The sequence below is a fragment of the Xylocopa sonorina genome, chromosome 1 (genome assembly GCF_050948175.1).
Source record: "Xylocopa sonorina isolate GNS202 chromosome 1, iyXylSono1_principal, whole genome shotgun sequence".
In the NCBI taxonomy this organism is placed as follows: Eukaryota; Metazoa; Arthropoda; class Insecta; order Hymenoptera; family Apidae; genus Xylocopa; species Xylocopa sonorina.
The window spans coordinates 14,648,467-14,772,905 of NC_135193.1; the positions used below are offsets into that span (position 1 = coordinate 14,648,467).

At 43.6% G+C, this 124,439-nt stretch overlaps 5 protein-coding genes across 15 annotated transcripts; 3 read left to right on the forward strand and 2 right to left on the reverse strand.

Moving 5' to 3' along the window:
- The first annotated feature begins 5,297 nt into the window (after positions 1 to 5,297).
- On the forward strand, positions 5,298 to 9,460 carry LOC143423167 (uncharacterized). The gene is made up of 5 exons (XM_076894293.1): positions 5,298 to 5,652; positions 6,864 to 6,987; positions 7,068 to 7,218; positions 7,921 to 8,137; positions 9,170 to 9,460. Exons 1-5 carry the CDS (start codon positions 5,411 to 5,413, stop codon positions 9,294 to 9,296), a joined length of 861 nt encoding a protein of 286 aa, XP_076750408.1. The 5' UTR covers positions 5,298 to 5,410; the 3' UTR covers positions 9,297 to 9,460.
- A 51,172-nt stretch (positions 9,461 to 60,632) lies between these two features.
- LOC143432576 (putative transcriptional regulatory protein Aasi_0624) lies at positions 60,633 to 61,770 on the forward strand. Its single transcript, XM_076909283.1, has 4 exons — positions 60,633 to 60,923; positions 61,019 to 61,265; positions 61,334 to 61,493; positions 61,567 to 61,770. Exons 1-4 carry the CDS (start codon positions 60,743 to 60,745, stop codon positions 61,768 to 61,770), a joined length of 792 nt encoding a protein of 263 aa, XP_076765398.1. The 5' UTR covers positions 60,633 to 60,742.
- A 138-nt stretch (positions 61,771 to 61,908) lies between these two features.
- On the reverse strand, positions 61,909 to 64,536 carry LOC143426000 (uncharacterized). Its single transcript, XM_076899105.1, has 4 exons — positions 64,360 to 64,536; positions 64,144 to 64,266; positions 63,863 to 64,046; positions 61,909 to 63,769 (listed from the first exon to the last, which is right to left on the reverse strand). Exons 1-4 carry the CDS (start codon positions 64,430 to 64,432, stop codon positions 62,008 to 62,010), a joined length of 2,142 nt encoding a protein of 713 aa, XP_076755220.1. The 5' UTR covers positions 64,433 to 64,536; the 3' UTR covers positions 61,909 to 62,007.
- A 1,249-nt stretch (positions 64,537 to 65,785) lies between these two features.
- On the forward strand, positions 65,786 to 69,151 carry Spds (Spermidine Synthase). Of its 6 annotated transcripts, none has more exons than XM_076909277.1 (6): positions 65,786 to 65,937; positions 67,098 to 67,278; positions 67,798 to 67,918; positions 68,012 to 68,258; positions 68,564 to 68,793; positions 68,909 to 69,151. In XM_076909277.1, the coding sequence occupies exons 2-6, from the start codon at positions 67,148 to 67,150 to the stop codon at positions 69,059 to 69,061; spliced, it is 882 nt and encodes a 293-aa protein (XP_076765392.1). In that variant the 5' UTR covers positions 65,786 to 65,937; positions 67,098 to 67,147; the 3' UTR covers positions 69,062 to 69,151. The 6 variants fall into 6 exon arrangements, with proteins under 6 accessions (XP_076765392.1, XP_076765394.1, XP_076765391.1 ...); XM_076909279.1 differs by having other exon boundaries at positions 65,822 to 65,937; positions 67,085 to 67,278; XM_076909276.1 differs by having other exon boundaries at positions 65,891 to 66,030.
- Positions 69,152 to 73,617: 4,466 nt separating this feature from the next.
- On the reverse strand, positions 73,618 to 112,877 carry Rhea (Talin_middle and talin-RS domain-containing protein rhea). 6 transcript variants are annotated; one of them, XM_076909238.1, is made up of 13 exons: positions 112,694 to 112,876; positions 103,730 to 103,818; positions 88,086 to 88,278; positions 87,124 to 87,528; positions 86,536 to 86,806; positions 85,834 to 86,337; positions 85,166 to 85,263; positions 84,307 to 84,395; positions 82,889 to 83,347; positions 80,605 to 82,064; positions 79,287 to 80,223; positions 75,386 to 76,024; positions 73,618 to 75,051 (listed from the first exon to the last, which is right to left on the reverse strand). In XM_076909238.1, exons 3-13 carry the CDS (start codon positions 88,222 to 88,224, stop codon positions 73,741 to 73,743), a joined length of 6,312 nt encoding a protein of 2,103 aa, XP_076765353.1. In that variant the 5' UTR covers positions 88,225 to 88,278; positions 103,730 to 103,818; positions 112,694 to 112,876; the 3' UTR covers positions 73,618 to 73,740. The 6 variants fall into 6 exon arrangements, with proteins under 6 accessions (XP_076765353.1, XP_076765352.1, XP_076765354.1 ...); XM_076909237.1 differs by having other exon boundaries at positions 103,730 to 103,825; XM_076909239.1 differs by lacking the exon at positions 103,730 to 103,818.
- Between the last annotated feature and the right edge of the window lie 11,562 nt (positions 112,878 to 124,439).

Here is a 124,439-nt window from a genome sequence, read left to right on the forward strand (position 1 = left end):
AATGCCCACACCGCCCCCAACCCCTGCCGCGGACCATCGGAGGAACGTTTATCGGGGACGCTAATGGGAACGTATCGATTCGAGGAGAACGGCTAATCGAGGGACGCTCCTTCGACTATTCTTCCCGATTATTGTCGGCTTCTTTTTTTCGCCTGGCCACGAGGGTGGCCATGCGTTAATCTGTCTAGCAGGGACTGTCGGATGGAATTGTTAGGGGGTTGCGCGAAGGCTGTTGCGACCGCTACTTGCACGCGTTTGCACGGTAATATTTGTGTTAATGTTGAGGTGTCAATGCTTCGATTTGCTATGTAGAAATGGAAGAAGGAAGAAGGAAGGAAAAGAGAGGAAAAACGTTTCGTCCTGGGCCTGCTAGTGGACTCATCAGTGCATCCACTCCAATAGCAGGCCCTGCTTTAGACGCTGGGATATTAGGGACAGGTCAGAAATTCTATATATTGGAAAGGATAGGGCATCAAGTACTTTCAGGAAAGTGTAAACGGTGGTGTCTCTCTAGTGGCGAGAGTCGAAGGGCTGCCACAATGTATTAGTAGGAATGGAAGATGAGAAATGACGAGATACTTTTGTCTTCGATGAACCGAAATTGATCCGGATTCTGTGCGTTTGACAAGGTGACGGATGAATTTTTCATTGGATCGTCGGTCGGATTTCAATGACTCGGAAAGTGGATGTCCATCGATGTATTTCACACTTGGCCTGTTGAATTTCGGTCTTTCCGCGCGGTGATCATTTTTGGGAAACCGTCCGGCGAAATGTATGCGCATTCTGATGCTTTTCGAATCGAGTTTCGGGGCCCGTGAATACCGCGCATGCATAACGTACACAAACAAAATCAACAATGCGATGTAAACGAGTTTCCACGGCGAACGCCGCCTCCCGCCCTGAATGGACGTTACCGCGTGAAACGTTGAGTACAGTGATTTCGATTTAATATTCCGACTGTTACGCGCCAAGCGAATTCAATTGGAATTTTCCTAAATACAATTCTCCCGCGTACGATGAACTTGTAATTTGGTTTTTTTTTTATAAACGCATCACGTTTAAAGTTTCTCATTTTCGTAGGCAATGATTAATCAGAAAATTAAATCGATATAAAGAAGGAGATATACTTAACGTATTTTACGCATCATCGTTCGCTACTTTCGCGAGCCGAGCCATCCCTCCAGTAATTAAATTATTAATTTCTACAATCATATCTGGTGTCGAATATCAAAGTGAACACTTCTCATCTCACACTGCGTGGCATTTCAAAACCTCTTTTCTTCGTTCGAGCAATCAATACGCACGCAATGTTATTATAACTCACGGACCGTATATTACCCATCGAGAACCATCATCCGCGTTGCGCGATGAATTTCGAAACGGCGAAGAATCGAACGATCCCTGTTTTTTACTTTCATTCCGTTCACGCCAATTTATCGACGATGCATCGTCGGGCCCAATCATCCAATTAAGTGCCCACGCGTGTGCTCGCGTCTTTGCTCAAAAAAGTAAGTCGCTGATTGGCCTCCCACGTTTCCTGGCTGATCATAATCTCGCTGCATTATCACTGATGTAACACACATTGGCGGAGGAAAGAGAATTCGACATGCTATTTGTATACTGCATTCAATTGTTCAGCATTGTCAAATAAAAAATACCGTTTATCGACGCGTCAGGTCCATATCGTTCGTCGACAGCGTCAAAAGCTGTTTAAACGTATACGTGAGTATCCCTTCGCTTTCTAACTCCTTTACTAACTTAGTTTGCATCCATTAATTTTATAGACATTACTTAAAACAAATTCTTCTCGTTCTTCTTATGCAGACACTCAGGGAAACGATCACATTTAATTCTCGCGTGAGATAGAAACAAATGTTACAAATTTGCTGGTCGATTCAGAACAGAAAACATTGCTAACTCCGCGCGACAAAGCTGCACCTGTCCAACACTGTCCCAGCAAACGATCGCATTCCCATCTTGTTAGAAGCGAGCGTCGCTCAAGCGGTCGGCTTTGCGACAATTCCCACCTGATGCCGATACATATCCGTTTTTAGTTGGATTACGGTGACCGCGTTACGGCCGTTTGCCCTGGTAATCCGTGCGACCCTTTGCTGGCGTTGATTGGGAATCCGCTACCGGTCGAATCGATAATAATTGATTCGAGATTACCAAATAGGGCAACGCGGCCGCTTCAACCCCTCGACCGTGATTAGGGGACAGCATGCACGCGCCGCGTCCTCTCGCATCTGGGCGCAAAAAAAAACCGCGCCAAACGGTCGTCGCGAGGAAATTACGGACCGCTCGAACCCCATCTTTCCTCTCCTGTTTTGTCGACTGATTGGCTCGGTTGATTCGACCATTTCAAGCGTGTGTTCGATTCGTCAACACTTACTTAACGCCTTACAATTCTTCAACAACTACAATTTCTTCTATCAGAAGTGAAGAGAATTATTTTGTGAACGACAGGAAATTTCGTCGAAAAGCTGACAATCGACAGAGAGCGAGAAATTGGAAATATGTCCAGGATAATGTTGCCTTGGAAGCAACAATCGAAAGCTCGATCGGTATTGTTTCCAGCGGTGGAATAATTCAATGGGGAGGGGAGGGTTGCGCGCGTGCAAAGCCCGGCTTATGGATTCTAGGGAACGTTCCCTGGCAGTTTTCGTTGTTTCGAATCGCGGCAGACGTAGTCATTAAATCGGGACGCGGGAACGCGTAATGCGACCGAGCAATTTAGTCCCGCGGCAAAGTTTATTGCGCATCTTGGGTCGCGTACCGCGGAACGCGGTGGTAACAGATGGCCGTCGCGGGTACGGTTGCCGCGCTCCATAAATCATTATTAGCCTCGATGCAATAAGAATGCCTTGGCTCGCTTAATGAATTCCATTATCACCGGCTCTGACTCACCCGATTTCGTAAATCGGACGCGCGCGAATTAATAACCGCCCCGTTTCGTCCACTGATTTCCATTAATTGCGAACTGCGCGCGCGCGCGCGTGTCACGATAAATATTTCGATCTAATTGCAATTAGAACGAGAAACTGACGTGTGACGCGCGTGTCGCGACGCATCTGTCGCTACGTGAAATGCGGCTGAACGCTGATGGAAACTCTCGAGTGGAAATCGTCGACGAAAATTTCTTAAACCGTGCGATATCTTTTACGACACGTACTTGAAGAAGAGATGGAGAGACAAAGTGGAACGGATTCATTATCCGAAGAATCATTCGCGAGCTTCATGGAACCGACGAGAACCGCCAAGAACCCTATTCAGTTCTCACCCCAGGAGGAGGAAAGAGGAATACGGGGCGAGAGGCAGAACGACAGCATAATACAGTCGAGTGGCTCCATCCACGCACGTTTATTCCATTTCATTAACGCCCGATTAACGATTGATCGGCTCGATCTCCGGCAGCAATGGCCCCTCGATGACTCGCGATCTCCTTCAACGGCAATTACCGCGCCGATAATTAGTGCAAATCGATGCACCTCGACGCTTTGTCGCAGCCCATCGTCGGGTATATCCTGCGAGAAGCCGTGGCGTTCCCGATTTCGATTCAAACGATTCGAGCTCGCCTCTGATCGCGCGAAACGCGCGTTCCCACCCTCAGCTACGCGTAACGCACCCTCCCTCTGTTCCAGTCTTTGTGTACCAGAGCCTGTGACACCACAGTTGTCCCCAGTGTCCGATGCAGCCGCGTTAATTGCCACTCTGGCTCGCTACGTCTTATTGTCGACGTCTTGGGCACAGTAACGATCCGCCAATGGTCATCCCGGCGTGATTGGCGATGGCCATTTGTTTAAATTAGCCCATGCGACGCGACGAGAGGGTTGCGTCGTTGAATTAACTTCGAGGAACTGTGGAGAAACGTGATTGGACAAGAATCGAGGAATTTTGGTTCTGTGTAAACTACTTTTAAGGGTTATTTAACATTCTCTATTGGTTTTTTACAGTGTAAACTTTTCGAATAAAATACACGTGTTACGTATTTTAACCGAGGGACTTTCTGTTGTGGACTTCGCGCTCGCGATGCAAAATCGCGTCAAGACTGGAGTATTTAACGTGCAAAGCCAGTTAACTGTCAATTTCGTGGCGTCATATAAATGGAGCATTCCTGTTAATCCGCATTCAGGTGATCTTCGCGTCGGTTGCGAGCGCCGCAAGTTTTGCCAAAGCTCGTTATAAAGTTAGCCGCGTTCGGGAGTTTGATAAGTTCAGAATTCGGAAGCCCCAGAAAAGTTTGAGCACAGTTATAACGCGCGATATCGATAGTTCCGACGGTTCCATTACTGTGATTCAAAACATACCTGGCACCAAAAATCGGAGCTGCTTTAACTTCTTCGTCCCTTTCCGTTTGAAATATTGTCGGCTACGAGGAGATCGAAGGGAAGGAACGTTCTCCAAATTTATTCAGGACTCATAAAGCAATCGAAAGTCACGCTGCGCTTTTGTGAAATGTGCGTTTTGACGTGGAATGCGTGTCGCTCGATTCTCTAAAAGCGGGCCACGGGATAAAATTAATTAACGAATTTTTCATGCATTAGAAAATTGTGGAAAAAATTGCATACAGCACGCAGATGGAGGCAACGCATTACGATCGGGTTAACGATGCATGCAATAATTGATTAAAACGCTCGAGACGCGTACGTATATTCCATAACCGATGTTAAATGATCTGTCACGGGCGCCAGCGCGAACATGCAAAATATTTGGTCAATAGAACACCGTCTATATCGCGCACGTGAAATAATAAATATCGCATTTAATTTCAGCGGAATAATTTCATTCCCACCCCGCCCCCGGCGAGTGATCCACGAGTTTAAAGTGTCTCGAAGCCAATTAACCTTGATCCAAGTTAACATCTCCCTCCTCGTCTCTCTTTTCTTCCACTTAATTAACCACAACTTTTTATCGCATCAATTATCTTTAGCGATTTGATACAATATAAAGAAAGAAAGAGAGAGAGGGTCTTAAATTGAAAAATGGAGTTCGTGTAAAACGAATATCGCACGGTTCCATATAGAACTCTATCTCGAACAATTCTAATCTAATTCAGACTTCTACGTCCCTCGTCCATCTGTACCAATAGTTCTTCAATTCCAGCTCGAAAGAAAAACCCTTAAATTAATCATTCGACTCATATTCCGTCAAAGAAGCTCTCGAGATCCAATAAAATTCGTTCTCAGCCGATCCTAATCCTCGATCGTGGATCGAAACAAGATCGTGGGCAGAGCAGTCGCGATAAACGATCGCGTAGCTTCTGGTCCCGTATAAAAGGAGCGTATCGGTGCGTAACTGGTCGACAGTATATCGAGAGCGGGTGTCTAGCGAGGAGTCGATCTCGCGTAACGTGTTACGCGTACGTGTGTCGCGGGCCAGCCGATCCCACCTCTTCTATTCCCTATAAAAGATGTCCCAAAGGGGACTGGACAGCAGTGCCACGTGCGAGAACGAGATGTCCGCGTCGAAAAGCAGCTCCCTGCTGAGGCTGAACCAGGAGAGCAGGCCAGCATCCGGCGACTGGCAGGACCAGGACACCGACTCGGAGATCAGCGAGACCGACTTCCTCACCAAGGGTGCGTTCCTCCTGACGCCGAGCCACGAGCTCAGCATCGAGAAGGCCGCCACCATCTGCGAGAAGATGAACTTTCGGTGAGGCTCCTGCGTACCCTTCTTGAATCGACGCTCTCTTGTTTGGTCGAATCTTCTCGTCGTCGATTTGTATATTTGGTCGATCGAGGAATTTTTATTTCGAACTTTATGAAACAGGAAACGCTTGGATTCGACGTATTTGGATTCGTAGTATTAAGATGAACTCTCTTGTTTAGTCGAATCTTCTCGTCGTCGATTTGTATATTTAGTCGATCGAGGAAGTTTTATTTCAAATTTTATGAAGCAGAATTGGATTTGGAACACTCGGATTCGTGGTATTAAGACGGTTTTGCGAGAGTAACGATAGCTTTGATACTAATTTTGGAGACGTTGAGAACTCGACGACAGAGTTTATTAGAATTTTTAGTAAATCAGAGTTACTAGGCGACGTTAAAACTGCATCGCGTAGTCGTTTCTATTTAATGCACGCGCGTGAAATATGGCACGCCCTACGAAACGTCTCTAATGATTCAGCGAACATAAAGCATAACAGATAGAACGGCGAGAAGAGTGTCCCTCATTAATTCTAAACGGAGACAAGCCGGTATGACGGCGGTTTAATTGAAATTCTCGTTGCCTTCAACATTTCCATTTTAATGGACGGCGGACAAACTAATACGTTAAATTTAACAGAATCGTTAAACTGTCTCGAGACACAATCGCCGTTCGAGGATGAACGCGACAATTACGAGCGTGTCGCGGCGTGTGTAGCCAGCTCGAGGAAGAATCGAGGAACTCGCGGACGAAATGATTACGCGATCACGCGGAAGGGTGGGAATCGCAAACAGACCGAGTGCGCGGCGGAGATAGAGCATGCCAATTTTGGTTTGCCAAATTTTATGCGGCAAATTCTGCGGAAAGAAGTTTCAAGATCCCGGGATCCGTATAACTCAGCTGGAACGAGTTCTTCGTTGAAAAAAAATGAGAACTTCTGCGGGGAACGGTATAATGAAACTGCCTGTGGCGGACGAGAAGATATTGCCAACTAAATTCAAACGAAATTTGTCGAAAAATTCCGTCGAAATATACGAGGGAATTTTGAATAAAAACAGCCAGCCAGCCAGCTGAGAAAGAAATTCTCCGTTCGCGATGAAAGAGTTCGACGTGGAACAACGATACGTGGCTCGTACGAGAGGAAATTAAAGGGAATTAAAGGGGGGCGTGGGATATACGGGGGACGGAGTGAAACGATCGTCGATTTTGCATTACAGTGGCGCGTTCTCCCTGACGAAGACGGCTACCGGTATACTCTTCAAGTTCAGCAACATCGACGATTTTCAGGCGGTCTACAAAAAGGGCTTCCACAAAGTCACCGGGGCACGGTTCTACAAGAAGGTACTTATCTTTCGGTACACAAAGGACCCTCCGCTTGAGAACCGGCCTCTAAATACGACGTTTCGTATTCATGAACGCAGGTCGCCATACCCTGCAGACCGGCGAAGACATTCACCGTCTACGTTCTGGACGTACCTGAAGAATTACCAGAAGAGGATATTAGGCACGCTCTCTACAAGTACCGGTCCATAGTCGAAGTGACGCGGCTGCCTCTCAACACTGGCACTGTGCGTAAGTATTTCCCGCGACATCACCTCGGTTCAATCATAAAAACATACATTCTGGTCCAAAACTACCATGAAATGCTGGATCGATAGTCGAATTATAAATTTCATTCGTTTCTGCGAGCCCACACTGTATTCTACTTATCGAGAGATAAAGATTTGACGGTGCTTGTAAAGAAATTAGAGATTCGAATTCACCAAAAATATCCTGCAAGCGTTCAAATACTTTCAGACGAGATTGTACGCACAAAAGAATGTCACGTTTTGAGGTTTTTCTTGAGGGCGTGCTTCAACGAATATGAGAGATGCGTATCGTTTTATCAGATCGGTCCGCCAGCTCGTGAATACTCCTCAGGATGGTTCCTCGCGTCATGAACGTCCTTTAGTACTTCTGTTATATACGGTCAACGATTATCCGCCAACTATTATTCCAAATTTATCGCTATTGTTGCGTATGCAATGATAAAACCGTTGTCGTAAAAGTTTAACTGCAATTTCTATCTCTCGTTGCGCTCAACGTCGAAGGGTTAAATCGAAGAGCGACCAAACTGGTTATCCGTATAGAATATCATCACGCGAACGTTTAAAATCTGATTGCCATCCAATTAGAAAAAGAAACCGTTCGAATCGCAGAAATTACATCGATAGAATTAATTTCACCCCGTTCAGTACCGTTTCATCCCCCACGTTGCTCTGACTTGTGAATTAGTGAAGGCGATCAACGACAAGCTGAAAAGCGACGCTCACAACCAAAACGAACCGGCGACGATCTACACCGGGCCACCCGTTATAAGGGTGACCCTGGCCAGCGTGGAGGAGACCTCGACGCTGCTCAGCCGTGGTCTGGATTTTTATGGTGCCACATATTTCCCCACCGAAACGCCCCATCCGGCCGCTCAACCCCTGGCCAAATACAAAAACAACAGGTGGGTTACGAATGTGCGCTCGCTCGCGTATGCCCGCGATACCGCTCCTCCACCTCCTCCATCCTCCTCCTCTCTTCCGCACCCGCGCTCCTTTCGCCTTTTCTCCGCTTCGCTCCATCGAAATCAATTTCAATTTATCAACGCGCTCCCAGCATCCCGTCCTCCTCGTCGCCCGCGCCCATCGCCCTTTGCTTCAGCCCTCGCGCGATCAGCTTTCATTCTGCGTTATTGGCTTTAATTGGATGTTTCAACCCGTTCTGCGTTGCCAAACGGTCCAACGACAGTTGCTGTGTAATTTTCTTTTTGTCGAGCGTTTCATTCGTAACGGGAAACGCTCGAGTATTCTCCTCCTCGACGCGGTTCGGTTGTAAACGCGTGGTCGTTTTTTGGTTTTTCCTGGTACACGTTCGAGCGAGTTCGTATTAGCGGTTTGTCAGCCGCGACGAGTAAATGGAAAGAGCTGAAAAAGTCGCGGCAGACATCGAAGTTTGCGTTTGTCTCCGTTCGAGAAAACAACGGGCACGTATCGCGGATGAGAACTGCGACCAGTCTCCAGCTCTAAATAGTGTTAACGCAGACATTTTTTTATCTCATTCGGACGGGAATAATACCGACGGCGTTACGAGGGATATACGAATGGATAAGCGTGATTCCGTGTTTTCTCTTCGTCGTCACGTTCCGTAAATTAACGAACGCGCAATCGGATTTCTGCTAACTAGAAACGTTCCCGCACGCTGTACCAGAATGTTTTATAATTACTACCGAAACCGAGATAGAGTAACACAGCGATGCTACCAAAAAAAAAAGAAAGAAAAAAAGAGCTTAAAGAGTTGGACTAATTTCTTTCTTTTATTTGGCGATAATTTTTGAAGAATTCAACGATCGATGACGCGAACGAACCGAGTCGAGAAAGTGTGAGGTGTAAACGTAAAATATTCCAGACAGCAATCTACATTTATATTTGGACAGACGAATGATAAAAATCGACGGGGAAACGGTTCATTTTTCAACGCTTGTCCACCATCGTTTCAGATGGTTCGAGCTGGCAGCCATCGGCGCTGGACAAAGAGTTAGAGACCTCCTTCCGGTATTCGACAACGCTGGCTTCAACAAATTGCCACCTCCGGCCAGCAGGCTGATAAAGCCGCAGAAAAACTGACACGTTCATCGACTTCTTTTCAACCCTTCTACGAAATTCCACGCGCTAACGTGTTGGTCGACCTCCAGGCTGGGGATCCATCGATCTCGAGACTCGTGGGCGTCGAAGATCGATCGGAATGGATCGCGAATGGGTTAGCGTGAGCAAGGAATCCTGCGTTCTCAGCGACACATATTTGTTAATTTAACAATCTGCTTGTTGGGTCGTGTTCGTTACGCGCCAGGTAGAACGATCACCAATCGATACAATTCTTTCGAATTACGAATTTGACGTTTTCAGAGATCAATTTTAACTTCTTCGCATGAATTTTAGCTTGTAACTCGTATAATTAATAATGTGTGGAGATTAAGTTCAAAATTAAATGGTACTTACCCCTTTCGACAGTGATGCTTCAGGGAAACTTGACTGCGATCGTGGCTCGTGGATCTCGAAGAGCAGAAAGATCACTGAAATATTAAAAAAATAGGGATTGAAAGATTTGAGTTTATTTTAAAGTTTATGTTTGAAATACGATTCGACTCGTGGTTATTCAATGAAATCACTACCGTTCAAATAGTCAAAAATGGAATAAAAGTAAGCCGTAACAAAATATTACTTTATCAACGATTATAAAGTTCAAATATCGATGAAATTGATATCAAACATACAGTGTTTCAGTCCTGTCCGGTTTTGAAAAATAATAATTTTGTTTTTCTCCGTACATATTGACGTAACATTGGTAAAAATGTTCGCGTTGCAAAAACGATCGACGCGAGTGGCGATATTTCTACCTGGCTTTCGAACTTTGTACGATAAATGTTCCTATTTATTTATCCCGTGTATGTGCAAAAGTAATATTTAACCCTTTGCGCTCGACGACTTTTTCAGTCAGGCGGCGTTGCGATTCGAGACGATTTCGCGTGTAAACGAATTTACATACTAATAACATACCAAATATATACATAATAATAACATACCAAAGTGTTATTATTTTAGTATATTATTTGTGTTTACATTTTGAGTTGCATTACATTACAAAACACTTACCAAAGCACTCTGAATTTCCAGAATCTTGTGAGTCATCGTTGCTACCTCCGAATTTACTGCTGTTTATCACTCTAATTTTTCTATTTCTCATACTCGATACTACATCACACGAACATACATACAAAACTTAAAACTTTAAACTTTCAAACGAGTAATGGAAAATTTTGCGATACGTGTGCTCGCTACGATCGTCGAAACAGTACTAACGCTAGACGCATCGTATTCAGGACTACAGTCGTAGACGAGCTTTATCTTAATCCCCATTTTACGTCACAATGTCACTTTCGAGTCGAAGACATAAACAGCCTAAGGGAGCTATTCACGAACCAATACTTCGCTTCTATCAACCGGAGATAACGAAATTCAGTATAAATACAGCCGCTCGGGTTGTTACACGGAACATCGTGGCGAGTGAGAGTTGTCGTTCGAGCGCAAAAGGTTAATTGCAATAACGAATCGCTGTTCCTATTTAAACTGTTACTAACTTAGCGAGAAAGATTTCGTAAAACGATCGAGAAGTGGAGAAATCTCTGTGTGTGTGTACATTGAAAGAAATAATATTCAAAGGTGCTTCTATTTATATGACCATGCATTCGAATGTATTAATATTTTAACAATGAAATTTTATTTTTTAACGTTCTAATAACGAGAATAATTTTATGTGGTATAAAATGGGAAACAAATGTTCTTACACAGTAAATATAAAATTTTTCGATCTACAAAGTGCTACCATTTAATCGTACGAACCATGAATGAATTTATTTCCCTAAAACACTGCGGTATTTCAAATTTTCGCGTATTATTGTCCAAGAAGAAAATTACAGAAAAGTGGAACATGCAATCAGAGAGGAAGGCACAGTCGTGCAAGAAAAATGAAACAAAACGTAAGTGATTATTGGAGAAGAGAAACGAAAGACAGTCATTGTGTAGCAGAGGTGAAAAGATGAGAAAAAATCAGGCGAACGATCGAGGGAAAAAGAAGGAAATCGCTTACAAGCACTGCAAACGAACAAAAGAAGTATTCAGAAAACTGACGGAAGAATAAAAAAAAAAAAAAGGAGTTACAAAACGAAGAGAACCCTGAAGATCCATTAAACCGAAGGCCAAAGAACGAGCAACAAAAAGGAAAAACACTCGCGAACGCTAAGGACAAAAGGAATTATACGGTCGTCTTAGAAATGAAAAAAAAAGATGGAAAAAGGAAACGGAAGAATAACGATCGCAAAGAGCAGAGAAAGGGAGCGTAAAAAAGAAACGTGAAAAAATCCATTGAAACGAAGACGTAAAGATAATGCAAGAGTGAAATGGAAAGAAAGAAATAAGAAAAAAATGTCAAGGAAAGAAAAATCCGTGGGAAGAAGAGGAAGAAGAAGGCGGAGAGAGAGAAAAAAAAAAGAAGACAGCCACGAGCGTCGAGAACAAAAGAAAGGAGTGGCCGCGGAAGTGCAGAACAGCCGGCATGGCGGGTTGACGGCGAGCAATAACGATAAATGTAAAGTTTGCGTACGCATCGTTAGTACCATTGCCAGGGCCGCAATAATCGTTCCTGCCAGAGAGTACGACCTCGCTCGGGGCTCACTAACTACTAATTGTTACCAACTTAGCGAAACGAAGAATCCTCCGACTCTTCGCGCGTTACTCCTCCAGATTAAAGAAATTTTACGCGCAACGTTCCACCCTTGGGAAGACAGCCCCGCGTTTACCCTCCACGACGTAAGCGTATTGCCAGGTAAAATTCTCCCTCGATTTAAATCAAATTTTTATTCGCCAATTTTCAAATTTGAACCCGTGCAGCTCGTTTCTGTTCTCTTGTGAACAAACGAAAGAACATTCGAGCATTCGCGTGGAACAGTGGTTCACGAAAGTACAAGGGATAAGTGTTATTCAGAATTCGAAAGCATTAACCGTGTGGTTACTGCTGGAATGCCTTCCTAGCGTTTTGCGTAAGAGTCGTGTTAAATTAGTAAGTTTTAATAGGGTCGTATACTGACGATGTAATAATTACTTAACTAGTCGTTAAGTAACGAACTTCTTAAAGGGGTTAAGTTCGAACGAGAAAGTGGCCCGATTATATGCATTACGCAATTTCGCGTTAATCTTCTGTTTGCGGCGTTGCGCTAAACGATTCAAAGTATTAAAACTGGCTGCCTCCCTCGGGGGTTTTCCTTTATCTGCGTAATTCCCGGCCTGTTTCAGGTAGTTCCCCCAAAAGTTCCCCCACCGTGAGTTTACGCGCGGCGGATACGCACTATTTCAATCGGGTTTCACGGGTTTCGCGATCGAAAAACGCGATACACGAAACGTCCGAGAGCGTCCTCCCGTTCTCTCGCGGCTGTTTAACCGGGACTGGGATAAAAGTAAAGTTTCGTTTTATCGTAAATACAGCATCGTTTAATCTCCCGCGGCCGGGCTGCAATCCGAGCCGCAAGTGCCGCGCGGTATTGCAAAAAGTTCAACTTTAATTACACGTCGAATGCCGATTTTGGCAAGATAAAACCGGGCGGGAAGGGCGCGTTGCTGTGGGCGTAGCTGATAGGACAATTACACGCGAGGGTGCCCAAGGAAGTTCCAGTGACTCGAAAACTCGAGTTCGTTCAGCCTCGCGGAATTATAAGATACACTCGCCATTATCGTTTACCAGCCCCTTTCGCGCGTTTTTGCGACCTCTGGCCGTATCGTCGAGAGCTGAGAGGGCGGAAATTAAACGTGTACCGCGTCTACCTCCAGGCTCGGGGTTGAACGCCGGAGGGTGAGAGGGACCGAAGGAGGAACGAATTGGGGGAAGAGCGGAGAGACCGCAAAAGGGAAAAAGAAGGAAACTAGAAGGAGAGGACGCGCGGAAGGCGGCGAACGAGCGACAAAGAACGCGCCTCCGCGGAGGAAAAGGTTACAGGGGAAGTAATAAAGAAAGACATGAAGTTTGGGGAAGAGGAAGCGATAAGTGTGAAGAGGGTGAATGGAAGTGGAGGAGAAAAATGTGAAGGTACGCGATAAAGGGAAGATTGAAGGGAAAAAATGAGTGGTAGACGAGCTACGTGTGTAGAGAAAGGCATAAAAAATATTTCCCCAACCTCCGTTTAAACGATCACCTTAAATTCAATTATTTCAGTTTCCTCGACTAACCAATGATCTTCGTCACGATTGATCGCGATGATAAATACAAAATCACCGCGATAACATCGAGCAGTTACCAGCAGAGTCGCAAAACCAGCCCATATTACATTCCTTGATACAGCCCCTCGCTCCAGACACAAATCATTCTAACGAAAAACCTCGAGCGGCTCTGAAACGACGTCGAGAGGTCGAGGAGAAGAGCAATCCGCAAAGACGCCGGCAAACGGCAGTATAAGAAGTAGTATAAGACAACGAGACAGACAGCTCGAGCGACAGAAGACGGAGCGCCGCACCCTTCGTGGAAGAATCACGAAAAATGGAATCTTACCCGCGACGAGGCTCGCGGAGGGTTCGAGCAATAATCGAGGAACGTCATTATGGTCCGCTGCGTCTTCCTCGAGTCAGGTTGCGATATAATATCAGACCACTTCGCCTGGAATGGTGAATATCGGGCGTAGAAAAAAAAATGGAAGATCCAAACGCTTTCGTCTTTGGAACAACAATTTTTACCAATTTTCATTCTATACCTTGGTTTGTAGTTTGTCACTTGGAAATCAAGATAGCAAAATTCACGGGAATTTCAGTGAGTTCCTCCTCAACTTAATCATTATTTCAATATCGCTCGATGCCACGGAAAAATCTCCTTTACCTCGTCGCAACCGGTTACATGCACGAGCTCGTAATAATATAGATGACTTCGATGCGATTAGGAACGCAAGCTCGCCGAGGATGGCCCTTCAGAGGTGCTTACCAGGCGTTCACTCTCTCTCTCTCTCTCTCTCCCTCTGTTCCATCCTCACAAATTCGCTTGCAACGTTCGAAGGCTTGCCTACCGGTAAGCGTCCTTTCAGCCTGCCATCCCCTCGCGTCATCTGCCAGCCTAAAGGACTCCCAAGCTGAGAGTATCTGCTACTTAACACGGGCACCGTGCATACATTTTTAATCGGCTCGACGTGCTGCCCGACATCTTCGTATCCATCGATCCGTGCTGAGATTCACCGAGAACGCTCCTTCTCCTTTGTTTAGTCGTACCTACTTGTTCGTTTATTCGAACGATGGGGGGGGGGGGGGGGGGGTGGAGTCGTTTCGGTTGCGATGCAAGCGGTTCAGGTTCTTGGTTTTCTTTTTAAGAAATTTTTATGATTGTAAGTTTTAACGTAATGTCAAACGCGTAACAAGGATTCCGTGTCTTCGATGATTGTTTTACTTTAAATATGCAATTGGTTGTAGGATCCTAGACGCAAAAGAGTTAAAGCGTCGCATGTATGTATGCATGTTACACGTTTTATTCAATTTCGCAAATTTTTCCACTTTGCTCTTTGTTTCTTTGGCGTTCACGGGGGAAGACGTGCTTTCAAGGATGCACGAGAGAAGAGGTGCGAGCTGTAGGAATTCTTGAAGCGATGGAAAATAGAATTACCGAGAGAGGAGGCGCCAGGCGAGGGTAGGAATGCAGGATTAAAGGGGAAGTTCATTGTTTATCGAGTGCGTGCTCTCTTTTACGTCAGGTTCTAATTTTCAGTGGACGAGCGCGTGAGGGATCGTCCGAGGGAACGAAGGAGAAATGAATCGTTCTTCTTATTTTAAGAATTCAAATATACTCGTAGAGGAGGGAATCTAATTTGCTAAAAATCGTCGCTCGAGAGAGGGCGGAATACCTTGGCAACATTCGCGAACGCGCACCGTCTCAATTCCCACACTAATTACGCGAGGTCCCGCAAAAATCTGAGAGCTTCCCAGCTATTCGGGACCGGGGAACCGCTTTGGTGCATCGAGCGTAAGCCTGTTTATCATGAAATTTCCTAAATGCCTAAAATTCGCAACTATTCGAAACTAACACCCCGGCACCGAAATATTCCATACTATTCAGCGGAGCGTGCTGGCGTTCGCAGTCGTGTGCCATCTATTCTTCGAACGCGGCAATCTGCGAAACCCTTTCTCCGCGCCCTTATTAATCTTTCGTTACTTTCCGCGTCTACGTAATTACTGGCCAGGTTGAAATCGTGCTCGGATGGATATATATATACGAAGGAAGAAAGCTCGGATTGATATTGATGGCGGTCATGGTAAACGTAGCAGCGTCTACTGTACGATGTCTTTGAGGAAATTGAGGCGGCCAGCCGATTGCCGCGGCCACGACCGATCCATTTATTTTCGAATCGATTGATGAATTGCTCATAGAAACTGGCACGACAGAAAAGAGCTCGTAACTGGGAAACCAGGTCGTATCGGACATACACTCTCGCTCGCTGACGTGTCAAGCCAGTAGTCGGTACATTTTTAATGAATCTTTTATTGTATTCCCAGGACAATTGCATAGAAGTTCTGAAATAAATATATATTGATAATTGAGAGGTAAAGTCACGAAGATTCGTGCAAATTTCGAGGAGATGAGTCGAAAGAGTATCGTGCGTCGAGAGAAGAGTTTGATCTCCATCGATAGGCTTCGACGACGCGATCCGTTGATGAGTTCCTTTGCGAGTTAAGAGAGAACGCGAAATGAAAATCGAGGAAGCTGGAGGAACGAACAGGAGAGAGAGAGAGACACGAGGTAAGGCAAAACGGCAAATAGATTCTCCGCGAGAATTTCTACGGGACGAGAGGGTGGGGGCGAGGGTTGTCGCCATTAAAACCGGTACACACTCACGGAGGAGAGTCAAAGTTCAGATTCAGAGTTCGTACGGAGTTTAATTAGCAACTCCACACGGGGCTTCCACCGGCCAATCTATCTGCAATGTCCAATATCGTACTCCCAACGCCATCATTGCTCGACTAATTAAACAAATATGGGACACGAAGGGAACACGTGCTCTTTTGGAAACCGAACCACCAGTTCCGCCGCAGTAAAGTTTCGCGACGCTACTGGCAAATTCTGCTTCCTACACAGGCGGGAGGTTTCATTAATTTTCATTATTGTTCCGATTCGAAATCACTTTATCTATTCGCTTCCTCCAACATTACTTTAAAAACACACCGTCATTAAAATATTGCCCGATTCTATTCTCCATTTCCCCGCAACCTAAAAATTAATATCCTCGATCGTACTACCCTCAGAGCCGCAACAATCTCAACGAGTATTCGCTGACGAGAGTCGCTTTTGATCTCTGCCAGGGATCCCCTTTATTCCAATTTCGCTCCAACTTCCGCGTTCCCGCGAGGCACGGGCCAACGAAACGGAAAGAAGACCGAGGAACCTCCGCAGCGACCACTGGAACGAAGGAGACCCGCTCGCTGTAAAGGGGCGCGCAGTCCGCGGCTGCAAAGGAGCGGTCGGCTCCGCGTCGGGGGATGAATATTAAAATGTAAAGTTCCCGGTAAATTAATCGCGTTAACGTCAGAATATTTTCGCCAGCCGTGGTTCAGGACACGCATCCTTCTTCGTTGGTCGTTCGACTGTTCCGCGCTCGGTCTCAACACCGCCTCCCTCAGGTCTCTCTCTATTTTTCCGTCGAACCGGGCCTGCGGCAGGCTGACTCCACTCCTGAATATTCATTAATCTTGCTTTCCTCTCTCCGTTGGAAACGCGCGTCCTCGGGAAAAAAAGAAGGACGCGGAAATAAAACAGAAAATAAATCTACCCTATAGCGAGGCGGGGGTGGGGGCAGCTTGGTACCCCTGCCGCAACTATCGTCACCGTTTTCTTTTTCCTTCACGCGCTACCGTCCCGCTCCTCTACGAGGCTCCTTGGCTCTGGATCGCCCTAACGAAATTCTCCGCGCGTCCTCCTCGCTGATATCGCCGCGCGCGAGTATGAATGCTGGATTTATCCTGGATACGTGTTCCCCGGCGCCCCCGCCTATTTGCTCCTTTTTCAGTTTTTCTGCCGGCGGTCCTCGTCCTTTTTCCCCTCTTTCCTTTTTTTCGGGAGAGAAAGTGTCAGACCAGTTATGGGGATATTCACTCGAGGCCACGGCTACGGTCGTGCCTCGAATAGCGTTTGCATTTTCGTCACGGACCGCCGGACCTCCGATTTCGCCGGATAGTAATTGGTTATTAGCGCCGCGATTTTCTTCGTGCCACTTTTAAGAATGAATCCGTGGGATCTCTTGAAACGAGGCTCCTAGCTACACAATCCTATTTTATAGTATAATACCTGTAATATCCATTGCAGTGTCCAGTTGTACGATAACAATAACGTTCGTACGGAAAAATGTCACAAAATTTACCAGCCTGTCAAACTAAAAACCGCGCCGCGTTACCGCATCCGCGTAATTATTCAGCAGCGTGGTGCGGGCGTAGCGAAACGGTGCGCGGCAAATAAATCGCGAACGAAACTACATCGCTCAGCAGGCGCACTGCAAGCGGCAGCTTCAGCGGAAAATCGTTCAACGGCCCCTGCGGAACGACCACCACTCTGTCCCCCACAACCCCTAGCGACTACCGACGAGGTAAGAAAAAGACACTATTCAAAAACCATATGTTTTCGCCCCCAACCGATTTTGTTTAAGCTTTGCATATTTCCGAAAATCACCCAATACCCCCCCATTGGGGTGTTTTTGAAACTTCAAACTTAAAAAAAAGTAACTTCCCGTGCAGCTAGATCAAAAATTCCAACGGCATTTTAAAGAGCGTTCCAAGGCGCATCTTTTAGGATAGAAATTAGAGAAAAAAAAATTCCAAAATTTTTCCGAAAATCACCCAATACCCCCCCATTGGGGTGTTTTTGAAACTTCAAACTTAAAAAAAAGTAACTTCCCGTGCAGCTAGATCAAAAATTCCAACGGCATTTTAAAGAGCGTTCAAAGGCGCATCTTTTAGGATAGAAATTAGAGAAAAAAAAATTCCAAAATTTTTCCGAAAATCACCCAATACCCCCCCATTGGGGTGTTTTTGAAACTTCAAACTTAAAAAAAAGTAACTTCCCGTGCAGCTAGATCAAAAATTCCAACGGCATTTTAAAGAGCGTTCCAAGGCGCATCTTTTAGGATAGAAATTAGAGAAAAAAAAATTCCAAAATTTTTCCGAAAATCACCCAATACCCCCCCATTGGGGTGTTTTTGAAACTTCAAACTTAAAAAAAAGTAACTTCCCGTGCAGCTAGATCAAAAATTCCAACGGCATTTTAAAGAGCGTTCAAAGGCGCATCTTTTAGGATAGAAATTAGAGAAAAAAAAATTCCAAAATTTTTCCGAAAATCACCCAATACCCCCCCATTGGGGTGTTTTTGAAACTTCAAACTTAAAAAAAAGTAACTTCCCGTGCAGCTAGATCAAAAATTCCAACGGCATTTTAAAGAGCGTTCCAAGGCGCATCTTTTAGGATAGAAATTAGAGAAAAAAAAATTCCAAAATTTTTCCGAAAATCACCCAATACCCCCCCATTGGGGTGTTTTTGAAACTTCAAACTTAAAAAAAAGTAACTTCCCGTGCAGCTAGATCAAAAATTCCAACGGCATTTTAAAGAGCGTTCCAAGGCGCATCTTTTAGGATAGAAATTAGAGAAAAAAAAATTCCAAAATTTTTCCGAAAATCACCCAATACCCCCCCATTGGGGTGTTTTTGAAACTTCAAACTTAAAAAAAAGTAACTTCCCGTGCAGCTAGATCAAAAATTCCAACGGCATTTTAAAGAGCGTTCCAAGGCGCATCTTTTAGGATAGAAATTAGAGAAAAAAAAATTCCAAAATTTTTCCAAAATGCATCTTTTTGCATTCCCTACAGATAGAGACTCTGGCAATTGATGAGACACATATAGATCTACAAATATGCAAAGTTTAAACAAAATCGTTTGGGGGCGATAACATATGGGATTTTGAATAGTGTCCTTTTCACCGTCACGACCAAGTGCAAGCGCGAGGATTCACCCGGAGCGGCGAAGACGTTGGAATTTTTCACGGTACACCGACGCCGGACATCGTCGCGACGCTCCCCAAGGGGCTGAGAGACGGGGCGAGACCGAACGATAGGGGGTTGGAAACGGAATGTTTGCGGCTCGTCCGCCAGAACAATCGCTCGAATTTTTCAGCAAACTTCCTCGCGATCCCTGCCACCTTCCTTCTCCCTTTCCTTTCTTTCTTCCAGAAAGACGCGCCCCTACCCCTGCGCGACCATCCCCCTTAATTCCGCCTGTTGCAGCGCGCCCCAACTTTCCACCGTTCGAACAGAATTTCTTCTAGTCATATTTCTTCCTACCTCTCCTTTCATCGATCTATAGTTTATTTAAAAAAAAAAAGGGAAAAATGATGACTAATTTCCAGAGGATATTGGGCGAGAGATTCTCGGATATCTCGAACAACCGAGGAGCAAACTTTTCCTGGGAATAATTCAGCTAAACTATCGGTGAGCTGCATTCGTTGAAACGCACGGCAATGTCCCGTGTTATAAGGTTATAATGTAAAGTCGCGGAGAAAAGTATGTCTGGGAAAAAAGGGGGGATGGGAAACGGGAGAATTCGGCGGTATCTCGATAACGAGGCTCGTAATTCTCGGGACTGTCTGAACGGAACACTTAAAACACGCGGCCGGTACACGCCAGTTATTACATTTACGCGATAGATCATGTTAATTGCCCGGTAGAGCGGGGCACGTTCACCGTAACTTATACTGGCTACGAGTTTGCACCGGATACGCGGCACTAATCTGCGGAAATTACGCGGAATTTATATTTCCGCGCGAAAAGTAAAACAAAAACGGGGACGGAAAAAAAAATGGGGAAAAGTAAGGAGGCGGAGGGGGTTGCGGAGGGGGTGAAAAAATGAGACGAAACAGAGGCGTCTCCGCGTGTTTGTGCTTTATGAAAGCATCGCGACTTGCCTGCGCGGGAATTGCTACGAGAATTTTTCATTCGAAGATCCTACTTACGAACGAAGACCCAACTATTCGTTTTATACATCGCGGAATAAAATAAACTCGAACCTTTTAAACGGAACGTCGTGTATCGCGATTATTTAAAGGATCCTCCTTCGAAGCCGCGTTAAACTAGACTTGCTCGGGTACGACGCGCACGCCTATCAGAATTACTGGATTCAGATAAATCCATAAAAGCGTAACGAGCACGCGAGAGCATAAACCAGGAAAACACCGTGGAATTTATACTTTTTTGATGGAACGCACGCCCCCGAGAGAGCATAAAATGAAAATATCCAGCCTTTTTTTCCTTTTCTCGCGATATAACGAAGCGGACTTTATATCAGGACACCGCGAAGGATTTCATTACATTAGGCGAACAAAAACGCGGACTGCGCCTTTTCTCGTTTAAACAATTTACTTTAATTTTGAAGGAAATATTACGCCACGGAAAACAAGATAAACCAAGACCCATCGCAGTAGTAATTATTTCTTAGTTTTGCCAGTATTTAATTATTAGACCAATCGTTCCAAATTGATTTAAAAAAAAAATTTTGTTAAATACTTTAGGAACTATTTCGATGTTATATCCAAACAAAATTTTATTGTTTTCCACGTAGCAATAAGCACGCGTTTCGCAACAGCCTGGTCCCATTGGCGAGGGTAGAAGCCAGGCTTGGGATTACTATCGAACCAACGCAAGTCCATTGTTAATTATGAACGAGTCCACAGGAAAATAACGTGTCACGCGACGACATGAATGATAATGGTGATTCCCTGTCACGTGTAACACGCACGTGCGTGCCTTTACGTCGACGGACACGAACGATTAATAACATCGCGATTACCCTATATACCTTCAATCGATTCCACGTAACCCGACTAAACGCTACGAAATTGTTTCTCAATTTGTTCTTCGATTCGAAAGTCTAATACTCTCGAACTGAACTCCTTCGCGATTAGAACGCTGGCGTATAAAAATTGCATTAAAAGACGATAAAAGAGATCAAGGTCGATAGACGTTGGTAGAACGGTGGTATAAAAATAATCTAAAAGAGGGTAAACTCTATAAATAAAAAAGAGATCCATAAATACAGAGACGAACTTAAAGCTCCGTGAACCGAGGCAAACTTAGCAGCATCCTCCAGCCCTTTTATTGATAATAAAAATTCCAAGTTCCATCGTAATCCATCTTAATAAATATTTTACGCAAATTGTATCATCGCGCTCTAAACTACTCTTGCGACAGAGAAAAGTCTAAAATTGAACCGTTAAATTTAATCAGTCTCGCGATAGCAACGCGAAAAGCGAAGTTTCGGTTCGTACGTGAAACGAACGTATTTAGCAGAATCGAAACGGACCCCGAGAGCCTTCCAGTTTTCGTATCAATTCCCGTTAACGCGACGTAGAATAAGAACGTCACGAGCAGAACGAGCCGCGCGACGATTAATTAATTATTATCAAAATTTCGAACGGTATCGAGCGCCACGCAACGGCGATTAATTATGCCCGATCGCGTTACACTCCCGTGCACCTGTACCTACACTGTCCTTAGCGCGCGATGCGCCTACATGCATTATTCCACTTTGATGCATGCAAATACGCGCGCGAAATATCTATATCCGATGATGACCGCGTGAAATCACGCGTTAACTTTTCGTGAATCGAAAAATCTCCGCGCAAACGACCAATCGTTGGGTTGAAATCCTGTTGCAGCAGCGTTCGATCTCTTTATCGCTGCGTGCAGCGCGCAGGAGGGGTTGGAGGGTGTAAACAGCGCCAGAGACAGTGGGACAGGACGAGTGAAATTTAAGGGATGAGAAACGACGAGATAAGCAGATAACTGACACGCGTACGAAGAGTATCATCGACGCGAATCGGAAAGGCTGCAGCGAATTTACTGGGGGCTGGGGGTGGACAACAGATCGAGGCTGGCACATTTATTACGATCGTTAGCACGATTTCCAAAGTAAACGAAATCCCGTATCACGTGGCAGGCGCACGTGCACGCGCGCGCAAACACACACGAGGACCATTAATTATCTCCTGGCTATTATGCGACCGTAGGCAGCTGCGGATAGATTGATCAACCCTTAACTCGCGATATATCGATATGCATCATTGCCACGCGCATAAATACGCGCTCGCTGCTAAGTAAATTTGACAAATTGCTCGGGGCCAACCTCGAGCGTGCTATTGAATTATAGTTATTAATTTCGTAGGATGTTACGCGGTGTTCCAGGTATCGAGCGGGGAACCGGGTAGCGAGGCGTAAAGTTCGCTTGTCAAATTGGGAACCAGACTGAATAGAATAGTAATACGTACACTTTTCCATCTGGAAATGTTCACCTTCATTAAGTGCTACGTATAAAATACTATCTCTTTCTATAAATCGTCTTCTTTTCTTTTTCAAACAGAAATATAGACATTTTTCAACCGATCATGCATTAGATAACACAGAAACTGGGATTAACCGCGACTCGAGAGGACTAGCACGTGAAATTCGCGCATAATTAATTGCATAATCAAAGATAGGCTCGGTAATACGCGCTCAAGTGGCTCTCGACTGCGTTTCAACGTTCTCGTTCGCAATTATCGGCACGTTTCTGCCTTGTCCATGCTCCTGGTCACGTGTTACAACCGGCGGTCACGTTCGTGCCCATTCGAAACGATTAATTATCCCGATCGTCTTACGATCATGCGAATTTGCATGGGAGCCGATCAGTGACCGGTCTATTCTCGATTCACGGCAATGTACACACCGATCGACGCTGGGCGCCTGGCTGACGTGTGAATAGAGTTTGCACGCACACGGCGAGAGGAACGCGCGAGCGTACACGCGTCTGCATCCAGCGGAGGAACGCGTTTCGAGAAGTTTCGGAATTATTAATTGATCCGCGGCGGAGGGTTACTTGCAAACGTAAATTGACGAGCGAACGGACTCGAAGCGATCGCGAGACGATTTCACGGTGCACGCGCTTCCGCGAGCGATTAACACGCGGTTGAATTTGATTTTCCTTTAACGAAAATACACGTCGATCGCGTTTGTACGAGTGAAAAAAAAAAAGAAAAACCTCTCACCGTTAATTACGACCGATTACCCGATATTCCAATTATAATCGTTTAACCATTAATCGCGTTGAATTGCGAGCCCTGCCCAGCGATATCTGAATACAATACACGCGCGAGGAGCCAACCCCTTCTTCCTCCGTTTCTCTCTAACCGAGCATTGAAATTTATAAGTAACGCTTACCCATTAACATATCCTTAGCCGCGCACAGGGATTTACACATCACCGTATAAGCGCGCGTGTACGTGTCTCTGGCAGAGGATACACTTTGGGAAGTTTCAGAAATAATTATACCGCCTCGACAATGTCGGCGGGGAGGGTGGAAGAGGCTCGTGTACACGCGTGTAATTTATGATTGACGGCCGCGTTAAACAAAGACTGAGCCCCTTGTGTTTTAAGCGAACTGTTAATTAAGGGCCGCGACACGCGGATAAATAAGAAACGACGGCCCTCCAAAGAAAGTGGCCGCGACGCGGAGCTTCAACCCTGCGCGTAATCAATCGCGCAGCTATCGGACGCGGATTTTCCACCCTACGACTGGACGAGTGTTGCGCTACGGAGTACGTCAGTGATAAATGACGAGCGTGATATCGAGTACGTTATCGCGTTCGTATCTTCTTGGTTGGCTTTATAATAACAGGAAAATTCTATGGGCGATCCTGTCAATTTTGGAAACGGATTCAAAGTCGAGATGAAGAAAGAATGTTGTAAGGTGAGAGACTTCGAGGTGGATAATTATGGCGGGTACGACGCGTGAAAAAGAAAATAACCAGTCTTTGTGCGCTGTGTTTTAATAAAACGTACACGCAGTTCCTCGTTTAGTAATTAAGACGAATCTGATTACGGATCGCGGAATTCAGCATCCAGTGTAATCGTAACTCGGGACAAGAGAAATTGGAATCTCCTCCTCGGGTAATAACGTGGATAATGAAATAAGTGCGTAATGATCGTTATGGAAACGATACCTTCTTGTTACGGTTCGCTTTGCCCGGGTAAATAAATAATGCACGAGGCATTGTTGCCAGTAATACGGCGTTTCGATTGGGGTAGCGGCGGAGCGAGATCATTTCGATTTAATGAAACACCGCCGTTTCGAACTCACTTCAGATGTATCGTTTCGGAGGGAATCGATGATAAACGAGACGGGGAACGTTCATTTCGCCAAGGAGAAATAATATCGGTCTGTTCTTGTAAATCGAATTAATCGAACGGCCAATGAAAGCTGTATCGCGAAATTCAAGTAGAATTCAGAAAGTGGAGGGTACTTTATATTTCGAATTAACCCTTCGCGTATTACGCGCCATCGCGGTGATCGCGAAACGATATAATCATCGAAATTAAAAATTAATTTTATTTCTAATTGCTACGTCGTTGCAACCAGAGTTAAAGCGACAATTAAACCCGAGCTGGTGTAACGTAATTTCGTAAAACACTGAATTTAAATAAAATGAAGCTCGAGTGAGAGGGGGTGAATAAAGCGGGAATACGTTGGATATTTCGAACGACAAAGAATGAAATACAGCAACACGTAAAACAATTTGAACGCACTTTGTAAAGTACACTTCAATTTTATAATTCATATCAATTCGTTCGGCTACGTATTTCTTTTTCATCCCTTTATCCCTCTCCCCCGCGTTCAATTTATTTCAGTCGCGAATTAATCCATCTGTGGCGCGGAGATAAATTCGCCGCGTGTTTCTGAAGTTATTTTTTAATAAGCGACCCCTCTCTGATAACGCGGCGATTTCCAACGTACGAAACTGCAGCCGGGCGCGAGTGAATTAAAAGAGACCCGTTTCGAAACGGAATTATTTTGTCTCTCGTGTAATTTAAAAGTCAAGCTATTACACACGTTGTGTTATTAACGACGAAATAACCGGTTCCGCTCGGCTCACTCGTACACGGGACCCCGGACCAACTATGTAACAACCTCGGAGAGGTTTACGCACTGGTTTATGAATCTCTAGTGCGACTGTCGTACGGTCTATATGCACGTCAACTATAATACGTATATTAGGTACGATGGCTGAACGTTACACGTATTTCACCGTTGCATATTCATGCACCGAGGAACGTATACTTAGCTGGCCTACACGTACATTAACCACAAAGACTGACGAGCATTGTATCGGCTGCTCTCGTATAAGATGCAAGTTCTGCCGTACAACATAAATCACTGAACTCTATCGCAGTGCGAACTCGAGGTGAGTTAACATCTTGCCTTCATCCAGCTTCGTCGTTTTTAGATCAAAGATCGAGATCGAATGCTTGTACGAGAGAGAGAGAGAGAGCGAAGTGGGACCATTTTGATAATGGTAATACAACGACGTTCGATCGAGTTTGCAAGTTTTCAAATCGGTTATCAATTACTCCAGTCTCGATCTTGAAAAATTCCTAGTATCGCGCGAGTAATCTCTCGTATCGAGACGATAAATTAGAAATTTTTATCCAATCATTGTAATCCTCGCTTATGCCGGTCGAACAGCGGCGGCACTGTTCCGTTTAATTCCCCAAACGCGATTCGAAAATCGAACAGCAATGGAATTCGCTCGGAAACGGTAGAATATTTTCGAATGGATGCGTTAAATACGATCGCGGGCCGAGATAAAAATGATTAAAGTTGAACCGGGCCGTGATATTCGCGTATCACGATAGTATTTCACGGGCTAGACAAGCTACACGTGAACCCGTCCCCGACGCGATCGAACAGTTTCGATAAATATTCAGAATATCGCCGGCCGTCGGTAGAATTTATATAACGCGCAAACTACGTTCAATATTTGCCAGGAATTTTGCGTAAACACACAACAAATATTGTCCCAGCCTTTTCATACCTTCCGCGTTCGATTTTTCTGCAAATTCCCCAAGTTTATCCGCGCCCGTCAGACACGCGTATCCGAGAGCCGTTCCTATATCGTCAGACGGACGGAAATGTTTACGATATCGCGCGAGTTGCGCAACTATTCCATTCGAAAATTGCTCAGGCGGCGGCTGGTCGAGGCTCACCGCCCAACGAGAACCCCTTATCATTACAAACTTGCCACCGTAATAGAATTTCACTCTGGCGAGCATTTTCGAATCTCACTCGCGACGCTAATCGCCGATCGGCTGGGATAACGCGAGCCAAGAACAAATTTGAGGAAACGGAGAGAGAGAGAGGGTCAGGCGTCGTCCCAACGACGACGTCCAACGCGAATATTGAACGAGCGAATTAATTCGAATGCCCGACGTCCGTTTCGAGCGAGGGGCTCGCGTTTAATTAAGCTGATTCGACGCCCGCCCCGGTATCACCGCGAGATCCCAGAGATCTGATAAACGGTCGCGTAATGTTCTTTCCAAGATTACGTATACCGCGGTGATTGCCAGCGGAATACTGGCAATATCTTCGTAGAATTTATCGACCAGCCTGGGCGTTCCTTCGTGTCTGGGTTATCCCAGTAATTGCGACAGAATACTCGACGTCAAAATTCGACGCGAAGAGGAGAGAGCATGACGAACGACGGGGGCCATGATTTGTTACGGTGATGGTTGAACGGGTAACATTCCGTGGCGCAGGACGTCCGATTGCCACGCGAATAATACGTAGAAAATAACGTTGTTCGAAGTTAACCGCTGTACGATCCGGAGACGGTTGCGTCGAACAGTTCTTGCGTCAAGTTATTTGCGTCGACTCGTCGTTTAACCGTTTCCACGTAATAAACCGTTCGCGCGCTAATTGAACGCAGTTATACCGCGCAACAAACTTGGCCCGGTTTTTGCGGAGCCATAAGTTGGCATAACTGTTAGCGGGTGGAACATTTTAACCGGCGGAGAACGGGGTAAACTGAACGCGCGATCTCGAAATTCCTCGCTGATTATAACTCTTCCCTGTCGGCGCCTTGGTTTCCGGCTTCTCTCAATTTCCCCCGAATTGAACTACTTATCGACGCCAGGCTGTTGGCTATATCGCGGCAGAACCTCCGTACCCAACTTGTTCCGCGTGAAATTCAAATATCTCGCGCAATTAGCTGAGCTTTCGCGGGGCTCGCGCGGCGTCGAGGCTCGATCGTTTCAACCCTCTACGTGAATTTAGCGAAACAATTTTACTCCGCGCGTATTTCAGTGAAAAAAAAGAGTCTCGCTTAACCTGATCGCCGGACGATCGGAGCTGGGCCAAAATCCGAGGCAATTTCACCGATCGAAATGATCTTTGGGGAACGCGACGTTCAATTTCGCTTGGAATCGCCGATCCACTCGCGATATACATCGCGACGCTCTGTGTATACGCGAAATAAACGTCGCGATGATAAAACCGTAGGTGTTACCAAGGAAATAAACGGACGTAACGGGTGGAGAGAGAAGTCGAAGGGGCTGCTCGCGGCGGTGCAGAGGACGGCAGGCGAAAACATACATTAAGGGGCGGTTAAAGGTGATTTTCTGGCGTGCTCTCGAGACACGAGATGCCAGGGGGTGGGTCTGTCCCACGGTGGTCAAGGGGTCGTAAAACGAGCGAAACGAACCTCTATGATCTACGTATGAGACGCGGGCGTGGGTGGGCCCCGGTGTCGGTGGCTCAAGCCCAGGGATCCGGCTCGAGCTTTACGACTTTACCCACTTTACATTAAAAGCACTCTCGTGGTTAATGGACGACTTCTCGTAAACGAACTCCGGCCGTGAATTATCGACGCTCGAATTTCTCGATGAACACGCTCCCTTTCCCGATCTTCTTTCGGCCGGCAGGACCGCCTTCGACCGGCCCCATAAATTATCGTCGCCGATTAAAACTTTACCGCGGGCACAGTAAACGTCGCGCGCAGTTTTCGATTAGGAAATTTCGGCACCCCTGCTCGATGTCACCGAGGTGGGACCCTTTTCTCGACGCGAGAAGCTCTCGAACACCTATGAGCGGTGTAGCGAACGATCTATGGGATCTAACCGTCGAGTAGAACGATGGAACACAGATACGAGTAGAAATAAATATCGAATTTATATAGATCGCGCGAGGCTTCGAAATAGTTGCTTGCCCATCCGAGACGGTACAAATGGCCAATGTAAAATCACGTAACCGAATTCAGTGGATACAATACGGAGGACAATCATCGTGGAAGAGTGTTCGAACGGCGTGGGTCCGCATACAAGTCAAGACGGGCATTGTTCCCACGGGCGTAGGGAGGAGCGCGCATTTACCATTGTCCAAATAGACATCGATTCCTTCAACTTCATCGCTTGCCCCGATGGCTCTCGCTCGGTTGGTCACGGGCCATGCGCGGCGCGGAGCCTTGATATAAAAGAGCACGGAGTTATTGGGAGGATGAACACGGAAATCGTGACTTGTGTTTGGACGAAAAACAGCGAACGGCCCCGGTGTGTATCGGGATCACGTTCAATCAAACGTGCAAGCTCGAGCGCGCAGTAATTTAAAAGCGGCATCGGGACAAATATCGGATCGTCCCTCACGTGAATGCGACGAAACGGTTTGTAAAAATAATTTCCACCGATTATGTAGATTTATCTATTTGTATCGATTCAGCAACCTTTTAACTCGCTTTTGGAATATTTCATAGTAGCTTTAGAACGTTATGACATTGAAATTTGCTCGTAAACGTCCAAGGACCACGATTCGAGAACGGTAGCCACGCAAGCTCGGTGTCGCGGTTTCCGCCGCGTAAGCACATTCGTCGCGACGCATTCCGACGCGCGGTAGCGACGGAAGCGTCCGAGGAAGGGAAATAAAGGGCGCGCGTAAAGAAGAAGGGCGACTCGAAGGAGTCGAAGGAGGCGAAGGAACCCAGACTCCGCGACGGGGCACGCTGTAATTTGAATTCCGAGTGAATTGAGTTCGACGAGTCCCGTCTCCTGTTCAGCTTTAATGGAACACTCGAACCAACCCCCCAGCGCGACGCCAGCCGTATAAATAAATAATTAAGACGCAACCCGGCCAGGCGAGTGACATTTTTTCCTTCGAATCCCCATTTGCATTTCATCCGGCCCGCTTTCGAACTCGACAAAGCCAAGCCTCCCGTGAATTAACCCGTTCGCCCTCGTCTACAGGCCGCTTAATGCCAGTTACCACCGCCCTGTTTCCGAACTACGCACCCGGAAGAATTCGAATGGAAATACCTGGGGCTGGTGTCTCGCGTCTGGCCTTTCGGAAAAACATTCCAATTTAGCCTGGAATTATGCACCGTTTCGCAGCGTAAGGGATTTTACGCGCGCAGGAGGCAAGCTGGACAATGGTTTCGAGAGGCGTCTTGGTGTTCCGCGACGTCGAAAGGGGGATATTGGGCATTGGTGGCGTTTCGCGACGGCACGTCGAATGAAATTGTTCGGATCGCTGGTGTTTTAATGAAAAATTTCGCAGTTCCTACGGGAGGTTTATTACGCACGGCGCTTCGTTTTCTCTGGGAAATACCCACGAATAAACGACGAAACGGTGGAGACATTCTTTCGCCCGGAGTAGTTCTGTTCATAGAACGTCTACCAATTGCGAACCAATACTCGAACGAAGCTTTGCACACTCGTCTACGACAGATAACACGAGCAGAGAAAACTATGGTTGCGCCAGACAAGTGGTCGCCAGTCCTACAGTTTCAAGGACTACGCTCGCAGAGACACGATTACTTTAGTATCGTCGATGCGACGCAGTCTCCTGAATTCGAGATTCGTTCGAGAGTAATTATCGAATAAACGGAAAATTGGAAGAAATGATAAAGTGTTTAAAGCTCGTTCTCACCGGTACAGACGACGAAGTGCAGACACGCATCGCGCCTGGAGGCTGGCCGCGAGAGAAGCAGAGGCGGCAGTAGAAAAAGACAGATCTCCGTCAGACAAGTGGCCGCCATCGAGGCCCTCCTCGGACCGCACTGGCACAGACACGAGACCACTCGAGAGGCACGAGAGCGCGACACGGTGTCTCAAATTAAAGCGTGCTCTCGTTTCCGCCAGCGCCTTCTCGCCGCACCGACGCTTCCTCGAGACGACGCGTCGGCAAAGGTCACGCGGTGCACCCGCTCGGAGTGGCTGGCCGTGATTCAGCCGAGATCGATCAGCCGAGGGAAACGAGCCAGCCAACCTCCCTGACGAACAAACGTACCCACCTAACTCGTCCACGACCATCTTCTACTTATTCTACGCAAACATTTTCTGTACTTCCTGTTCAGTTGATCGCAACTTTCACTGAGATATTAATCCGTTTCAACACTCGAGTCGATAGCTTCGACACTGTCCAGAGTAAAAAGCACGAGTCTCGTTATAACCGTCTCCGCGAAGTCTCTGACGGAGGGCAATTTAATCCGTTAACAGTAGAAAATCCCAAGACGAAAGAACAGGTACGACCTTTGCACCCCCAGCTGCGAGCGCCCGTCGCAAATCCATCCCTTTTCGTTCCACTCTGCGTCCTTTTTCTACCTTGGGGGGAGAAAAGTTTCGCGGTGGGGTGGAAGCAGGAAGATTCGAGGCCACCGCAAGTATTTCGATGCCGCGTCGAGCAGGGGGTTGCTGCTGGGCTGATTACTAGCAACAACGCGGACAGGGGCTACTTCAAAGACGAGCGCACGGCCGAATTAAAGAGGAACAGGGCTCGGCCACGGGGAGACCGCAAGCCGCCGCTGCGACCTCCCCCTCGGTTCAGCCTCGTTTCCCGCCTTCAAATCTAAGTTGCAGACTTCGCCGTGGAACGGAAGTTTTAAGCGGCCGTGCACCGCCACCTTTGAGCCACGGCTACAAAGAGTATTAGGATGGACAGCTGAGAATTATAGTCCCCGAAACCGCAACCGAAAAGGCAGTACTACGCCTTGTGCAGCTTGTCGGAGAGATTCATCGGGTTGCGCCGTTTTATGGTGGTCGTTGGACTGCGAAATGCTGGGGCAAAATACGAGACGCGAGTGGAGTGTAGACGAATGTAAGAAATGTATAAATTGCAATGTTTAGAAGTACGTTTTGGTTTTATAAAAATTCGTTTCTGTGTTTTCAACGCGGGGGTTGTATCCGATGTAAGATGGATTTAGTGTTGTCGAATCTGAACAGTGCAGTGTACGTTAATCGAGCTTTGAAATAGCCGTTTGGAGCGGTTGGATAAATTTATTTGCACGCGACTCGATGATGATGTTCGTAAATGACCGCGTGCTTAACAGCGCTGAAACCGGGGTGGCCCGATTAGAGCCTAGACATCCGTAATATCAACAGCCCTCAAACATCTTTGATGGCTGCATTCATGTAAACTGTCATACTGCACTGTTTACACAGACCAGGGCTTATGCAATCAGAAGTCGTGGAATTCAAGGCGGTCGTGAAATGCTACGCCTCGTGCAACACCATCCTCGAACGTACCACCATTTCACGAGCAGTAGGAAAATATATATTATACACTCGCCGATTCTAATTTCAAATTAGTTTTTACCAATAAAAAAAAAAAGAGAAGAAAACGATAGCAATTCGTAAGCAACGGAAATCGCGATTACAAAAAATAGCAGGCAATATCCTCGACCTACTGAAACTCCCGCAAACAGCTCGAGCCACCCCTAAAATAAAGGAAATCTCCACCTATCCACCGTGACCCGGAAGGAATCTCTTTCGACGGAGAATCCACGATTTATTTTCATCCCGATTCGCAAGCTACAATCAACTATCGTTCGAATCCACGGTCCATCGGTTCTCCTCGGCGAGGCTTCAGCCTCGAATAAAAAATGTGCTATCTATCTGCATGGCCCTATGTTCCTCCGCCTCCCTGTGCTTCCCTGCCGCCTACGTTCTACAATTCCCAGTAATACCAGCCCGTATCCATCCCTCCTTCCCGACCGATACCGTATCTCCGTCCGTCGAAACTTATATTTCCCTGGCTACTTTTTTTCTTCCCTTATCGCCTGCGCGTGTATACTCGCCGCCAGCAGCCAACGTATACATCCCTGATTCAGTTCCGCACCGTCGTCTCCCTTCTGTGTCTCGTTTCATTTACCAGTCACTTCATGACCCGATAAAGTTCCCTGGGCGCCTGCGTACACGTGCCACCAGATGTTTGGATTTCATTAACCCCTCGCCTTCTAACCGCAGTCGCAGTCGCGGCGCAGATTATGGTCCAAATAAAATAGAGACGTATTCGAACGGAACGAAGAAAACGAACAGGTTCAGAGATAGAGAATAAGTGAAACGATTCGAGAGTCGAGAGAATTGATCTTTAATATCTGTGTAAGTTCAATTTGCTGATTTTCTAAAATTCGCCAAAATTTGTTCGAAACTTGTTCTTTCGTGTTCCATGGTCTCGATCGAACGAATTTTCAGCTGCTAATTACGCGAGCATCGTGTCCGCATCGACTACATCCAGCATCCAGGGATACATCCGCGGAATCGAGTACTTTTGAACCAGCCGCAGCTGCTGCGAGCCATCAATAACCGGCACGCCAACAGCAATTTCGTGCGTATCTGTTTTTAATATCGAACGCACGCGAACCGTTCGCGGTATTGCGCGCGAGCATTCCAAGGAAAATAAAAATCAATCAGCAAACAGCTCTAAATCATAACCGAACCCGAATATTTGAAGCTCGTAGCATTCCATCCGATATTCATCGGCATTTTCCGACTCCCCGTCGGCGTTCCTCAGCCGCGGATACGGCGACGTCGAAAAATCGATTCGCCAACCACTGTCAAGTGGTTCGTCATTTCGACGCGGTATTCGTTAACGGTAGAACAAATACGGGTCAAATTGGCAGCCCTCGCGCGTTTAAAACGCAGCCAGTCGATTTTTCTACATTGTTTTCAATTACTTTCATTTCCAAGAAGATGGAAATAAAGAATGCGGTAATAGCTACTTCGTCCCTCTCGATGCTAAAAGAATTTACAACCCCCGTTCTATTTCATCCCTCTCAATTAGGCGAAGAAACGATCCCAACCCTCTTAAGTCTTCCATAAATTTTCCTCTTCCACTAGTATTACTATTTCCGTTATTATTACTATTTTTCCCATATCGACTGGTGCCGTCTGTAAATCCTTAGCAAAAGCCTCGCGATTCTCAATTCCCACTCGTTCCACCGTTAAATAGCAAAACCGAAAATCGCTTCAATAAACGATCCGCAGAGAGCTCGACGAAAATTCAGCGAACGGTCGAGTTTATCAGCGCCGAGTCGAGCCGGGGCAATAATCGAGCACGGAGTCGCAACACAGGGCGGGGACGCGGTTGAATGCGAATCGAATGCCTTCACTCGATTCCTCGGTCGAGCGACCAGCTAGACCGTTGTTCCTGGTGGAAAAAAAAAGAGGAAAAAAGGAAAAAAGGGAAAAAGAACCGACGAGCTGATCGAAAACGCGGAGGCGGAGGATTTTCGGGTAAAAGCAAAAGTGAATCGCGGTTCACCGAGCCCGCACAATTCTAATTCGACGTGTAGCCTCGATAAATTCGTCCGCGTCACCGGGCGTCGCTATTCGCGACCGAACCGCGCGATATAACCTTCCTTTTTAAAACGTACCGCGGAACGCGCTCGCGCGTACGCTGTCATTATTATCACCTGGTTCGCGCGCGCGCGTACGGACTATGCACGCTCTCCGAACGATTTTCATTTCCTCGGTTTTATTGCCCTGTTAAAAGTTACGTTTGCGCGCCGGCATTTATGCCTGATTAAGGTTTAACTCGATTCGAACGGGTGTGCGCGCGCCTGTGCGTGTGAAAAGGAGAACGAAGGGCGCCGGAAGAGAGCCGCCTCCGCGCCCCCGCCGCGCGTCACGGCCTTTCATCCCCCGTTACGCGATTTCAAACGCGATCGAATGGATGTTATTTAGCCACTTTATGCGCAGCCTGACTTTTATTGCAACCCTCGGTGCAAGGAGTAGACTCTGAAAGGGTGCGATGCGTTTTGTTCCACCCTTTAGCACGAAACGGCGAATAAACGTACGTGCACACGGAGCGAATGAATTTCTCGTAAGAATAACAAGTAAGAATAATAGATCTTCGAGTCGATCGAGAGACGAGCGATTACCGAATTGGTTAAAAACGAAACGAGCTGCCGCGTTACCACCCTTCTTCGCCTGTACGCGTTCAAAGTCAACAATTGCCACGTTTAGAGGACACCGCGGCGTGTCCATCAGCATTCCGAAACGGTCGCGCAGCTTGGAACCCTCCCCTCGACGCCGTTCTATTATCGTCCAAAGAAGAAAGTCAATCGCTTTGAAATTCCTGAAATAACCGGCGCGCGGAGACCCGCAGTCCGGCGCCAAGTGAAACATTTACGATTAATTTCCGGCGGCGAGTTCCCGCGGCAAACATTGATTTTCATCGCACGAGGGGGGAGGATCCTATTTTCGCGCGCGAGGCCGCTTTTTAAAAGCCAACCAGGTGGAAAAACGTGACGAAGAGAGAGAGAGAACCTGTGCGACGGAAGGGGAGAAGAGACTCGCGCGGAAGTGGGCTAAAAAAAAAAAAAAAAAAGAAAAAACCAGCAAGCCGTTAAATGTATTTCCCTTCACTTTGGCGTCGAATTCGCGTAATGCGATACAACATCGACTCCAGGATGGCAGGGGGTAACCAGCAGAGAAATGGAGGCAGATCTCTAGCCCTCCTCTGGCCAATCTCGCTTTGAACAGCGATAACCTTTTAATGCGACAATCACGTACGCGTTATATATCTCTCCCAAGGAGACCACTGTGCGCTGCGATACGAATTTTCTACGAGGAATTAAACTGAATGTGAGATCTTCCTTGAACTTCCTTGAACATACGCAGGTTTATAATAAGAAATACAACTTTTCTCATCGATAATCGATCTTGAACCACAGAGCCTCGAAATTCAGTCGCGCCTAATCGAGTACCATCGATACGAACCAGACGAATTAGAAAACTCGCAGGAGAATCGTCTCAGAGGCTCGTCCCGCTTCCCATCGACCCAAATTCGCAACCTCTCCATCCGACGAACGACGGGTGTCCTCTCCTATCGGCTGAGAAAACTTTTCACCGCCTATCCCAGCTTTTGTGCGCGACGACCGTTCCTATCGCGGTCGTATTTTGTTTTTGCCTCGCCTTCGATTCTTTTTCTCCCCCTCCCGCGCTGTCGCACGGCCTTTTTTTTCAAATCCGCTCGCACACGTCGCCAGACGGAACAGCATCGAGAAACTTTTTCCCTCTTACGATCCACCCCCACCGCCGCATCCTACTTCCAGCCTGATGCCGCGCAGCATCAGCCTGACATTATTTCGCGCGGTTATCTCGCGTTATATTTCACCGTTTACCCCCGGACGTTGAACGTTACGGTGAATCGTCGGATATTCAGGTCGCGTGGCGGGCTTCCTTCCTGCGATACTTACGCCTCGCGACTTTTACGCCTCGCTTCACTCTCCGTGGGACACGACGCTTTTAATCGGTCTCTGAGACGCAGAGTAAACCGTGATCCCTGCGTACCACGTTCCACGTATTTTAATCGAAATTCTTCCTATTCTCCGTGTTTTGAGTTCGATCGTGATAGATCGATCGTTCGATTGTCTCGAATTGATTATAATAAATTTTGTATCAAGTTGTAGAGAATTAACTGGTTCGAAAAATCGCGAATATAGTTTGTTCGAACTTGCGACCTTATCCTGGGTTAAGCTCGAGCTTTAATCGCCAAGGCTACCGCGTCGTTGGAAATGTTCCTCTGCATTATTGATTGCATTGCACTTGGAAATTCGTTTCCGTCTTTCTTCGAAATGAAATCTGCACGGCGAAGAAGGCTGGAGAAATAATGTGCTTGATGATCATCGATGATAGAGTTGAACAAAAATTCAAGACACAAATATTTCGTTCAACTAGTCGATCCAAAGAAATAACGGTCGCGTTACGTTAAATTACGCTTGTACAACTCTTTCTCCATTCTCGTCGCGTCACTAACAACCCACGCGAGTGGTTATAAATAACAGCAAGGGTAGAGGGAGGGGAAAAAAAAACGCAATTGCGCGGGGATATCACAAAAGACACAAATGAGCCCATATTCACGGGCATTAATACACGGCCGGGTATCGAAATAACATTATCGACGTTCCGCCGTCGTAATTATCATAATTGGCCCTCGCGATGATGATTTATTGGCCGGCGTCCGTTATTCCCGATATAATCTATGACAACGTATCGCGTACACCAATTTCCGTGCGCGACGTGCAAATAAATCCCCGCTGTTCCGACGCGAAAAAGCGCATCTGCACCGTTCGAAAGAGAATTAGAGAAACGCGTACGTGTAGAGAGAGCGAGAGAGAGAGCCGCGTTTCGTTTCCGTTCGCCGATTGATACGTTTCACGCGGTTCCGCGGGACGCGGCTAATTCTAACCAGGCAAATGGAAATTGACGTTCGAGTAGCTTCGTCTATTAACCGAATCAATGTTATCGGGAATTACGAATCGACCCCGTTGTTATTTCTCTGCCCTGGGTGTTCCTAATAGTTAATCCTGCGACTGAATTCCGGTTAACGAGACTCCTTTCTCCGATTGCGAGTCGTTACGGATATCTGGTTACACGAATAAGATCGCAAATCTACGTTATCGTACGAAATCTGCGAAATGAAGATCAGCTTCGATTATTCAATAATTAATGATCGAATGGAATGGTTGCTTGTTCGATTTAATATCGTCCATGGACAGACGTGAAAGAGTGGTTGATAGAATTATTTGTTTGGTTCGTTTGTAACGAAATCACGCGCTATTAACACGTTCCTCGTAATTACGTACGCGGAGAAAGAAGTACGCTGGTGTATTACACGGCTCGCTGTTGCAATAAAATAAATTCAGCGTTACACGAGGACACCGACGGGCGGCAATCACGTCAGCCCGTTTCCGTTTTGCGGAACAAAATATATTCGTGGCGCCGGTCACACGTACATTGTGCTACGCCGTGCTTCATTTGTTTTCGTACGAGAGCCTGCCTTTGTGCCCAGCCGTGTCCTGAGGGAAGGACGTCGATAAACAATGTGATACTCGCAATAAGGCTGCCGTGAGTCTGTTGTAAGAACACTCGTATATTCGAGGAACATTGGGACACTGATTTCGTGTTACTCTGACGTCCACGAGCTAAATCAATTTCCTATTAATTCAGAGCACGTTTAATCTGAAACCGTTCTTAATTAATTTTATTCCACAGAAATATTCATTTCATTATTTTTGTTTTATTCAGATTTAAAAATTCAAAGGTGAACGTATTTTATATTTTATAAATAATTAGATCGCACATCCTGTTCGACGAACAATTTTCCGTCCGTCTAATAAATCAATTCCATTAATTTCACGGAATATCGTCGTAATTTTTGCCCGATAACTCCGGTTACGAGCCAACAGAGAATTCTCTGAGCAAGGATACTGTATGCAGATGTAGACGTTTCCGTTTAAATGCCTCGACCCATAATACAAACGGGCCGTTCCTCGATCTTCATCTCCGTTCACCGTTATGAGAATCGAAGGAAAGGCGGCACGGTTCAATAAATTAGTCGGATGCGGTTTATTCGCGTGCACGTCGTTGCATTTCGTGCGATTGCACCGTACGTGTATCGGTTCGTTCGCGGAACTCGCGTGCATACGATCGAAAATATTACGTCCGATTTTTCACTCGACAAAATCCACGATACGGCTCCGCGCATGATAGCGTTTCTAACGGTTTCCTGTAACTATTTGTTTCAGGATTTCACATTGAATATCGTGAATTTGGTTAGTGCGTTCTTTCCAGGAGAAATGATCAAAGCGATCCATAACGATCCCTCGACTCTTCCAGACCGTCAAACTGTCACGTTGTGCGTTAAAGAAAGAAAAAAATAAAAGGAGAAGGTAGAAGCTCACCGAAAGAAAAATCGACTCTGAAATTTCCTTTTTTACTTCTCGCGCGAGGAACCGCGACAAATTATCCGCGGCTCCCGTTGATCCGCCGTTCGATTGATGCGTTTCGCCGGTGCGGCTCGCTAATTCCGCGCGCGCAAATGGAAACTGACGTTCGAGCCGTCGGTGCCGGGATTATTCCCGCGACGAAATATCGCGGTCGCATCTGCGCGCCCCGTGTAATTCAGCCGATTGCCCCGGGTCGGATGGAGCTGCGAGGATAGAACAACGATACAGCCAGGAGAAACGACTAAAAAAAAAAAAAAGAAAAAAGCAAAAAACCAAAGAGGAAGAGAGAAAGAGAGAGCAGGAACGAAGCAGGAAAGGAATAAAATAAAAAAGAACGGGGACAAAAAGAGGGAGTAGGAAGCGAATTAAGCCGCGGCCATTTCATTGTTTAGCCTGGTGATCCGAGGTGCGTTTTCGCGCGCTTTCCCCGACTCGTTTCACCCTTATTATTCGACCGGCTCCCCTAATGGACCGTGTTTCGTCCTCCGATCCTCGATGTCGCGGCGCTTTTAATTAAAAGTTCCCAATTAAACGCGACATATAATTAGGAGCGATCGCTCCGGCTGGAATCACGGCACGGGCCACGTGGCGGCTAATAGGTCGCGGATTTATCGCCGGTTTCGGAGCGGATCGTTTCCCGGGCACCCTGGGTATCGATGATCGAAGAATGATCGTATTGATCGCTCGACGCTTGTTAGCGTCGCCGATCAGGGGTGAGAGAAGTGCCAGGATGGATATTGGATTTTCAATCCGATGCGACGGCTTCGATGGATTATTTGACACAGTGAGGTGTAATCTTCGTTCCATTGGGGTGGACATTATTATTTTTCTCGTGTCGCGTATAAACAGACGTGAGTAAAAACCAGGAACGATAAATCGATGAGAAAGGTATGCGTAACATAAGTGGTAAGTATTTAAAGTAAGATCACAATATTTCATCGAAAAGAATGATAATAACTTTTATTTTATCCTTTTGCGATCTCTCTGAGAATCATAAACACGTACAGTGTACACCATAGAAAAAGGGATGAGAAGGAATGTTCTGGGAGAGTCGAGGAACCCCGTAATCCCGTTCAACCCCTCCTCATCGTCGAATAACCTGGGCCACGACTTCTATCGCCATTAGGCCGAGGCGAGGTAACAGTTTCGGCGCTGAAAACGCGTCTGGCGGCGGCGTCGAGGCGCGGGACGCGTCTTTTATGATGGCAAGACGAGCCCGAGTCGATTAACTTAATTAGACAATCGCCTAATGAATTCCAGGATGGTGGCCCATTAAGCGGCCGTGCGACGACCGGCTAACGCGCATCCTTAATCGTTTCCTCGTATACGATGTACTCGGAATGGAGCCCGCTATCACGAGCCTCGTAAATAGAGGTCTTACTAGCGCCCTTCGTTTACCGCCCCCCTCCCTCCCCCAGCCGCGAGAAACGTCGCCAGGAAAATCTGAGTCCCGGCAAAGTCGATAATGATACTCTATACGCGATGATTCAGCGAGCAACAAGAGTTCCGCCCAAGAAATGCGATTCGCTCCGAAATTACGGGACGATCGATCGGCTATAGAAGAAATTTCTAGCTAAGAGGGTTGTTCCAAAAGGTAAAGTAAGGCGAAAGTTAAGAATTAAAAAATTGCAGTCACTTGGGCATCATTTACGAAAAAGTAAGTAAACATTACAGCAGTACCAGATTTTTCATGCCAAACCCTCTACTAGGACTCTTAAAAGCATACTAATCAAATAATTTCCTCTAACTTCAATCAAACTGTTAATTTTGAGGGCGAAAATAATGGGCATAATCATTAAGATTTCTGTGCGTCAGAAGATAGCAGAAAGTCCACTCTACAACCTCGAATTTGTTTCACGTCGATAGCTCAATCGGTTCCCGAGATATGGGACTTTAAAATGTAGCGCATCGAGCGCGCGTTATGAATGGGAGGCGTCCAAATACTATCGTGACCCACTTTTTTTCCAGGAACTACTTACGCACGCTATTTAATAGTAATAGTAAAAAGATGCTGAATCAGTCAGCTGTCCGTCATTGACCAGCTCAAGCTACTAGTGCGTACGGTAGGTCAGTGACAGTGCGAGCGCGAGGGTAGATTGGCGCGACGAGGACGGAGATAGCAAAGTATCGAAATTTACGCTCCGCTTTCAACGGCCATATCTCGAAAACGGAAAAAGGTATCGACGTGAAACAAAAAGCACTTTGAAGAGGAAGGTTTCCCGGTGCCTATGGCGCAAACTTTATAACACTAGCTCCGCTAACGTAAAAGTTACAGATAATTGAAAATTTAATAGCAATTACGCGTGCATTTCAAGCAGAAAATTGCAAGATTCGTGTAAGTTTTGGATTATTTCGTTCGTAAAGCATAGTAAATCATGTTTCGATTGCTAGCTGATATTTATCTGACCGCGTTGTACGACGTTACGAATCGATAATGAACAAAAATACCGATAATTATACGTTTCTATCGGTTTGATCGTGTTCAGTGGAAGCTGGATTTCGAAACTGAATCTCAAGATGCAAAAGACTGTATTCGTGACCGCATCCAACCCCCCACCCTCGTTTCAACCAAGAATATTGTTCACCGCGTTACTGGGGCGCAAATGAATGCAAAGGGAGGGAAGATCGAGACGGGTTTCGGTGCAATTAATTTCAACGATATCGTCGGACAACAACGAAAATATCGGCCGGAAGTGAGGCACGCAGCAGAAAACGGCACACCGTCGATCGATAGCGGGGCACGGATGCCTCTGGCAAGCCTTTTCTTCCCGAAACTTTATTCTCCCAGTTGCTGAGAGGTCGATGGAAAAATTGCTCGTTAAATTAAATTCCTGCGGTGGCTCGGCTGCGCTACCCACCGATTTGACCCCGGATAAAATCGAGCAGGCTTCAAATTGGTTCGAGCCTCCTTTAACCGAGTCTATACACTGTTATTCTCTTCCTCGTGAGAAACCACGGCGAGGCGGAGTAGGAGAGAGAGGAAGAGAGTGTTTTATCGTCTTGGCGAGTTATTCGAAATTAATTCCCTTATGAATCGTATCCAATTTAGGCGTGTTCCTCAGACAGGAGAAAGAGAATTTTTTACGTTCCATGATATTTATGAATCGGACAAATCGATCGAAATTTTTACTTCCCAAATATTGACTTAGAACAATTTTGATCAACTCTAATGATTTCAGTTGTAACAAGGAAAAGTCATCGGCGAGAATGAAGCCTCTGTAGTTGAAATTTATAGTCGCTTCGGAGGGTATAACGGTAAGCTATAAATTGGTAACAATTTGTCGTTTAAAACCCTGCATCGATACACTGCGCGACAGGTAATTTACGATGAACCATTTCTGAAGCTATACCCATAGAATTTATAAATTATACTTGGGAGTACAATGCTTCATACTCGTATAATAATAATGGCATTCATTGCTGAACGTTGTACACCGTCTCGGTTTAATAGAATTTCATGGAGCAGCATTTTTGCATCGTACAGCGGGCATTAAAGCAAAAATTGAAATTGAAACTGACTCACCATGGTCGCCAGGCGAAGAGTATTCTTCTTGGATTTAAGCGTCTATCCTTGAAAAATGACGATGTTCGGAACGTGATCGCGTCGCTCGATCGATCGTCGAAGAATCAGCGATGCGGGCACGTTGAAAATTCCAACCAGTGACAATATCTACGATTAAAAAAGTTTCGTTAAAGAGAGAGACCTTTAAATATCCTGCCTTACACGTTCTATCGTACATTATCCAACTGCGACGTGTAACAATTTCTGCAGAAACGGAACGAAAGAGTACAATGGCGAGCGAGTGAGAAATAGAAAAAAAGAGAAGATGGAAATTGAAATAATCAACCGCGCAGGCATCGCGATACACCAATACACGCATCCCCTCGGCGTCCAGACTTCATTTTGCGAAACAAGTCCCCGGAGCGCGCGCCTCGAAGTCCTCGTTCGAGGCGAATAAAGCGAGAGACATTCCTGAAGACGTTCTCCACACGTCTGCCATGAAATTCCAGGCCGGCGCGGGGAGCCTGAATTTTTCATTAAATTAACAGCGCAACAGGTCGCGTATGACGCGCGTCGAAGGGAATTGTTTAAACGTTACACGAAAGAACCGGCCGCGATCCCTTTTTTTTTTTCTCCAACCACCCCTCGTTGTCGTTGTCCCTCTCGCCCTAACGCCCTCCCTCTCGGTTCGACTCTCTTTCCCAGACGATGAATTAACGCGCAACAGGTGAGTCCCTGCGCTGTCTGCGCATAACTCAACGAGACGGATATTTCGAATTTTTTCCACCCACCCTCGCGGTTCTGTCGCGTCCTGCGTTCGTCGAACGGACGAGGCAACCCTTTGATCGACGGCGTACGTTGAAGCAGGACGAGACTTCGCGTTGCGAGGACGTAACTTGCTGCTCGACGTTGAATAATACGTAATCGATACGCAAACAAGCATCGAACGCGTGCAATAATGCGTCAAGAAAGGCTAAAAGTTAAATATGAATGAAAATGAGTTAAAGGAAATGGAACTCTAATAAAATCATTCGATCGTCTTTGCTGTCGCGTCTATTAATTTTTCAGAATTTTTATTCCAATTACAGGAGCGAGGATTGAAAAGGTGGAAGTACAAATTGTCCGCTCGGACAAAGAAGAAGAGAATCGATAATCCAAGAGATCTCCAAGATCGTAGAAGATAAAGGAAGAGAGAAAACGAAATATCCCCGACAAACGGGATGAGCTACCTGAATGAAATAAGCTCGAACGGATTGAAGTGATAGCCGAGTGAATTTTCCCTTTTCTTTTTTTCGTTCGCCTCAAAGGAATATCGATGAGCCGCCGCCATAAGATAAGATGCCGGTGTGCTGCTAATTAAAAAGGAATTAATGTCGAGACGGGTAGCCGGCACATAAAGGATCCAACCACAGGGAACAGAAACTCTGACCGAGGGGATTTACGGTATCTTTGTGCACGATTATCCGTACTACAAGAGTCCAAGACGTTGGCGGAGAGAACGTAGACAGAGAAATTTTTCAATTGTCAGAAATGAATGTGTAAAGTTGTACGAGCTTTAAAAATTGATGAAAAAATATGAAACAGCGAAGAGTTAATCGTATGATGGAGAGACATGTGAAAAACGTTTTATCTCGCAGCATGCTTCTCTTGTACGTGTCCACGAGAATTTCGCTAGGAGAATTTCGAAATTAGTCTGGCATACCTGTGTGCAAGTGGCGTCGCCGAAAATCGAGAAGCGGAGAGATCTCTAGGCGACCAGCAACAAGTTGCGAATACAGCGACGTACCAGCAGGTTTCTTCCTACGCGTAGACGCGTAAAATTTTTCATTCGCCAAGTGCTGCCTTCCTCTCCTTCCCTCTTACCCTCTATCTGTCCGCCTGTCTCGTCTCTTTCTCTCTCCTGTTCACCCGCTACACCCCCCTACAACCCTGTCTGCCCCTGTCTCCTTCGCTATTCCCCAAAAACGATCCAGACCGCGTCGTCTGGTAGCGTAGTGCAACAGGTAGACACTTAGTATCCTTCTGCGAAGCAGAATTAATTCCCTCAACGCGATGCACGTTTATCAGAACGAAACAGCGACGCGGGGGAATTTTTCAGGGAATAAAGCTCGAACGAACGAGAAAGCTGTCGATTTCGGTGGTCGTCCTTGCGATTTTAGTCGCGATAGATAACGAGCGATTATCTCGAGACTTTTCTCTGCCAATTGTGGTGACTTTGACAAGGTGATAATTTTTTTAAATTATCTTTAGAAATTAATTTCCGTCGATTAGCTTAAAATGTGAAAAACGAAAGGACAACGACGACTCAGGGGAAAACATTGAAATTTTACGATCGCGTTCAAAAGGCTAGTTCAACTTCCGTTGGACGTCGAATAGTAGCAGGCGCGGATAGCACTCTTGAAAGGAAGAGCGCTCTGATAAATTGCACCGCGTTCAGCGGATACGTTTACAGATGGGAACAACGAATGACTTTATCGTGCATGCGAGACCGATAACGATAAAAAAAAAGGGCAAAGAGGAGGCTAGGTAATCCCACAGTGGCACGTTTCTGCACAGGATTACCGTCCATAGACAGAAATGACAATGTTCAATATGTCGGTAAGGCAATTTCCTATGAAAGCAACGTGCAACAGGTAGAGAGAACGTCGCCTATCACACGAATCGTGTCGCACTAAAACTCCGAGATCGAACGGATACACCAGACTCTGTACGAAAGTCTATTATTAACACCTGATTAGTTACATTTCACTAATTTCAGTGTAGATATGCTTTTGGATAATTACCTTGAGTGTATCCAGAGAAAGAATCGTAGAATTTGAAGAAGAAAATTCGATTCAACTTCGAAATTAATTTTATCAAAAAGAGATATCACGAATCTAAAATCGTTAACGTGCCACAGTGGAGCGATAATAGAATACCGATTTTAATCACGAAATGTCAATATCGAAGCAACAAATTTGTACCGAGCCTTCCATTACCTTCGATGAAAGAGAGCCAGTCTCCTCCTCGATTATATTTGTGAAAATAACGAAATTTCGTTCGATTGTTCTTTAAGCGACACAATATGGAGCAGCCATATGGAACACTGGGTAAGCGAGATAAGCTAGAGCAAGCTAAGCCGCAGAGAAATGACTGTTCACGGCGCTTCAAGTGGAACGAGTCAAACAGTGGTCAGGCCGGGAATCGTGTTCCAACATTTCGTATCGATTTTTCGCGAGAAGTGGATGACCCGGTTTTTGGCGCACGCTTTGTACCGCTTTTAACAAATGCCCAGTCACAATCGCACCGACAAATTTCTATACGTACAAAAATGGTACCTTCAACAGCGTTTCAGTAGTAAAACCTATGATATGGCCAACGTCACGTTCAAAATCCATCGATAAACGAGATTTTCCATATTTTTAACCTAAAATACTTGCCTTGGGATAATAACTCACAACGTAATCAATTTCATCGCATATTTGGTTCGATTTGAGAAATTTTACGAATTTTTAAACCGAAAGAACCGTCTTGGAAGAATAACTCACGATATTATCGATTTTACTCCAGATTTCCATTTTAACAGAGAATCTTTTCGAAATTATTGCCTGGGAAGAGTTTCTACTCGACGAAACAATCCTCGCGCAATACGGAATCACCACACGAACGCGAACGAATCGAGGAAACGAGCTCGAACGGAGCCGGAAGTTGCGGCGCGTTGATCGGATAGCACGCAAAACGATTCGGAAGCTTTCGAACGACGCTGGACCATCTTTTACGCGAATTTCGTCGTACAACCTCTTCAATTTCACACGGATCGGATTGACCTCCAATTACGCGACGCGCCAGCGATGCATAATCAAAGGGACCAGGCGAAAAGAAGAGGAACAAGAGGCTGTGACCAAGGCTCGAAGAGAGAAAGAGAAAAACGAACGAACAGGCGACGCGATGATTTAGAAGATTTCAAAAGACATATTACGTTTCCTCGTTCGGGACGTCGAAGCGCTGCTCGCGATGTTTCGTTTTGTTTTCACACCGACTGGCAACTGGCGCGATCGGTTACTCGCGTGGTCGCATGATTAATCAACTCAAACGGGATTTGGACGGGAAACAGATAACGGGTAGAATAGGAGAGAGGAAGGTGGACAATTTTTAGAGGGAGAAATTGAAAAGAAAGAACAGGAGAGCGGACGAGAGAGAGGTTTTAAAGGGACAGTGACTTTAGAAGGGAAAAATATTCGAAAGAAAAAGTGGAGAAGAAAAATGAAGAAAAGAAGGGGGCGAAGGAAGGAGAATGAAGAACGCGTAGCGATTGCGAAGGTGTAAAAGGACGTTCTATGCCTGTCTCTGTCTCCGTAGGTACTGAAGCGCAGTTCGATACCAAGAACGGTTATATTCCAACCCCTACCCCGGGGTTCGAACGCTACGCATCGCAAGATGGCTGGCCGTGTTTGCAAAATGGCGCTTGCGCGTGCAATTGCTGCTTCGACTTCTCGCACGTTCCATCTCGTCTTCCCCTTCTTTCCTCTTTCCCGTTTCTTACCGCCGTGGAATAGCGATGGGCCCGATCCGTGTAGATGTCTGCAATTTCTCATCGATTTGTCGTTTGATTGGTTTTCGTCGTTTGATTCTTTTCAACCGAGCACGTTAAACGAACGTGCGTTCGAAAATGGCACACGACGATCCTCTTCCCCGTTCTAGCAATTTTATAGTGTTGGAAAATGTTTCGTTGATCTCGTTTTCTTAATCAGACAGAGGAACTCCTTTCGCTTCCTTGCGTTGTCGTCGCAACCGACAACGGTATTTTACATTTTTTTCTATCCAGCTTATAAAAATTGCTTAACTGCTTTTAAAAGTTAAATAAATTCTCCGACAATACGAAGATTTGCCTGTTTGCAAGGATCCTGGATAATGTACTTGAGATTTTAATAAGAATATTTCATGTAACAGATCTTTCATGCTCGACAGAAATTTTTCGAGCCAGTTGGATAGCAAATTACAAATTCACCCTGGTATTACGTAAATAGCAATACATTCGAAGACTTAATTCGCCCTCGATTTGAAGCTATTCAAATGCGAGAAAAATTCTGCCTCGGGAGTAAAATCAATTAAAAACTAGGACAACTAAGGTAATTCAGTACGAAGTTGCAACATTTGATTTGAATAAATGTAAATTAACATCCTGCTTAATATCAATATCCCGCTCTTAAAATGGAGGTTTCTAATTTTTCTACCCCCTCAGAGACGTTAATTAAAACATCAAATCGAAACGGAACGATATTTCTTACTTAAGAGTGAATATTAAATATTTCAAGTGATACGAGTCAATCGATAATCGAACAGTCTTTGGTACCAATCATACTAATTATTATTATCATGACGCCTATATCGCTACGTTATCTAATACATAGCAAAAGCGAGCTGCAAACAAGTCCCATTACATTTAACCTCGTCTAATCTAGAAAAAGAAAATACAACTAAACTATTGCACGGAACGTCATCGTTCGATCCCTAGACTCATCTCTCAGAATTTCATAAAATTCCCCTAAGGATCCTCCCATGGTGTTCTCTTCTAAACCAATAACAGACTCGTCGTGTACTAGCCTGGACGTTCCTCGTACAATCACCAAACAATTAATGAAAATAATATTGCGATGAAAGTATGCGATGATAGTATTTGCACAGCGAGGCTTAGATGCCCCGCGTCTCGATCAATCGAATTGAAATTCCAATCTGAATGCATAAATTGAATTACGTGACCAGGCACGTTCCGCTAGCTAAGTACCGGAAGTGATTTGGTAACTGGCGGCTAATACACGCTGATACATATTTAAACGGTTAACCAGCTTGACTCTTGGAACAGTCCCCGTGAGTATTTGACACTGTTATGGGCCGTCCTGGCCGGATCAATATGCGCTATGCTAGGCAAATCCTTCTTGGCGCGCAATCATTTTTATTGGATATTTATTACACGGGGCCAGACTGAATCCAGCCATTTAGGGATACAGCTAGACGTAACCTTGCGTTATCGTCGATATTTCAGTCGCGATTGGATCGTAACCCGCGCGTAATCATTCGAAGCTTTCAATGGGGATGATATCGCGCGACGATCATCGAAATCGACCTTTCGTCGTTAATCGCGCGAGTCCTCGACACAAATGGATTACACTTCCGCTTTTACGGATATCTACACGATCGAAAGTTAAGTGAAGAGAGAGAAATTATAATGTACGTAAAAGGGGACGACTCTTACCAGTTAGGCAAATATGGAGTCCACCGTACTCGCTTACCGCCAGCACAGTGTTACCCGAATATCCGTTTGACACGCGACGAAATTAATGACGGATGTCTACCGCGAATAATGAACTTTTTAATAAAGCTGATCGATTCGAGCGTAGCAGGGACCACGGCTGAGCCAAACCTCTCTCCCGCCGTCCGCTTCCGCGTTTCCAGCGCGGCGTCGAAAAATGCCAATTTTCCCGCGTAGCTACCCTCGCGTTTGTTTGAACAACCATACGCGCGCGTTGATTGTTACCGTGTCCCGGCAGTAAACGGACGATCTAATAACAGTTTCACGGTATCATAAAGTGTCGCGGGCACGGCAACGAGGCGGATGCCAGCAACAGCTCGCGTGTACACGCGGCGCGTACCCCGTACGTTTTGCGCGCGTTTCGCCGGGACACATCGGGCACAAGGGGATTCATTAAGCGCGCGTGGACGCGCGTGTACGTGCTTTGTCAGTCCGCCGGGATGGATGCTCGTGACGTTATGATTAACGGGGCTGAATTTCGCGCGCGAGACTCCGCGAGCCGTCTACCTACGATTGCGTGCCGAATCGATTAAGCGCGGAGCCCGTGTTTGATCGCCGGAATCGATCGTCACGGCACCTCGTCGCGTCCAATTTCTTCTCCTCCTCGCGCGTGGTGAAAAAAAAAAAAAGAGGAGAATTACGCCCTGTTGCGTGCTGAATTGTTCCGGCACGATTTATTTTTCGTGTAACGAGGAGGATCGCGGGTAGCAGAGAAATTACTGTACCGCAAATTTATCGAATGCCACTTGTATTCGACTGTTTCCTCGTACGAAGGTTTGCCCTCTTTTCTACTCGCCATTGGTGCGCGTTGAATTTTTATGATCGACTAGTCTCCACGGTTCCATCAAAAATTTTATCAAAATCGTCACTCAGACAGTCCCTTTCTGAAACGCATCACGCTAAACAGTCCACGAGGTCCCCACTGAATCTAGTCGATCGCGATTCGAGAAGCGTGCCGCGTCTACGATCTCGTACATACGCGGAGGAGGCGTGCCAGAGGGGGAGATATCGAACGTGGCCCTGCTGTTCCTTTTCCCGCTGTTCCTGCTCGCGGGTCATTACACCAGGCCGGATATCCAGTCCGAGAGGATCTCTTTCCGGAACACAATTAAAGGCCGGAAGCGTGAGAGGTATCCCCGGTTCTGAACCGGCCGTACGTGTGCCTGTCGTTGTCTGGGTGCGTGCTGGCGCGGGCACGTCGAAAGGAGGGCAGAGTCGCAGGGATGAAACGCTGGGGGAGCGCTAGCCGAGTTTTCTCGGCCCCTTAAATTTCGGGTTGTACCACTTGTTGGCGGCGCGCGGCAGCAACAGATGACAGTGCCCGCCCGGTCACGCGGATTCCATAGTAAAACTCTATATTTTATTGCTACAGGGGACTCCACCCGATATTTATTTATGAGATCGTCCGGTTCTTATTCGATTTACCGAGCCATCGCGCGCGTCCCTGTAATTCTATAGAAAGGATCTATCGATTCCTCGCCCTCTGTCCGTGTTAATACCTCCAGCTCGATTGTGTTCGGTTTGTCGATATTTTCGCTTCACGATTGGGCGACCCGGTACGTTTCAAGCACGGTGACAATGCTTTCGAAAGTTGGATATAGGCGAGCTGGGTAAGGATAAAGAGAGAGTTTCGCGAGAGTGGAAGTTTTTCGCGCAGAATTCTTCTTCAGCTGCTATGGGTTCGAAGACTGAGAGTCGCGTTGCTTTTGAATTTCATCGGACCGACGAAGAACGCGCAGATCCTGCGCGAAGTCCCGAGTAATCGCGAACTGATTTGACCAGGTAATATTTTCAGTGTTATTAACCGTTGCCGCGCTAATTCGCCGATATCTACTCGGTTTCGCGTCCGTAGCCGAGGGACAAGTAACGGTAATGTCATTATAATTACCCTGCAGAGGGAAGTTCGGGTTTGAATATTCAATAGGCGGAGACAGGTAGTAGTTGGAATCAGTGCGTGAACCAGCCGCCGCGTCTGTCCTTTTACGTAACCCCTTCGCGATGATATTTCTATCTCGCGTCGGATCCTCGATTTTTCCTTCGCGTCTTCGAAGGAAGCTATTGAACTGATTGCTCGCGCGTAACTCGATTCCGACGGTAGTCAGCTAGGCGCGTGTGATGAAATCGAACCGTAGATTCGCCAGCTTCGGTTCGTCTATAGCGGGGCGGTCCCACTTTTAATCGCGAAAAGTCTGATATCGCGATTACGGTGTTCCGTTAAAATTTTCAGTCGCACCGCGAACAGAACGGCTCGATGCATGATGCATAGCCTCCTGAATATTTCACGGTCCCGCGCGCTATCTAAAATCTTGATTCAAGGAACTTAATTGCTTCGATAGTAATTACTGCGTAAAGTAGCGTGACTACACAGCACGCCAGGATCATCTACATACATACCTCGGTCGCAACCGAATTAATAATAGAGTTAAAACGTACCCGCCTCAAATTTCAATGCATTATCATTCAAGAGAGGGAACCGGCCCGCTCGCTAGAAGCTACGCGCGCGCCGGGCTCAATAATTAGCCTCCGCTAAGCTAATTATTTCGATCATTATTATTACATTCAAATAATTCGACGATACACAATCTAATTATTCGGCTCGTTAAAGTTGAATTAATCAACCTGCAAGATTTCTGTTCATTCGAATTGTTATTTAAATACGATGGCTACACGCGAAACTCGATCCAAGTATCTAAGAAAATCATCGATCGATAATTATTATCCACGTCGCGTCCATCAATGTACAGCTGACGATATTACGAGCCGCATTATAAACGTCATCCTAAAAGCTATGTAACGACTCTCGACGTTACACACGGGTAATAACATTCACCGTTAATTATGCCGCTCTTCGTCGAATTTTATGCATATAAATTACCGTGTAATAAGTCGCTAACCACTCCGAGCGTTCTGTCCCAAACAGCTCTGCACCGTTGGCGAGCGTCACCCCCGCAGCAGATGAATCGAACGTGCCGGAACACACCCCATAGCGGGCAGAATCGACGATACGATCCACGGACGCGAGCATGGATTCCTGATGAAAAACTAAGTCCTCGCCAGCCGTACGAATGATTTTCACGCGGCGTCCACGGTTCATTTCTCTCCCCTGGATCCGCTTCTGAAAATCCGTTCGCGCGGCCAGGCCATGCGTCACGTATCGTCGATCGATCGCAATCATTTCGGCGGCGCTCGATACACCGACGCGCTCTAATTAAACTCGCGGAAGGAGACTTTCATTTCGCGGCGTCCACCGGTGTTCGTACGTCGCGCGTTCGCGGTGCCCGCGCTTTTCTCTTTTTCCAACCTCTGTCTCGGTTCTTTTTTCCTCTTTTTAGTCCGCCGTGACAGGGGCGTGCGAGCTAGAAAATTTGCTGTGCGCGCAGAAATTAAAAGAGTCATCGCGACGGCGAAGTCGACTCTGTTCTAACGCGATTTAACCCTTGCTCTCTCTTTCTCCGGGGTAATTATGTTGTATGATCATTTTAAGTGAGAGGGTGGAGCGAAAGAGAAACTCGAGAAGCTTCGTCGAGGTTTCGACAATTGACGAAATAAGATCGCGTTTCAGACAATTAATTAGTCAAGCTGGTACTAATTTTGAGTATCGTTTCAATCGTGACACGATGGAACGAACAATTTCACCGCCTCGACCATCGATGTCGCTACAAGAAAACGCAACAAGCAATAATCTCGAGGTAAGTGATTTTCAGTGTCGCGACGAGGCAGTCCAGTCACCAATATGTGGATATCATCGAGCTAACCTAATTTCCCGATTACTCTGTGTCTCGGTGTCCATCGTGTCGTAGCCACTCGGAGGCTACTCGAGCTCCTTGGTCTCCCTCTCCAACGGCGTTAATAAAAAATCGATCGCCCCCATCGCCTTATATTCCCGCGCGTCATTCCTGCACGCGTTTCCTCCGTGGAAAAGCCGGCAACGTCGACACCGTACCCCGTGGCTTTTTCGTCCGTTTCGAAATGGACTCACGCCGGGAGAGCTGAGTGCCACTAAATGCGATCTATTTACGTAGCAATATCCGAGGAATATCCCGAGACGAAATTACCCGGGCCCCGCTGCGACTTAATGCGCGTCTCGATTTTTGTTTGCCGCGAGAACCTGGCGACCGCTGAGAAATGAAAACGAGAGAGGATTTTCCTTCGCTAATTTTTCGACGTCCATTGAATTTTAAAATATCCGTAGATTTCACGGTGATACGGTTTCAAGACGGGCGAGACTACGCGAGAGAGGAAGAAATAAAGTTCTTGAGGTTTGCACGCATTCTACAATTTATTCCGTTAATTATGTCGTCAGTACACTTGGTACGTATCAATTTACCGGAACAACGATCGCTAATTCGCGTGGAAGATGACAGAGCGTGAGTCCACTTCCGTGGAGTTTCTTTAATCAGCGGAGAATCCGAGGTGAAACAAAATCACTGATTACACGAGACTAGAGAGGAAGCGGAGAATTGCGAGATTTCAGGGTTGTCGAAATGAAAAAGTTCTCGAGGAAGTTTTCGTTGCGTGGCATCGTCCGACGATGAACTAAATTACGGCGAGGAGGACATCGATCTCGAAAAGGATGACGAAGGAAACGCGCGGAAAAAGAGGGAGAAATTACAGATGAGAACGTGTACCATTACTCGAGAAGCTTCTTCATTTTTGTCATTTTCTTTCAAATTGTCTCTCCCTCTTCCTTTCTCCCTGATTTGCCGCTTCTTGCATAGTTATACCTGCTATGTCGCTTCTCGTTTTTACTGCCTTGTTCCGTGATAATTTCGAGTTAAACAAATCTCCGTCCGCTCTACTAAACTTTACGATGAATTCTTGATCGTTACTCTAACAATTCCCCTTCCTCTAGTTCCGTATGAAACATGGACGTAAAAAAAAATGAAAGCCTTTCCTAAGAAAATATAAAAACACTGGAAACAACTAAACAGTTGTTCGTTCCTTTCGTTTCATTTATCTCTGAAAACTCGTGAAAATCCTCCACAAATATTTCAAAATCTACATCAATATCGCCGAATAAATTTACCAAAACGTAATAAATTCCAATTACCCTTCGAAACGTAGATTTATTACAGAATTAATCCCTTCTAATTTCTTGAAACGCACATTCATTAAGCAATAACTATAAATTTCGCTATGATCGATGAATAAATTCTGGACACAACTAAATAAATAAATCTAAATCTCTGTTCAGGATACTTTCGTCGAATAAAATTTATCAACGTTTTATATCGCCCAACACCAGGCGATGCTCGAATAAAAACGTCACCCTTAATTCATTACACGAATCACTTGCAAAAATCGTTGATACGATTACCACGACAACAAATTGCAAAAGATTGACTGAAAAAGAGGAGTATTACGCTAAAAGGTACTCATAATCGAAACACGTCGAACCGCAGGCAAGCCGTACTCCTCAACATATATTTCACCCCTCTTTGGCCCTTCGATTTTTCTCTCCTCGGCATTGAATGCCGGGCTCGGGGCTTCTATCACTCCCTGAAATTCTCCGCCCTACCCCACGTTGCCCTCCTTTTGGCCGTATAATCCGCAAATTACTAACCTAACCCCCCGCGAACGTCTTAAAGACCGAGGCTTGTTCGTGGTAGATTCAAAGGAGGTAATACCCCGGCCAGACTTGGCAAGGATCCGGACAGAGAAGGGCCCTGAAAGAAGGATGAAATACTTTCCTCCGCCGCTATCTGTTTCCACGCTCCTATATGCGAGCATCTGCGTACCGCGTCTCTTCTTCCTTTGCGCCGCGAAAGCTTCCTCGGCAAACATTTGTTACCGCCGAAAATACCGAATTCTGGCTCGCCACTCTCACAGTTGCAACTGTTCGCAAGAGATAATGACAGAGATTGGCCAATTTCTGAACAAATTTATTAACGCTATCTTTCTTAACAGCAAAAAAGAAAAAAAAAGATAAGAAACGATCCCTGTAACGGAAGCTGTACAAAAGCATCCTGAATACCTGACACCAATAGACGCTCATCGATACCGAGTTACGCTGATCCTACTTTTCCCGCAGCTTCAGCTACAGATTTAGCGCCAATACAATTTTACGAAGCTAATCTCGAGAGAATAAAAAAGACAAAAAGGACATAGGTGCGCAAACTGTAACGCGGTGTTCCACGCTTTCTGTACGGGGAGATGCTTAAACTCGATGTATTCCATAACCTCGGTAGAATGGCGTACTATCCCTGAAATGGATGGCATCGGTTGTCTCAAAACACCACGGCCATATGGCGTCAGGAACAACGCGGAACATCGGGACGCAGCCCTGCATTTTTTTCCTCCCTTCCACCCTCTCTCTCTCTCTCTCTTCATCTCTTGACCCACCCAGTCCTTGTTCGTTTCGCCTGTTTCCCCGTCTGTGAAACCCGCGTCGAACGTATCCAATAAAGGTAAGGATAACGATGGATCGTTAACTTAATGAACGATGGGAACACACAGCGTTAAACGCGCGCGCCCACACGTGCCCTGTGTAAAAGCGTCTACGGAGGAATTACAGTTGACAGACATTGTCCTCGTCATCCGACGGTCCGTTGTAATGGTCGATCGAAGGGGCCACCCCCGTATCGATCATCCTTTCACGAACGTCCGTAGTAGTTCACGCGCGGGCAGACGCCGTTCGTTTTTATTTTCCATATGATTTTTATCGAACAAACTTTCCTCCACGATCGATGTTCAGCTGTTATAAGTGTCGCGAATGAAGAAAATGTTTTTGCTGCCCGCTTTACTTCGAATATTTCGAAACATCGTTCAATGTCGGATACATTTCTAGGTTTCATTGTACAGCGGAACGATTTTAATCCGCGATTTTTTTTCACTCGCAAGATCGCGGCCAACATCGATCGAGGGGCGTTTATATGATTGCGCGATAAATTGCGCCCGCTCGACACCCCTCTCTTTCTTTCACCGCGCGCCAGCCTCGATATAACTGATTTTACTGCCTCGTGGAGTCGAGATCCCTTTCATTAAAGCTTTTACTGGCAGCTAAATACGGTGAAACGTGCACGGTTCGACCAGGCGAATCGAAGCGTTGGGGCAACGAGAAGAAACGCGCGAAATGGCGCGGCCAACGGAGAATCGAAAAATGTGGGGGGCAGAGTGACGGAACGAGATTCGACGAATTGAACAGCTCGAGATCGTAATCGGGGATGTCAGGCGCGGATTATTTCGTGGCGAATCGATCGCTTTTATTAAATCTCCTCGATGTTCCTGCATCGCGAAAACGACTTTGCGAATAAAAGGAAAAGTTAGTCGAGAAGAGCAATCCTCGACCCCTCGATTGCTGGGAGGGACGAGAAACGGGGAGAACGCTGTCTCCTCGTTTGGCGAATGTTAACCTGAATCACCGTGCAACACTCGCCTGTGTTTACCCTCTCAGCCTCATTACAGGCGACTAACAGAGCCTCGACGAATGCGTGTACCACTCTGTCCCATAAAACTGAGCCAAGGTTTCCGTGAAATCACTTCTCGCCCGACTCCTTTCAAAGCTATCGAGGCTATTTTCGCGGAATATAAAAGTACACACCATACACGGTTACAATTAGCAAGTGAATTAGTTCAAGTTGTCGTCGTGGACATTTCTGTCACGTCACGCATAAAACGGGAACAGAACCGTTTCTGGTTAATAATAATCGCTCGAAACTATGTCCGTTCGAGCTGCGCGCTTTAATAAACGCGTTAAACGTTTATGTGCAAACGAGGCGTGACGTGGCACGAGAGTCGTGCAATTTGCACATTCTACAACGCGATCCCTGCCGGATCAAAATTCACTGTCCCGACGTGATGCAACGCGGGACCATATAAAAATGACGCGTAAAGGGGGACTGCGACGATATAAACAGCTCCTCCTTCGATTCGACGCGGCGCGATCGACTTTAAATTGTAAAATAGGAAGAGGTGCGAATGCTATTTTACACGAGCTCGTGATAATGCGTTTCGTGATAGCTAGGTCGCCAAAAATGGGGGATATATTTGATTTTCGAGGTGATAAAACAGCAGGAAATTTGGTCGAAGCGACGCGTTTCTCTGACTGATTTTCGATCTGTAACGATCGTGGCTTGTATTTGTACGTTGTTGATTTTTCACAGTTTTAAGAGCAACTTTACGCTCTTCGAAAGACGAGGACCTCTTGAGGGGTAGGATTTTTTGTTGGAATCGTATTGGCAAAAGTCCATGGAATCACGTGGCGTCTATTTCAGCGGGTAAAACGTCCGTTGAAATTTAAAGGGAAAACGGGGGAAAAAAAAGAGGAAACGAAGAAGTCTGTAATTTCAGAAAAACACGGGCTAATATTTCTACCCGGGAAAATAGAAGTCCGATAGTAAACGCTAGAAAGCTGGCTGCTCTCCGCCGGTTGTACCACGTACTCGTCTCGCTTCGGAATCTATCTCCAACCCGAAAGTTCCCGCGCCACACGTGTCCGGAGGCGAGGATTTCCTCAATGAAAAAGTGAAACATAGCGGGCCGCATAAGCGTCCGCGGCGCTGGTATTATTTCAAATCACCGAGACGTTCCCTGGATTTTTAAAGAACGACCACTTTGTGTCAGAACGTGCCTCAAGAGAGTGAGACGAGGTTGTCGTCGTCGTCGTCGTCGTCGTCGCTGGCGTCCACGTCTACGTCTACGTCGGTGTAGGACGTCGAGAGGAGGCCATAGGCGTCCAGACGGCGACGTCGTCGCCGGCGCCGAGCGCCGTGCTAACTAGCACCCCTAGCGCACACACCCACACCTTTATTAAACGTCGCCCGTCGGCTCGCCGTATACGTTTCCCCTCATAAAATTGAACACGGCGTACATACCTATACGCGTTCGTAGAGCTCGAAAGGGAAGCCTTGAGAAAACGAGAGAAAGAGAGAGTGGGCTGTGTGTAGATGGAGGGAGGAGAAAGAGGAAGGGTCGATTGAAGAAGTAAAGCGAGGGGAAGGAAAGGTGTGGACCGAACGAGGACGAAAGGGAAACGCGGCGATCAAACAGAGGAAACAAAATATTGAGTTATGATTTCTGGACGAACGATCGACTCGATTGCTGTTTTCTCAGGGTTTGTACAATGGATTGTTCGCTAACGCTTCGAGTTAACGATCGAAATGATGAATCTTGAATTTCTTCTCTATAATTTAGTGATCAAAGGTGCTTCGTTCCGTTTTATGCAGCTCCCAGCGATGTTTGAGTTATTAAAATGGAAGGAGACAATAAAATTTATTTCATCTTTTGTTAAAAGGGCGAAAGTGTTACAAATGGAGTCTGAAGGGTTAATATAAAGGAATGGAGCGGAGGAAGAACGCCAAAAAGAAAACAATATTCTTTCTCCTCTCTCTCTTTCTCTCTAGTAACCTGAATCAGAATGTACATCCAGTTTTTGTATTCATAAAATACCTTAGAGCGAAGCGCGGATGAAACGAGACAAGGTGATGAATTTAAACGAAGTGAAAAATGAAATTTATGAAACAAAAACAGGGAAGGCAAAATATTTAATTAAATACTTCTAGTACGTATTAGTTAGATGCTTGGTAGACGAACGACGTACACCAATAATCGAGGGAATCAGTTTGTGATCGCTGTAAGATCACAAAAAAAAGCACAATCTACCCACCGCGAGCAACCATGCGACCCTCATTTACAACTATGCTTCAATCAATCCGATTCAATCCCAAACACTTTCCCGCGCAACAGTCTCCATTTACATCCTCCAATCCAGTAGCTCGGCCTCTGAAACAGCGACAGCCATTTCCGCCCGACACTTGGAGCTTACGAGAACGATGGAGCGAACGTGTTCGTTAGAACTTCCACCCCAAAAAGAAGAAGAAGAAGAAGAAGAGGAGCGAAACGAGAAAAAAAAGGAATAGAAGAAAGTTGCCGTAGTCTCGAACGTCATATAACGATAGAAATACAAAGGATAAAAATAGGAAGACAAAAGGGAGGGTTAAAGGGGGTGAGTGTGTGAAAGAAACGGGAAAGAGGGTGACACGACGTTGCAGACGTATGAGAAGAGGGGAACCGGATTATAGTGATCCGACGGGAATCAGGGTGGAAAGACAACGCGAGTTACAAGATTTATTAGATCTACGTCCCGAAGTCTTTTAATTACGTCGAAATAACGCGACGAAAAGGAAAATCATTCGCACGGGATGGTCGGGGGAGAGAATAACGTTAACCGTTAGGGGGTAGTTTCGATATCGGCGTTCCGCACCCTTGGTAATGGGCTGCTCGCGAGCAGAGCACCTTAAGGACGGTAAAGTGGGTATTAAACTGTAGATGGAATGGCCAGCGTGAAGATAAGGAACCGTGGCAGCGGAAGAGTTCATCGTGCAACGAATGAAACGGCGTATAAATACGGTTTATTTTTCAGCTGTTTGCTATTCACACCCCTATTGCCTTCGACGCGCTTCAACCGTGAGAGATGCGTTTCGACTGGGACTGGCTACGTTTCACGGGTAAATTACAACAAGTATTTCCAATGGGGTGAAAATGTATAGTATTTCTAAGGCGCCACTACCAATATTACTACCCTATATTAGCGATGACACATCATAATCGAATTGCCCCAAGAATGATTCCATGCCAAATTGCGTTCATCCCTAAACTCTTCCCATTCCTATTCCCTCGCGTGTAACAAAAAACGTGACTATGATGAATCGACTGGTTCGACAAATTTCCCGAAAACGAGCAGACGTGCAAATATTGAAATTTCAGGCGTCACGGATCGAGCGCTGGACTGAATACCGCCCCACGATAAAAAAAAAAAAAAGTTCGCCATCAAACGCACCCCTCTCGCCCGGCCGCAGAATCCCCCGCCGCTGTTCGTGCCTCGCGCGGGCAAGAATATATACATCTTAATAGGAATGGAGAGTAGAGGGTGAACTCTCGTGCAAAATTTATTAAAACCCTCCCTCCTGGCCTCTCGCACTCTGTCTGGTTAACCGTCCAGAAAGCGGCGAGCGTGTACGGGAATTAAAGGCAACGGGTACACGCTGAACACGTCCTATACCCGGTGTGTCAAAGGAGCCACCCGGCGCGGGAGTTAACACGGTTAGATCCCGTACACGGTGAAGTCGCTCGAGGGTAATTAAAAAGAATGACCACGAACAGCCCGACTAAATTGAGAATTCGGTAGCGGAAGTGCTCGCCGAGTCACACGGACGCTGATCGATCCGCTGCCCTATCTGGGACGATCGTTCTTCTTTCGCGTTCAACGTTTATTACTGAAATGCTGTGAAATCGGCATATTTCCCAGGGAAAACGGTACGTTCCCGCGGTGGAAAATGTGGTTCGATAATTAAATTGTGAACGCTCTGGTGTTGCCAATACTTTCTGGATACGTAACGATATCGATTAATAAAAGGTGGTTATACATTTAGCTAATAGCAGAATTCAACCAATAGATATGACCATAAATAATGCATGTATATTTTACAGATGTACTTCGGCTATATGCAGCGTGTTACGAGGGTGATTTGTAGCACGGTAAAAGGATGCCAAAAAATACCGTGCCAAACCTTGCGCTATGAATACGAATTTGACCGGATATTCAAACAATAGGTAGCCACAAATACGACAGAACCTTCCTACCAAAAACATTCTGTTAGCAGCTCTAAAAAAAATTTAAAGTATCGTATTTTTAAAGGTAAAACGTTTAAAGAATAATAAGCATTATTCACAGAAGAAACATTCTCGCTCGTTAACTCTATAGACATAAAACGCATGAAACTTCAAGGTAAGTTTGTACTTTGCTTAAAAGAGGAGAGTTAATTAATTCGCAACCACACTTCAGGTAACGAGCAAATTAATTAACTCAAAAGGCCTGTACACACCGGATATAGTAAATTATTTTCCGTTTCCCGCTATTTACCCGTATCGTTAAACCCTCCAGACTGAAGTATGCGGATCTGGTTACAAGTCGAGCGGCGCTTGTTCCAATAATGGCATAATGGAATAATAGACGTCAAGTACAGTCGGAATCTGAATGATATTTCAACGGTGGATATCATCGTTGGACCACGGTAGATTGTGGAATTTGAAATCCTATCGGCTTGCGGTCAGCACTTAGTTTCAACCCTCGCATCCTCCGAGTGCGAATTAACGCATTTAATATCACACAGAAATCCACGTGTACTCTTCTTTTAATAAATCTGCGATCGTTTAAAAGTGAAAAACAAGTTAAATTGTTAAGACATTTTGTTGAAAATACTTGTACGATCTAATATACTTCTATAGCATTGTACACTACCTACTTTTAACATTTATATTTACGTACGCTACTATTGCTGCACGATACCAGTTACAAAAATAAAAAGAATCCATAAAGAATATTAATTTCCATTTCTATGCCATTTAAATGCTAAAACAAATATACAAAAGCATGAATAATTGTCCCTACTTCTACCTAAAATCAAATGAAAAATTTACTTCTAAGAAAAGGAGAAATTATACAAGTAACTTACAAGATTGTATATAGGTTCACCTACAAATACATAAAATTATTGATAAGTAGCATTATTTTTAAAAAATGCAACAATTTAATGTAAGTAGCTTGATTAACTGTATAGTATTGTAATTTAAAGTTTGAAAAACTAGAAACATAGATGTAGTTTCTTTTTTGCTAATCTATTGTAGGGATTTTTTCCCAATTTCCCTAGATGTAAAAATATCTGCGTATATTTGAATATCTCATTATATGATAGATTATTTATTAATATGAATTTAAAAGAAGACATCGAAAGAAGGCCTCAACAATTCTAAATGATTTTTACTCGTAACATTTAAACCTTGATGCCAAAACTAAATTTGCAATTTCCCCACTGGGGGAAGCTAGTACCTAATACCATAACCTCTTCATAATCTTTCAAATTTTCTACAATGAGATACAGATTAAATGTTTTACTTTACAATACGTCTAAACATATTTTAACTCAAGAAACAAGAAGATATGCCGGTCACAGTAAATGGCAGAACATTAAGCATATTAAGCAGGAACAAGATATGGCCAGATCACTATTATTTAGGTCTCTACTATCAAAGATGAAAGCTGTGATAACAGGTGTGTTTTTGTATATGCAACATAAAATGATAATATAAATGATATTTTTAAATATTTAATATCAATTAAAATTGTATCATATCTGTTTGTTCAAGAAAGTGGCAATTCTGATCCAACAGTTAACCCAAGACTAGCAAATTTAATTGATCAAGCAAAGAAGGCCAATATGCCAGCGGCTACCTTAAAAACATTTTTTGATAGAATAAAAAATTCTGATAAATGTGAAAAAAATGAGATAATGATTATTCGCACTTCTTCGAAGGTTATACTTATCCTTCACATAGAAACTAGTAACATTAACTTAGTAAAACCTAGTGTCAACAATATAATAAAGAAATTTAAGTAAGTATTCTTTATATTATACCTTAATTAAGAATTCAATTAAGAATTGTACTAATTTATGCATGTAGTTCAAAGCTTGCAGATAAGACAACGTTAACAATGTTTGACTGCTCATCTTATATCACGGCTACTAAAGACTGTACCTTAGATCAAGCAGAGGAAGATGCAATAGAAGCTGATGCACAAAATGTGGAGGAAGTAAAACTTGACGATATGAAATGTTTTCAGGTACACAAATTTAATTCTTGCAATGTTTTAATTATTTCAATGCTCTAAGTCGTAAATTTCAATTTTGTTGCAGTTTCAAAGTGAATTCCTTTTTCCCGATAAAGTCATTAGTCGATTAATAAATCTGGGCTATGATATAGTTTCAACAGAAAATAAATGCATACCTAATTGTACTATTGAACTTCGTGAAGAGCAATTAACAGATATAGACAAATTAAAACAGAAACTTTTAGATATAAAAGAAATTAAAAAAATTGAGGACAACATTGCACATTAATTTTTTAATGTCTCTTTGTAAATATCTGTAAAAATATCTACCATAATGAAAAACACAATAAATGTATTGAAAACATATATTTCATGTCTTCTCATTCAATAGAAAACAAGAAGAACAAAATTCTGTACATTCTCAGACTCCATTCTTTAATAATAAATATTATTGTAAAATCAGTTATGTATAAGTTGAACTTATGTTACATAACGTTAAGAATAGAATTAATTCCTATTTACTATTTCACTGTACATCAGCGCCATATCCCTTTATTTCATTTATATTAGAGCCTGGAAAATTTTTTATAGAGTTCCTATTAAAGAGCGATATTAATAATCTTTTCGACATTTTGGCTCTATGATTCCAGGGACTAGAATTTCTGTGATCAAAAGATTTTGAAGATACATGTCTATTATTAGCTTCGATATTGGTTTCCTTTACAGAGTTTTCTGTAAATTCTCCACTATGCGTGAAATTATCATTTACAGATTCATTTTCTAGTTTTTTATGTTTCTTTCGTTTCGATTCCTTTACTTCAATTTCGTCCACATCGTTCGTATTTTCCTTATCAGAAATTTCTTTCTCGTCTATTATACTGACCTCGTTACTAACATCATTTGTATCATCATCTTTTTTCGATTTCTTCTTCTTCTTCTTCACTTTCACAGTTTCTCCTTCTATCCTTTCTTTTTCCAGGTTTTCTTTTCGATTAACTTCCGTTTCAATTTCAGAAGTAACGTTATCGCTTTTTTCTAAATTTGACTCAATATCTTTCTCCTTGTTCTTCTTTTTACTTTTCTTACTCCGTTTAGAAATATCTATTTGATCTTCTCGAATTTCACACTCCTCTTTCTCTAGTGTTGCATTTGTTTCAAAAGCTATCTCTTTCTCCATGATTTCCTTCACATCATCTTTATCTTCATTAAGAACTACTTCTATTTTATCTTTATGTTTCTTCTTCTTTTTCTTTTTAATTGGAATATCATTTTCAATTGCACACTCAACTTGCGCATTATTCTCTTCAGATGTGTCGCGTTTAATTTCTATTACGTCTTCATACACTTTATCGTCCTCGGGTATTTCCACTATCGTCTCTAAATTCGATCGACGAGTACCTTTCTTCTTTTTGGACTTTCTACTTTTACTTTCATTAATTTCATTGTCGTTTACTTCTTCGGGCGTTTCTGCGACATCCAAGGCTTCGTTAACAAAACCAGACGCCGCTGGATTACTGACGATATCGTTATGCTTCTTCTTCTTTTTAGATTTCTTATTTTCTACCTCGAATTTGTCCAATGTAGTCCTGCCTTTCTTCTTTTTCATAGGATCAGTGCTATATTCCACGTGATCATTGAATGTTACTCTTCTCTTACAATCTACCTCGTCGCTTAAATCTAGAGCTGAATTCGCCACACCAAATTCTACTCTAGATACTTCGAACTCTTTTCCATCGCAAACTTCCTCGGTTTGACAATCTAAATTTAGAGCAGCATTCACAATACCATTTTGGCAACTATTCTCAGTTGTAATCTCTTCTTTAATCTTTTTAGCTTTGTTACTTAAGCTCGATTCCTCGTCGTCAAATGATTTCCTTTTTTTCGACGATCTATATTCTTTATCTAAATTTGGTACATTTTCAGGACTATCCAACTGAACACAAGGATTTTCAAACGCATAACTACAAGTATTTTTGGATTCTTTGCTTTCAGTGTCATCGTAAGATGATGTAAAACCAAATCCAGTATATTCAGTCTCACTTTCTGAATTATTCTTCTCCCGCTTTTTACCTTTGGACAAGTCTAGACCCTTTTTCATGAAATATTCAACCATATTACCACCATTTATAGCCATAACACCACCCCTATTATCTTGAGAACCAACCAATTCGACATTTGCCTCTTGGATCTCCTTCTTACCTAAGTTCAATTCTTTCTGACCAAATATATTTGCTAAATCTTTCGAACTATATTTATTTACGTCTTTCCCTCGTGTAAATTTTTGATAGCTAATAATAGTAAAGAGAATTTGTAAAGAGTATGAAAAGAAAGCGACGCGAGCTTCCCAAACAATTTGATATGTTACATATATTAGAACTTACTGAACACGGGCACGACTTTGCTTGGATTTTAATTCCAATGATTTCCCGCTCAATACACCTTTATTACCCTCCGTTCGAACTACGTTATGACTTTCATCATGTTGTAGCTGTTGCAAAAAATCATTAAAGCTATCTTGGTGTTCCGTCCACGCTTTATCTAAATCATCTTTTTTAAAACCAATACCTATGAAAAACAAATAAACATAATTACTATATGATTACTTCAAACTTTAAACAAACAACCAGACCGATACGTACAATTGTCAGTTATATACATTTACCTGACTTGTCATCTTTAAGTGACACGCGTACGTGCTCCGTCATACCCTGTTCATTAGCACCGAGCCCTTTACCTTTCGTCCAGCCCATCTTTTCCAACATCTTCTGCCCAAATTTGTTCGAATCTACAAAAGGTATATAAAGCTCACTAAAATGCACTAAAACTCGCAGACTTACGACTAAATAAATCGTACAAATTCAGATATACGTATACGAACCATCGCTCCATTGTTTTCCACGAGGGTTCAGTGTCCATCTCTGTTTACGACGTGGTTCTGCTAGCATAGACATCTTACTCGAAATTTTAATCAACTTACTAATGAAAGATATGTACGTAACATCTGATAATGTGTAGTACACGCTTCGACTTCCGGTTGTTAGAAGCACAACCGACGAAAATTTGCATTAATCGCCGTCGCATTGAGTTTCACGAAAGGTTAAGTAAGCATCGCGCCGGGTACACGACACTAGCGCAGTGCGCACTGATTGCTGTTTCGTTGGCGCGTTTTCGTTCAAACGCGTTTCTAATGATCGATACAAGTTCATACCCTAAACACTATATTTCTAACATTTTTTTCATACCTTATACTCATTTAAATATTAATCGAATGAAAACTTCAAATTTTGACCCAATTACTTTACTTGGCGTTCTCAAAATTAATTTTTTTAGTACAAATATTAGTCTCTCCTGAATGAAACTACTTATCTAATTATAGTTTTGATCTTTTTGATAGGAATTTTTTACGAATACATTATGAAAAACATCTGGAGATGTAATTATTTTAATTTTGCAATGTTTACTGAAATCAATCTAAATACAAGGAAGGTAAGAGGTCAAGGTTGAACATACTTATTCGAGCATGTACTTTTCCTATTATTTTCCTATTAATAGAATTACAAATCAGTTGTATCTAACAAACGTAATTGACCCTGATGCACCAAGGAAACACTGCATTGCTATTAATGCGTATGAGATTATATCTCATGGTACGAGTTTGAAAGATTGAAAACAAATATGTATATGTATATATTTTTCCAAAGAAGAGAAAAACATTTGTGAACACTTTTAAATCATCGTTCGGAAAATATGTCAGGAAAAAGATGATAGAAATGAATTAACATCTGGTTAAAAATAGTGTTGTTTTGCGATTGTTTCGAAGAAAAGCGTTAATAAACAACCAATCGTCAAACAGATATTGGATGCGTGTACATATCTCAAAGGGCAATTTTTTCACTTATTCGCGAATGGGAAATAATCTTAATTACCAAGTAAATACTTTAATAACAATTTAGACTTTGGAAGAGTAAATGATTGGAACGATGACTACTACTACAGATAAATGGTATCTTCTGGATACTTTATTTACAATTTGTTATTAGAACAAACAGAAAGTTATGGAAGATCCAAGTCCAGAAGTAGATTTTTGTATGCAATAAAGAGGCCTCCACTTAAAAATAGTCAACAATAATAAAAGAAAGCTTTTATAATAATCTAAATGGTAAAAATTACGGAATTGCAATAAAAATATGCATCTACGATGCATACGACTCGTGGCCCTCGACTAATTCCCGCTTATCACGCGTAAAAAGTTCTCCTATCATCTCAATCAAGTCGAAGTGGGGAAAAACTATTACTTCCCCCTTTAATCGTTTATCGGTTTTCCGAATCACGGTTTAAAACGGATTTCGGTTTCGAATAAAGATGATACGGAGCACGCTAGTTATCTTGTCCATGGTTGAACCATCATTATCGGAGCACTGAGAGACGGATGCTGATAAGAGCAACCAACCGCTGGGTAAGTAAATTCTCGTCAACTTTCCACTTGTTAGTCTTACTCGTGCTTCCGTTTCGAAGGCCTGCTCCGTCGTCTGCTCGCCCATTTTACACGGTACAACTTCATTTCGTTCTATTCAGGCATTGATCTGGACGAAGGGAATTACTTGCACGGTGTAATTAGACGGTCTGAGAATTGGGTTCAATTTATCATCGAAACGTCCCTCTCTTCAGCTTACTCTGGTGACATCCTTATTGTTTCTACTGGTGAACTGGTTGGAACGTTTCGAATATTATGCTTAAATTTTGTCTCGCAACGTGGGAACGACCGTACTTGTCATGATTGATGCTGACGGTAGTTCTTTTTTAATTCGAAACGAGTGCTTCTTCTTTTGTCGTGGATGAACGTTGGACAACGAAGTGGTCTGTTAGGGAGTGAAGTATTTCTTGGAACAATTGGGTTCTGGATTTGTGTCCTGCTCGATGGTTTTATTAAGTTATCCATAGCACTTTTGACATAGATTGCTCTTTTATTTTTTTATAAATATAAATAAATTGAGTTCTGACTGAAATAATTATTTTTTTATTAATGATCGATGAAACTTCTATTAGAAGCTTAGAGTAAATTCTATTCTTAGCATCGAAATTTACTATGATTATAACGACACGAGAATTTCATAAACACGTGTTATTAAATATATATAGGATGGGAATTTAGAAACAGATGTTTATTAGCTGTATATCCAAATGTTAACGATCGATAATTCTGCACGCTTGACTGTTTACGCGACTACACGCGACGTGCTGCATTCTTGAAACATACTAATATCGCGCTGAAAAAATAGCTTTTATAACAACATCGTAAATAAACTGCTGGACTGAAACTTATTCACGTTCAGAAAACAATTATTCTCGGCGAATGAAATATTCATTAGCAAGTGACCTGCCATATTTTTAACAATTTCGCGGGCAAAACGGCACTTGTATACATAAATCGAGCACACCGCATCGACGGCCGTATGCTATCAGCACGAATACACAGGTGACAAACGAGTTTCGCCATTTCTTCTTTCAAGCTCCGCTCCGCCGCGGTGGAGGAGAAACATGTTTGGCCGCATAAAAAAATGCACACTTTTATTTTCCTCCGTCCACGATTAACCGACCGACAGTGTCTACTTTCAGTTGAATCGCGAAACATCTCGGCGGCTCGCGAATAAGCGGAACGGAAAGAAATGGATGCGATCAAACCTGGATGGTTCAGCGAAATCAACGATCTCTGGCCAGGTGTATCGCTGTCCCTCGAGGTGATCAAGATACTTCATCGCGAACGATCGCAGTATCAAGACGTGATGGTCCTTGACACGTAAATATTGCCATTTCTACTATACGTGTGCGTATATTCGCCGGGTGCGCGACGAATCGGTTTTAAGTTCGACCGAGAGGATATGTCGATAGATGGTTAGTTTGGATTCGCGAAGAAATCGAGTTTTGACACTTCGCGATTTAACACCGCGTACCTTTTTTTTTATGAATCTGGTATCTTCTACCGTGGAACTGTTACTATTCTTAGCCTCGCCGTTGCACAATTCATTTTTAGAATTATATCGTGTATTCTTTCGAAATGTATAAAATATCTAATCTTCCGTTTGTACAAAATATGTACATATTTCCTTGACAGCAAGGGATTGCGGTAACAGAGCGTTCGTTATCTCTGTTTTTCGTGCAAGGTAGTATTTTTTTTCAAGTGCCTAAAAGAAAACGTATGAAATCTATTAATACAGAGAAGAAAGAAAGAAAGAAAATATAGAACGGAAATGAAATGAAACCAGCGAGTTATCTGTCATTGTCTGAAGGCGAACTTGTTTTAATTATACACGCACAGGAAATCACATGGAAGGGCCCTAATTTTAGATGGTATCATACAATGCACGGAGAGAGACGAATTTTCGTACCAGGAGATGATTGCTTTCCTGCCACTGTGCAGCCATTCGAACCCGAGAACAGTAAGAGACTTCGTATAAATACGCCGCAGTTCTAGAAAACAAATAGTTAAAAGAGAACCACCGATTATCAAGAATAATTTTACTTTTTCGTAGGTTTTGATAGTCGGAGGTGGAGATGGGGGAGTCACTCGTGAAGTCGCGAAACATCCCCAAGTGGAACGAATCGTGCAAGTCGAAATCGATCCAAAAGTATTGGAGGTTTCGAAAAAATATTTACCTACTATGGGAGTAGGTTTGGAGCATCCTAAAGTTACCCTTAACGTGGGCGACGGTTTCGAGTTCTTGAAGCAACACAGGGGAGAATTCGACGTTATAATCACGGATAGCAGTGATCCTATCGGTAAGTAGATATTTTTTAATTAACTGTAAAAATACAATTAATAATAATTGGATCTCGAAACATCTAATGATTAACCATATACATTTCATTGATTCGACTCGAGCAATATTAATACATTGCTGGTCGTTACCATATTAATAATACATACGTTATTTCTTTATGTATTACGATTAAATTTAGATAACGTCAGCGGCTACTAAATTTTGAATTTAAAAGACGTACCAATGCGTCATCGGCCAGCAAGGTTTTAATAAATGCAGAAAACTTATGAACTGCGCAAAAAGAGAACCATTCTTAAATTGCAGGTCCAGCCGAGTGTCTGTTCCAGGAATCGTACTTCAGTTTAATGAAGAGCGCATTGAAACGCGATGGGATCGTTTGCAGCCAAGCGGGCACAGCGTGGCTAAATCTCGATCACGTAGCACGAACTCTGCAACATTGTAAATCCATATTTCCGGTTGCATCGTACGGAGTTGTTTCCGTGCCGACGTATCCCACGGGACAAATCGGCTTCGTGCTCGGAAGTTTGAGTCCTGTGAGCACACACAACTCGCTATTTCTCCACTCTCGACGAGATTAATATTTACGCTCGCGAATGTCCGTGAACAAATTCTGGATGAGAAACTAATCGATCGAAACGACATTTTCAGGAAACGAATTTCAAAGAGCCGCGGAAGATTTTCAGCGACAAGGAACTCGATGAAATGAACATGAAGTACTACAGCGACGAGGTACACAGAGCTGCGTTCGTTCTACCAAGGTTCATAACGAAAACGTTGAACGAGGCGCTCGATAAACACTAGTCATTCAAATATTCTGACCGATTAATTTAAAATCTTTTCTTGAATCGAAACTTTTAATATGCACGAGAATCGATAGCTCGATTACCACGACGTGGTACTTTCGTACTTTTTAAAAAATTGATCCTGGACGCCTTGTACACTTCATACAATGCTTGTACGTACATATATAAAAGACATGCACCCACGACATACAACACTCCATAAATACAATAAGGAAATGTTAGAAATTCTTTATTATTTGAATTTAATTAACGCTAATATCTATATCCATTGTAATATAATAATAATAATAATAATAATAATAATAATAATAATAATAATAATAATAATAGTGATAATAAAATAATATTCACATCGTAATAATCATCCCCACTGTACGTAGTAGACTGTAATTTAATAATAAGAATAAAGCAATAATATAATATAATATAATATTACAACTTGTAACACTCCACGATGAGACATAACCGATTGTACTAAAAATAACGATTAAAAATATCTTGTATATAAATCTGAATTGTCAAAACAATGACTCAAAGTGTTAAAACTTGTAAAAATTCTTTCTCTCGTTGCACTTTCTTTCCCTTTCTTTAATATGCATTAGCAACATATATATTTAATATATAATATATGTATAATCTATGGTATAATGGTCTCGTATGGTTTCATTCGTTTATATTTATACATATATTTTCCTTTATATATATGTATATATGCATACATATATCATGGCACACACCTATAAGTATATAAAATAAAAATACAATTGGCGATTCATTCTAAAAATATATATGTTTATATAACGCTAAATGCAATGATGTATATATTTATGTATTTATGCGAGTCCCTTTGGAAGAGCTTGTCAGTAAAAAAATCTGTCTCCTCGCTCTCTTCTTCTTTTTTTTTTTTGGAAAACGACTTTTTTTCGTACAAAGGGACTCCTCGTTTTTTGCTTATTTTTTTGCACCTTTTCTTATACCGTTTCATAGTTACACTATCGAACATTGATAAAGCATCTGGACTTTTTGGTAAACATTCGAGAATTCTACGAATTCGCTACGAGCATATGAAAAAGCGGCAGCTCATTAGACTCAGGCACTTTTCTTTCCGTTTTATCGATTTCCCGTCAAGAATTTCACGCGAAATATTTAACTACTTATTTACAAACTCTTCGTCCATCCTCGAAAGACTAACGATAATTGCACTAATCGATCACTTGGCACAGGTCTGTCCAACCATCGACCTTCCAATCAATTTTCAGTCCACTTTCATTTTTCCACGACTTGCCTACGTTTTCTTTTTTCTTTCGAGAAAAAGAATTTCAAACACTTTCGTGTCCTCTGTGCTTACACCTTTTTAATTCGATTTCTAAAAATTTACTATACCTCCTATTTAACTCTAGACTATAACGTTTCGTTTCCATAGTAAAAATGCTACGTTAGTAAATACGTACTTAATGATTCGTGCATTAAACGTTTAAAAATGCCTAAAGTATATAAAATTGTAAAATGGATTCTAGTATGTAAAATAATCTCTTTTAAATATTCAAAAATCAAGACAACCTCTTTACAATCGATCGTCTTGCTAATATTCGAATAGCGTTCTATAATATTTAGTATAATTTTCGTATAAAAGGGAATAATAATAATTCGAGTAATCGAGTTACAACATTTAGGTACCTAAGTTCTGTGATCCAGGCTTAAAGTTATGTACATGTGCGGATACTTTCTATTAATAATTCTTACGAGACTTCTGCACGCTTATTAATAAAATTTCTATAATATACTAGCTTCAATTAGTGTTTGCAAAACCACTTTAAATTTCGCATAATTTTGCAATTAACTCTCATCAATTTTACTTTCTACAATCGGAAAAGCTCGACTTTTGCAATAATAAAAATAAATTGCCTACTCTATACGTAAAACCGTTTCACGTTAGAAATATTTTAACTTGCAATTTTTTCCATATCTCAAATATTATTTCATTTGAAAAAAACTTTGCCCCTACAGCTGCCTAGTCGAAATATGTAACGTAGAGATAAATAATCCTACTGAAAGGAGTAATGCAAGCAGATATCGTCAAAATAATTATACCGCGAAAATCTACACCAATGTAGTATTTATATTAGTAATTAATATTGCGAGAATCTACACTAGTGAAGTATTTCTCGGTGGTGCGATCGGTCAAGGTGTCGAAGGAAGTATGCGATCAAAGAATTGACATACCTAATAGCATTTACTAGAAACTATTTAGACCATAAAATGCCTAACTCCATACCAATCACATCTTCGATCGTCTACGAGATATTCCTGTGTCTCCAGTCACAAGGAAAAGATTTAGTTGGACAGCCCTGACTCGAAAAGTCCGACGATTGAACCGTCCCGTCGAAATTATCGGAAACGAGCCACCGCGAATGAATGGTGAAATGAGGCAAACAGAACGTAATCTAGATAAAGTAACGAACGAGTTCAAGCAACGAACAGAGCTTCCAGAATGAACAAAAGGGCACACTTAAGCATTAATGTTAATCCCGAGAGAGGGAGAGAGATAGAGAGAGAGAGAGAAAGAACAAAAAGCCGGAAAGTGGTTAAGGGGAAACGGGCGTGGACACCGTGGGACCAGGCCGCACGTTGTCTGAAAGTTAATAAAATCAAATGATATGTTGCTTCTCTTGTTAATCCGTGGTATTAAACTTAAAATTACCATAAATTAGATCTAAATTAAATCAGGTTTACGGCTATTACTCGATTGTCGAAAGCCAAAGAATAAAAGAATGGAAAGGAGGAAAGGAAACGGTCCTCCTCGCGGGGTTGCGTACCATAAAGCCGAGTTACCACGTGCAAAGATTACGCGCCATTTTCTTGTATAAGGCAGGTTTGTGCGCTCTAAATTTAAGGAGTTTTTCCGCCCTCGTGCCATGGAGCGGGTAGCCCTCTACTATCGCTAAAAAAAAAAGAGATTGTCTAGAATTCGATCATCTTTGTCTCTTACAATAGCGAGGGCGTGCGATAAGGAATTAAACGATGTTAGGGACTCCTCTTGTGCACCGACGAGTCAACGAAATCACGGACGGGCATACTTTTTTGGGTACCGGTTGATCGAAGTTTTCAACGTGAACCGATGCCATTATGCTTGCATACTCCTGGGCGTCGATAAACTCTGCATGCGTAAAACTGACTTCATAATGAACGTATCCCTCGATTTACACGCTATATTGGATTCTCGCGTCTCTTTCTTTTTTCCATAATTCAGAATTATGTCGGTTGGAAAGATTGTAGTGTACAAAATAATGCCAGTAGAATTATGATATACGAAAGTAGATATTATACAAGTGAAAAAGGCCCGTGTAAATCGAGGGACAAGCATATGTTGTTTTTAAATATAAATATAAGTTCCAAAAAGTGCGGATTTCAAGTGTAAAATCATCTCTGCTCACCCAAATTGTTCTTCAACTGTAAATACAAACATTTCGATAAATTCCTCGAGTATATCCTGGAAAAAGTATTTCAAAATGCCAAAAATGAATATTCTATCAAAACACACGGAAGATTGTCCGTACAAAATGGTATAAACGTAGTGCGCATCCATTGTTTTCCTTAATATCGTTTATATTAAATTGACGTGAATAAGTTCGCGGAGATTGTGGACGGTTATTGTCCAATGTTCGTTCCTATGAAGGCAAATTTCGAAAGCACATTGACTCTATCTAAGAACACTTCTTCTATTATTTTATCGCGGAAGATTATCATGCGAAGACATGCAAATGCATTTTTCATATATCAGTGACAAATTGTTCGTGAATACAATTGTATCGTTTCAATTGACCTGGTGAATTTATCGTAATCGTACGCTTGTATTCGACAAGATTAAATATAATAAATTTATATTTTACTTAACCCCTTGGCAATAATAAAGTAAATTGTTTTAATTATCCGTTCGTATTTCTACTCGCTATGTGCATGGCCACGCTCTGTTACTTAAGTATTTCTACAAATAAAGACTTATTTTTGATGCTACTCTTGATATATCTTGCCGTGATATTCTTGATATTCATGCAACTCCCTTTAATTACTCTACGTTGTTATTTATATCCAAAAATAAGTCTAAAGAAACAAAAATATATGATTTACTTGATACGCGTATAAGTTTCATTATAAGAACTATCCATTATTCAGCTCGTTATTATTTCTTATCTCTTATGTTCTACTATTTGAAAATAAGATATTTATTAACCATTCTATTAAGCTTCTAATTTGTGGCTGCATTTATTCTGGAACGATCTCTATCATAATATTCAATTGAAAAATATACTTTCGTCTAAAAAAGTATAAAAATTACTATACGATCTGTTCAACTGCTATTTCGTCTGATTTATTTTTCGTAATTTCGAGCAGCAATAAAAAATGTCATTATTCCAACAATATTTCGTATCTTAGTTTGTTGCCAAAGTGTTAAGCATTACTTGTCCACAAATAAATACACTTGGTGTCGTCAGAAATTTGTTGTAACCTTAATCCTACAAGTATTATACCAATGACAAGCTGCTATGAAAGCTATGATACCTGTTCCACCACCAGGAACATCCATCTTTAATGTACTATAATATATACTCGTGAAATCGGTGAGGTATGCCCTGCTCTATGTAATTACCATAGAAATTCCTTTTGTCCACAACTTTTTTACTTCTCCTCGAACCGGAAGGTCTTCGTGTTAGACTCCTGCCTGCTGGACATGGTCATAGTGACGGTCTTTTTCTCGGTGACTTTGTGCGTCATCGACTGCTTCATCATACGTTCCTCCAGGGTGTCACCCTCGATTGTCTTTTGCTCGTAGGATCGTTCGTCGTTGGAGTATTGATCTTGGAACTTCTCGAAAGAGTGTTGCTGCTGCTGCTCCTGGAAGGCCTTGCGCGTTGGAGACGCTGGAGAGTAAGTCAGAGTACGGACAGGCGGATACGGACCATCCAACTGCTTCTTTTCGATAGTACTGTAACTCTCTTGATTGATCTTCCTTTCGATCGAACTGTACTGACCAGGCAAACTATCGATAAGTTTCTTGTCGGAAATAACGTACGGACTATCCGAACCGTATCGTCTATCGTACTGGTTCTCGTTGTACTTCTTCTCAACCGATCCGTAGTGACCCTCCATAGCGGATCGGTACTGGCTGTCCTTCATTTTTCTCTCCAAAGTGCTCTGCGTAGAGTGAACCTTCTCCGGGCTGACTAAGCTCTGACTGTCAGCAGCGAGCTGGCTGATGTTGTGCGTTGCGGATTGCAATTGGTCCAAACTGTGGTTCATGTGCGATTGAGAATCGTAAGCTCTGGTCTCGTATCTGGTGGTGTAACCCTCGTAGCCGCTCTGCTCGGCTTCGGTGTCGGTGTCAGCCAAGTCTGGGCGGTTCTTGTATTTCGCCTGTCGAATGGCGGTCAGTCTTCCCCTAGCTTCCTCTAGTTCTCTTTCGATGCGCAGAACTTCCGATCTAGCATTTATCTCCTGAGCGATTCCTCCCACCATTCTGCGGTTCAAAATCAAAGATCTGTCCTCCTCGTGTTGGATCGCCTGCTGGGCTGCTCGCACCAAATTGTCCGTGGCACGTTTCACGGCATTTCCTGCTGCTTGCAAGCGTTTCGTACTATCGCTGTCCGGATCCGCTTTCACCTTGCAAGCAACCAACAACTGCGCTGTGCTGCTGGCGACCTGTTTAGCGCTGGAAATTAACTTCTCCTCGGAGCTGACGCCTTGCACCAAAGAGTTCGCAGACTCCACGAGGCTATGTGTCGCAGCTGCGACCATCCTCGCGGCAGAGATCAGACCTTCGGACCATTGGCCGTCGTCGGAGCTGGTCAAAGGCGTTCGAGATACTTTCCCCGTTGCTATTAACTCCCTCTGAGCGGCACTGGCTGCTTTTATAAGCGCCGACGTCGCGGCTGCGATCGATTTGGCCGCTTCTAAGATCATTTCGTCGAAGTTCATGTCTTCGTTCGCTTCCTACAACGTAAAGATGGAAAATTTACAATACAACACAATCAGAAGCATTTCATCGATCGAAGTACATCATTAATCAAACTTCAATTCAATATTTGATCGCAAGATGAGACTTCCACCTTACCATACATTTCAGTCGACTTCTCCGATCGCCATAATAATATGTTTGATTCCTGGTCGATTCTTCAAAAAACAACCAAGAATATCAAACATATCTTACGGAAATCAGACTGCTTCCTAGTCTCCCGCGTCAGTGTCCCACTGCGTACGATGCTTTGAAAACATACTGAAATTTGCCTCCACCACTAGCGACAACGGTACCACTAAAGACGCTTACCTGTATGCTCCTTCTGGGTCGCAAGCTAGCAAGCTTCTTCGCAGCGGCATCGATACTAGCCGCAGCACCCAGCAGCTCGTTCTCCGCGATGACCGTGGGGTCGTCGGGGTCCACCCAGTCGGTACCCTTCAGCAATTCAGCCACAGCCACCAATTCGGTGACGCTCTGGGCGATCTTTCTGCTAATAGGTGGCAAGGTGTGCTTCGCGTCGCCGGATCTCGAGGATATTTGCAGGATTGCTTGCAACAACTCCCTGTAATTAATGGCGACATCGTGGCCGGCCTGTAGCGTCCTCTCTCTCAGTTCGTCCGTCTCCGCGCAATTGTACGCGGCTCCTTTACAAATGGTCAGCATGTCGCTGATGGCCTTCCGTCCCATATTTGCAGCGACGATTATGTCGTCCTGTTTGCAACTGTTCCCAGCAGCCACCGCTTTCGCCGTCGAGACGGTGATGCTCTTTGTGCAACGAACCAAGTCCTCCGGCGTCACGTTGGTTTTCTGCGTCTCCGGGGTGTTCAGAGTGCGGATCTCTTGGGCTATCGCCTCGATGGTCGACTCCAGGGCCCTGGTACCGCGAGTATGCTCGTCTTCGACGGCTTTTACCGTTTTCAACAGGGACGTCACGTTGGTTACCATCACCTGAAGAGGAAAAAATTAAGGAAATTACAGTTCGTCCTATTCTCGGGTCTGATTGTTTGGGTACTGTTTTTTGTGTACTCATCGTTGATGGTGAATATGAGAATTATTAATGAATCGGTCTAAAAATCACTTAAATAATGCAATTCTTAATATTCAATTGTAATATGTTACGCGTAACTTTGGATTACACGATCACGTTATATTCGTGGGTATTCGATTCTGAATTATGTGATTTTTAGAATGGGACATGTTATGGAGTTAATAGAATGGTTGTCAGTCACGTATTTCGAATAAAAATGACGGGGATATGTTCTGCTGCACAAGAACCTTGATAAAAGTGGTTAGTGGATCCTTTAACAGCATTATTAGATAACAGATGAGAGATCGTAAAGAAGATCGAACTTGTCGTTACAAAATGACATTAGAATATAAATGAAAGCACGAAGTTAATATTCCTTCTAGCAGATCTATTTCTAATACTAAATCTCTTAAATACTCGTGATATGATTAGTGACAATGTTCAGTGACCGTATGTTATATTAATTAAAATACAGCCTACAGCTTGCTGCCCCTTTAAAATGTACAATCCATTAGTTGTAATTATTGTACATTGAAAAATCATCGAAAATTTCAAAGTTTCTTCGACAAACGGCAAAATAATATATTAATCCCCAAATTAGTTGACGAAGCATCAAGCACGGTGCTATTAATCGTTAATGCACACACGTTTGCTGGTAGAGTGTACGTACCTAAAAGTTGCTTCGTTTTAAAAAAATTTCTGTTCACGGATGGATTAATGGTCTCGTGTAAAGACGTATGACGTAGTAAAAATCTGATGATTTATTTCGTTACAAAAAAAAAACGAGGGGGAGTGGGGTGAGAGAGAGAAAAAAGTATCGATAAGAAGGAAAAATGAAGTATGGTACAAAGTGTAGTAAGATCTCGACGGAAGCACGATACAAATTGTTCGCATGGCAAGAATGATGTCTAGAATACGAATGCGTATGAATTACTGAAAATGCAGCAGAAGCGCGTCCTGTTACTACTTTCGTGGTACGATTAAATTGCTGAATTGCTATGCTACTTGCGACGTTCTTTGAGTACAAAGAATTCTAAGCTACAAACGCTTCGAGAAATGTATTTAGAACTGTAGAGTGCAAATTTGCGCGCAAATTCGTCACCAAGTCCTCCTCGTTGTTGTCTTAGTTCGTTCGAAAGATCGTCGATAACATTGTTCCGTTGGAATCCGTTGCGAGCGTTCAATTTTTTCAGAGAGAAATTTCGTACAAGCTGGTTTTCACCCTTTCAGCACCATGTACCAAGAGCTTATCATTCTCTTTCTTCTCGTTCGTTTTTTTTTCCAGAAACATATATTGCTCGTGAGAAAAGCTACGTGCAAATAGTGTGTGACTAGATATCGGAAAATTTGAACCAAGCAAAATAATTGATTATACGATGTACCAAAAGGGTAAAACGCTACGTTCGTCTAAAACCAATCCCGAAATAGTCACAAAATAGAAAGGGTAAACGGTTCGGCTACATGAGCAACAGCAAATCGGAAGTTCGCTGAGACGGTTGTTCGCTCTCTGAGGCTGAGAGCAGACGCATCAGCTCCTCCTCTTGATCGGACACGAACCATTCGGACTCCGAGTCGCCGACGTCGCTCAGAGGCATCAGCTGCTGGTGTAGCTGCTGTTCTAACACCTATCCGGATCGGCCAGACCAAAAGTCGTCAATGAAAGCTCACAATTAAAGTCCACCAAAGTGTTTCGTGACAAATAAAATAAAGATAGAGGGAAAAAAAGAAAAAAAAAAAACAAATGTTCTCACTACTTTTGTCGCGTGTCAAATCTCATATCTCAGTAAGCAAAACAAAGCCCGAATAAAATAGTGTGTCGTTCGCTTCGTTCGTTCGAAAGCGAAAAATCGGTTCTCTGGCTCGCATAGCTACAAATTCTAACTACGATTAACTTTCCATCAAAGGAACACAGATCGAGTGTAGTGTCACACACACGGAAGAAAAGACGGAACATCGAACGATTATAAGGAGAATGTAAGGTGGACTTTAATTGTTTAACAGTGAACCTTTCGTCTAGGCACGTACACCGTTCTCGTTGAGTACCTTACGTGCACGTGAATGCGATCCTCGAGAATTCTCTCTTAGGTCTACCGATGTTCTTTTTTCTTTTTCTTTTTCTTTTTAGTCGGTTAGAGGTAAACAGGAAAAGTTTGTCGATTAAAGTCCACCCAAAAAATAACGGGATATTGGTTCATGGTTAAGCGTGAAGACCGAATTTAGTGTGTTAACGAGAGAGAACACTGAGGCACTGTTAGCTTCGCCACGATGGGATCACGCGTGTCCTGCTTCGCATTTCATCCTCTCTGTAAGTTATTTTCATTCTTGCTGCGGTTAATGCTGTTTAATTAAGCGTTTGCCAATCGAAACTTCTGAAATCATTCTTCGAGGCTTTCGATTACTATTATCTTGTACTTTTCGACGATCGTTCTCAGAATTCAAAATTTACTGATAAATAAAACAAAAAAAGATATGAACTCCAATTGCAAAACTGTGTATATAATATTTGATTTGGAATATTAAGGACAAGTATGAAATTCTGTTTGCCCCGTTTCTAAATGCAAACATCCGAGAAAGTGTTAAAGAATTCCATTTTTTCAAGATTCTGGAACCACAGACTTCTCCTAGCCACTAATTGTGAAACGAAGAACAAACACACTGTTAAGTCACACGCATCCCCCATAAAGCTCTACTTCCTGATGTGTCTCGACGTTGCCATTCCGTTACAGGCTCCTTCCATTCAAGCGTCTCTCCAAGACAAAGTTAATACTAAGCCAACAACAGGAGGCTCCTTGCCCATCAGCAACATCGACCGTGAACACGAGTAAAGCGACAAAAAGAGGACGATCGAAGGGCTTCGAGGACGAAAGCGAGTCGTGTGACATTCATTGGGAAAACGATCTATTTACTTCGAGCTATTGAGCAATTCGAGTTCGTCCTATCGCTAAATGAGAGATATAGAACGGATGAAACGGGTATACGCTACATGCTGTTAAATGCAGATAGATCAACCCTTTGAGTAGTAAACGCCATTATAAGCATCAAAGCGGAATGAACCTTGCGGAATGATTTCTCTAGTACTCAAAGAATCGAACTAACTTTACACGAAACTGCGTTTTGGTAACATAATCCTTCATCCCCTAAGCCCTTCGATTCATCGGACGAATTTCGAGCGAATCGCCTTACCTTGGCAGAATCCTTCAAATGCGCCATGCTTGGATCGTTAATGGGTTTCCCGCTGGCTGCTTTGGTCGCGTGTATCAAATCTCCGAGCGCAGAAGCCACGTCTCTCACCGCGTTGATCAGCATCACTTGAGCCTCCGGATTCTGGCTGCCCAAACTGGCAGCGCCGTACTTCACCACTTCAGCGAGTTGAACGATCGTCGAAACAGCGTTCTGAGCCGCGACTGCCAGTTGTTCTTGAGACGAGACTGCACCAGCCACCAGTGTTTTGGTGTCTTCGACCAGAGCCTTGGCTGTCTTCAGTATACTCTTTCTGTGGTCCGCGAAAGTGTCTCCTTCGTTCTCCGCGTGCAAGGTGCCAGCAGTGGCAAACATGATCGTGGTGTCTAAGTCACCTATGATACCTGACACGGTGCTCGCGGCGTTTATGCAGGCTTGGGTGCCTTTCGAGCCAGCCTGGAGGGCGGCTAACACCTGCGACACCTTCTCGGAGTCAATCTTGCCCTGTTCTATCACTTCTCTCTGAGTATAAGCATCGTCGGGCAATATTTGACAGGTTTCCGCCACACGAACGACATCCGCGCAAGCTCTGCTCAGTTCTTGAACACCTGTGCGCAATCTCGCGGATACATCAGCGGTGGACGCCGATAATTGATTCTTCGCGGTTGGAGCGCTTGGATCAGCTGCTACAGACTTGGCAGTTACCAGAAACTTGCTGGACGTCATGCTGACATTCTTCAAGGACACCACCATTTGACTTCGAGTTTCGATAGGTGCCTGACCGGCGATTTCCATTCCGACAGCCAATAGCTCTCTGAAAGCGTTGGTGAATTGCTTGGAGGAGTTAGCCAACTCCACTGGCGAACGCACCGACGATACTACACTTGAGGAGGCATCGTTCAGGTTCGAGACTGCGTTATTTAGATCGCTCTGTAATTGTCTGCGAAGAGAAATCGATAGTACATTTAATTGGATTAATTTAAGTTCAATGTAAATTATTTATTGGAGATAATAAAAAAAAATTGGATGCAATAGCACTGCACTGTTACAGGATAAAAATGTCTACACATCGAACATTTCCAAATCATTGAATTCGCTACGAGATTACTTAGGATAAACATTTAGTTCTTAAAACATCTACGCCGCGTTAGTCCCTCGGCGTTATTAAACTTTCTAGTTCATCGTTATCTCTAATGATACAAATATATGTCAGTGAATAGTAAGTAGTGTGTGAAACGAGATAACTGAAAAACTGTAACAAGCTATCAGTGCATTACTTGACGACAAAGTTCTTATCAATACTTTAAACCAGTATACTCACTCGTAACTCTTGTTGGTCTGCGGGAACTCGTTCATGCCAAGCACTTGAGTAATGTCTTCGATATTCTTGATCGCTTCGTCGACGTCCCGTTGACCGGGTAAACAGGACACGCACTTATTCAAAGAATTCGACACGTCCTTGGCAACCACAGCCAGATTGGCCTCGTTCTCCGGATTGTCCGGGTTCTTCAGAGCCCTTCTCGCCTCCTTGACCAATCTCAACGACTTCAGGATCACGTCATCGGCGGTCATCAACACTTTCTTTTGCGTCTCGGGTTGCGTCGAGGTAGCAGCAACGCCGCGAACAGCGTAGGTCAGGTCTTTAAGAGCAGAGGCGGTTTCTCTAGCCGCGCTTCCGGTATAATTCTCGTTTCCTTGTTTAGCAGCGGACAGAAGCTGCGCCATAGCGAATCCAACGTTCTTCAACGTGCTGCCTAACCGCAGAGCAGTGGACTCCGTTGTCTCGTCGGGGAAAGGTCTCAAAGAGGCAGCTTCTACTGCTCTATAAAATTCTCCCAACTCGTCTTTCAAGCTGTTTATCAACTCTTCCGCTGCATCCAGCTCTAAACCGCACGATGCGGTTTGTTTAGCGGAAGCTTCTATTCTGCTGATCAATTTCTTCCTCAAAGCTGGGGTAGCAGCAGCAGTGGTCGCTGCCCTCAGTTCTTCGGCAGCGCGGCGAAGCTGATCCTGCATTCTAGCGTCGTGAGGACTGCTGGCGCATTGTCTAGCAGCTTCCACCATCTTGGCCGTGGCATCGGCGAGCATCTTAGCAGCGACTAATAATCGACGTTGCTGCTCCGAGTCGGTCTGTTTCTCTGCGTCGCCTTTTATACTCTGAATCAACTGTGCCGTTGCTTGACCGACCACTCTCGCCTGTCTCACCATTTCGCCAGCATCTCCAGTGCTAGCGAACAGCTTGTCAGTGGCGACCAATATCGTTTCCACTGCTCCTTCTTGGATGGACTCCTTTGCTCGCTCCCCTCGGGTGGCTGTCTTTATGTGATTCAACAGGTCGTTCAGAGTTCTGCTGACTTCGCTCGCAGCAGCGTTTAACTCCTTCAAGAGGGTCTCGTCGCTGCAGGTCTCGTTGCAAACTTCCAACAGACCCTCGACCGCCTTCGTCACTTCACGGACGGCGTTCATCAGCTGCGTTTGACAGGCTGGCGAGTGCAAAGTCGGCGCGACAACCTTCGCACAGGCCACTAACTGGGATGTCGCTAAGGCACATTGCGTGGCCGCTGAGATCACGCGATTCTGGGTTACGGAATCCTCGCAGGTGGCTGCGATGTTCTTGGCTTTTAGCACCAGAGCGGCTGTCGAATTGGCCACAGCTTTGGCCAAGGCTAGTAGCATGTCTTGCAGCTCCCGATTCGCGTCGTTTTCCTCCCCTATGGTTGTCAACACTTGGTGCGAGGCCTCGCCGACACGGGATGCGGCGTTCAGTAGATTCTGCCTTGGCTATAGTAATGAAAAAACGCGTAGTCAATGTGAAAATGTAACGAATCAGAAGAGAAATTATGCGATTCGTGGAGGAAATGAAAAACATAAACGAATACATTGCAGACAGAATAGCAAACATGTGAAGTGTTTTTCGTTTTTGTTCTGAATGAACTTCATTCTGTTCTCTGTAGAAGTCTAAGAATAAAATATTGAAAAAATAAATGAGAAGCATCAAAGATTCAACAACTAGTTCCTACTAAAAGAAAGATCACGTTAATCATCTGTTGGAATTGCTAGTTCTGCATTTCAATGCGGCTTACATACCAAACAAAAGTGAAACTATTTTAATTACTGGTAAAGCCATTTGTAATCGCTGATCTATTTTCCTGTTATCGTTACATGTAACTGTACTACACACAGATTAGCTAACGTGAAAAATGTGAAAATGTAAAAGCTTTGAAACTTTGTAATCTATCTGCAGTGCGAAAAAGAAATAACGACAGAATCTGTTTTAAAAAGCTGCAGGTTTACACTGTGTCCATACTGTATAACATAATTGAAAATGAAGCACAAATGGAAATGTGCACAACGGACTCATAAAAACTGAGAATTTTCCAATAACTTGCGACATTCCATAATATTCTCGAATAAATGTGCTTACGTATCGTTCGTAGGAAGAAAGCGCTACATAGAAAGGCTGCATAAAAAGTCACAACACGTATATACAAGACAATCATCGAAACGATCAGATCGAGTATTAAGAAACCATGATTATCCAATATTACTCAAAAAAAAAAAGAAAAAGAAAAAAAAGATACAAGTAATCCAACAATCCATCGTACCTCCTTGGTTTCCGGCTCCGTGGCCTTCAGTAAATCGGAGAACGCCGAACAGAGCTTCCTCGCGGCGTCCAACAGTTTGTCACCGGACGACTCGTCGTCCATCAGGGCCGCGATCATTCTGACGCCCTTGGTCATCTCCGGTAGATTGGTGGCGATCGTGGTGATCGCTGCGCCCACCGCCGTGTGATCCACGTCGTCCGCTGGGCCCGAGGTCAGGGTGACCACCTGGGCCGTCGCCGCGTTCATCGCGGCGATATGCGAGCCGACGCTCTGCTTGTGCGTGTCGATCGTTTGCTCGATCCATTTCAACGAGTCCGGATCGTTGCCCAGCTCGGGCAGCTCAGCCTTGCAGGAGAGCTCGGTCTCCGCGATGTGGATCACCTCGTGACCGGCGGTGATCGTCGACAATAAGGCACGTTGTGGTTCGGACAGGACGGATGTGACTTTTGTTTGTTGCACCTGGTTGCGATTTTCGTTCAATTAGACGCCCGTGGTTCACGTCTTGATATCGAACGGTGCGGTGTTAGTATCGGTGGTTACGAACGTTCGAAGGCGCTCGATTTCTTTCGATTCGAAATTATTCCTTTCTTCGAGTTTTCGAGTAATCAAATTAGACCACGTAACTGAACATTACGAAAGAAAGAGAACGCCTTCGAACCCATATTTCAATAGAGTTAGTATTGCTACTAAACGTGATCCTTTCTTAAAATGACGGATTTACAAAAGAAAAAGAAGGAAACTGCATATTGCACGGATCTGTACGCACTACACAACAAAAAATTCTTACAACAGATCAATCGAATTCTATTAAAAGTTGAACAATTCGAATGAATTTTACGTTTCAATTACAAAAATAAAAAAAAAAGATAGGGTGTTTCTATAAGGGCCAATAATCAGAATTTTTATCATCTTGTACCTACTCTGTGTCCGCAATAGAAGGCGCCTAGCATGAAAATAAATTTAACCGTCAATTAGTCGCTTTCGAAATAGCTTCGTCGTGCAACAAAATCGTACTTTATCATATTCATTCTCTACTGCTTAAATGTACCGTCGATATTAGCTGCGATCCATACAAATATGATCGAACTAAGCTACTGCTATAACGATGCTGCGGTGTTCAACTCTTGCTGAAGCGAACGATCAGTGTCCCTTACCAAATAATTTCAATCCACTTTCGAAAACAGCTACTAAAACTGAACCATCAAAATTGAGACAAATTTCGTCGATCAATCCCGTATCGAGTAAGCAATCTTTTTGAATTTCCAATTTTCATTCCAAGACCCAATCAACAGCCTAGCCCTGACGCGCACAATTTATGATAACCGAATGCAAGAGGCTGCATGGATCGGTAGGAAGACGCGCGCAACACTGAGAATTCGACGTGAGCAAGAGCCTATTGTGTTTCTGATAGATCTTACCATCGGTGGAGCGTGAGCGATGTTCACCTGGCCGCTGACAGTCGTGTATTGAGCACCGCCCATGTGCCCGGTCCCATATGGTCGAGCCCCTATAAACCGTATCATGCAACTATCCGTGTGGTATTTACATGGATCGATCCGCGGGATCGAGAGGCTGGCTATGCCCCGCGCAGATCGGTTCCGTGAATTGCGAAGCGGGACAAGGTTTGGTCGCGGATAAGCGCGAGATCTCGTCTCTTACACGCAGGATCAGAGGAGAGAAATAAATAGTGGCCGCGTATGTACAAAATTATTATGGGAAACGAAGAACGACCAATAAAGCAGCCGTGCTGGGATTTGTATATTCGTGGTTCGTTTGTGGTTTCGTCTGGTCGGTCTGGGAGAGTCGGAACGGAGAGTTTGATTCAAGCGACGCGTCTGAGAATTTTGCGATAATCGAACTACTGTTTCGTGCTTAAAATCAGTTGGTATTTGGTAGCTGTTACCGCTCGCAACGAATAAACGTTGCGATAAAATTCATGGAGCCGTTTCAGCTAATCAACTGATTCTAAACAAGAGAATAATTTTGATTTAAAAAGTAAAGAAGCAAATAACCGCAGATATTTTTTTTATCAGCGCGCAAACACGATACGTATTCCTAAACATCTTATGGATCGTTAAATGGCGATACCAAAATGCAGTGTCTTATTTCTAGAACTTGTTCAAGATCTGTTCGACTTGATTTTTGAAAGGTGATATTACGCTCGAATTTAAACGTTCTCGAATGATAGCATTAATAATCTAGAGATTGAACTATAATTGAAGACACTGATTTTGTGATACATGAAATGATAGGAAAATATAATTGATGGACTCCTACCTTCTCCACCGGCTCTCATGACTGCTGGTATGGCGACTGACACAGCTTCTACGTTTCCTTTGCCCACGTTGCTCGTTTCGTGTTGCATAATCGTTGCTCTGTAAAGAACAAAAGAAATAGAAAATTTTATTTTGATGTTTGCAACAACGAAGAGAAGGACATGAAAATTAGTTCACTTCAAATATTCTTTCGCCTTTGCTTCTAAATATTTTCGTTGTTTTTGCCTCAAAAACTCCTCCATTGTATCGTTTTATCGTAAAAACTAAAAAGAAGCGAAATAAAAAAAGAGAGACAGAGAAATATCAACAGTCTTCTCAGTAACGAGATTGAACGTCCACTAAGCAAAACAAGACTGAAAAGTGAGTCTCAATCTATCGACTTCAATAAGTGCTCTAATACAACTTTCATCGTTACTTCAATTAACGAAATTAGTACAATTGAGAGCATTGATTCTGCTGTACAAATAGAGACACGTGGCAACGGCTGTCTAGAAAAAATGACACTGCCCTGATCTAAATAAAATTCTAGCTACACTAACCAGAAAACTTGACCGATATCATTCTAAAATGAAGATATGTTGAAGAGATTAACTGTTTTCTAATTTTAATGGTAACTACTATTTGTTACAATTAAATACCACCAAAAGTCGCTTCAGACGCGATACTCACTTCAGAGGCGATACACTGTCTTCGACCATAGTTGAACCCTCGTCTCCCTCGATGCCGAAGTGATCCTTAGCTTTCTGCTTCTTCAAGATGATGTCGATGTAGCCAGAAATCAACTGAAGGATCTGTTCCGCTTCCGTGGTCTGCACGCTGTAATATTGATCCGAGTAATCGCCAAAGTCGAGTGTGAACGTGTTCGGAGAGGCACCCCAACGTCGGACGGTAGTCAGTGGCCAGGTCTTCAAGATTTCCTTCGTTTTCTCGTCGAGCCGCAAGACGGAGTCCTTGGTGACACCGAGCAAACGAGGCACCAGCTTGTTTTTCCCATTCATTTTCTCTTTCACCAGGAAGAACGTCACGCCGTAGGTGCTCAACGATCTCGCCGTTTTCGTGTACAACACTTTGGCCTCAGGCTCCGAAAGGCCGAGATGTTTCTTGTGCTCCGCAAAAATTTTCTTCTCGATACCCTTCACCTTCAAGTAGGACTGCGGCAAAAATTCCTTAAGGCTGCAAAAGAAGAGGAATGGAAAAATACTGGTGGTTGATATTCGAAGAAAATGTTGTCAGCAATTTTTAAACTCGATTTCTGAACATTAAATGACAATTAGAAACGGAAAGAATATCTAGATATGCACTGGGAATGGATAGTAACTACTGCGACAACTAGAAATGGAGGAAATCAATATTTCTTATCAGAAAACTTACTCGAGGAAGCCTGGCTTGTGCTTGTCTTCCTTGTGATCGCCGAACTGGATCTGGCATTGTATCCCAGCGAAGGTACAAGCTTTTTCCTGAGTAACCGGATGAGTGCCATCTAGAATTGCGTCTCTTGCTTGAACGTACAAAAGAGATAATTGCACCGGGTCTCGGCTGTCGATATTTTGATCCGAAAAGAAGAACTTTCTCCGCAGCAGCACCGTTTCTGTCTCGTCTATTCCTTGCTCCCGCAACGTCTTACTGGGATCTATCCAATTTACTGAAAGAAGAAAACAGCGTTTCCTTTTCTCAATTAAAATTCTTCTTATCTCAAACGTGCGCAACGCGGATAAAATAAGAAAACTGCATCTTCGAACAGCCGAGCGATATTTTTTCAATCTTACCATACGAACATTAGTAAAATCCACTAAACACGCGATTCAAATCTCAGTTCGATATCTTTCACTACTACCAAGAAGGAAAGTACACGAATTTAGCGAATTCAAGACCGCTCGGTTGAACCCCCTCCCTGTCGCCCATAAAGTTCTCGCGACGAGTTTTTATCGCTCGCAGATTAAGGCCCGCGTGGTGGCTCACCTTCGTCATCGGTCTTAAGCTTCTTCCTTAACTGATCCATCTTCGCGTCCCTCTCGCCTTTCTCCTCTTTCCGCTTCTTGAGGGTGAGGGTGCCGAGATTGCTGCCCGGCTTCTGGTTCTCGGTCTCCTCCTCGGGCAGCTCCCGCACCAACGAGTACTCGTCGTGGTTCGTGATGCCTATCTTCGTGCAAATCACCACCATCAGATTGGCGACCGCCTGGCTGTCGTCCACCAGCAACGTCTTCAGGGTTCCGTCCAGCATGCGCACGCGTAGGGTACGCAGTTTGCGCCGGTACTCGAGCAGGTCGCCGTTCCTCAGGAGGTAATAATCGAGGTTCCGGCCTGGCTCCAGCCAAACGCCCTTCTTCACGTCCTCGTCAGCAAGGAATAATCCGTAGTCCTTCGCTGTGGACGCAGAGAGGAATGTGCCCATTACGGTTGTGTTCAGGGTTATACGTCAAGTACTCGTGCGTTTATTAAACCTTCGCTTTAGAACATGTTTTTAGTGGTTGGACATGTTAGGGGTAGCTGTTCCACTGGCTTAACGTTCTGTTCTAGGTATAAGCAAAGTTGATATTAGAAATTGTAACCTACGGTTTGTTAGAGTTTCAGTTACATCGTGTGTCTTTATTGTACTTGGATTGTAACCCGAGTTTCGTCTGTTTTTCGTCTTTTTTTCGAACAGTGGGTGAGCTGTTTGTTAGGATTCTGTAAAAGGATTTCGTTTGGCTTCAACTTTGAATTGGTCGGCGGAGATTAAGAAGTTAGTGGCTCAGTAGATTGAGACTTTCAGAAAGTTTCGGAGTTACCGACGAAGTTATCCGTGCCGCGTAATTAAGGTGAAACAGTGGGTTCCATGGACAAATTGTGCGAGTACTCTCAACGAAAAGAAAAAAAGTGCAAACTGACAACGTTCGTCAGTACAACGTCGTTGAATATTTTAGGGGCAAGTAGGAGCTTACGTTGGGCCATGTTACTCGCATCAGCGAGTTTCTCTCTGATAATACGGCAAGCGTCGTAAACGGATGTGCTCGGGTCGAATTGCATCATCTTCGTGGCGTTTTTCTCCGGGATGGAGATACGCAAGGATAAGGTGGCCATTGCGACTGCCTAGGGTGATCTTCTGCGCGCACGAAAACCACCGGAATCACTCGGCTGAAAAACGAAAAAGAAAGGGGGTTAGCATCTACAATTTTTCCTCCCTTCTTCATCAACCCGTCGAAATTCAACACAATAACGAAACGAAGGTAGTAAAGTGTACATTTTAATACGAATCACAGGAAACAGTGCATCACGAATAATTTCGTCTAGTTTGAATTTTTCCAGAAGGAAACCAATTTCAGTCGCAAATCAGGTTTCCTTTTCCACGCTAGATTTACATCTCATTACTACAGATCGATCTTGGAACCGCTATCCGTAGTCGATTCCTCCTCAACTCAAATGAGCCAGACCAATCGCACGACTGAAAGCAACCGAACGAAATCACCAGAATTTTGTCCAAAGAATAACATCAGACTGAAACACGTTTCGTCGAATTTCAATTTCCTTTCACCGTCCGTCCAATAACGTTACCTTGATCATCGAAAGGCACATTTAACCCCTGTTAACCCCTAATTCTCCCTCCAAAAAAAATCTCTCGTTCTCGTTGAAACGCGTATACGAGGAAACAAAAGTGAGGCTCGCGCAGATGATAGACGCGGAGTACATTGACGCACGCATGGCAATCACGTCCATCCGTAATTACTGGAGTCGGTATTAATAACGGGTGTGCGATCGTCGAAACGTTCGACGGCGTTACGAGCCGTAGAGGACTTTCCGCGTATATGCGATTTCTGGTTTACCGTTGAATCAGGTGCAACAAGTTGCAAGGGGCCGAGCATTGTGCCCGCTTACGGGTCACCGTTCTAGCCATTCGCGTAATTGCGCGTTATTGTAAAACAACGGACACGCAGTTCTTGTCAGGGTTACGATCGGACCGCCCTTTAATTTCACTTCTTGCGCGGTCTAATTTCCGGTTGATGATCGCGAATTAAACGTTTTCGGGTGCCCAATTCGAATAGAGTCGAATCTCGAAGCGAGTAGAGTAATTTTTACCAACTGAAATTAACTTCTTCGCATTCCACTGCGAGATATACGCATATTGATGTACAATTTACCGGTGAAAATTAGAGAAATATCGAGAGGGCGAGAATTTTTCAGCGTTCCAACATTTTCTATGGGTTCTCGACGGAGAACGCGACAGAGCAACGAATTAAAAATATCCCTGTATCGAATGAGAGCGGAAGCCAACGTGAGACTCCTGTCTACATATTGATCTTCCGTGGTATGGTACATTTGCCATTGAATTTGCCACAGCGTGCAGCGTGGGATCCAGCACGGGCGTAGAACCTACCCCACGCGTCACGGCGTATTCGGCTAATAAAAATAAATTGTCACCAGCCCGGCCCGGGCTAATTAAATCGATCCGAGAAAACGAATCTTTCTCATTTACTCCCCGCGGTGAGAAATACCACCCGTCACGCTCTGTTTGCATCAACAAGTTACCAATAATACCCGCGCGGTCTGTACAATAAATCACATTGACGAGAAAGACTCCGCGGTGTCTCGCGTCTCCCTTTCCAAACTTGATTAACTGTATGATTTATTTACTGAAGCTAAAACAATTCGTGTTGGTTTCTCTTTGACGATAACGAGGGGTCCAGACAATTTTTTGGTATCTCGATTGAAAAGTTAATTAGACGATTAAGTCCATTGTCGATGAAACGGGCTATCTCTAGCAGAATGCGATTCTTTATCAATTTCTCAATTTTCTAAGAGAGATTAGGAATATCCATCGCTATATAATAAAAGATTGCAATATTCAAATATAGATATGGATGTATGAAATCTATATTTAGGCCCTTACTGCAGTCGTATCTCTGACCACATACTTGGCAATCTCGTTTATTCAATGACTTGTCAACTGAAGTTTAATGTCACCTATACCTTTATTAGTTCTTAGTCACCACGTTATAATATCGTGTCATAAAAGCATCCATACTCGTTCACATTTTTTAACAATTGAACAATTCCCAATCGAACTCACAGGGGGAAAAGGACACTTGCCATTTCCGTAAAAAATATACCACAGGCGCACGATCGTTTGAGCGAGCGGAGGCCGCCAATTATAGGCTGTTCCGTTCGTTTACTCGGCTTGTTTCTTCCTTTTTTTTTTCATACGCGCCTCGATAGGAGATCAGGGGGTGGTCCAGGCGCATAAATTCGTCGCAAGTATACCCTACGCCAATGTGGACTTCCACCCTTAGAGGTTGCCTGGCAACGCCGGTCTCTGACTGTGTCAAACTCAAGCACAACCACCCCAGACCATCCCTTCTTACGAGTTCTCCGCTCCCTCGCCAACCCCTCGAAAACCCTCTGCGCGCGTCTCTCTTTTCATTTTCTCCTCTCCGTTTCACTTGTTCCCACTCTTCCTTCGCGTCTCCGTTACGGCATTTCTATCTCTCCACCATCCCCGGTTGAAAAACTTTCTTTCATCCCCCTCCGATCCCCTGTCCCGTTCTGTTATTTTTGCCCCCTACGTATCTAATTTTCCGTTCCTACCCCGCTTCCTTTTGCTTTGCTTCTTATTTGCTTCTTGTCCCCCCTTCTTCTTCTTCCAGCTTTTTTTGGTCTTATTTCTCCCCCCTTTCTCGTTTTTTCGTTCAGGTCGTTGGCGTTATTGTCTCCGCCGTGTCTCGCTTTCCACTTCTCTCGCCGTGCCACTATCTTTGTTATCTCTTTATTGACTTTCAACGGTGCGCCTTTTCTCTTTAATCTCTCGGCCCGTCCTTTTTTCCTTCCACTGTTTTCCATTTCCCCTTTTTGTCATTGGTTGTTGTTGCGTTGATACCTTTTATACACACCCCTTTACGAATGAATCGATCTTTGATACATTTGACTAACAGAGATCCCTTTAAATGTCTCTCGCATCAAGGAAAAGTGGTCCTTGAATTATTTAAATATCCCGTTCATCTTCCTGACTTTAACTCGACTAAGCAGCAATTGGAAAGAGGAGTCGGCTATTTTTATCAAATTTCCGCTTGAGAAAAAAGAAACGAGAAGAATGTAGTAAGCGACGCATTTTTCTGAAATGGCTCACTGTTTGTTAGACAATTGATCGGTTGTCCGCAAAGTTACTCCAGTAGACCGCAGTACGTCACTTTCCAATTTCCATGGAATGTATTTAGAGGAATGACCTCATTAACTGCAATTGGGTCGACTCAATGGGCGCAGCTATGCAGCTGCGATGCGCTTCGGCATCATTCGAATCGTTCTTTGCACGGTTAGAACCTCGTGTCAAGCGTTCTTAACGCGTACATATTTTCTTACAAACTGTTTTATTATACTTCTTGTACGAGGTCGATTCGTGGAATTAACTGTGAGAGACGTATCGCGTAGATATTTGTTTTCACGTGGCAGAGCTTCGTTAGATATCGTGTTGCATTTCCAGTGTCGCCGTATAAGCCGAAAATTGTCTGCCAAGCGAGCGTCGAGACCTTTAAGTAGAGCACGTGAAACGGTCACGGTCCTAACCAAACGACCTTACGAATGAATATTTTGGGGTCAGTCTGGAAAAAATTTCTCACGGGATGAAATATGCGGTTTCATCGTTTAAAGAGTAGGTCACCGATATTTTTGTCGCTAAGTGAATGAAAGGCCGCTGATGTATGAAATCAGAGAGCCGTGAGATTAAGAAACGCTTAAGGAAAATTACGAGTACACAGACATTATCGCTATCGCGCATTAATTACTATCAACAGTCTACTATGAAAGTGACTCGTGGAAAGTACAAGAATAATGAAACGAAAGATCAATAAGAAAAACCATAGAGATGGTATGCAAATGAGTGATGGAAATGGAAAAAAAATACGTGAAATGTCGGACGCATATAAAAACCTGAAGCAATGAGCACCCTATCGGTAATGATGGTCACGTCGATATCGACAGACGGCAGAGGCGATGGAAAACGGAAGAAAACAAATAAAAAAACAACACGATTCGCGGGTTAACCAAAAACGGATCAATCGCAGCCGCTAAATTTAGACATTAATCTGTTTCCACGGAGATGACGAGTGACGGGGAAGTAAATGAGGGTCCACCGATTTGTACGAGGTAACGAAGACACGATTATGCACGCTCTACAAGATTCGGTAATCAGGGGTTCAGTCCCTCCCTTAATGGATCCTGGCATACGTACCAATCACGTGGATCCCCGTTCTGTTGATACAACGAGTGTGAAAAATAACCTTCCGGTTAATCTCCCCGTTAATTCGCTGTTTAAACTCGATTCTTGTTGGCTGCCACCCATACAGGGTGCCTGACTGTCTCTCTGAAGCGTTTTACGTATCATTTTAAGAGGAAAATTTAAATGTCCCGAATTTTAACGCGCAAACCAACGTCCGAACGTAGAAGAAGAAACGGAAAGTGCATTTTCGTCCGTGGAGGAAAGCTCGACGGAAGGAACACGACGGATTGTTTCGCTTTCCTCGGCGATCAATGGCCATCGAGATTGCAGGGACCACTTAGGGCCATTTACTTTGGTGCTGCACACGGCGTGCCACTTGCTCGTGCTCCATCTCGAAGCGTCGTGTCGGAAGTAACGCCGTCAGCTTTTTTAACTTCATCGACGCTCGACGGAGCTTCGCCTTCTTCGAAAGCCCACCCTTCGTCCTTGCTCGCCGGTGGGCCACGTGGACCTCCCCTTCCGTACCGACTCGTCGCGACGCCTCGCGCCTGCAGTCAACGACACACTGACACAAAATGAATTTGTGGAAGCGAACGCGGATCGATTCAGAGATTGTTTCGCAGGCTTTTCGGGACGTTCGAATGGCTTCTGGGCAAGTGCTTTCAGGTGAATATTGGGGTGGCTTAAGTGGAGGGTGATCGGAGAAAATTTGATGTTTCGTAAAGGCTGATTGCCTTCATGGGAGAATAAACAACCGTTTTTCCGAATCAAGCTATACATTACGATCTGTACTGCGTGTAATTAGATCGACTGAAAACAGTAATTGAAGAAGCGCGACCTGAATTAGCGAGCATAAAATGTATCGCGTTTCATCGTGATAACGCAACGAGATCTCACGTGCCGTTACTCATTACCAAGTCAGAAAGAATTAATCGAGCTAGATCGCCTCCACTCGTTCTTCTCCATCCTGTCTATTCACGGATTACTCTACCTATACTCCAGTATTTGCAATATCTTGAAACGAAACTTGAGAGCAACATAAAAGCGCATCGCGCAAGTTGCAAGGAGACGGAAAGTTTTCGCTTTTGAAATTTCGAATGTTTGTTTTATAATGTGTGCATAGTGTATCACGAGCCAAAGATAATCTTTTACTGTATTTGAAGTGTGCATCGCGTTGTTTGAACGTTTAGCAAATTTTTGAGTCATCTCGGTACTAATTACGGCGTTAACTTCTCTATTGTACACAAATTAATATCGAAACGCGAAAATGAATTCGGGGCGCAAACATTCGCGGAGTGTTAATCATTCCACGGCGACGGTTTAGGGGCACGTTAAAGCTTCTTTCGAGGTAATTATCAGCGTGCAGCATCGAGACACTTTCGCCCGAGCAAATATTGATTCTTCAACAGTGTCCGATGGCACAGTTTTTCTTTGAACGTCCCTGCGTTCAGCCAAGAGTTCGCCGAGAACGACCCGGCCCGTAAGCACCAACCCTGTTACGAGCTGTTCGAATGACTTATTAACTTACAACCCTCCCGGGAAAACCGACATCCCGCTGTTTTTTCGCTTCAACTTTCAGCCGTCTTTGAAACAGTCGGACGAACTTCTTTCGCCCGTCAACTCTTTCATCCGAGTAAAATTCTTATCGACTTCTACAGTTTCTCTCCCTTTTTTTGTCGGACAAGGGATGAACTTCGACCTACGAGAGGATATATTGGACGCGAAGCTTCGTAACTCTTAAACGGGAGACAGATCGTAATAAATTTACTTACTGTTAAATAATACTTGTAACGTGAGACGTAACATCCTTCTCTTTATTTTATCAAACTATTTTCCTTTCGAGGGAAAAGAAACGTTGAAATACCGAATGATAAAAGGAATCGATTTATATAAAAAAAAAAAAGTGGCGGGATTCTATTCGAATGACGAATGCAATTGCACGTTCCAGCTGCACAGTTGCGCCCGTTGGAAAAAGTACGATTATAGAAAGTTAGACCTCGTTAAAGCATTCAACTTTTTCGCCCACCGGTTTTTTTCTATTTTCCACCGAAAAGGAGATATGACCTGTCCCAGTTACGGTTCTGCGGACTGCAAATGGGAAAGCTTATCACTCGATTGAGGCTTCCATTAATAATCATTGAATGGATAATAAAGATGCATTCGAAAAAAGTTACGATCGCTTTCGACTGTAATAATGCGTTTTCACAGGATCCTCACTTAAAAGTCTTCGACTAATTTTGCGGTTTAAATATTTAAGAACTAATAAACTTATGCGTTCGTCTCCACCACTTCATGAATAGAAATTGCAGGCCATGTATGACGGCTACCTTATAATGGATTCACTTACACTCGAGGTTCCCATCTAACTTCTTAATGCCTGAATCTATTTACCTTAATCAAGAGTTATTTAATATACATGATAATAGGTAGTTGAACGTTGATTTAAAAATACGAGCCACATCCCGAAACAAGAAACTGTGTCTCGAAATGAGAAATGTGCGTGTATATTTCTATTAAGTTGAAAAATGTGAATATACGATTAAAACTAAGCATATAAGTATGATAGCACTGCGTCCACTACATGGTAGTACTACATGAAAGTAGAGACAGTTAAAAAACTTTTAATCGTTTCAAACTACCCCTGAATAGGCGTATCAATGAAAGAGCTCTATAATTAAAACGTGAAATTAGACTTCAGGGGGTTCGAAATAGTATTGCTCAAAAAATAAACGAATACAAAGCTGAATGGTAACGCAAAACCGATTCACTGTTTCAACAAAGTATGCAAATAGCACGTACGAATACTGGCCATGTACAAACGCGGTGCATAGTTTCGATCGAACTTCAAACTCTATATTAAATTCAATTCCATTAATATAAATATCACGATCGGTTTTAAAATACCATAGCTCGAACGCTTGCGTTGCTCGCTGCACAAGTAACAAAGAACTCACGAGACTTCTAGAAACCCATGTGCAATCCCGATCAGCTGCTCTGCTCGAAAGACCCCCGTATTGGTTCAAGCTTCCAACACAAATATCACATAAACTTTGAATATTACATCTAAGTACATCACTTAAAGGCAACGAAACCAGTAGAGAATGATACCAACGACGACCATACAACACTTCGACAAACCCATGTATAAACTCGAATAAAAAAAATTATAAGTATCCTCACATTTGAAAAAGAGAGAAATTCAAAAGAGATGAAATGGTATGGTAGAACAGTACGGAATAAAATCAAATAAACGAAGAAGCTAAGAGAGCCCAGTAGCACCCAATCAGTCGCACCATCTGCACCACCACACGCGACTACGAGCACCCTCGAGTCATCGAGTTCGCCTGGCCACGAACCGAGAGAGAACACGACTACATGCATACCTCGTCACCTGATCACAGTCCAGGATCCATCTGGCGTAGACGTTTACAAAGCCCGGCACAACGTTCCATCCTCGACGGTCGTCCACGAAATAACCGACACGTCACGACCGAACGACCGACTGGAGCTTACTGTTCGAAGGCACACACGCGAGCACCCGGATGGTTCGACGGAACAGCTACGCGAGGACGAGAGGAGCACGCGTCGTGTCGTTTCACTGGCGATCGGGAACTGAATGCGTCGTGGTCCGCGTTCAGGCTCGAATGTAGCCGAGAGGACCGTTGGGGAACCACCCCTCGTGTCGTAAGGGATGGTAGGGCGAGGGTGCGCGAGGGTGCGCGAGCGAGAACGAGGGAGATGCCTCGAACGAGCGACGGAGACCGACTGCGGGTGGTGGTAACGCGACGACAGGGGCGTCCTGGTGGGTTCGCGTTTGGGGATGCCCGGAGCTTCTGCGCACTACTGCCCCAGTAACACACCCCCGTAAACTGGCCGTGGAAAATTCGAACAGCGTGCGAGCCGGAACAAATTCTCTGTTTTCGTCGGACGTCCGTGGGAAGCGGGAACGCAGGGGGGATGTTTGTCGTTTCAAACCCGTGGAAATGGTTCGGCGACACCTTCGGAAAGACGGGGATGATGAATTTCTTTTTTTTTTTTTTTTCATGCTTCTAGAGATTCGAAGATAGAATGTAAGGATCGAACTTGATGGTCTTATTGGAAAATCGCTGAACGTTGGATTTAACTTGGATTTGATATTATTCGGTGGATTTCTTATGGAAGATAGAGGTAATTTTTGAGATTGGGAATGGTTTTGGGGATTTAAAGTATTTGGCGTGTCGATAGGCTGGTTTTAAGGATGAAAGGTTTGTACGGATCAGCGAATTTGAGGGAGGGGAAGATCGGTGTGTATTTATTGGATTTAGTTTAGTTCGTTGTAACAGAGGGGCAGAAATGGATATTTTGAAGGGAGTTTGTGAAACTTGCGCAAACGTTCCTTTGAATTCTCAAATGCAGTATTTTAATACTCTATTGCAATGGAGGAAAGGCAAAATTTCACATTTTCCAGTCACACAAAAAACATTGCAATCAATTATTCTTTCGTTTCATTCGATATAATCAGATATTCCAACCCCATAGCGCAATTCTACCTACAAATAGACAGAAGGCGAAGATAATCTTCCCAATTGTAAAGCCCTACGTTATCCTACCCTACACTTTGCTACACAACGCTGAATCTAAGAATGATCGTCAAGTTAACACGTTATCACAGCCAATAACCATTCGACGAACCCCAAATACCAGCGAGATACACTTTTCAACCCTCGCAAGGAGAATCAAGTGAAACACAATACGTCGGCTAATTGCGATCCGCAAGGCCACTAATTGGGCAGAAGAAGCATGGGGTTCGGTTGACGAGGAATCCACTATTTTGATTTATCCGGAAGAACAATTTAATTGTGGCCGAAAAAAGATGCGCTCTCTCAGGAATCCCTCTATTGTGGCCATTACCACCCTGTCCGTACAGCGATACCGGCGAAGGGAGCGTGGATGAAAGTTGACCCTCGCATTATACTATCTGATTTCGAGACCATCGAGATCCTCTGTCGCGATCCATCCCGCCCCTCCCCCTACCTCTGATAATTGAGTTCCCTATCTTGATTGTTTCACGGCAATCAATTGCTTTGTCCGGATGAAAGAGTCTCGTTTGTTCGCTTGCCCGGTAAATTTATTTTTAATATCGCCAACCGATGGGACGTTCGTCGCGTTCGCACGCGATGTGGATTCTTGGAATACGAAATGAAATGTCGAGCAATTTCAGACGATCGAATTTGCCGGGGACTATCCGTTTCAGGGATGTTTCGATTGGAAAACGAAACGATAGGGATGAAAGGTTTGTGCTGAAAAATTTTTCCACTTGGAAATCGATGGTTTCGCTGTTTAAGAAAGGATAGATAAAGATGTAAATTAGAAAATAAAACCCAGGAAACGACACCTTAAATTATTTTTCGATATGTGATCTCACTCGTTCATTAACCACTGTAACTTACGCTAGAAGAGGGTTAAAAATTGACTTAGCTAAATTTCTAAAATATTCTACTGTTACAAACTTCAAGATATCAATACACGCAGGATACACGCACACTACGGATAAGCAGGACAAACAACGTTACGACAACTTACGTTGCTATTACGAGGTGGCATGGACACGTGTACGAAGCAAGCTGTTCTTACTCACCGGTCGAAACGCATGTTGCACCGCTCCGGCTCGACTTCCGTCCGGATTAGAGAATCTCTTCTGCTCGTGTTCTCGAACGATACGTGGCACAAAGCAGCTCGACAAAACTTTTTCCAGAAATACCTTCTCAATCTTCCTTCTCCTTCTTCGTTTCCCGTGTGTCAGGTTCAGGGTGAGGGAGAGAGAGACGGTGGCGGAGGGAAAGAGAGAGAGCGTGCGTCAGACACTCGTTTCAATTTCGTGACGCGGAGGAACAGAGGGTAAGAGAAGTTTTCAGAAGTTCTGAAGGCACAGGAGAGGACGGACGAGATTTTCGTCGAAATTTCGTTAAAAATTAGAGGGAAAATTCGGGATGGAATGTCGGGAGACGGGAAAGGGGTGAGGGGTTGGGATTGGTGGGGGCGGTGGATGAAGTTTCGATGACCCTTAAACTCGTATTAAGGCAACTGGTTCGCGCGCGACGGGCACGAAGCCAATTCGTAAAGGTAAGCTCGAAAGGTGATGCGAAAAATTGTTCGATCGAAACTCCTCGAACGGATTCCGATTTGACTTCGATGAATCGAAAAGATCACAGTTTTATTAAGGCTTTGAACGATCGTCTCTACGGCTCACGAGGGGATCGTAGATGATCGTTTTGAAGTAAAACGGAACGGAGTAAAGGCGAAACGAAAGCGTTTGTTTATTGTCATCAGGTCGAATTTGGACGGCAATTTAAGGCACGAGAGACGTTTTTCCGGTCGCGACAGCCCTGCGTTCAACAGCAATTAACGACTAAAAGCGACTACGAAATCAATTGCTTTCGAAATAAATGTCGAATCGAACTTTTAAAACCGAACTGGACGTGTCTCTGTGTTTGGAAACGTGGAAATGATTCGTTCGAAAATTCGCTAGAAATTCAGCACTTCTCGCGGAAATAAAATTAATACGAGTGATCAGAGAAAGACACAAGAGCAGAAAAATGTTACCTTCAAAAATTTGAAGAACCAAGACAGAAGACAGTCTCGAAGGAAGCCTCCAAATTTCCAAACCAGAACACTGAACTTAGCACCCGAGGTGCGAATAAAAGAAACCCAGAAGAACTACCGAAAAGAAAACCTTTGTAACAGAGTCAGAAATCAATTCACTCTCCAAGGATGAAACTGAACTGACCAACAATGAAAACAAATGAAACGTACTTCTCTTCTCTTCAGGACAAACGAACAAAGAATAAGGAAAACTAAAAAGAACCGAAAGGAAGAAAGAAGAAGATGCGGCAGAGAAGAGTTGGAAACTGAAACTGAGGACGGATAAGGACTTGGTGCTCTTGATGTCCAGGGAACGATGTTAGGACGAGGACTAGGACGAGAACAAGGATGTTACCCCGACGGCTGTCGCCAAAGAAGTGATAGTTCTGCGGCCTTGCGCGCGGTACCCAAACCGAAGGCACCACCGGAGGACCATGCACATGCGCCGATAGTGCAGCGTGGACACAACACGGGGATTGGTCCACGATGATGGTGGTAGTTTTCCAACAACCCCCACTGAACGGACTCTCACCCTACAACCCCTCTTGGGGATCGCGATACACGCACACACATGCGCGCGAACGATCAACGCGTTTGTTGAAATTTTAGTTGTTAACAATTACCTTTTCCGACCACCGTCCCTCCCTCTCGGACTTTAGGGAGTGTCAGTGGTAAACGAATTTGATCTGATTTCTGGAAGTTTGCTTCAGGTTGCAATATTGAGTAATAATAATATTCTCCTGCTCGCCGTATCAAGAGAAGAAGGATAACAGATAGATATCGTAATCTTTTACAACACGATTCGTTTCGTTAATCTCTAACCAAACTGGTACTACCCTTAGCTATTCATTGAAGATATTTATAATTTCTAAGATATACGCGTAATACTTTCCTATTGTGTCGAAATTTGAAAAAGCGGGAGCGCAAAAGGTCGGACGAAAATCGAGCCCTATCGGACGAGGGGGCGCAAAGGGATGGTAATGCGAGTTCGCAGGGGGGAGGTCGCCCGTCGTAGGGTGGGAGAGTGTCACTCAGAAGCACGACGTGTAAGAGAATGGTTACCATCCCGGGGGGTGAATTGAGATGTACAGGCAATTTATGCACCGGCACTTTCGTTCGGAAGTCAGCCAGCTGACCATGAATGCCTGCAAAATAGCACGGGGATGATAACACCTTGCCCCCTTAGGAAGCAAGGATACAATCTTCCGTTCTTCAGAAATCGACATTTTTTTCCATTTTTTTTTTTCCAACATCCGTAGTGAATACCATTAATACTCGATATTTATTATAATGCTTAGCTGTAATCTGGCTATCTCATTTCAATCAATCCACTCGATCCAATCGATCTTTGCAACTGATCGTTATGCAAAGAGATGATTCTTTTAATCTAAAGTAGTTATTCAAATGTTTGCAGCAAAAAGCTCTATTAATGTAATTGAATTACCTAATATTTGATTACCAGTTAAAACTGCAATTTATTTTCAGGTCTGATAAAATGTTTCAGAGATCTAAATGTCAAATTGCAAGAGTATACTGCTTTCCGTAAAGTTTCGGTTATTCATTAAATGGTTTAGACGAAAGCCAGCGAAATGTCATAGCGCGGGGGATGATTCACCCTTCCGGAGCCAAAAATGAATTAGTTCCAGAGAAGTAGAGAAGATTGAAGCATGAAGCGGTGTAATATTCTTCCCGAATGCAGTAGAGGCTGCTTTATCTCTACCCCGTGACAAACAATTCAATCATCTTTGAGTTACTACTAGCTATAAAACCTTTATCTAAATAGCATTTAAAAAGTCTGGGAGCAGAACCTGCAATTTCAACAAAGTGATAACTTGATCCACCACCACCACCAACACGTATATCTTTTCGTCCTTAATTGAAACAGCGAAATTTTATATTCATTTTGTTCGTCGCAAAATTCATTATCTCGAGAGGGACGAACAACTCGACGAGATAAAGCAACGAGATAAAGTAAAATTGGTATTTCAATTCCACCTCGAACAAGTGTCTCTAAATCCTTTCCCACAAATCAGAATCTCCGGGAAAAAGTACGAGGACCGCGAGGTCGCTATCGAAACATTTGATAGGAGCCACAAGGTGGCTCGAGACAATTGGGAAACACGACAAGGGGTGGATACGGTTTATTCTGTTAGACGCAGAAGCGAAGGGGGACCAAGAGGAAGGAAGGAAGAAAGGGGGTGGAAGGTAAGGGAAAAAAAAGAAAAAAAAGGAAGCGCGCAGGGTGGTTTTCTTCAGGGACGAGGTTAAGAATCCCGCTGCGAGTATCCCTTTTTCTCCGTTTTTGTTCACTCCTTCCGCCTCTCTTATTTTCCCGATTGGACTGTCCCTCTCTCGGAGCCATCAAACCTTATCGTGGTAGCGTCAATCACTCTGTTCGTATACGGTCGAACTTATCGTTCGATTAATCGCGCTGACAATGCGCCTGTCGATCTAACTTACCGTCCCGCCCCAAATCCATATGGCTACGACTTCTGATGCAAAATTTTGTTCGCGAAAGTGCTGCTTCTCGATCAAGTCGATACACCGTGGTTGGACTGATTGTGAGGAACGCGTTAATCCGTCGACAGGAAACGTGTCCATGGGATCAGAGCGTGCTTTCTGACAAAATTTGAAGCGAACAGCTTTATTCCTTTTTTTTTTAAGTACACGTACCACTTGCACACCTTGAAATGCAGCTGAGTTTTAATTAAAAAAAAACTTGAAAAAAAATTAATAATTTAAACAAGTTGCTGAAAGTCTAACGAGCGCATAAAAAATCGTCAACAAGAATTTAACGAGGGCAATAAAAAAAGAAAAGTAAAAAGAAAGCGGACCAGGGAGTTACGTAAACCATCCACCCTAACTTCCAACCTATCGTCAGCAAAACCGGAAGTGCTCCATGGATCAGGCTTGGCGCGGTAGTTGTTTGTTAGTGGACGACTTTGTACAACAGCTCGTAGCATCGGCGCCAAAATGTCTGGGTCATTACTATTGGCTGCTTGTTTAACCCCACTGAGAGTCACGGATTCTGGGTATCATCCTTGTGCTTCACGATAAATCAATGTGTCGAGTTGTGTCCCCGTTAACAGCCAAATTAGCAACCTCACTGCTTCAAACGACCAGTTTTTGGATTTTGTTTGTCCAATGCATTGTTCACCAGAGAATATACCGAATCTATTTCTATATAAATGCGTATCAGTAAATTATCCAAACATAGACAATATTCTTCGTGGATACGTGAATAGAAAGTCATTAAATGCCGCGCGCGAACAAAAGGAATAGAGCTGCAGGCTGCAGGTCGACAGATGCGTGAATTGCACCAACCACGAACCGACGAATAAAGATAATTCACCGAGATACGAGCGGAATCAGTCACCAGAGATCTTCGACTTTTGCCGTCGTTTGCGATGGTTCATTTAAGATCTACTTGATTTATGGAAAGTGCCATGTGGAATATTCGATTGTGTGGATGCGTTATATCAATGCACCAGATACCTCGCGTAGATAAACTTCCTGCGAACGAGACTCGAGCAACTACCAGTTATCTGGATTTCGTATTCTTCATAGACAACTCGATTAGTTCGAGGATACCAATCGTATCGCTCGTCAAGTAAACTTAATCTCACTGCTATAAAATGAATTTAAGACCAGATCTAAAAAAACAAATCGTGCACTAAACGTAAAGAGTCTTAGCAACAAGGACCACTTTCTAACCCTTCGCATTTCCACGCGAAATTTCAATTTCCCCCAAGAATTTAATTTTACGAACCTCATGGATGTTCCACCTGAACGTGCTCACCCCCTCGCTCCCACCTCGCCTCCCTGTATCCACTGCCTAAGCTCCATCACCTAAATTTCCGCCCATTTCAGAAACACTCAAACACACCCCCTATACTAATAACTTGAAAAGAATTTTTTATCCAGTCGCGTAGAAAATTCAAAATTCTGCACATTTTCCGCGCCTTAGCGTTGGTACGAAAGAATTTTTCGCGATTTAAAAAATTAACGGCCACGATCCCTCTTGAATAGCGCGGTGTTGGTACAATAATATTTGTGCCCAGAAACTTTAAACGCGGTTTGCCCGAAAACATGTTTTTCGAACTAGAGGACACGCGATATCTCTTAAACAAACAAACCGTTTGATTTAAAACGATTTGCTGGATTTCCTGAACCTGGTCAGATCTTAACGGATTATACACCTAAATCCAAAAAGAGAAAAAAAAAAAATTAACGTGCATTAATTTCGTTCAATCAACTTCTATCATCGCGCTTCTGGAAAGAAGAAAAAGAGATGGTACGGCAGAGTTAATCAGCAACGCGTGCAATCACATAAATTCAAGCGATTCGCCAGGAAGGTGCACACGGGCCGGACCCTCGCTAATCACCGGATGCCTATTCAAATTTTACGGGCCATATTTGTCGCAATTAAGTATCGCGTTTTCGGGCTTATGGCCCAGAAGTATTCCATATTGGGCAAGGGAAGGATCCTTCGGCCGGCTGTCTCGCGGAATAAACATAAATTCGTGGACACGACGCGGTCCATGGTCCCGTTGGGGTGAATTTATGGCATGCCGCGGGGGTAGTAGACACTTTCACGATTCGTCTGACTCATAGCCGTACTGGAGGGACGAGGACGGCCACGGAAGAGCCGCGGAAGGGTGTACCGGAGCTTTACGAGGTCCCTGACGAAAACGAGTCGGCCACTGAACCGGACGCGATTTGCAAATCGGTAGAGACCACTCGAATATTGCTGGTACTTACAGTTTAAGTCGTTCCTTTCTTGCGTCGCGATACCTCGTTCCCCGTCTACGTGTGCGATTACGATTTTGCAACTTGTTTCTCAGACGCTTCTGTAAACTGGCGAAAAAAACCAATTACACTCAATATTACCTTATACGTTATTGTATTTTATGAATTTCTTCTTGTTAATGAGGGACCTTCGACAACCCAAGAATTTCAATTTCTTTGAAACTGCAGGTTTGCAGAGGATCCCAAGAGAAGTATGCTTATAAATTGAAGGAATAAGGAAATTCAAAATATTTTACACGCCAATGACGGGAGATCTTTTCTTCCTTAAGCATAAGAAATTTTTGAATTACCGAAGGTTCCTCGCGAGTTTTATACGTGGCTCGATAATTATTTTCGCAATACGATATTTACGGTAACAACTTGCATCGATTACAAAAATTATTAACTCATACAAAACTCATATCTGCACTTGAACGATAACATTATCGCACAATAATGTAACGTTACACGATATTACATCGTGCAGTATTTACTGGTTTATATGTACACCAGGTAGCCCGTAATTATTACTTAATAACCGTGTTACTGCTGGCTTTCGTTGTTATACTTTTGTAAATATTACGTGATTGTAGTACACTCGCGAGAGTGCATATTACGATGCGAAAATGATGGACTGAATTAACCATCGTTTACATTGCATATTTATATTATAATAACGAATGTATCTCCGTGAGAAGAATTCTTCCGGAAATTTCCGAAATTACAATTTATTTGAAACTGTACCGAAGCAAATGAAACGTAAACGTTATGAAATGAAAATAATTCAAAGGGCGACGTAACGCGTGAAAATAGAAAAACGCGGCCAGGATTTGAATAACAGATACGGGAGCGTTAAATTATTCTTGGCCGGAACAAAAGGTAGAACGAGAGGAAAAGAAATGATATTAATAACAACCCCGTGCGACGCATCGAGCGGGCATTAGCATCGAAGAGAAAGGACGGCGGAAGAAGCGGAAAATTTCCTTCCCGATGGAAACGGTGGAACGCGACCGTCCCGGGGCACGTGGCAGAAAAAACGAACGAAAGGAGGAAAAAGCGTCGCCTGGCAGGAGAGTTTACGGATCGGCTGAAACGTCAGAGGGCCAGGGAAATCCATTTTCGCGAGCAACTAGACAACAGGCGAGACGGCGCCGCAGAGATTTTCGCGAATTTCACCACGATCTAAAGCAAACATCGAACGGGCCACGATGAAGGACAATTAACGCAAATGGATCTCGGACAGACACGAAACAGCGGGAGAAAAATCGAATCCAACGTATCAAAAGAAGTTTGTAAAATCGCGGTACGAGTGAAGTTTTAAATTGATTGTAAAATACGTCGACGTGAGTTCTACTAATGGAAGGTTTAAGGAAAAACGTTCCTTCAAAGTCGACCAGATTCGAACAAGAAGGACGTATTCTCAAGGAGAACTACTCGAGTCTTATACCGAACCCAGTATCGTACAGTTTCGAAAGCGTTACCTTGTCGCTTGAATAAAATCACTTTAATTATAAAATGAAATTCCTAAATAATGGAACCCAGAACCTCAACGATCCCCTCGAAAAATCAACCGCAGACGACAGTGAAATTCATAATAGAATCATGCGGGAACAAATGTTAGAATTAACATGACCGTCGCGATGAGAAGAGAGACGAATAATAAGCGGCGGTGACATAAAATACATATGAAAGTAGGAAGCGAGTAGCAGAAGAAACAGAGGGAAAAAAAGGGAAGAACCAAGCAAAGGTAGCGGAGGACGAGAGGATAACGAAGAGAAGGGTAGAGAGGAGTTGAAGAGAGTCGAGGGAGGTTGGCGTTGGCGGCGTGATGGCGGGCGCCGGGGGTGGCGCCACGACGCTTTGGCGCCTCCAACGCCGAGACGCTCCGGTGATGCTGGCTCCATATACCAACACAAACCTAACCCCCTGGCATCGCTCTCTCCCTCTCCCGCGTACATTCACGTATATACGCGTAACTACGTGGCCGCAATGAGAGTTCGAGATTCTATTTCTCACATGTACACGTGCATTCTCTCCCTGTCCCTTGGCCCTTCTCTTCCACCAGCAACCCTCCAACCCCCAGCCCCTCTTTCTCTTTTCCGCCTGTTCCGTGTGTTCGAGCGCTGAGAAGACTCGTCGTTGTGACGAATGCGGAATATATTCTCGATTTTCTAGCCGCAGGAAGGCCAGGTCACCGCCAAGGTGCTCGGACGGACCATTGGGGTGTGGCAGTGCCGCAAATTTTCCTGACCGATCAATTTGGGAATCCACGCGCACTTTCATGTAATATTCTTACTTAATTCGATTCAATCTTTAACTGCGAATATACGAATCTCCTTTTGCTGTCATGTATCGACATTTCTCGGACTGAACGAAAATGATCTCCGTTCGTATCGTTATCTCTTATGTTCTCAGGGTATTTGCAATTTCTGTACGTGCTCGACGTCGATTTCCTTGAACACTTCCACGTTGCCTCGCCGCAGATATACGTATACGTGAGTTATCAAGTGAACAACTTCGTCTTCAGATAGCGGACTAAAAATGCCCTCGTGAAAATTTACGCGCACACAGAATGCCTCGTCCAAACCAACTCACTCGGTTATTAACAATACACGATAAAAAGCTTCGTCCAGCACGCACAAGCCGCAGCCGATACCCTGTATCGCAACTGACTGCGAGTCATTTTTCGTTTCTCCTCGTACGCGTACAATCAGTCCCGCCTATTCTCAATAATTTACTCGAGCCTATTTACACGCCGATAAAACCTCACGTTCAAGTTGCTGTTTATCGCCGATAGCGTACGATTTGCGCGCGTAGAACGAGAAAGGCTGCCAAAAGGCCCGGGACCAACAATGCGCCCCCGTCGATGGGCTAACAGCGCGAACAATACGTAATAAAGGCCCTCTTGGGTCGTCGTGGAAAGAGAAAAAAATAAAGGACGCGAGAGACAACTAATAAAGCCGCGCACCGGCGCCGCTCATAACGCGTAATCTTATAATGGGCTTGTTGCACACGTAGCCACGGCTACAGGAGAGAATCATAACGGCTATAAATCGGATCAATCGGCACGCGCCCCGTCCCGATCGACCCCTCTCGCGGCGTCACCCTCTCGCTGCTAACTCGACCCTCCTCCACCCCGGAATGTCTTCCGCGTTTCCGCCAAAATTTCGCGATTAACTGCCGGCTTCGAACGATCGATCAATAGACGATCTCTCGATAGACTGCAATTTCGTTGTTGATTCTCGTCTACGGTTTCAGACGGCCGATTAAAAACCGCGCAGAGGTTCGAATCAACGCGATATTGGTAGTTCTAAGGGTCAATTAGACGGTCTGCCGACGAGTCGGTGATCATCGAAGGTTTTTGGATACATTCTTTGAAATCTTCACCGATCATTACGAGTACCGGCTATTTGACGAGCGAGAATAGGCAAAAGAGATTCATAGATTTCGATATCGGGTCCATCCACGACCCGAATACTTAAACACTGTTGGCAAATGTTTGTTCGTAGAATTCGTTTGTCCTGTGGGAATACATCGAGGGAATGCCCATCGTTTCGGTAGTTCGAACGTTAAACCAACTCTAAAACGCGAGAAACCAAACTCGCTTTGTACTCTTTCCGCTAATCAACGGGGCGCCATTAAATGGGGCAAAGTTCGCAACAGCAATCGTGAAAAGGATCGCAGTGCGGGAACTGGACGGGAAAGGTTCTCGGGGGGAGAGGGCAAGGGCTGAAAGGGAGTTCGTCCCCGGCGTAGGATCGAAACGTCAGCTGAAAGCGTTCCTCGCCCCGATCTCGTCTCGCGCGGTAAAATCGTCTAATAAGTTGGGTAAACACCGAATCATTGTTATTTTTATGTGCAGCGCGCGCTGGGCATCCATTGAATCGACGACACGTAGTGGAAGGTACTCCGGGGCTGAATGTACGGATAATCCATTAGACGCGTTGTAACCTAAAACTGGGCAAACAAGGGTGATCTCGGATTAAATGCGACGGACGGATGGACCGTGGGGGTTGGAACGGAAACGCGAAGAAAATTGAGATAAGACGCGAGGGAACAGGTGAGCGACGATGGCTGCGAACGAGGATCGTCAACGGAGAACCGCGATAGTCAATAGGATAGTCTGAAAAATTTTCGTTTGTATCATGGAGATGTATCTGAAATACTGTTACTATAATTATTACTGAGACGTCTCTGACATGGGAATTTCTTAGCGTACATTCTCACTTTTGATCACATCTGACAATTAGATGTCGATTAACAGTTTGAATCGAGCCGCGGTATGCTCGTGTTTGCCTTTGAATTTATTTACATGCGCTGCAAATGCATTTCTTAGTACGATCGAAAAAGCAATTAGCGCCAAGTACTACCGCGCGTTCTAGTTAATTGCGTGGGTGGACGGCGTAGACGCGTGTAGTATACAAATTAATTAAATAGTAGATCATTCGGATGCACTTCGATTAGGAATAGCACTGTCCTGATTATCGTCCATTTAACCAGATCTCGATACATACGTCGATTCGCCGAGTACGTCGCGATCGATGTGTAATTAAGCAATATGTCTAAGTCGAAAAAGGTACGGATACATTTGTAATTATAAATAATAAACTTGGGATACGTACGTAAAAATTGTATCAGGGGTATAACTTTCGGTTGCTGGTCTTGTCGTGTAAAAATGTGCTCTACCAAATGTATCATGAAAAGATCAGCCTGTAATTTACGTAACGCCGTGAATAAGAAATGCAAAAGCACATATCGATATGTCTGACGATGACGAAATAAAGTGAAAGTAAATCGGCAAGGGAACGTAGAGAACACGTGACTCATTTCCATTTATTTTCGTATTTAAAAGGGTGATGCCGACAAATAGAAGCGACATACAATCTTACGTATCTTTTAGTCGAGATTTTTTCGAAACGAATTTATCATTTTTCAAACGACAGTCCAAAGAAATCTCACGATTAAAAACGATTGTGAGTAAATGGTCAAAATTCGTGTTTCAAAGCCTCATCGAAATACCACTTCAGTCATCATTACGTCAAAAAATGATCACTTACATAGACGAAGCAATTCCACTCCGTGGAAGGTAATTTAATGGAACAATCACCCGCTTTCAAATAAATTTCTTGGTACCTCGTGTAATGTAGCGGAAAAAGTAACGAGGCATGCCATTGTCTTTCACGTTGCATCGAACAACTTTGCAATTTTACCTCGTATCATCGTATTCTATTCTCTTTTCTACAAAGCTTTCAATTCATTTGGTGATTCGTCGAAGATTAGTTTTGGATGGTCGATTGTAAAAAAGCGTTGAAAATCGACGATCTAAATGAAAGTAAGTAGGATAAACGCGGTAATGTATATAATTGGATAGGAGAGTCCACTCCATCTCGATGTCGTTCGCCAATCGTCATAACGATCCCGTAACGAAGTCGTTTGTCCCCTTGGAGGGAAACGAAACAAATCTAACGTGAAGAAGATACAAGTAAATGACCGGGAAATTGCGTGATTATCCAAAATTACTACGACCTTTCACATGGGCGGTACGAAAATGTTTGATGGCACGCGTCAACGTTCCTGGCCTTTTCAGTTCATAGAAACACGTGAATCGAGCCTGATCAACGTGCACGGTGCAGCACATTTTCGTTGCCTAGCTTTCTTCTCATCAATGATTTACCGTGACGATGGCAATCGGTGTTCCGTGTACATTGCTTTCGAAGGTTTGCATTACACGAGTCGATGATCGCAGGAAAACGAAGCTAATCATAGGCTTCGTATAGCAACTGCATGGTTTTACCTGTCCGTAATGAATATTAAAACGTGATAAAGAATTTTTTTTTAAATGGCTACATTATACCGAGTTCTATTCTTGGGACATTACCAAGTGTTTTGCGAAAATAACTGTGAAATGAAATAGAACAAAAAATAGTTAAGTAACGAAGCGCAATACCTGCGCAAATTTTCCAACATATTGTAAGATACGGATGTTTTCTCGTCTCTCTTTTCTGTGCACGAGAAGATTTGGATAGAAGGAAAAATGTAAATGGAATTGTAAAAAAAAAAGGAAGTGTAACATAATATAGTAACGAACAGGACGATAAGGATAACGTGATGTAACGAGGAAAGAGACGAAATTCGAATGTAAAACATTGCTGTTTAATAAATTTAAGTTCCCACTGTTTTCTGTCGTTTTTTCCTAATTTTTGTCCTAATTTCTGTAATGCATAATTAAATTTCTAATAAGCAACAGTTAGAAAGGCGTTGATGAAATTCTCTCGAAGCATCTCGCATTCGAGTCGCGATCTTGCCCGGTTGGTGACGAAATGGAATTCGCGGTACGATTAGACGTCATTGTTAACCGGTGACCCGGCACGACGTCGTTATAATTTTCGTCCCTTTGTTACTATCGTCGAACACGGTGCCCCGTACGCGTTTCCATACGCGAGGAACGCGTTACTATTTTCAAGCATCGGGTATTCTACACGCACCGGACATACGCGCGGTTCTATTTATACGAGCTCGTACCGGAACTGTGCTTTCCAGACGCCAGTGTTTTGGCTGCCCGTGACTCACCCCGAGAGGAAATCGATGATCGAAAACGGAGTACTCGATTACGTCCGCCGCGTGCATCCCGCGTCTCAATTGCCGCGCATTTTTACGACTCGCGTGCAACCAAAGACTGTGGTAACAGGGCGTAATATGAAAATTAGATCATTTTTAACGAACGTCTTTCGATGTACACAGGGTGTGCATACGCTGGAATACGATAAAACTGTCTATATTAAAATAAATAATGGCTATACTATAAATACAGCAACAAAGAAATCCATTGTATGATGATATTAGTGATGTTTTCAGTTTTTATTTTGAGATATATAAATATAATAGTGTTCTTAAAAAATATAATTATCAAGGTATGCCTACGTAGGTAGTACGTTATGCCTGTAAATGTACGAATATTGAAGACGGATGAAGCGTAAATGTCAATTCACCCAAAATTGTGGACCGCCCACCTACTATTACGTTGATATTAGCAGTTTATACACGCGAGAGGCAGCATTTTATTTCCGTTCATTGTTCACATCGATTCTAACGGATCCGTAAGTATTCCCGGTTCATTCATTTTCAGCGTTAAGTAAATTAATCAATACGCGCGGCCATTAAGGTTACCAGAGTTATCATAATCGACGGTACGAATAATAGTGCATCATTCATGAATAACAGCTTGCAAACCTGAGCGATAAGAACGATAACGACAGAATTCCCACCCGATCGTTCGTAAGAAAAACAATAAAGAAACTCATTAGATTTTCACCTTTGTCCATCTACATATCGCGGCTACTCTACTCCTTTATTTTGTTCCCGTTGATATTTTGAACGATCTACACGAATCGCAAAATCTCGCGCGAAACAAGTTAAGAAAGTTCGTCCCAGGCTTTACGCTTCTGCTTTTTATTCGAGCCGATCGAAAAATAAAGATCGTCACTTCGGATAAATTCAATGAAACCTTAAAGCCGGCTTCTCAACAGTCTCCAAGTGGATCGCGGTAATTAAATTGTGAGTCTGGCTCGATTCCATGGAAATAAATCTGCAAAGGTGTATCGGCCACGCACAGAGCAAATTAAGTGCTCTTATCGAGTTATTGAATTAAAATTTTTCTATCCAGCACACTCTAAATACTACAAACTATGCAAACACATAAAAGACTACGTTGGTCATAAGTATTTCTTCAAAGGTGTAAAAAAGTGTAGAAGATTTTGTAAAATATTTATTTACTTCATAAAATGGAAATGAATGGAAAGAGAAAAGGGAAAAAATTGTAGTATATTTTAGGAATCGTCCACATGCAAATAAATCACCAGCAGGCTTTCAAAAATCACTATGAAGTGGTCCGAAAGAAGGGCAGGAAAAGGACCAAGTCAATTTTACATCAACGTAACAGTCAAAGAACTGGAAATTGAACGTTGGGTGTGCGACATGTTACGTTTTAATTACATCACTGAAGGAAAAAATGTATATAACCAAACAATTCCCTAGCAGATGCCTCCTGGAAAACAATTGGTTAAATAATCGCCAATAAAAATCACCGTGGCAAGCAAAAATTCCCTACGTTATCACGCGTAGATTCTACTGGTGGGAAAAGTAGGAGGAACGAGGATAAAATAAAAGAGGGAAAAATAATCATCCCCCGAAACGATGGGCATCGCGTCGAATTAGAAAAACGGTCGCGATACCGTCGACGGAAAAAGCGAGGAACGAAATTTTCAATGGTTACCAGGCACAGTGGCGAACTTGGCGAAACGCAGAAACTTAATAAAGTCTCGTGTGCACCGTGGTAGCAGATGGGTTTCCCTATTTAACCTCTTACAGCCTGCCTATTGATTTTCTCCGGTCCTATTGTTTTGGCACGTCGCGCATTTAACGAAACGTAAGAGAGGAAACGGGAGGACGAGAGGAGAAGCGCCGGGAGAGCACGGCAACGAGAGTGTTCTAACCGTGACGGAAATCTCCGATTATTCGACTCGCGTTCGAAACGCAATGGCAAACGGCGAGCATTAATGCGGAGAGGCTTCGAAGCGAAGAGTCCGCCGGAGCTGTCAATTTGTCGCGATGTTGTGAATCATCTCTATTTCGGGAGACACCCGTTGGGTGGTCCAACCCCCTTCGATTTTGAGGTTAGCTCGCTCGTAATACGCAACGAGTCTCGGACATATACGGTCATGCACGGCGAACAGCCGTGCACCGAGGCGAACGATTAACGAAATAATCGCCGAGATTACGTTTTATCGCGGAAAAAGCGGAAAGGAACGATCGGAAGAGTCTAAACGAGGACAGCACGCCCATCTGTCGGAAATCACGGAAAAATCAATAGGAACCGGCGGCATCGTCACCAGACGCCGGTTTCGGGATATTATCGGGCGATCTGCAGCTTCTACTCACCGTGAAAAATATCCATAGATAGAAATGGTGCCTCGTTTCGTTGCACAAAATCAATTTGTCACTTCGGCCACAACCACACGTCCGACAACACTCTTGGTACTCCGCCGTTTCAGATTCGAGCGTTCCTGCCGTCCAAGGTCAGTGACGGCGCAACGAAAAACTTAAGGCGTCTTCAGTACCCCACGAAACTGAAATAGCAACAGGAAATCATTTTTTCTTCTTTATAGTTTTCTCGAGCAACTTACACTCGAACTCTTTAATATATCTCTGTTAATGGTGTTTTAAAATATAATTCAGAATAATTGGTCAAGTTCTGATGTAAACTCCATGAAGTAATCTTCATGACGGTAAATATTTCATTAATTCAATAACAATTGAGTTAATAAAACGTTGTAATCTTTAAAGTCAGGCTTCGTTTATAAAAACCGCGATAACTGTGTATAGATTACGGTTAATTAAATTGCAGTGTAATTATTTGTTGAAAATTTTTTTGTCGTACCATATACAACAGTTTTTCTTTTTATATTACCTTGAATATTTTTGCATGCATTTACTTAAAACGTGCATTTTCATTGTTGTTCCGTTACGAAATAATACAATTTGTATACAATAAGAAAATGCTCAAAGAGCTAATCGTAGTTATAAATACATTAATTATAAGTCACAAAATGCTGGATATAATTTAAAAGACACTGATTTGCTCGTTTTAAAAACTTTCAGAGGCCTAATAATCGATAATATTTTCGCGCGGCCCTCGTCGTGCTACGTACTTCCCTGTCCTCGTGCAAATAACTAATCCAAATAAACAGAGTTGCCTCTAAAAATAAAAAGATCCAAACGTACGCGCGACAAAAAACATAACGAAGGACCTTTATATGTCCCGTTTCCTGAAAGGCTCGAAACCCAACGACTCTAAGAAAATAACCAAAACATCTCCTATTTGGTAAAAAATTATGTTAAAATGTGTAAAAAAGAAACAGTAAATTCCCACGAAACCGTGTCACGATCGTTCTCGCAGTTATCCTTCGAAAAACTACGAAATAAATCGATCGACGTGCACAGAATCGAGACCGCACCAAATTTGGTCATGCCAGCCTCCATTCAGAACTGTGTTTCGTAGTACGCAATGATGTAACGCGCTTTACGCTACTTCGTGTATCGTATTCCATAAAATCGCATTAGGAATTCGCCATAAGCGTACGTAAACGGAAGAGAATCTCCGTTTCTACTTTTTTTCTTCTCTTATCATTCCCCCCGGCTTACAAATTTAGCTTGCTGAGTAACAGAGTGAGACTGAAATCTAGAAATACATGTTACTCTCCTTCATAGAGCATGAATTCATCTGGATGAGATCACGTTTTTTTGTCATCACGTATTACTCACGTACGTATTCGCATCGTTTAAAATCATCTGATTTTTCTCGCTCCCAAGTATTTTAATATCACGCTACTTTTTGACTACGCTATTTTTTTAAATTCTTATATCGCTCAGACTAATTGAACATTAATTAATTCTTATTTACACAGCTGATTTGTAATTATTATTATCAGCAGAAAAGTAAACATAATTAAGTCAATCTTACGTTTTTATGCTAGAAAGCCTGGTATCTTGGAAGATTAATACTTTTCTGAACCAATCCTTAACTCTTCGATGATTTCATTGTTGTACAAAATCGTCACGTATACCGAATACCACCACTAACCAAACATAAATCTTCACGTATCACTCAGAATCCGCTGTAAAGTTTCTAAATGCACCACTCGCCGTAATATACCACTTCTGCAAGTTCGACTGCCACTCGTCGGTTCACTATCCAATTGAAAAAACAAACACCGTTGCGGATTCAGGATCTTCGCACAGAAACTTTCGCTGTGGAACGTTCCGAAAAAGCCTTGCACAAAACCACCGTCCTCTCCTCTCAGATGATTATTAGGTAATGTGATTCAGTGAGATACGCGTAAAACAATGACACACATCAGCCTTCCGTTATTTATCTTGAAGGAAGTGGTCGTCAATTTCCTAGTCGCGCAGAGTGTTTTCAAACATCCATCTGATCGTGAAAGCCGTACAGTTTTGGTTATTTTCTGTTACTCAATTCTATTCTGTAAGTTTCTACACGTTTCCATACGCCTAAACACCATTAACTTCCGTAACACCAAGGGGGTGGTACTTTATACCCACCTGATTTCTATTTTAAGAATTCCCCTTAAAATAATTACTTAAATTTTCTGAGAAATAGACATTATACGTCCTATTTTTGTATACAAAAGTATGAACATAATTTTATAAAATCGAGAAAGCAATTTAAAAAGTAATGCACATGGTAGGTGGACTTAATATAGAAGTGAAATTAATCGCAAAATCAAATACGCTTTCTACCTTGATATCTCACGTAAAAAAAGTTCAGGTAAAGTAATAGAGAAATCTGTGATTTGGGTTTGTATATTCGGTCCCCTGTAGACAGTCATCACCGAAGTAATCCTAAAAAGTCTTAATTAATAATGATCTTACTTGAAACGGAAATACAGCTTTTCACGGTCAGATTCACGGCTGTTTCGAAACACAACGAGCAATGTCCACGTTCGAGGCAGGCCGCGAAATGGTAAGAAAAAAGCTGTTGCTTCCCTTAATCGCGTGGGCCCAACTACGAGGCGCGTAAGATCGCGTTCCTCGCATTCCAGACGCGTCGGAGGCAGGGAAACGAAGGCGTTCGATAGTGGTTCGAGTACGCAGCCACCTTTTCCGAATGTTAACGCACCTAACAGAATGCACCTGTGCAGAAAACGGCAAACGTGGGCGATGCTCGATATACCACGCGAACAGCGGCACGTGGGCACGATCTGCATTTCAAATCGCTTCGAGGACAAACTGGCATTCACGTGATTTTTCGCTCAGCTGTACGATGTTATTATTAATAACATGTTATACAAAGTATCGAGATGATACATTTTTCATCTAACCGCAGCACGAATGCGACACGGACATTAAACGTTACTCTGTGTGCATTCATATAATGAGGAATCAATATAGTAATGTTAACGCAAATAGGTTTTTAAGATAATCCTCCGTTTTCGTTCTCATTGTTGAAAACTGTTTCTACATGGTACCAAATTATTCCAGATGGAAAACGTTAAGATACGATAAAAGAGGAGCGTACCCATAGTCCAGCTAATGTCATGCACGAAGGCAACGGGAACGAGGCCAGCATTTTGCTGCCAAATCTTAACAACCGCCTCCACTTTGCCACCGCAACAATGTTATATTTTCGATGATATCTAAAATGTAGCTATCCGTCTTCGGAAGCTTTATAACTGCAGTCGCATTGTCGATCTACGATAAATCACTGATAAAAAATTCGAATAAAGAGCATTTTCGTACGAGTACGATTCAGATACGACACACATTTGAGGAGAACGACTGTAAAATACATATAAAGGGCGTTCCCAGGGATTTTGGAAACCAGGACGAACCAGCATTGATTCCAAAGTGGATAACGCGAGATAAATCTTGCGGTTCTATCGTCAAAGAGAAAAATTTCGGCTGAACGATCACCAGACTGTATTCGCGAATCAATTTTCACTCATTTCGGCTTTTTTACCGTACGAGGAAAAAGCTTTCCCTGCTGTGGGAAACACCAAGCATAGCCTGCCTTATCATCCGTTTCCTTCGGGAACACCAAGATGGAGCAAGCACCGCTGATATTGCACTGATAATATATATATTCCCATGCCTCGTTAGGTATTTAAACTACCTGACAAATATATCTATTTAAACATATTAGTACAAATTTTATACAATTTTCGTAAAATATTTATCTATCTGAAGAATGGTCCACTTTCTACGCTTCTCAAAAATTAATCCTTGATTCTTGGACACTAAGACTTTTTAAGGAATAATTCCCGCTTAAGAAAAACCTGATTAAATACCGCCATGCATTTAAAAACGATCAATTATCCCCCACTCGGTGGCAAATGACGCAAACACAGGCGCCCAAGCAGCCATCTCAGACATCCTATCGTGATCAACAGCTCCAAATGCCTCGAGGACGCACGCATGAATCAGTTGATCATTTGTCAGACGATCTCCCGACAACTAATTTTTGGAGCAAAACCGAGAGACACCAGTACCGTTTCTCCGTGGCAATAAATACGGAAAGCAACCCCCCGTGGACGCCACCGTCCAACAATCTCTCTCGTTTCTCTCCTAGACAAGTTTATCGCTCCCTTTGTCCTATTCGCAGTTCACGATCCGCCCTTTCGTCCAATCGCGCTCACACGCATCCCAGAAACTTTCTCCATTATATCTAGACGATATCAGCTATCGAATCAAATTGATGTTTCTCCGAGTGGATACGCAGAGCTTGTAAGAATGGGTCCGCTACTCGTATTCATTCTCCCAATGTTATGCGAACCTCGCTACTCACAGGCATACACTTGGCGTCGTTTCTTCTGCTACGATGAAAACCTAACCGTCAACCCAAATTATACGTAAACAACCGACACGAAGTTAAACGAGCAGATGATAGTACAGAACTCTGTCGGTAAATTGGAGACCCGCAATAAAACCAATGTTTTAAGTACCTATTTAGCGCACACAATTCAGATAAAGACCAGAAAATGGAAATAAATAAATTTCCCAAGACACTCGCGATGTACCCTAATTAAAAAGTAAACTTAGACATCACTCCTTTTTTCTAATAACCAGACGATTAAGAATTAATAATAGGTTCGTTCGTGCGTTGAAACTAATCTGTCAGATCAATACGTGACGCTACCCATTCCAGAAGCGGAGTGCTATCAAGACAGTAGTATTCCTTGTGAAGGAGAGGAACAGTCCGCAGAGGGGGATGCTGAAGAGATACAGAAAGGTCGTCGAGAACAGAGCGAGGAGGAGAGGAGATTTTATGGGGGATCTTCGGGAGCCTGGAACCGGGGGCCGTGCTGGCGGTGGCCATAAAAAAACTAGGCGCCCGCTCCAGGATGCGACGCGATAGGATGTGTTTTGCCAAAAGCTGGGAAGCGTCGCGACGGCGCCAGGGGGTCTGGAGCCAATGTCCCGGGCTCTCCCAGTTCCTGTCAATTCCAACTGACTTCCATCCTAGAGATTCATCCTGAATGTTACCGATGTAACTTCCCTTTACTAAAATCTTTCGTTATCGTTGCAGTTTTTTATTTTTCCAATCACCACAGAAATATTTGAATCGAACATGTTCCTCGATTAATTTCTTTTGAATTTTCTGCTATTCTTTTAAGTGAAGTTTTACAAATCGATAGTTTGTAAGGGTTGCTCGGTTCTTTGAAATATTTTGTAGGATTGGTTTTATCGATGGTGAAAATATTTTTATTTGCCCTTGCCAGAGTTGTATCGATTTGCTTTCCCCGAAACTACTAAGAGTATCCGCGTTATTGCAGTATCATTGGAAGGGTCTATTTTTCATTTCAAGATACAACTTGGATCGTATCTCGACCGAAAGAAAGCTCGCTTCTCTTAGAAGGATCATTATTCTTTCTCTCGACACGGAGATTCACGTGACGTTTAACAATACAGCAGGATTAACTGCTGGCAAAGGGTAAGATCGAGAAGAATTCTATACGCGGTCGAGGGAAAACTTGCCAAAATCGTATATACCAAGGGGTGTTTCCTTCGCGTTCGACTATGCGGGTTCATCTCCATTCTAGCTCGAAATGATTTATGAACGAGATGACGGCAAGTTGTGGACATAAATCCGTGAATAAATTCATTTTTCTGAAAGGTTTCGATTCTCTCCCAGCCAGACTATGGTTACCCCACCGATTGCTATTACTCGAAATATTCAGATGAAATACAAGTAGATGCTATGCAGAACGTAGTAAAGTAATCCGTTGATCTTTTTACGGATTAATTTGGAAAGAAAAACTAAAGTAAATAACTTATATAACATTTCCTAATTTTCCAATTTTTCCTACCATTTCACTGTATGCGATACTATACGGTACTGAATGTTATGCACGTTATATTACACAGTCATTCAGGATGCTTATATCATCCTTGCAAATTTCACACAGCACACGACAGCATCCGGCGAACAAAATTCATTCGTATTTAGTACGTTTCTACCTCATATAGCTTACGATTCTCTCGCAGTCGGAAGAAAGGGAATACAAGCATTACAAGCCCCCCAGAAGAATACAATGGGACGGGCCCTTGCGAGTGCAGTCGAGGATGATTTGACAAATTCTCGATCGTATATAGGGGGATGCGCACCGAGAGCAAGAGTGAAGCGTGTGCGGCTATCGAAATCACCATAAAAAAGTCACCCATGTCTAACGCGGGAACCGTGAATCGTAAATTCGAGAGGAATTTATGCGTAGAACGATCTTCGCTCGTATCCTCCCTGAACGGGGGCCATCAACTATAGTTTAACGACCTTAGCTTTCTAATAGTGAACTTTTATTTGCCATCTGATATTTGCAATACTTCGTGATATCAATTTCCTTGTTTAATCCCAACATCAAACTTCTTCTCGATTATATTTACCATAATATGTCTCTACAAAAACCACGAGCTTTAATCGCATAATAACGAAATGAAACAAGGAAGAATGGAACAAGAAGATTTCTTTTCCAGGAATTTCCAAGCTTCGTTACAATCGACCACCATAAACTCGAAGCGTGCGTACTTTCTATAAAACGATTAGCGCATAGACTTCCGGCGGACAGGGCCGTCGCTAACATTCCCCTGCGAATGGCTCGTTTCCGGGAAAAAACGTCACGCGCGTCTCGCTGACAAATGACACGCCGTGATTCTCGGTTCTCGTCCAACCGGATGTGACGACGTATCGCCACGCTCGTCCCTTCACCGTTCCGTCCACGCCATAACTGTTTCTTCCCTCGCAGATTCGTTCTCCCTTTCCGTGCGTACGCGCCCGTCGTTCATGGTCCGCTAACTTTTCAGATTCCATGGAATCATCGCAACCCCGGTGCCCAACCCCCTGTTCCATAAAAATTGCCGCCGGAACCGGATAACGGAAGCGCGACGGGGTACCATCCCCCAAGAGCGCCGAAAAGCGGAGAACCGTGGAAGCCAAGGAGCCACCCTCGTGTTCGCCTACGGCTCGCATCCCCGTGGGACGGAGAAAAATCGCGTCGAAGTGTAATTAATTCGAACTACCCTGCCTACGTGGACAGTCTCACCAACATCGTAAATATCTCCAACTTCGGATAATCCATTTCCATTAATTTCGTTTCCTCGTGCGCGTGCATATTCCGAGTGTTTTTATCGATATCTTCCAAGTTGTTGAAACACTTTATCCAATAATTTTAAATGTTTCGTGTTCTTCAAAATCTTGTCAAAGATTACGATGAGCTAGTTCACCGTAGCTATTTATCATTTCCGTTACCATTGTTTCAAACGCGTCGAGGATGCGTTACTTGTAACGGCGCACGAAATGGAACCCCTGGGGTTAATTAAATCAACGAGAATTGCCGTGTCGTTTCTTCGCGCGCCATTAAAATTATAAACTCGAATTGGCACACGTGTCTCTCGTAATTTGGCTTGTTAAATTAACCCCCCCGGTATGATGCGCCGCGTCAAACGTTTCAATGTAAAAGATTCCCCTAGTAGCCATTCCAATTAAATGTTTCGTGGCTTAACTTGTCCGATATCAATCGAAATCGCAAAGATAGAAAGGATTACTAAAATTTCTCTGTTATTTACGCTAAATTCAGCATCTTGTAATTTTGTAAAATGGAAGTGGAAATATTGAATCGACCTTTTCCTATGCTTAACCAAGTTAAACGTCGAAAAATGCAAACAAACGGGAACGAACGTGAATTTCGAATAAAAGATCGGTTAACAGGCCCCCGGTGTAATGGAGAAAAAGGGAGTTTCCTCGAGTAAACCGTATCGAGGGTGTTAACTACCGTAGACGGGATACTTAACTATCCCCCAGCATTTAAATCGCATCGAACATTTGGCCACACGGTGCATTAGCCCTGGTAGAATGATCACGGATATACGAGCAAAGGGATGCACCACGCCGGGTGTGGACTTAAGTAATGAACGCGTCCACGGGGTGCGAATATTAAATTACAAGTGGTACAATGCACCGTAACGCAACATGCATGATTACGTGTAACTCATCGTGCCATTTGCTTCTCTCGCTAATCTTCTGTGCCTTTAAACGATCATGAATGTATGTTTGTTAAGTCAATCTAGCTCAAAAACTACGTATTCCTCGCTAAAAGCTTAAAAACTGCATTTCAATCTACTATTACTACTTTCCAGGAGGCAAATAATTAAAAATACGAGTACGATGCTAGAGACAGGTCTTAATTCAAGAAACATTAATAGCTTAACTGAAAGATCTTCGTACTACGATAGAGATATAAAATATCGAAACCCTCGCCAATTGTTAAACTTCATCGCCATTTTTCAAAGCTCGCACCCTCCGCCGAATGGTCACACGGATAAACAATCATACATCTCTACGAAAACATTAGTTCGAATACGGGCATTCGAGGGTTCAATAGACCGAGCGCACGTGAACGACGGAAATTCAATCACGCCATTGGCTCGCATTTTCACGAGTTTCCGCGTCCAATTTGTACGATATATAGCCGTCCGCGGCGGTCCAGCTCCCTCGACCGTTCCTGCACCCCATAAATATCCAGAAAACCACATAAACTGACCATCCCGAGTGGCGAGCGTCCATCTACGCGCGCCGAAATCCTCGTGAAAGCACCCCCGTCGGGTGAATCGCGTATCCGCGAGAGACAAAAGTTACTTACCCTTGCGGCTAGCTGCACAGGATACGCCCCACGCACAAGGGTTGCCACGGCTGGCCAGTGTACACAAACCACCCCTGACAGGGGCCAAATAAAGAGGACACTCCTCGACAGATTACTGCTTAAGTGGCCCGATACTCTTCTCTTAAGTGGTCGCTACTCGTTTCTTTCTTCTTCCGTTTTTTTTTCTTTTGCATCCATTTTTCCATTCAATTGTTCGACCTCCTGAAACAACACGAGAGCGATAGGTTATTTCTGAGCTATGGCAGAAATAATGAGAAATTTTAACTGAAGTGTTTTGAAATTTTTGGTGTTAGATAGAATTTGGTGAATTAATTTATAAACCAACAGTGACACGAAGGAACTCGGATATGATAATATTTTGTTTTCGCCCGTGGGAAGATTAAAAGCTAATTAACAAGGACGAGCATTAGTACGAAAGTTATGCGGGGAGATGAGAGAAATTGTAGGTTTCCCTTGGTGACGAAAGACAATTAATAATAATTAAAATCGAATTCACTGTCCGGAGACACCCCTATAAGTCGAGCAAAAACATCGTTGATCTATGCCCCTCGCGAAAGATTATAAATGTCATCATCCGTAGTAGCGCTTTTTTTGCTCAATAAATTCTTATTGTTCCTCGCCCGGCGAACCTTGACAAGCACAATCTACTGTCGGACTTCCGACTGCAGGGGGAAGCGCAACTTTTTGTCTTAACTAAAGAACATTTTCGCCTCCGAGAGAAAGAGAAAACATGCGATATTATTGATAACCAACAGTTTCAAAGACTTTGCTGTCAATCAAATGTTATTTTTCCTACTCGATCGTTAGATGTTTTAAAATTTCAATTACACGCAATCTTTCCAATCTATCCAGCCTGATTCTCATTAATTCACTTTTGTTCGGTAAGTGTAGATACAGATAATACAGGTATAAATCACTGGCGATTGAAGTAGTTAATCCGTATCACTTACATCGATACTTGTACGCGTACATATTACTCGACACATTCGTTAATCGAATAAATGGCGCGTTAATCGTCGCTGCAGTGCCGAACATTTAGCCTAACCGAACGGGATATGAATAAAATTAGGGGTTGATCCTCGCTGGGGTTGATCCTGACAACGGGAACGATAACACGATCCTGACAAAACGCGACCCCCTGCACGAATATGACTTTCAATCGGGCTACCCCGAAAATGCGGGCGTGCTTTTAATCAATCGAATCGATGGCCACGTTTCGGCAATTCGATCAACCAAATCGCTCGTGGTATTACGTCCCCACCGATCCTAAATCATCCAACTTACATCGAGGCCGGTTACATAAATCGCGCAGTTTGGTTATCGGTCCACATTTACGTTCCATTTTCATACACGCGTATATATATATATATATATTTACTCCATATATATCGCGCGTGTATCTGTATGAATCTATTAGAAGACAAGCACGTTCACCCTGCAGATGCACACGCGTGACAGAGTGTAGTTCGATTTGTCACGGCCGGTGCCCTCTTTGCGAATCGCACTATCGATGATTGGACACGCTGAAGCGAGTTTTTGATTTATTAGAACGACGGATTTCCCTCGGTCCCAGGGAAAAATGAAATTTAAATGAAGTCGATTCTCGTATCGCGGTGATTTTAACGTTATACGTTTAGAATAATGTTCATTCTTACAATACTCTTGTAAGAAGTAGTACTTACGCACACAAAAGATTATCAAAGTTGATTATTCTCGAAAACAACTTGAAACGCTTATTTTAGCTTATTCACATATTTTTTTATGAAGGGTAGATTTCATTATGTTTATACGAATGTCTATTCTCACTTATCCCTACATGCTTTTTATAGAGTTTGTCATGCTAATGGGCAGCACGCGCCATTATGTTACAGCGGGGGGCAACTTTTGCTTACACAGTAAAGTGCTGCTAATTTTTTTCTAAACTGTTATTTCAAGAAAAACTGTTTATTCGCCGTTCACCCTTCCTATGAATATCCATTTCGTTACGATAACAATCTCTGTCTACCCAAACACGAAACGATATTTTCAAGGGAAACTTGAAGTTTTATACGTATAAAAGCTTGCCTGAGCTGAATCAATTCCTAAAAGTAACGAACAAGTAAGAACAATATGATATTTTAGGAAAAATTCGATGAAAATAAAATTTACAAAAAGAAAGAGAAGATTGGCTCGACTTAGAAAATTACGCTTCTTTCCAAAGAGAAATTAAAGGCGACAATGCAGTAAAAGTAACGTTTACCAAACTCTGTGAGATGGAAAATGATAATAACCATACCGTTGGTCATATCAATGAATCCTCTCCATTAATTCACGAAAGCATCGAAGCGTCCCTGGCAATTTTAATAACTCACGGTCATCGCGTAACACCGCCGACGCCGGTTTCCATGTCGGCCATAAAACACTTTACAACTTCGTCGATAAAAAAGTTTCAACAATTCAACCCCCCTATCCGGTGGGATCAATATCAGCCGTTTTGCGATTGGATCGTATTTGCGCCAATCGAGGCTGTTCGCCGCGACAAGGGTTGAATTCTGCGGATTCTGCGCCACCGGGTAGCTGTTCTTATTGGTTGTATTTTCGCCAAAGGGGCTGGTACACCCCGACGGGGTGAAACGGTTCCCAGAAATGGACGACGCGGGTAAAATACGTCGAATTTCCAATTTCTACCTCACCCCTTTATCGCATTTTCCTTGAACGCGTTACGTCTACATACTCTTTGACATTTCTTTCGTTTTTCTTGAAAAAGTCCGACATTGATCAGAAGTCTTTGGATGTATCTTCTTCTTTATCTGCAGTTTTCCGTTGTCCTTGGAAAGAATCAGCCATTGCTCGAAAGTCTTGGCGTATCTGGTATTTTTGATAAAATTCTAGTATTTGATGTAAGTGATACGAATTACGAACTAGTCTCGTTTTTTGCTAGAATCTCATCAATGCATTAACAGCATAAAATCTTAAGT

Bases quoted from the DNA above. Each gene is read 5' to 3' on its own strand.
- Rhea (XM_076909239.1), bottom strand. From the start codon at position 88,224: ATGGCCACCTTATCCTTGCGTATCTCCATCCCGGAGAAAAACGCCACG. The intron at 84,396-85,165 runs GTAGGAGTCCAT...TACGGTTTATAG, and splicing joins CATGAGAGCCGGTGGAGAAG to GGGCTCGACCATATGGGACC. The intron at 75,052-75,385 runs GTAAGCGTCTTT...TTTACGTTGTAG, and splicing joins GACCCAGAAGGAGCATACAG to GAAGCGAACGAAGACATGAA.
- LOC143423167 (XM_076894293.1), top strand. From the start codon at position 5,411: ATGTCCCAAAGGGGACTGGACAGCAGTGCCACGTGCGAGAACGAGATG. The intron at 5,653-6,863 runs GTGAGGCTCCTG...TTTGCATTACAG, and splicing joins TGCGAGAAGATGAACTTTCG to TGGCGCGTTCTCCCTGACGA. The intron at 6,988-7,067 runs GTACTTATCTTT...TCATGAACGCAG, and splicing joins GGGCACGGTTCTACAAGAAG to GTCGCCATACCCTGCAGACC.
- Spds (XM_076909277.1), top strand. From the start codon at position 67,148: ATGGATGCGATCAAACCTGGATGGTTCAGCGAAATCAACGATCTCTGG. The intron at 67,919-68,011 runs GTAAGAGACTTC...ACTTTTTCGTAG, and splicing joins GCCATTCGAACCCGAGAACA to GTTTTGATAGTCGGAGGTGG. The intron at 68,794-68,908 runs GTGAGCACACAC...CGACATTTTCAG, and splicing joins TGCTCGGAAGTTTGAGTCCT to GAAACGAATTTCAAAGAGCC.
- LOC143426000 (XM_076899105.1), bottom strand. From the start codon at position 64,432: ATGTCTATGCTAGCAGAACCACGTCGTAAACAGAGATGGACACTGAAC. The intron at 64,267-64,359 runs GTTCGTATACGT...TACCTTTTGTAG, and splicing joins TGGAAAACAATGGAGCGATG to ATTCGAACAAATTTGGGCAG. The intron at 63,770-63,862 runs GTAAGTTCTAAT...TACTATTATTAG, and splicing joins CAAAGTCGTGCCCGTGTTCA to CTATCAAAAATTTACACGAG.
- LOC143432576 (XM_076909283.1), top strand. From the start codon at position 60,743: ATGAGATACAGATTAAATGTTTTACTTTACAATACGTCTAAACATATT. The intron at 60,924-61,018 runs GTGTGTTTTTGT...TGTTTGTTCAAG, and splicing joins GATGAAAGCTGTGATAACAG to AAAGTGGCAATTCTGATCCA. The intron at 61,266-61,333 runs GTAAGTATTCTT...TTATGCATGTAG, and splicing joins AATATAATAAAGAAATTTAA to TTCAAAGCTTGCAGATAAGA.